Source organism: Mesocricetus auratus, unplaced genomic scaffold (genome assembly GCF_017639785.1).
Source record: "Mesocricetus auratus isolate SY011 unplaced genomic scaffold, BCM_Maur_2.0 Super-Scaffold_100027, whole genome shotgun sequence".
In the NCBI taxonomy this organism is placed as follows: domain Eukaryota; kingdom Metazoa; phylum Chordata; class Mammalia; order Rodentia; family Cricetidae; genus Mesocricetus; species Mesocricetus auratus.
In genome coordinates this window covers 3,766,554-3,906,655 of record NW_024429208.1, presented here as the reverse complement: position 1 = coordinate 3,906,655, position 140,102 = coordinate 3,766,554, and the positions used below count along the sequence as shown (strand labels likewise).

General features: G+C 56.3%; 1 protein-coding gene and 3 long non-coding RNA genes across 10 annotated transcripts; 2 read left to right on the top strand and 2 right to left on the bottom strand.

Annotated features, from left to right (window-relative positions):
- Positions 1-23,687: 23,687 nt before the first annotated feature.
- On the bottom strand, positions 23,688-26,557 carry LOC121134386. The gene is made up of 3 exons (XR_005871461.1): positions 25,962-26,557; positions 25,277-25,394; positions 23,688-24,259 (listed from the first exon to the last, which is right to left on the bottom strand). It is a non-coding gene; the product is annotated as an uncharacterized LOC121134386 (long non-coding RNA).
- Positions 26,558-31,182: 4,625 nt separating this feature from the next.
- Grm4 (glutamate metabotropic receptor 4) lies at positions 31,183-115,130 on the top strand. 7 transcript variants are annotated; one of them, XM_040732097.1, is made up of 11 exons: positions 31,183-31,244; positions 41,746-42,616; positions 70,074-70,290; positions 88,526-88,661; positions 91,024-91,178; positions 92,897-93,037; positions 104,547-104,747; positions 104,950-105,086; positions 107,010-107,945; positions 109,395-109,641; positions 114,198-115,130. In XM_040732097.1, exons 2-11 carry the CDS (start codon positions 42,107-42,109, stop codon positions 114,245-114,247), a joined length of 2,730 nt encoding a protein of 909 aa, XP_040588031.1. In that variant the 5' UTR covers positions 31,183-31,244; positions 41,746-42,106; the 3' UTR covers positions 114,248-115,130. The 7 variants fall into 7 exon arrangements, with proteins under 7 accessions (XP_040588031.1, XP_040588032.1, XP_012979821.1 ...); XM_040732098.1 differs by lacking the exon at positions 31,183-31,244 and adding an exon at positions 31,409-31,428; XM_013124367.3 differs by lacking the exon at positions 31,183-31,244 and adding an exon at positions 31,809-32,108.
- LOC121134230 lies at positions 58,148-62,412 on the bottom strand. The gene is made up of 2 exons (XR_005871277.1): positions 62,210-62,412; positions 58,148-60,275 (listed from the first exon to the last, which is right to left on the bottom strand). It is a non-coding gene; the product is annotated as an uncharacterized LOC121134230 (long non-coding RNA).
- Positions 115,131-118,379: 3,249 nt separating the features above from the next.
- Positions 118,380-129,977, top strand: LOC121134343. Its single transcript, XR_005871433.1, has 2 exons — positions 118,380-118,865; positions 129,292-129,977. It is a non-coding gene; the product is annotated as an uncharacterized LOC121134343 (long non-coding RNA).
- The last annotated feature ends 10,125 nt before the right edge of the window (positions 129,978-140,102 follow it).

The window sequence follows — 140,102 nt, the reverse complement described above, 5'->3', positions numbered from 1 at the left end:
ACTTCCCTTCAGCCTGACTCAGGCTGCCTCATGCGAGTGACTCAGGCAGGCCCCTTGCCAGCCCTGCCCCACCCCCTGCACAGCCCAGGCCAGGCCAGGCCGGGCAGCTGGAGCCAAGGATGGGGCTGGGAAGAGGGGGCTCCCCCAAGTGGAGCCTACAGAAAGACACTCGGCCACCGCTGAAGGGAAACGCAAGCCTGGCCGGTCTGAGATCCCTCCCGGCACTGGGGCCGCAGGAGGATTGAAAGAGAGGTTGTCCTAGCTGTACTTTAGGTTCAAGGGCGACCTGAGCTGCTGCGTTAAACCCTGTCTCCAAGAGTGAAGTACAGAACTGTAAGAAGAAAAACCAAGGCTTGTGTTTCCAGCTCTCAGGAGGCCGAGGTGAGGACCCCTGCCAGCTCAAGGCTTGCCCGACAACACGGGTTCGAAGCCAGCCAGGGAACATGAAGAGAACCCCCCCATCTCAAAGACAAATGAGAGAAAATGTAGAGATCGCGATCTCCAGGAGGCGCATAGCCGTCAGGGGAAAGAACCCTCCTCAGGGAGCAAGGGAGCACAGTGAGAAGGAGGATGGAGAGAGGAAGTCCCCAGTGAGAAACCAGGAGGGCAGGGGCCGGCACACGGGAAGGACTCAGGAGAGGGCATCCATCCCTCACAGAGGCAGGAGCCGCGTGGATTGAAGGGGTGGGCAATGGCAGACCCATGCTGTGCTGTCCTGCCTCCTGTGACTCCAGGGAGCTTGTCAAGGGCCCCCGGTGAGAGCCCTGCTTTCTCCCAGCTGCTGTCCCAACTTGGTCCGTGGGTCTCAGTCTTGTCATCTGCAGAATGTATGGATCCCTGGGGAAGAGGGACAGCTGCAGAACTGTACCTGTAATTCTATTCTCTTCTGGCCCTTAGCCTGGCTGCCACCGCTTCTCTCCACGAGGGCTACGCCCGAACACAGCATCTCTCCATTGTCCCTTCAACAGGAGGAGTCTGGCAGCTTCAGGTCACTGCCGGTCCCAAGGCCTCATCACCCTCACTGACCCTGCCGGCACCCCTGCAAACAGCCCTTCCTTCCATTAGGGCCCTGGGGCCTCTGGGATGGGATTCATTTCATTTCCCGCCAGACCCTGACCACTTTGGGGAGCGTGGACTCCTGGGTTCTGCCATCCACACAGCCAGCTTGGAAAGCAGCTCTGGGAATGTCGGCTCGAGAGCAGAAACAGGAGGCCCAGCATTTAGCGATGACCGCGTGGGACAGCTGTGGCAGACACAGCAAGCGTTTCCTAAGACTCCCGGGCCAGGCCAGGGAGGGAGCGCCGGTGAAGCATCTTCCCCGACTCGCCAGGGTGGCAGTCTGATGGGGCGCCCTCCTTCCCTGTAGCTGGCTTGCAGTTGAGAGACCGGCACAGAGAGGGGAAGTAACTGTCTCAAGACCACACCACCTACCTGGTTCCAGACCTGTCACTCTAAACCTTTCCTGGAACTGGGTGTGGTTCAGTGGAGAGAGAGAGAGGCTGGCTTAGCACGGGCAGCTTCCATGCCCAGTACTTCAACAAGGAAGCCGGTTTTCTAGCTGCTGGGGACTGCCGTGACTTCCTGGAGAGCAAGGCAGGTGTGTGCAGAGCTGGTGAGGAAAGCACTTCCGGGTTCCAGGCTCTCTCTCTCTCTCTCTCTCTCTCTCTCTCTCTCTCTCTCTCTCTCTCTCTCTCTGGCAGGGTTAAGAAAGGTCAGGGTCTTGAGTCCCAGAATCTGACGTGTGTCCCATCACCAGCACGGTAAAGGCAGAAGTAGAAGGGGCCATGCAGAGAGTGAGATGACGAAGGGCTGTTAGAGAATGTTCTGTGAGGATTAGCGTGACTTTTCAGAGGCAATTCTACCAGACTTGAGGAGATGCATCTGGCACCTGGAATTACAGTTCACCACAGGCCTGGGGGCCAAGGGCACAGCCAGTGGCATGCCAGGGTGTCAGCGGCCAGCACAGGAGACCTAGGAAAAGAGTGTCTGCTTAAGACGGGTTTCCCTTTGGAGCCTAGACCGCCCTTGAGTTCATGGCGGCTCTCTTGCCTTGGCCTCCTGCTGGCGGGATCTCAATCATGAGCCCACATGCTTCGTCTCCATGGTTGTTATATGCATTTATTTAGTGGTTTTTGAGAAAAAGTGTCATTTAGCCCAGGCTGGTTCAAACTTGCTTTTTAGCCAAGGTTGGCCTTGAACTCCTGAACCTCCTGCCTCCACGTCCTGAGTGCTGGGATCATAGGCCTGGTCACACCCACAATTATGTAGCATTGCGGTTTGGACCCAGCCAGGGCTTCAGAAATGCTGCCCAGTCAGTGCCCTGCCGACTGAGCCACGCCCCCAGTCCCCGGCTTCTACTGTTTATGAGGGTGGACGTAACAAAATGGACACAGCACCCATGAGTGAATGACGAAATCCAGGCGTGCTGCAGGAAGGAAGCGGGGTGCGAGGAGGAGGGACCAAGAGGGGACCGAGCAAACCTGAGGTCACCCGGGGTGGCCCTCAGCTTCCCCCTGTGCTTGTGGCCTGTTGTCACCTTGCGTTCACCCTGTGTGTCCGTGACTTCAAATCTCACCCAGAGCTCAGTCTCCTCCACTCCAGCCTCATCCTTGTTTGGTTTCTCTGTGCAGCCCTGGCTGTCCTGGAACTCGCTCTGTAGACCAGGCTGGCCTCGAACTCAGAGATCCGTCAGCCTCTGCCTCCCGAGTGCTGGGGTTAAATGTGTGCGCCGCCGCCACCACCGCCCGGCTGGGTCTCAGCTCCCTGAAGGACATTATTTTATACTGCGGAATAAACAGGAGTACGAAAGAGGCCTGTCTCTGGGCAACGGCGCGGCAGAGGCTGCTTTTGTCCCCCGCGCCCAGCCTCCCTCCTCTGAGAACTAACCCTCTTGTATTTTTAGCTGAGCACATGGCACATTTGGCCCTCAAAATAGATTGTTTCCTTGCCTCCCCTTGCTAGATATGGTCAGCTGGAAATAAGCAAAATGCTTCTAAGAGAAAGAAACGTTTTCTGCAGTGAATTCTCCTAGTGTCCAGAACGGGGACTGTCGGCTGCGGCAGGCACAGCTTTTTCTTTTTTTTTCTTTTTTTTTTTTTTTTTTTCGAGACAGGGTTTCTCTGTGGCTTTGGAGGCCGTCCTGGAACTCGCTCTGTAGACCAGGCTGGTCTCGAACTCACAGAGATCCGCCTGCCTCTGCCTCCCGAGTACTGGGATTAAAGGCGTGCGCCACCAACGCCCGGCCAGGCACAACTATTTCAAACTCAGGAACACATTTGGGATGAGAGCTTCACTCAGACATCGAGAGCTGGGTCCCTGGCCCTGAGGCTCACCGTGGTCACGGCAGCTGCCTGTTTCATGTTGAACTCGACAGAGAAGTGACTCCCCTCAGTGGGATACCTTTGTTCTCCCGGCATCATTCAGAGAGGGAAACTCCTGATGGAGGCTGACGGGCGAGACTTAGCCAGGTGGCGGCGCACGCCTTTAATCCCAGAATTCAGAGGCAGAGGCAGGAGGATCTCTGAGTTCAAGGCCAGCATGGTCTACAGATCGAGTTCAAGGACAGCCCAGGGCTGTTACTTGAAACCTCCCCCTCCTGCCACCCCTCCCACCCCCTCCTACCCCCCTCCCACCCCTGTAAAAAAAGGAAGAGGCTTGAGGGCTGGGTCACTGTGGGAAGCGGCGGATGATTGCATGAGTGTCCAGCAGAGAGGTAGGGAGAGAACCAAGCATGGAGAGAGGTGAGGGGTAGTTTTGTGGCTTGGTGTCCTCATGAGGTGACATGTCTTCCGGAGTTAGCATTCCCAGACACTGAGCAAGGCAGGCAGGTGCAGGGAAAGCCTGTCATGACCTCAGGGGTCTCCATACGGTTGACCTGCAGCAACTGGTGAGCTCCATGGGTCGTTGTGCGGCAGGGACAAAGCCAGCAGGGTGAGGTGGCATCTGGTGGGAGCTGCCGCCTCACAGCCCAGATGCCCCATATGGGTAGGAGACCGAGCCTTGGCTGGCCACCCGGCGCCTGACACTTCACAAGAGGGAGACAGACCCAGTTCCAGGGTCAGGGCAAGGACAGGGTGGCCAGATGGTTAGCTTTACAATAGCCTGTGCCCTGTCCCAGCCGGGGGAGCATACAGATCGGGAGACACAGCGTCACCCAGGCTGGTCAGCCCTGCGCTCTGCCACTTGGGGTCACACACAAGGGCTGTGGTATGATTGGCAGGGGACACACATTGCAGGCGCTCACATAGTCCCCGGTCCAGCAATGGCCAAGTCAGGTTTAGAGCCCCCCCCCTCCCAGAGCTCCTAGGGAAGGGACTGACAACCTTCTGACACCTGTGTCAGGCTCTCCTGGGTCAGCCCAGCGCTCAGGCATACTGCCGGGCCAGCCTGTGCTCACAGCGTATGCACAACCAGTAGAAGGCTCCACAGAGGTGAGCTGCATGCTCAGCGATGGGGGACAGGTGGGGAGCGGCCGGCTAGCCAGGCACGCTAGACCTGTGCTGCTCTGGGTGCTGTTCGGGAGGAAGCGAGAAGGTTCTATGGCGTCATCTCCACGTCCCTCAATAGAGGTGCAAGCCCTGCCTCCCTGGTCTGCTTAGGCATGCGTGCGTCTGTTTAGTGGTGCTGGGATGGAACCTACGGCCTGGATCTTGCTAGGCCTTCGAGGAGACTGGCAAGCTGCACCCTCATATCCTGGGGGTTCAACAGCCAACATTTGATCTTAGTTGGGAGAAGGGTAATTTGAGGCATTGAGGGGTAAGGGAATTCCCAGCTTAGTCCAAATACTCTTACTAGCTTGCACGAGGTGCTCCGATCTGTCCCTGGGTGCCCCCTTTGGGGTCAGCATAGAATGGCCTCCCAGCCTGCACCTGCGAGCTGAACATAGCCCAACAAGTCACCTGTCACCCTGTCAGCACAGCCAGAGAGTGAGGCTACCGAGTGTCACCAGTGAGAGGTCCAGGCATTAACTGGCCCGCCCTGTCACCTGGCAGGATGCACTCGGGCAGCGCTCTGGCCAGCCTAGGGTCCGTGGATCCACGCAGGTGCAAAGGACCCTTTAAAGGCCTGACCCCTGCCCGCTTACGCTCTCTTCCTCTCGTCTCGTCCTCTCTTCCTCTCCCCTCTCTTCTCATCTCTGTCATGCCTGTCTCCCCGCTCTAACTACGGTTGACATGCTCTCCTCTATCTCGCCAGCCCTTATTGCACAGTTAACAACAACCAGGCTTCCTACTTTCCCCGCTTTGCCCCACGTGGCCCTTGGGGTCCAGAGCCCCTGAGCAAGCCCTGGGGTGCTGTTCCCCGGGGGTCTTCCATGCTGGCGCCCTCAGGTCTTCCCGCCTAGGAGGCTGGGGCTAAGTCGGCCGTGTCAGCACCTCATGCCGACCTCAGGGACGATGTCCCCTCTCGGTCTCTTTGTGGGATTTAGGTCAACGGTCATGTAGACACCAGCTCAGAGCCAGGAGCTGGGAGACGGAGGGAGGGATGGAGGGAGGGAGGGAGGGGGAGGGAGGGACAGAGAGAGGGAGGGACGGATGGGCGGAGGGAGGAGGGAGGGAGGGGGATGGACGGAGGGGGGAGGGAGGGCCGCAGTGTCTCCTGGCAAGGCTCGGGGTGCCTGAGTCACTGTCCTGAGCAAATGACTTCAGCCCTGAGGCCATTTATTCTCCCCTGGTGAGACCAGAGGTGAAGCCTCCAGCCCTGCCTGGTGAGCCAAGGGTCCCACAGCCTCACGGAGAACGAGGTTGTTTTTAAGCTTCGTCTGTGTCATCGCCAAGGGTGCAGCCGAGTTTTCCTGAAGGTCTCAAGATGGCTGCCACAAGATAGCGGCTAACCACCATGCTAACATGACGTCTAAACACAATGAGTCGCAGAGCAAGAAGGGAAAGAATTTTCTAGAAGCAGCCAACAATGCGACCCATGCTGTCATGACCCTCCCCTCCCCTTCTAACCATGGAATCCAACAGGCAGAGGAAACGCTTGGCCACTGAGCCGTGGCCTCCTTCATCCCCTCATTCAGGAGCCCTGGTGACTGCACACCCTGACTGTGGGCGGGGCCGTCTGTCCTGGTGTCTGTACACCCTGTCTGTGGGTGGGTCCGTCTCCCCTGGTGTCTGTACACCCTGACTGTGGGCGGGGCCGTCTGTCCTGGTGACTGTACACCCTGTCTGTGGGCGGGGCCGTCTCCCCTGGTGTCTGTACACCCTGACTGTGGGCGGGGCCGTGTCCCCTGGTGACTGTACACCCTGTCTGTGGGCGGGGCCGTGTCCCCTGGTGTCTGTACACCCTGACTGTGGGCGGGGCCGTCTGTCCTGGTGACTGTACACCCTGTCTGTGGGCGGGGCCGTCTGTCCTGGTGTCTGTACACCCTGACTGTGGGCGGGGCCGTGTCCCCTGGTGTCTGTACACCCTGTCTGTGGGCGGGGCCGTGTCCCCTGGTGTCTGTACACCCTGTCTGTGGGCGGGGCCGTGTCCCCTGGTGTCTGTACACCCTGACTGTGGGCGGGGCCGTCTCCCCTGGTGTCTGTACACCCTGTCTGTGGGCGGGGCCGTCTCCCCTGGTGTCTGTACACCCTGTCTGTGGGCGGGGCCGTGTCCCCTGGTGTCTGTACACCCTGACTGTGGGCGGGGCCGTGTCCCCTGATGACTGTACACCCTGTCTGTGGGCGGGGCCGTCTGTCCTGGTGACTGCACACCCTGTCTGTGGGCGGGGCCGTCTGTCCTGGTGACTGTACACCCTGACTGTGGGCGGGGCCATCTGTCCTGGTGACTGTACACCCTGACAGTGGGCGGGGCCGTCTGTCCTGGTGACTGCACACCCTGTCTGTGGGCGGGGCCGTCTGTCCTGGTGACTGTACACCCTGACTGTGGGCGGGGCCATCTGTCCTGGTGACTGCACACCCTGTCTGTGGGCGGGGCCGTCTGTCCTGGTGTCTGTACACCCTGTCTGTGGGCGGGGCCGTCTGTCCTGGTGTCTGTACACCCTGACTGTGGGCGGGGCCGTCTCCCCTGGTGACTGTACACCCTGTCTGTGGGCGGGGCCGTCTGTCCTGGTGACTGTACACCCTGTCTGTGGGCGGGGCCGTCTGTCCTGGTGACTGTACACCCTGTCTGTGGGCGGGGCCGTCTGTCCTGGTGACTGTACACCCTGTCTGTGGGCGGGGCCGTCTGTCCTGGTGACTGTACACCCTGTCTGTGGGCGGGGCCGTCTGTCCTGGTGACTGTACACCCTGTCTGTGGGCGGGGCCGTCTGTCCTGGTGTCTGTACACCCTGTCTGTGGGCGGGGCTGTCTGTCCTTTGCTTCAGATTCTTTCCAGGGCTGTGGAGCCAGCAGCCCTGGTAGGTGCATTTTCTTCCATGTCAGGAGGTTGCTTACGTCTTATTATAAAAAATTCATGTTCCCTAATATCTGGGTGCCTCTCCTGCAAGTATATGATTGCAAAGGAGGCTGGGAAATGTAGTCTTTAGCTGGACAGCCATAAGCGTGGCTAGAATTCCTGTTTCTAGGGAATAGGCAGGAAGGGCAATGTGGTCTTTGGCACACTGTCCCCAGTTAATTCAGAGCTCTGCTGAGGGATGTGGAGAATGGTGTTGGGGAGGCAGGGTGCCCTGCTTTACAGAGAGATGATAGAGATTAAGAGTCAGGGGCCGGCCCAGGTACAGAACCCAGGCCTCAGACTCAGCCTGTACTGCCTTACCAGGGCGAGGCCGTGCAAAAGCCTCCACTGGGGCCCAAGTCCTATTCTAGGCTCAGCCTCCACACAGCCGTCTCTGGGATTTTGGTTTTTCTCAGTCTCCTCTGCTCCCCGGCCTGAAGCTGCTCCGTTCCCACAGTGAGCCTCCTCACCACCCCACAGCTGTCTGTCCTTGGACTGGAAACCATCTGCCAGTTCACCCTCCGCTGTCCTGGGACAGTCACTCGGGAACTCAGGACAACAACACAAACTTCCCGTCCGCTGTGGCCAAGCTCAGCCGCCGCCCTCCTCCAGCCTGGCGTCTCTGCTCTCTCCTCGCCTTCCTCTGCATCCTCCGTCTTACCCAGCGGCCTCATCTGCAGTCACCAGGCCCTGCGGTCCTTCCTGTCTCTCAACACCCACCCACAGGTCACACCTTTATTTTGTTTTGTTTCTCTGTGTAGCTTTGGAGCCTGTCCTGAAAATCATTCTGTAGACCAGGCTGGCTTTGAACTCACAGAAATCCTCCTGCCTCTGCCTCCCGAGTGCTGGGATTAAAGGGTGAGCCACCAGCGCCCAGATGAAGAGACATTTCTTAAACTCTCTACCTCTATACATTAATTTGTAATTTGAATAATGCTCACATCAGCCATTGTGGCCAATAATAAGGCAGTAATTAAACAATGAATTTCACATGTATTCTCATAGTAAAATATAAAACAGGAGCCAGGTGTAATGGCTAATGCCTCTGGCCATTGGAGGCCGAGGTGGGTGGATAGGTGAGCCAGAGGCTGGGGGCTAGCCTGCAGAACCCAGGAAGACCTGTCTCACAAAGCAAAGGGAAAACTCCCCAAATAACAAGAGAGAGAACAGCTGCTCTCTCGTGGGTGAACACTAACTCTGCCCTGTGTCCCAGGCTCTGCGACTTGTCAACGGCTTCAGCAATCAGCCTGACATTTTATGTTCTTCCTTTCTTCCCTTTTTTTGTTTTATGTAGTCCTGGCTGTCCTAGAACTCGCTCTGTAGACCAGGCTGGCTTCGAACTCACAGAGCTCCGCCTGCCTCTGCCTCCTAGGTATATTTTGAGGCAGGATCTCTATAACTATAGCTGATATGTGACTCAGTCTAGCCTTGAACTCATGATCATCCTCCTGCCTCAGTCTCCTGAGTGGTGAGACTGCATGTTGAGCTGGCCAGAGGACACTTCACTTGGAAGTTTTATCCGGAAATGTTTCTTTCTCACGTGAAGCGGAATGCCCACAGCTGTGGGGAAGCCATAAGCCTGAACTTACACTCGGTGGGGTCGGAGAAAATCCTTTCCCTGTGTGTTCAAGACGTGACAGCCCTCATGCTGTCTTCCGGATGACTGTGGGGCTTTCAAGTTGAAAGATTGAAAACCTGACCAGGTGGTGATGGCACACATCTTTAATCCCAGCACTTGGGAGACAGAGGCAGGAGGATCTCTGGGAGTTCAAGGCCAGCCTGGTCTATGAGTGAGCTCCAGGATATCCAGGCTATACAGAGAAACGCTGTCTGGAAAACCCAAAAATGAAAAAAGAAAAAAAAAAAAGAAAAAAAGAAAACAAATCAAAGCCCTAAGTGGTTTCACAGTCTACACTGCCAATGTTTATTTCAACCCCACCGTACTGCAGGATGGTATGGACAAGAAGGAGTACATGGTCTTCCCCTCAAGGGGTGTGGGGTGCAATTCTGAATCCACAAGCTCCTGGACGCTGGGTCCCCACCTCATCTCGGGTAGCAGCGCTACAACCCACATTTCTCCCAATTAGCTTTCTGAGAGAGTGTTGTGTTTATTAAAGGGCATGCCATAAAAATGTGTTAATTTGAAACGGACATGTGCATTATTGAAAGCTGACATCAAGGAACAGTTGCTGAGGTCCCAGGAACTGAAAGAATGTTGGGGGAGGAGGCCGTTAGCGTTAATGAGGAGCAGGCGGCCTCTTGCTCTTTTGCTGTTTGGTTTTTGAGATAGGCTGGCCTCGAACTCTCCGATACCGGGATCGTGTGTGCAGCTGCGTTAGCTGTTGTTGATTTAGGAGAAGAAAATGTTAGGCAGGCGCGGTGCTGCACACCTTTAATCCCAGCAGAGGCAGGAGGATCTCAGTGAGCTCAAGGCCGGCCGGGTCTACACTGTGAGTTCCAGGACAGCCAGGGCTGCACGGAGAAACCCTGTCTGGAAACCCCGTGTGTGGTCAGGACGAGGGTGCACGGTCGGTCGGAGGGCAGGTTGTCCGGGTCAGTTCTCTCCTTCCCTCAGGTGGGCAGGCTTGGCAGCCAGCGCCTTTACCTGCTCAGCCCCTCTCCTGCTTCTCTGGGGAGGAAAGCTGAGTGGTTTGCCACGCAGCTAGTACTTTCAGGGCCAGCCGTAGCCCACAGTTTTGGAGATCCCATGCCCCTGTCCTTTGAGTGATTAGCGACGTTTTTCTTCCTAGGGAGAGAGTGTGGAGTGTGGGGGAGACCCGAGGGTCAGAGGTGGACTCGAGGCTGAAGGGACCGCACCAGTGCTCTGGGCTTCCTTCCACGGATGTGCCGCAGGCTCGGTCCCAGAGCAATCGAAGTATTGACTAAGGCAGAGACCTGCCAGGCAGGGCTTGCTAGGACTTTTGCCCACGTTCCAGCCTGTCTCCTACAGTCCGGGGGAGCCGGGTCGCAGAGGGCCCTGCCCGGGTAGGATGCGCAGGGCCGTGTGGCCCTGCTCCCTGCGTCCTCTGCACCAGGGTCGCGTTGGAAGGAGGCTCGGACGCCCCAGGCTCTGGTTCCAGCGCGGAACGCCGTCGCCACCTCCTGGCCGTAGCTGGAGTTGCAGTGCCTGTTCTGAAAATGCGGTCGTAGGAGATGCCTGATGGATTTGTGCGACCGGCCGGGCTCCTGAGATGAAGCAGAGGTCACAAGCTGGGGAAGGACAAAAAGGGGTACAGGGGATGTAGGGTGGCGGGCAGCGAGGCCACCTGTGGTTTCACAGGCCATTCAGGTATGCTCATGGTGGTTACCACTCATTTCAACTTGTAGGGGGAAGCGGTGGGCGACGCCTCCTTGCTGCGGCCAGTCCCTGCAGCCAGTTCCTGCAGCCAGTCCCTGCAGCCAGCTCCTGCAGCCAGCCCCTGCGGCCAGCCCCTGCAGCCAGCCCCTGCAGCCAGCCCCTGCAGCCAGCTGCTCTGGGTTTAGCCCCACGAAGCGCCAAGCAGGCAGGCACCTCCGTGGCCTCTGTGGCCAGGTGAGGGGCAGTCCCACATAAGGACCCCAGAGCAGGAGTCAGACCCTCTCTCTTTGTGTGTTTCTTTCTTTTTATTTCTTTTTTTTTTCCTTTGGTTTTTCGAGACAGGGTTTCTCTGTATTGTTTTGGAGCCTGTCCTGGAACTCACTCTGTAGACCAGGCTGGTCCCGAACTCACAGAGATCCGCCTGCCTCTGCCTCCCAAGTGCTGGGATTAAAGGCGTGCGCCACCCACGCCCGGCCCCTCCCTCCCTTTTAAAAAATATGACATATATGAATGTTCTGTCTGAATATGTGTTTGCACCATGAAGGGTCAGAGAAGCAGAGCAGTCAGCCACTAAAGCTCTTACCTCTAGGAAATATCCAGACCAGAAAGAGCGCCAGCTCCTGTCTCCTCTCCCCTTAGATCCCTCTCTCCTCTCCGCCCAGTCATAGCACTTCCTGTCTCCTGTCTATACAGACCCCAGGCCTCTATGATTCACTAGTTGGATAGCTCCGCCCTCTGATCTTCAGACAGGGTTTATTTGCTAGAGTATAAACAAGATATCACCACATTCCCCACCCCTTTTTTGTCTAAAACAAGAAAGAAGATTATAGCCAGTTTTGGTGGCCCACGCCCTTAATCCCAGCACTCGGGAGGCAGAGGCAGGAGGATCTCTGTGAGTTCGAGGCCTGTCTGCTCTACAGATTGAGTTTCAGGACAGCCTCCAAGGCAATACAGAGAAACCCTGTCTCGAAAAAAAAAAAAAAGGAAAAAAGAAAAAAGAAAAAGAAAGATTATAACTAATATTAGAAAATACAATAAGTACAATAAAAACAAAACTATATAAGATAAGTACACTCCATGTGACTTTCTTTGATGCCCAGCATCTTTTCTGAAGTAGATTGGTGCTGCCAGGAGCAGACATGTCTTATTGTCCTAAAAAAAAGAAAAGAACCAATGTTATTAAAACATTTTCAATGCTGTATTCTTTAGATCTCTGAAGTGTTTGAAGATGACCTATCCAAAATACCTTTGTTTGACCTTGAAAATATACCTACTATGACTACAAGTTCCATGTAATGACTACTAACTTGCATTTCCTTATATCCTAATTAGTTGAAAATAATAACTTTCAAGGGCTAAAAATTTGTATTACATTGTTAAATGAATTGTATAGGTACAATACCTCGAACATGATTAGAAATGTCTACAGTGTGTTCCAACAAAAATAATCTTAAATTTGTATCAACATACAAAATCCACATCAATGTAAAATATTTAAAACTAGTAGTTGCCCTTTTGGTTTAAAAGTAGATTCAACAATCTTTTTTTAAATCCTATTTTTATACCCCCCTTTTTCTTTTCGGAGCAGATTCATAATCTACCCTTATTGTGTCCAAGTTGCAAAGATCCCCAGAGACCACAAGGAAGACAGACCCGCTAAACTGCAAAAGCACAGTTTAATGATTGTCTTCCAACTGTGACAGGGACCCTGACTGGCTAGCTGACACAGCAGCCCCCAGAGGGAGTGAAGTTCCCTCTCTACTGCTAGGATTTAAAGACAAAAGTTACAGGATTATATCAGTAGGTATGGGTTGGCTTCTGATTTGTTGACATTTGGGAACAATTAGGAGAATTTCTCAGTCATATTTTGGCATGAAATGCCTGGGTACCAATTATTTTCATTGGTCAGTGCTGATAGGGAACATTCTGTGGTTTCTATGGCTTTGTCTTGTTACTTGTAGGTGGCCTGTTGTACGTAGATACCAATAGTTTTCAGAACTGTATCCTGAAGACTATAGGGGAGGTTTTGGTTTCCCCTGCAGTTTCTTTTGTGGCCAAACAGTTCCCAGAAACTTCAAAGGTCACTGTTAGGCATGGCTATGGTTCACTGCAGAAAACTCAAACATTTTTAATGTCAGACGTAGCGGATCTCAAAGAGGCTAAAGGATGAGTATTTGTTATGTACATCCAGAGTGCAAAAACCTAATTCCTAGATACCCGATAGAGACTCAAACCCAAAATCATGTACAGGAAAATAGATGAAGCCTTTTTCTAGAATTAGTTAGTACTTTATGACCATTAATATTGACAAAAAGTTTAAAAATATATACATGTTAATCTTACAAATTTTGAGATAATATTTACACCTCAAGAAAAGCTTCAACAAGTCTAAATAAAACCAAAGGATCATGAGATTACTAGCAGTACAATAGTCCCTTAATTTTTGTTTTTCTTCTGTCCCATATCGGGTGGCTCTTATGACATGAAACTCTTTTTCTTGGGGAATTTTTTTTCTTGATGATTCATCCTTTTTTTTTCACATGTCTTGTTTGTCCAGTGGTCTCCAGATTCTGTAGCTGGATGCCTTCATTCTCCAGAAAAGACAAAAACAAACCCTGTCCCCAACCCTAATTTTAGGGAGGTTCCCTTATGGCAAGTTATATCTGATCAAATGAATGAAAAGCATTTGTTAATTTTTAGTTAGTTTGTCTTGAACGGCTATGCTCTGCTATGCTCTTTGATGAACTATCTAATCTTCCAATCAAGAGGTTTCCCGTTCAAATCTAATCTTTATCAATTTTAATGGTAACCATAGCTTTTCTTCTTCTGTGGAAAGCAAAACCCCTTCTCTGATGTAACACAAATCCTGTTTTCCATTCTGAGGTTAGCACAAACTTAAAGTATATAGGCCGATTTAATTCCATGTTTTTTTTCTACTATCCAATGTCTCTCCACAACTGTCATTCCTTTCTCATTAGTATTTAGAAAATTCAAAGTTAATAAATCACTATGTAATCTATTTCTGAGGGTCTTTATCATCCCTTCCTGCTAATTTAGCATATCATTTAGAGTTTAATTTGATCTTTCTATAACTGCTTGCCCTGTAGGATTGTGTGGTATGCCTGTAATATGATTGATATTATTATAAGCAAAAACTGTTTCATTTTAGTAGACACATATGCTGGATCATTGTCAGTCTTATTTTGTACAAGTATTCCATGATGGTCATACTTCTAACAAATGTGTGATTTCAGAACTCAAAGCAGTTACTCTTGAAATCCTGAAAAGGGCTGGGTGTTGGTGGCGCATGCCTTTAATCCCAACACTCAGGAGGCAGAGGCAGGCGGATCTCTGTGAGTTCAAGACCAGCCTGGTCTACAGAGCAAGTTACAGGATGGGCTCCAAAGCCACAGAGAAACCCTGTCTCAAAAAACAAACAAACAAACAAACAAACAAAAAAAGAAATCCTGAAAAGGTATCAATGGTGTGGAGTACATATTTTAATTTTTCAAATAAAAAAAATGGAACACATCCATCTGCCAGATTCCATTCCCTTTAGTACCCTTTGGGTTACTTCCTGCAGGTAGTGGAGTTTGGTTGTATAAAGAACAAGTAGGACATTTCCTTATAATTTCCTTGGCTTGTTGCCAAGTGATTAAAAATATTTTTTCAAGCCTTTGCTATTGACAGGATTTTTAAAGTGAAATTCTGAGACCTCCAGCACATTTCCTATCAATAGTTAATCAATTCCATCATTATCTTGTGCTGGAGGGCCTGGCAGCTCCATATGGGATCAAATGTCTCCCTCTTTCCCTCTCTGTCTCTGTCTCTGTCTGTCTCTGTCTGTCTCTCCCTCTCTCCTCTCTCTGTCTCTCTCTTCTCTCTTTCCCTCTATCCTCTCTCTCCTCTCTCTCTGTCTCTGTCTCTGTCTCTCTCTCTGTCTCCCTCTCTCTTTCCCTCTATCCTCTCTCCCTGTCTCTCTCTCTCCTCTCTCTCCCTCTTATCCTCTCTCTATCTCTCTCTGTCTCTCTCTTCTCTCTCTCTCCCTCTATCCTCTCTCTCTGTCTCTCTTTTCTCTCTCTCCCTCTCTCTTCTCTCTCCTCTCTCTCTGTCTCTCTCTTCTCTCTTTCTCCCTCTCTCCTCTCTCTGTCTCTCTCTTTTCTCTCTCTCCCTCTCTCTTCTCTCTCCTCTCTCTCTGTCTCTCTGTCTCTCTCTTCTCTCTTTCTCCCTCTCTCCTCTCTCTGTCTCTCTCTGTGTCTCTCTTTTCTCTCTCTCCCCCTCTCTTCTCTCTCCTCTCTCTGTCTCTCTCTCTGTCTCTCTCTTCTCTCTTTCTCCCTCTCTTCTCTCTCTCTCCCTCTATCTTCTCTCTCCTCTCTCTCTGTCTCTCTCACACACACACATGATAATTCTTATTCCTGATTATTTCTTGTAACTGAATGAATAATATAGTCAATTATGTATCATTTAGTATAAATTCAGCAGTTTCAATATATAAAACAACTCTTTCTGAATATTACAAATCAGTAACTATGTTGAGAGGTTCTGTAAAACCCATTAATGTCATGAGAATAGCATATAATTCTGACTTTTTGACAGAATTATAAGGATTTAGATCCACTTCGCTTTCTGATTTGTAACCTGCCTCTCCCAATTTATTTGCATCCATATACAATGTAGGGGCTCCAGACATTGGTGTTTCCTGCACTATGAGAGGAAGGATCCAGTTAGTGCTCTTTATAGTTGAATTCTCTTGCTTTTGGGATATTTGTTGTTAATCTCTCCTGAAAGATTACTGCAAGCTATTTGCCAAGGTTCATGTTCTATATTTGTCAATTTCATCATTGGTTAAAAGGTGCTGCAATTTCTGCTGGGTCTATTCCTGATAATTGACAAAGTCTCAATGTTTCCTTTAGAATCAACCCAGAGAACTTTTCCACACAAGCTTTTAATTTTTTCCTCTGTTTATGTGGTAAAAATAACCATCTTTTTTTTTTTTTTTTGGTTTTTTCGAGACAGTGTTTCTCTGTGGCTTTTGGAGGCTGTCCTGGAACTCGCTCTGTAGACCAGGCTGGTCTCAAACTCACAGAGATCCGCCTGCCTCTGCCTCCCGGCCGCTGTGGGCAGTCCCATGTGGGCAGTCTCCATCACTCAGGAAGGAGGGGACAGCCCCAGGGCAAAGCCACCTCCCAAACTCAACACTCTTCCACTTGGGTTTCCACCAGCACTGGGCCCAGAGGAGGCAGGAACGGGGGAGGCTGGAGCCGACACTCACTGGGACCCTGGGTCCCGCAGGGTAAGTGACTGTGCCACAAGCCGCACTATTTAAGGAACACTCCGCGGCTGCAGCAGGACAGGTGGCAAGTGCCCCATATTCAAGTGGCAGCCTCCATGTATTCTTTTGCGCAGTGTCCCTTCTCCGCTCTTCTTGCAAAGGGCTGATGGACGCTTGAGTGTGTCTGTCATCTGGGCTGGCCAATCACAGCCTTCCCCGAGAGTTTGCAACCCGCCCAGAAATAGACTGGGTGGGGCTCCTCACACCCCTGAAGTTTCTGTGGTGGCAGCTGCTGGAAGGAGGGCATAGCAAACAGTGTTGGTGCCTTCCCAAGCTTGACACACACACACACTCACACACATACTCACACACATACTCACACACCCACACACACACTCACACACCACAGACACACACACACACCTCACACACCACAGACACAACACACTCACACACACACTCACACACAATACTCACACACCCACACACACACTCACACACCACAGACACACACTCACACACACTCACATACATACTCACACACCTCACACACCACAGACACACTCACACCACAGACACACACACTCACACTCACACACATACTCACACACTCACACACACTCACACACCTCACACACCACGGACACACACACACACCACACACACTCACACACACAGATACACACCACACAAACACACACATACTCACACACAGACACACACTCACACACACTCACATACACGGGCACATACTGACATACACACCACACACACACACTGACACCCCCACACACAGACACACACACCACACACACTCACACACACCACACATACCACCACACACACACACACTGACACCCCCCCATACTCACACAATACCACACACATACCACACATACACACACACCACACATAACACCACACACACACACCACACATACCACCACACACACACACACTGACACCTCCCCACACTCACACAATACCACACACACACACTGACACCCCCCACACTCACACAATACCACACACACACACCACACACACACCACACACACACCACACACACACACTGACACCCCCTACACTCACACAATACCACACACACACCACACACACACACACACCACACACACACCACACACACACACACACACTGACACCCCCCACACTCACACACACACCACACACCACACACACACACACACACACACACACACACACAGCAGCCAGGACCATCTTCACTTTACTGTGTGTGACTCCAGTCCTCCGGTCCCCAGCGGGCCACGGGCACTTGGGCTCTAAGGTCTAGCGGTGGCTCTGCCTGTGATGTCTGAGACTGAAGTCAGCTGGCTGCGGTGTCTTCTCATGGTTGTTCTCGCTCACTGGCCATGGCTGCCTGTGATCTGGGGCTACGGCTGGCTGCTGGCCAGAGCACATTTGAGTCGCCCCACGTGGCCTGGGCTTCCTCCCAGCACGCAGCTACTTTCCAAGGAGCGGGAAGGGGGACTGTCCGTCCTTCAGGCCTCGCCCTTAGCACTGGCATGCAGACACTGTGTCCACATGTGAAACAGTCACCCACCTCAGTCGGGGACTTAGCCCCTGGGCTGGACTGCCAGTCAATCAGAGCTTCCTCTGGGAGTTCGTGTGTGAGGAGTCAGGGAGGCTGGGGTCTCACTGCTGTTAAAACTGTCCGAATGTTTGCTACAAAGACTGTATCATCACCACCATCGTGTGCGGGGTATGTATCTGTGTGTTCCCTCGGGAGAGAGGTGTGGCATTTCCCTCTGTTACTCCGGCCTTACTTTTCTTGTCATTGTTGTTTGAGACAGGTTTCTCTGTGTGTCGCTGGCTGTCCTGGCACTCGAGCTGTAGACCAGGCTGGCCTCGAACTCACAGAGATCCACCTGCCTCTGTCTCCCGAGTGCTGGGATTAAAGGCGTGCGCCACCACTGCCCGGCTGTCTCTGCCGTATTTTAAGACAGAATCTCCCATGAACTGGGAACTCTATTTTCCTGCTAGGCCGGCAGCCACCCGCTGCCGGCACAGGCTCGAGCTGTCACACCAAGCTCTGCTGCAGGGGTGGGATCCAAACTCGGGTCCTCATGATTGCACTGCAGGAATTTCCCCAGCAAGCCATCGCCTCAGCCCACTTAAGATTGAAACTGCATTGCAGAAGAGATAGCTCACCCTGAAACCTGTTCCAGTAGCTTTTTTCTTTTCTTTTTTTCTTTTTTTGGTTTTTACGAGACAGGGTTTCTCTGTATTGTTTTGGAGGCTGTCGGTCCAGCCTGGCCTCGAACTCACAGAGATCTGCCTGTCTCTGTCTCCCCAGTGCTGGGATTAAAGGCGTGCGCCACCAACGCCCAGCTCCAGTAGCATTCTTTATAACTATTTAAGATCCAGGTTTGGGCTGGAATGATGGCTCAGTGGTTAGGGTGCATACTACAGTAGGTTAGTGGCGCACCCCTTTAATCCCAGCACTGGGGAGGAAGAGGCAGGCGGATCTCTGTGAGTTTGAGGCCAGCCTGGTCTGCATGGTGAGAACCTGTTTCAAAAGGAGGGTGTTAGTTCTGGAGAGATGGTCCAGTGGTTAAGAGCACTGGCTGCTGTTGCACAGGACCCGGGTTCAGTTCCCAGCGCCCCATGTGGTGGCTCACAACTGCCCGTAACTCCAGGGCATTCAACACCATCTGTGGGCAAGGGCACCAGGCCTGCACTTGGTACACAGATATGCCTGCATACACAGATATGCCTGCATACACAGATATGCCTGCATACACATCGCCCATACACATTGAAAGAACAACCCAGGGCTGGGATGTGCCTCAGGACAGTGTGCCTGTAACATGTGCAGAGTTGGGCCCCACACACGTGTGACGCTGTCTCCTGTCTGAAGTCTGTAATTACTTGTCAGGTTGCTGTGACGAAATACTCAGGCCTGGAGAGATGTTCAGCTGCTAACGGCTAGCCCACAACCCAGACAGAAGACTCGGGCCACGGGGCACGTTCCACCACGGCAGAGAGGTGACCAGGACCAGTCCAGGGCCTCAGCCCAAGGGATGCTGCCTCCTGATCCAGCCTAATCTAGATGACTCCTCACAGGCAGGCCCCGAGGCCGTCTCCTAGGAGACTGTGGATGCTGTCAATATTAACTGTCACAAAGTCACAGCTGTAACAGATGCCGGGCAGGACTCAGCCCAGGTCAGAGCGCCGTGTTTAGTATTTTACTGGGGAAGAATTTTCATCCCTTCAGCATCTCAAGTGCGCACTTTTCTGCTCCCCCTGCAGTGGATTGAGACGGCTGCGCCTGACTCTCCAGCGGTCCTGCTCGGTCAGCCGTGGATGAGACTGATGGGGGAGGTGAGGACTGGCCTGTGGTCCAGGAACTCCCGTCTTTGTTCTTCTGTCTCCTCCTCCTCTCCTGAGCTATGGCCTCACTGCTGCTCACTGTTCTCCAGCTCCTGGGCCTCTGCGTCGGTCACTACCCTGCATCAGTTACCCTTCTTGTTGCTGTGACAAAATGCTGGACAGAAGCAACTTCAAGAAGGAAGGGTCGCTGGACATGGTGCACACCTTTAATCCCAGCACTCAGGAGGCGGATCTCCGAGTTCAAGACCAGCTTGGTCTACAGAGCGAGTTCCAGGACAGCCAGGGCTACACAGAGAAACCCTGCCTTGAAAAGCTTAAACAACGACAAAAGGGTTTATTCTGTGTCAGTTTGAGAAATTATGGCAGCAGGAGTTTAGGGGACTGGTCTCCTTGTGTCCACAGTTCAGAAGCAGGGGAGGAACGCCAGCACCCTTTTCTCCCTTTCCAGGACCAATGGTACTGTCCATATTTACGGTAGGTTTTCCCATGTTCTTAACTCTGTCTAGAGACTCCTCCACAAACTTGCCCAGAGATTGGTTACCATGGTGATTCGCAATCTTGTCAAACTGACAATGGAGAAACAATCACCATCAGTTCACAATCACCATCGGTTCACAATCACCATCGTTCACAATCACCGTCGGTTCACAATCACCATCGGTTCACAATCACCATCGTTCACAATCACCGTCGGTTCACAATCACCATTGTTCACAATCACCGTCAGCTCACAATCACCATCGTTCACAATCACCATCGTTCACAATCACCGCCAGCTCACATTTCCTGTCTGCCTCATCTCCCTCTTCCCCTTCTCACCGTCCTCTTTCCTCCCCCTCCTCCCTCCGTCCCCTCCTCCTTTCCTGCTTCACCTTCTCATTCTCCCCCTCCCCCTTCCCCTACTGGCTCCCTGGCTCCCGTGCTGCTGTCTGGAGGCGGCGCACTTCCAGAGTTGTGGTCTGAACCGGGGCACAGGTTTCTGCAGGCTCGAAGTCTCACTTGATTATTGCTGTGCGTGTGCACCTGCGGGCACGCGCCTGCCGCGGGCTCTGCGGACAACTGCATGGGCTCAGCGCCTCTTTCCACGCTCAGGCTGTCTGACCATGGTCTTGCTGGCTATTCTGATTTGGCTGTTTTTTGTTGCTTGAGACAGGTTCTCCCTGTGCAGCCCTGGTCGTTCCAGAACTCTCTCTGTAGACCAGCCGGGCCTCCAACACAGAGATCCACCTGCCTCTGCCCCCGAGTCCTGGGATTAAAGACGTGTGCCACGATGACTTCATGTTTCTGTAAACCCTCAAACCCTTGGCTCCCTCAGCTCCCTCTCTTTCATGGACAGATCTCAGGCAGTCCTCTCCCCGGCCAAGCCTTCTGTCCCTGGAAGTCTGCGCCTGACACTCGGCCCCTCAGCACGCCCTGCCTGAGCAGGCACGCCTCTCTCGAGGGTCACATTCTCTTTGTGTCCCCTCTCTGCTGTCCCCTTCTGCACGGAGTTCCCACCGGGCGCCCGACAGCCTCCCTCAGGGGCTGGGGACTGAAGGGAAGGGGGACAGGGAGGCCTTTGTCACCCTTGGAACTCTATGTGGCTTTGGGAGGGTGCAGACACGTCACAGTCACCAGGATCCCAGAGAATCTGGAAGCCGGCGGAGTTCTCTGGGTGAACCCCCAGGGTCCTCAGCTAATGACTGTGAGGTATTAACTTATTTCTTAGGATGTTATTTTAGTTTTGCCTAACATTGGCCTGAGTCAGCCTGTCGCTGTGACCCTAGGTTCCCAGTTCTCCGCATGACGGCTACAGGAAAGGCCTGTGTGAGTGCTAGGGAGACGGCAGCTTTCAAGACCTTGTTTCATGCAGCTCTAGGCCCAGAGCACTTCCATCTGGATGGCTTCAGAATTGCATATATATATATATGTGTGTGTGTGTGTGTGTGTGTGTGTGTGTGTGTGTGTGTGTGTTCTGCCTGCATGTATTCACCTGCAGGCCAGAAGAGGGCACCAGACCTCAGGACCTCTGGAAGAGCAGCCAGTGCTCTAAACCACTGAGCCATCTCCCCAGCCCCCAGAATTGCATATTCTTATCTGAAGCCTGCATTGAAACAGGACAATGGTGCATGGGTGGGCAATCTGCTGTCACTCTCCCAAGGACACACGTCATCTACTCCCAGATGAAGGGCGTGTCCCTTTTGTCACTGCTGTTTCCGTGTCCTGGCTCTGAGACTGCCTTTCCAGGCTTTGTGCTGTTTGAACAGCTGTGTGTGCCTGGCCCGGTCTCTTCTCAGCATCAGCAGCGGATCCTGTGCTGTGTGGACCTGAGGAATAGTTTGTTCAACATCTTTATACACTGTTTGCATGCTGTGAGTGTGTGTGTGTGCGTGTGCGTGCGTGCGTGTGTGTGTGTGTGTGTGTGTGTGTGTGTGTGCGCTCGCCCATCCACGGCACATGTGTGGGGGTCACAGGACAATTTACATGACTGGGTTCTCTCCTCCTATCACATGGATCTTAGGGGTCGAATTCAGGTTGTCAGGTTTGGAGGCAGATTCCTTTACCATCTCGATGGCCTGATCCAGGTGATATTTTTGGTTAGAGCTGACAGGGCCTGGAGGTCCATTATCTGAGCCCCGGACAAGCCATGTGGTTAAATCCCCTGCCTCAGCCCTTTCTCTGGACCCATGGTGGCAGAGTCCCATAGGGAGCCCTCTGTCCCGTGTCTGAGGGCAGAACTTGGAACTCCTCTCCAGTCCCTCTGCTATCTGTGAGTTCAAGACCAATTGGAGCTACACTGAGAGTTCTAGATCAGTTAGGGCTTCACAGTGAGACCCTGTCTCCATAAATCAGCCAACTGACCAACTGAACAACTACAAAAAATGCCACAGTTTTAAAAAAGTGAGTCTGGAGAGAGATGGCTCAGAGGTTAAGAGCACTGGCGGTTCTTCCAGAGGAACTGAGATCTGGCGCCCTCTTCTGGCCTGCAGGCACACATGCAGACAGAACACTGTATATATAATAAAAAAAGTTAAGCTGGACGGCGGCGGCGCACACCTTTAGTGCCAGCACCCAGGAGGCAGAGGCAGGTGGATCTCCGAGTCTGAGGCCAACCTGGTCTACAGAGTGAGTTTCAGGACAGCCAGGTCTACACAGAGAAACCCTGTCTCGAAACACCAACAACGAACCTAAAAAAAAAAAACAATATCCCCCCAAGAGTGGAGATCAATCAAGGAAGAGCCTTTCAACCTCTGGCCTTCAGATGGGCACATGGCACCCATATACACATGAAGAGGCACGAATGTCACACTAATCATGGTATCTACTAGTGACAACCTTTCTTTGGTGTATGGGGCCTTGCCTCACCGGGGCTGACAAGCCCAGGAGGCTGACTTCTCTGTCACCGTCTCCTGTCACCCATGCCTCTCTGTGGTTGTTGAGGACAACTACCTCAGGGCAGCCTGCTTCACGGCACTGAGAGCATAGCTGTGTGCAGCTAGGCCCCTGCTGTATTTTGTAACCCTGGGACAGTTTTAGGCTGGGGCCTTGTTTGACTTGATGTCTACTGCTTTAATAAAGGTGATGACCAAAAGAAACTCGGGGAGGAGAGGGCTCTTTGGACTCAGGCCCTGATCATGGTCTGTTCCTGATGGAAGCCAAGGCTGGAACCCAGGACAGCAGGAGCCTGGTGGCAGGGACCAAAGCAGAGACCGTGGCGGAGCCCTGCTTACCGGCTCGTTCTCCATGGTCTGCCCAGTCTGCTATTGCCGTGGCTTCCTGGTCCTTTTCAGACAGATGGCGATCACTGCATACCCCTGGCTGGTCCTTTTCAGACAGATGGCGATCACTGCATACCCCTGGCTGGCCACGTGCTCCAGCCTGCCTTCTTACACACCTGAGGACAGTTGCCGGCATGGGCTGGGCCCCACGCCAATCAGTAATCAAGAAAACGCCCCCAGCCTTTCGTGCAAGCCACTCTGATGGTGCCTTTTCCCAGTCGAGTCTTCTTCCTTTTGGTTTTTCTTTTTTCTGTTTTTTTTTTCTGAGACAGGGTTTCTCTGTATTGTTTTGGAGGCTGTCCTAGAACTCTCTCTGTAGACCAGGCTGGCTTTGAACTCACAGAGATCCCCCTGCCTCTGCCTCACGAGTACTGGGATTAAAGGCATGCGCTCTTTTTGGTTTTTCAAGACAAGGTCTCTATGTGTAGCCCTGGCGGTCCTGGAACTTAATTTGTAGACCATGCTGACATTGAACTCATGGAGATCTGCCTGCCTCCCAAGTACTGAGATGAAAGGTGTGTGCCATCACAGCACGGCTTTTTTGATTTTTTTTTTTTGAGACAGGATGTCCTAGGGTTTCTGTTGCTGTGAAGAGACTCCATGACCCAGCAGCTGTCATAAAAACATTTAATTGGGGCTGGCTCATGGTTTAGGAGGGTTAGCTCATCATCATGGTGGGAAGCAGGCAGACACGGTGCTGGAGCGGGAGCTGAGAATTCTAGGTCTTGATCCACGGCAACAGGATGTGTAGCATGAGCATATAAGACATCAAAGCTTGTTCCTACAGTGACCTCCAACAAGGCCACACCCACTCCAACAAGACCACACCTCCTAATAGAGTCATTCCCTGTGGGTCAAGCATTTAAACCTATGACTCTGTGGGGGGGGGCATACCTATTTAAACTATCACATAGTGTTTCTCTGAGTAGCCCTGACTGTCCTGGTACTTGCTCTGTAGACCAGGCTGCCTTTTGCGCAGATCCGAGTTAGTGGTTTGAGGTGCCGTCTGGAGCTTTTAATAAGACTCCTTGTAGCTCCAGCGTGCAGCAAGGATGAGGAGCTGGGGGCTTGGCCCCGAGGGAGACTGCATCTGATTGGAAGGGCTGTCCTTGCTGGCTTCCACACTCGGCATCACATCCCACTCTAGAAACGGGGACCCCGGCACCTCTGGTCTTCTGCCCGGGTCTTTTCCAAAGGGCGCATGTGGATTAGAAAAAGCTCTGTCGTCATTGCAGGTGAGTGTCTGTGCACGAATCTGAGGGCGGCGGCCCAGCTGGGAAACGGTCCTGAAATAGGCCCCCTGCCACCCCCGCTGCCTCCTCCCAGAATCTGTTCAGGTGAAAACAACCCTCTCCATCACGGTGTCTCCGCTCCCTCAGCCGGCGGCTCACACCTGGGCCTCGGTCCTGCTCAGATCTGCGGACGCGGAGGCCGGCCAGCGCTGCACACCCACCACACGGTGGCGCTGCAGGCCCGCGATGGGAGCGCATCCGGGCTGCCGTGGGCACCTAAGAGATGGCCTCTTATTTGAAGGTGGGGGTGTGTGGGCAATTGGGACTTCATCCTGTAGAGAACCCTTAGGACAATTCGTATATGCTGCTACAGGTGCAGGAGGGGAGGGTTGGGGCCCTGCGGGCTCCCCCAGGCCTCGATGCTCACCCTCCCGCTGCTGCTTTTGGCCCATTTCCACGCTTTGTGAAGTCTAAACTCGATGGGTAGAGGAGTTAGCCCACCGGCCAAGCACTCAGATAATGTTAGTTACCCACTCTAAGCCGAATAAACGGGGGAAGCACATAACTTCATCTGCGGGAGGAGGACCACCGAGCTGGGTGCCCTAAAATTTTCCACTTGGGTCTTTAAAGTTGGGGAGAAATTTGGGGTGGAGAAGGGGTCTGGACAGAGGGTGAGAGGGAGCCACTGTGGGGTTGGAAGACTGTGAGGGTGTGGTCATCACCGGAGCCAGCCCAGCCTGGGCTGTGGGGCACTCCTCCAACAGGAGACCAAGGCCAGAGAGGGCTGGAAGAGACACGGGGATGGCCCCGAGTGCCAAGTGTGGTTTTGGCTAGAGATAGGCTGGCCTCAGATCAGGGCTCCTCGGGCTCTCCTGAGCCCCGAGACCACAGATGCGTGTGTGCGTGGCCCCACCCAGATGAGTACCCCAGGCTCCTCCTCGTGCCCATGGTCCTCTCCTCTGACACCTACCTGCTCTTGGAGAAAGCCCGCACTCGGTTTCGGCTTGGCTTTGGATCCTTACACGGGTCCATCCGCCTGTTGCGGGTTGTCAGGGGAGTGGCTGGCTCACGCGGTCTCAGCAGCACACCTAAAGGCACACAAACTTTCTCTTCCCCGTCCCCAGTGACACATCCCTTCCTCCTCAGCCTCGTCCCCACCTTCTCCTTCCTGTCCCCCTCTTCTGCCATTGTGGGGGCCTCATGGCCCACTCCAGCTGGCTGAAAGTCTATTAATATTTCAGTTTGATGAATTAAAGATTCTTTCCTATCCTCCTTCTGATGTCCCAGGAGGGAATTAAGAACGCATCCGATCCAATCAAACGCCATTAGAATGCAGCCCACGAGGGTCGGAGCTGGCAGTGCGAGCTTTTCTTCCCCAGCATGCTTTGTTTTGGGGGTCTGCACTGTGGCGGGGCGGCTGGGAGGAGGCACCTGGAGGAGGAGGAGGAGGAAGAGGAGGAGGAGGAGGGGGGGCACCTGGAGGAGGAGGAGGAGGAAGAGGAGGAGGAGGGGGGGCACCTGGAGGAGGAGGAGGGGAGGAGGAGGAGGAGGAGACCTGGGGCTGCTGGGGAGTGGGAGTGTCCCTGCAGCTGTGACCTCAGCCCCTCAGCGCTGCCCCCCCCCCACAGTCAGAGCTCAGCACCCCTCCTGCTCACCTCCACGGGGATGTTTTCTGGGTCAGTCCAGTCTTTGGTGTTGCGTGCTGAAGATAACCTCAGAGCAGGGTGGATCGATGGCCTCCTCCAAGCTCTGGCAGTGAGCTGTCCCAGGGGCAGGTGCAGCCTACTGTCCATCCTGGCCCTGACATGGTAGGAGGGAGTTCCTGTTAGAGCTCCATGGCCTCTGGCCAGCAGCTTCCTAAATAGGCCAGGGCCGCAGTGTGGCAGAGGGCGCCCTCCGGCCACCGTCCATCGGCTAGGCTGTGTGGCTGGAGGACAAGGGCCACCAGGCCCAGTCGTGGGGGTCCCTTACGCCTGTTCCCTCCTCCCCATGCAGTCCAGAGTGAGTGGCACGCTACATGCGATTCACGGTGGACAGCCGCGGCTGGGGCAGCACCAGTTAGGGCAGTGGGCCTGTGACAGTGCTGGGCCAGGACAGAAGTCGAGGGTCCTAAGGTATGGGTGGCAGGCAGTGTAAGAAGAGATCCAGCAGGAGACTGGATGGAGGGGACCTCCAGGGGTGCAGGCGAGCCTGACACTGCTTCCAGCTCCTCTCCGGGGCCTGTCTCCAGGCAGCTCTCCTTGGTGCCCGAGGCCCTGCCGCTCAGGGGAAGGAGCCACGGAGTAGCTGGTCACTAGGCTGAGGGCGGGAGGAGCTCTTAAATGTTAATTGTATTTTGACATCTGGGCTTGTGACATCCATCCTAATGACATTTGGCTCGCGGCTGACAGCCCCTGGACATGCGGGGAGAGAGGAGCGATGATAAGTAGTTTCAAATTGCAGAGTGGCGAAGAAGCTGGAAAATCCAGTCTCAGGAAAAAAGAGAGGAAGGTGGAGGGGAGGAGAAAGGGGCAGGGTAGGAGGCAGCCGCTCACGGCTGAGCACCAGCTGTATGCACTGAACACCCACCGGCTGTGTGCACTGAGCATCTACCGGCTGTGTGCACTGAGTATCTACCGGCTGTGTGCACTGAGCATCCAGAAGCTGTGTGCACTGAGTATCCACCGGCTGTGTGCACTGAGTATCCACTGGCTGTGTGCACTGAGTACCCACCAGCTGTGTGTACTGAGTATCCACCAGCTGTGTGCACTGAGCATCCACTGGCTGTGTGCACTGAGTATCCACCAGCTGTGTGCACTGAGCATCCAGAAGCTGTGTGCACTGAGCATCCAGAAGCTGTGTGCACTGAGTATCCAGAAGCTGTGTGCACTGAGTATCCACCGGCTGTGTGCACTGAGCATCCAGAAGCTGTGTGCACTGAGTATCCACCGGCTGTGTGCACTGAGTATCCAGAAGCTGTGTGTACTGAGTATCCACCAGCTGTGTGCACTGAGCATCCAGAAGCTGTGTGCACTGAGCATCCAGAAGCTGTGTGCACTGAGTATCCACCAACTGTGTGCACTGAGTATCCACCGGCTGTGTGCACTGAGTATCCACTGGCTGTGTGCACTGAGTATCCACCAGCTGTGTGTACTGAGTATCCACCAGCTGTGTGCACTGAGCATCCACTGGCTGTGTGCACTGAGTATCCACCAGCTGTGTGCACTGAGTATCCACCAGCTGTGTGCACTGAGCATCCAGAAGCTGTGTGCACTGAGTATCCACCGGCTGTGTGCACTGAGCATCCAGAAGCTGTGTGCACTGAGTATCCACCGGCTGTGTGCACTGAGTATCCAGAAGCTGTGTGTACTGAGTATCCACCGGCTGTGTGCACTGAGTATCCAGAAGCTGTGTGTACTGAGTATCCACCAGCTGTGTGCACTGAGCATCCAGAAGCTATGTGTACTGAGTATCCAGAAGCTGTGTGTACTGAGTATCCACCAGCTGTGTGCACTGAGCATCCAGAAGCTGTGTGCACTGAGTATCCACCAGCTGTGTGCACTGAGTATCCACCAGCTGTATGCACTGAGTATCCACCGGCTGTGTGCACTGAGTATCCAGAAGCTGTGTGCACTGAGTATCCACCAGCTGTGTGCACTGAGCATCCACCGGCTGTATGCACTAAGTATCCACTGGCTGTGTGCACTGAGCATCCAGAAGCTGTATGCACTGAGTATCCACCGGCTGTGTGCACTGAGTATCCACTGTGTGTTGGCAGAGTCAAGGGCCTTTGGAGGACTCAGGTGTATTGAGCTGTGTTTGCCACACCCCACATCTGGAGCTGTTAGCTTTTTTGTTGGTTTAGTTTTTTTAACCCTTCGCATCTTTCAAGGCCTTGTCCAAAAGCTTCCTGCTCTGCAGAGCTCGGTCTTGGCAGCCCCCCCCACTCCTAGCCATTCTGAGGTGTGAGGCCCAGATGCTCCTAGGGAACGTGGGGACCACTGCCTCATCTCTAGCTCAGGGGAGGAGAAATCTCACCCTGTCTTCTCTGGGGGGCTGTGCAGGCCTCCCCTGCTTTTCCTTCCTCCTCAGAGGGAAACTGAGTCTGAGGAAGGGAACAGATGCTTCCCTTTCAGAGCAGGGCCTGTGGAGCAGCAGCCAGGGAACAGTGTTGGCTGGGCCTTTGCTCCTCTCTGCCTTCCTGGCAAGTGCTCCTCCAGCCCTGGTCCCCGGGTGCAGCCTTCATGCCGCTGGCAATGGGCAGAGACCCTGACCCCTGGCCTCTCATACTGCATCTCTCCCATGCTGCAGGGTGCTAAGGGGCCCCTGGCACGCCGCTGAATGCAGCCCATCCTGACCCTCATGTGGCAGCACAGCCCTGTGGCTCCGGGAGGTTCAGCTTCACAGATGTGTGTTTGACACCTGTACCACCTGGTCCTGTCAGTCAGAGCAGACAGAAGACGCGGGTCTGAAGGTCCAGGCGCCCTGGGGGCCCTGACCTGGGTATGCTAAGGGCACACAGGGATTTATGGGGACCAGATGGGACTGGAAATTGGAAGGCTAACTTGGTGGCACTGACTGTGGGACCTTGGGGCAGTGTGCACCCCATGTTGGTGGCTGTTAGAGGCTCGGGGAGGGCCCTTCAGCCAGGCTCTGGTGTCCTGTGAGTGTCCCTGAAACTGTGGCTGGCAGAGCAGTTTGGATTTGGGACCAGTAGAGAGGAGACTGCTTTGCTATGGAGGGATCCTGGAGGCTGGCACGTCCCAGAACAGATTCCCGGCCTTCAGGGGTTACTCATCTTGTTCCTTCCCGTCCCTGGGTGAGGGGAGGTATTGCTTCCTGGCTTAACTCACTCTGGAGTCTTGAGAGTCTCAACCCAGTCACAGAGCTGACAGGAAAGTTGGGGGCTCCACATCCAAGAGGACACGCCATGTCCCCTCCCTCCAGCCTGAACAGCTGAGGCTCAGGGCTCTACGGTTGGCCTTCAGGAGACAGAGGCTTGAATGCAGGCCTGGAGAAGCAGGTCCAGCAGAGCCTACACCACTCCCTGGAGCTCACTTCTGGCGGCTGGCTCCCTGGCAGAAGACACCATGGAAGTTCTCTGAAGTGTTTGTCTCCATGATGAACACCAAGAACAAACCAGTCAAGCCAGCTGGGGCCCCTGGTAAGGGCTGATGGGGAAGTGCTTTGGTGGCCTGAGGTGTCATGGCTACCAGGCAGATCTAGTCTCTGCTGGGAACCTGCCTCCGGCCCAGCCGCAGTCTCGGCATCTGCCAGCAACAGTTTCTTTTTTTAATCTCTGAAAAACACAGCCTGCCCAGCCTTTAGCGACACAGCTGGTGGCGGGTGGGGGATAATTATGGCCAGAGTGGAGGCAATACTAAGGGGCAGGAGTAGGGGAGTGGCTGCTTGTAGTAGTTTTGGTTCTAATAAACCACGGCCTGTGTTATTTTCAGCTCCATCCGTCCATCCAACCAAAGGATGCTGGAGATTATGTTCTGTATAGGAAGGGCCTGCTGTGCTGCCCTCTTACAGGGTCCCAGAGAGGCAGCCCCGCTGGGGACTCAATCCCTTTATGCTGGCTTTGTAGGGGAGCCTAGGGGCTGGGCCGCAGGGTGCTCAGCCACAGCTTAGAGATGGGGTGACGGGGTACGATGGATGGGGGACCCCAACTGCAGTTCCTCGAAGAGCCGTGTGCACTTGGCTGGAAGGAGCTCTGCCATCTTCGCATCTGTGGTTGGAGATGCTTGCTGCTGAGGCGGGAATCGTGGCTGTGTCTATCCAGGGGCAGGGTCGCTGGTGGCCCTGTCTGTGTCCCTCCCTGTGGGATCACTGTGGCCCTGTCTGTGCCCCTCCCTGTGGGATCACCGTGGCCCTGTCTGTGCCCCTCCCTGTGAGCGAAGCTGGATCTTGGTGTCAGTTACACACAGAGCACAGATGAATGAACGATCTGGAACGATCTGGCCTCTTCCACCAGAGACTTCATACTGATGGGGTAAAGGAGACATGTGTTTGGGTCATTACATGTGACAGCAACATGAGAGTACCCAGTTCGCCCACAGCTATTCCACACTCCTAAGCTCACTGTGGTCCGGGCTCAGAGCCAGGCACTGAGGTCCCCTGTTGGATGCAGCACCGGCCTTCACAGGCTTCAGCGCTCAGGTGTAGGCCGCCTTGGTGGGGACTTTCTGAAGAGAAGCAGACAGCTCACGAGCTCAGTCCTTCCTGTCCCCAGACTCTCCCAGCAGTCCCCTAGACTCTTTGGAAATCAGGGTCCAGCAGCCAGGATAGCTGAACACCAGGTGGCTCTCTGCAGGCGGGCAGGGGGAAGCAGGCCCCTGGGTCTCTCCAGCTCTGTTATCCTCCCTCTCTCCGGCTCCCCAGGACAAGGCTGGCCACTCCAGGAAGTCACATCTACAGTCTGGGTCCTGCATTTGCAGCTCTAGGAGGATTGCGTGGTCTGTCCCTGGCGTCACTGGCCTCCGAGGCACCCTTTCAGGATCTCCAAAGCCCACGAGAGGGGAAGGGGGCAGCCACCTGCTTCCTCCTGGGGCTGAGGGACTCTTCTTGGGGCTAGCTCCGGCTACCTGTTACACTGTGCTCAGTGGGGTCGGGGGTGGTGGTGGGGAATTGTTCCCCTGCTCTGGGGGCGCTGGCATGCTAGAGGTTCAGCGGTAAGAGCGCTCTTCCCCACAGGCCATGGGACCTGAGGCAGGTGGAGTCGCCTCTCTGGGCCTCAGTTTCCATCCTCAGCACGCTTGTGACATGAGTGTGCAAATGAGCACGCCACGGGGGGGCATATGCCACGTGTGAACGCGGCTCTGAGAAGGGGCCCCGCGGGTGGGGGTTCCAGTGACGCACCGGGTGGGTGTAGCGCGCCCCTCAGCGTCCCTGAGCTCTGCTGTACTTTTCTGGGTGTGCGCCTGGAAGCTGGGTTCCCTGACCCTCGACCCGTGGGGGTGAGGAGGGGTCTCCGCCATGTCTTTGGGGTGCAGGGGTGGCGAGCTGGCGCGCGCACGGGGCTGGGCGTAGGAGGGGAGTCTTCCCGGAGCGGGTGACAACCGGGTGCGGTGGGAGCGGGAGCCGCCAGCGGGGCGGGCGTGGAGGGGTGGCGAGTCCCAGCTTCCGGAGGTGGAGGTGCAGGTGTGTGTGGGGGGGACCCGGGCGCTCGCTCTTTAAAAGGCTGGCGGAAGCGTGGCGCGCTCGACCCGCACTCGCCTCGCGGCGCAAACTTGCGGGCTGGGCTCGCGCGTGCGGTGCGGCAGGGCGGTGGGCGCCGGGAGCGGTGCGGCCCCCCTCGGCCCTCGGCCTGTGCTCCCGGCGCTCGCGCCCCTCCCGCGCCGCCCGGCTCCCTGTGCCTGGCTCGCACGCTCTCATTTTCTCCCCGCCGCCGCTGCCGCTGTCAGGTGCCCGCACCCGGGCCGGCTGCGCTCGCTCCGCAGCCCCGAGCCTCGGCGCACGCAGCGCCCCGCACCGCCTCGCCCGCGCTCTCGGGCTCGGCGGCATTGGCGGCGGCGGCGGCATTGGCGGCATTGGCGGCAGCAGCACCGGCACTGTGGCGGCCGCTCCCAGCTCCAGCATCCCGGGCGCTGCCGCCGAACGCTGCGCGCTGCTCAAAGGCTCCGGCCGAAGCGGCCGCCAGCTCCTCCCCGCCGCGCCCGGGACTGCTGGCGGCTCCGCACCCGGCTTGGTCCGCAGCGTCAGCGCCGCCCGCCGTGGCCCGGGCTCCCGGCACCGACAGCAGCTAGAGGCTGGCCTCCGCCTCCCTGCGCTCCCCGGGCGCAGCCGACCCCCGGCCGCAGCGTTCACCTCGCCGAGGCGCGGTGAGTTGTGACCCGAGAGCACTGGCGGAGGGGACTATGCCCTCGGGTCTCCGGGAGCGCGGGCTGCGGTGGGGACCCCGGCGTTTGGGGAGGTGGCCTCTACCAGCTCCCTAGTTCCGGGAGGAGGGCGCGGAACGCAGGTACCAGGGCTCCCCTCCGGGCTGGGGCCGCCTCTCCGATGCCCCCTTGGGGACCGGGCACAGCTGTCTGCAGACCTGGGGGAAAGTGGGGTGGGGGCTGTGACGGGCTGCACTGATGACAGGTGGAGTTGGCCCCATGGGGAGGGCGACAGTCGCGCGCCCCCCTCTGCGGAAAGGCTAGGCGGTGGGGGCGCGGGCCGGGGTGTGAGCCTTCGCCCCGTGGTCCTCGGCCGGAGGGCAGCGCCAGCCCCGCTCTGAGGCTCCCTTCTCTGAGACCCGCGTCCGGCCCCGGCACCACCTTCGCCACCGGCTGGAACCGGAGCACCTCCCGCCAGCAGTAGCCGCCGTGGTTTGCGGTGGCGCTGCAGGTCCGGGGTCTCTCTACAGCCCCGGGACCCGGGGTCAGGCTTTCTTAACACTTGGGGCCATACCTTCCCCGAAACCCCGGTGAACCGAGCGTCTCTGAGGGATCTGAGCGAGCGCTCGTGTGGCGGGGGAGGTCCCTGCTTCGGGGTCGGTTCCCCGCGCCCGCGGGCTGCCGTGTCCCCTCCCCGCGCGGGGGCGGGGCCGAGGTGGAGGCCCGACTGTGCGCTGCGCCCCCGCACCTCGCGCTGTGAGGCTGTTTGTGCTGAGCTGGGGCAGCAGCACAGCGGCGGGGAGTCCTGAGCCCAAAGGACGAGCGCCCTCTGCCCTTAGCCCTGGGCGACACTCTCGTCGTCAGACAATCCTTGCTGTAGGGGGCACCGGGTTTCTTCTCCTTGTTCGCCTCACTATCCCTGCCCCTGGCCAGGGAGAAAGCTGGCTTTTGGTGACACCTTCTGAGCTGGGCTTTCAGGGCTAGGGTACCCCAAGTCACATATGTGGCAGTGTGGTGGTCACCCCGCTGTGAGCCTGACGGGAGGTGTGTGTGTGTGTGTGTGTGTGAGTGTGAGTGTGTGCGCGCGCGCTCACAGCCACCCGACCTACTCTGGATGGTTGGATTTAGGGCAGACAGGCAGGCCAATACTCCGAGGGTGTCCCTTCTGAGCACCTCAGGCCACTGGAGGTCTCTGCAGCAGAGCCCAACATCTAACCAGCCCTGGGGAGAGGACTCCCCTTCCCGTGCCAGCCCCTTCTTCTCAGGGTGGCTTGGTCTTGGCCCTCTTTCCCCTGGGCTCAGTTCCCCTGTGCACGGGAGGAGCTGAGAATTTAGGAGCTTTCCTAAACCAGCTCTATAGGAGCTCAGAGATGGGGGAGCGGTCACAGAGGACCAGCACAGGCGATGGGGAGGACCACAGAGAACCAGCACAGGTGATTGATAGGGGGTCACAGAGGACCAGCACAGGTGATGGGGGTTCATAGAAGACCAACACAGGCAATGGGGAGGACCACAGAGGACCAGCACAGGCCCTGAGCAGGCTGTGGGGCTGTGGGCATTAGTTCTCAGCAGAAGGCTGCTTCTTGGAGGAGCTCCCAGCCTTGGTCAGATTCTCGTCCTGGCTGGGACTTTTGGGGGTTGGTGTTCCTTCCTCCCTGATCTCCTCCCAGCCTGGAGTTGCATGCCTGCCCTCCTGGGGAACAGATGGCTACAGTTTTCTTATACCTGCCACACCACTCAGGGACAAACATCCCCAGAAATGATCCCTCGCACTGGAAGCTGGCGGTGTTTAACCTAGAGGAACATTCCACGAATGGCGGATCTCCAGGTGTGTTCAGGGAGGGCTGTGGGGACACTCAGCCTCACACAGAACAGGCCCTGAGCCGGCAGGGAGGTGGGAACAGGCCAGCGGCTGGACAGCTTTCCTGGTCTCTGGCCTAGCCGAGGGTACTCTCTTCCTCCTCTGACCTGTACCGTGGCGACTGTACCCTTCTCTTGGAGGCATGGTGTCTCCAGGAGCTTGGCAGCCAGCCTGGGATGGAATAGTTTGCTGGCCAGAAGAGCCTGGAAGGCTCTGCACAGCCTGCCCCTGTCCTGAGGGCCCCACAGCCCAGCCTCGGGACTGCTGGGTCATCTCTACCCCACCCCAGGGGCCAGCTGGTGGGAAGACAGAACCTCTGGACTCCAGAGGCTTGTAATTACAGCCGACAGGCTTGTCCTCTTCCTACAAACTCTGAACAGCAGCCCCTAATTAACACCCACCCCAAGACATCTACCCACCCCTTCTGTCCTCCTCCTCACACCCAGAACCCAACTTTCCAGTAGGCAGGCCCTGCTGGGAGACTGGGCAGCTGGGCTGGTGGCTCCTGCCTCTGCAGAACCACACCTCATGGCACCTGGAGAAGGCATGAGGCACTGGCAGCCAGGCCCAGCCCTGGCAGAAAACCTGCTGGCTGAGCAGGCCCACCTGAAGGAGGGGAGTAGGGATGACAGCTTCCCGCCACTCCTTATGAGACCCTGTTTCCAAGGGTTAGCTCTGCCCAGTCAGCGGGGGATTACCAGGAAATGAACTGAGAGGAAGCTCATGTGGCAAGCCCCAGGTTCCGAGTCTGGGTGCCGGCACCTGTGTGGGAAGGCATTGTGGCGCTGTACCTGCAACTCAGCTCTGGGGAGACAGAGGCACATAAGCCCTGGACTCATGGCTCAGCCGGCCTCGCCTAACCCGGTCTTGCTATGTAGTGAGTGAGACCCTGTCTCAACAGATAGGGAGGAGAGGAAGTGAGGGAGACAGCCGCTGTCCACTTCTGGTCTCCACATGTACACACGTTTGCACGCGTGTGTACAACATCCACACACACTTAGATCACCGTGCACACAACAGGATCTGAGAGCGGGCTGTCTCCCCAGCCCCTGTACTGTTGTCTATGCAGCAGACCCCCCCAGGCTCTGGCTCCCTCTGACCCCCCAGGCTCTGCCCTCTGACCCCCCAGGCTCTGCCCTCTGACCCCCCAGGCTCTGCCCTCTGACCCCCCAGGCTCTGCCCTCTGACCCCCCAGGCTCTGGCTCCCTCTGACCTCACCCCCCCAGGCTCTGGCTCCCTCTCACCCCCCCCAGGCTCTGGCTCCCTCTGACCTCACCCCCCCAGGCTCTGCCCTCTGACCCCCCAGGCTCTGGCTCCCTCTGACCTCACCCCTCCAGGCTCTGGCTCCCTCTCACCCCCCCCAGGCTCTGGCTCCCTCTGACCTCACCCCTCCAGGCTCTGGCTCCCTCTGACCTCACCCCCCAGGCTCTGGCTCCCTCTGACCCCCAGGCTCTGCCCTCTGACCCCCAGGCTCTGGCTCCCTCTCACCCCCCAGGCTCTGGCTCCCTCTGACCCCCCCAGGCTCTGGCTCCCTCTGACCTCACCCCCCCCCCCAGGCTCTGGTTCCTCTTCCCCAGCAGCTCTGCCCCTGCAGGGAAGGTTGTGACGAGGACCCCAAGAGAAGCAGCTGCTGGCTTCAAGCTGGCCTGACCAAGCACCCATCCCCTCTGAGCCCGTGAACCTGCAGGCAGAGGGAGGCTGCTCTGGCTTGTCCCTGTCCTCCGGTTTTTTTGGTAAAACCAGCACACCGAGGACAGTACGAGTCACCCCCTCCACGAGAGCTGATTCCTCCCCTCCAAGTGTCATCCAGAGAACGTCACTGCCCAGCAGTCTCACGGTGGCAGCCAGGTGCTAATGTGTGTGTACACGCACATATTAAATGAATCGGGTAACTCGGTGGGTAATAGTATTATCGGGACCCTGTTCAATTAAAGTAGATATTATCGGCAGTAATTGGGAAATGACAGCCCATAATGACAGCCTGTGCCATTTTAGGCCCCTGTGAGAAGGTCGAGTTAAGCTCCCACTTTCCTGGAGAAGGCCAGGCCACGGGACCAGGAGAGACCCTCCGCTTCTCCTGTGGGTTGTACCAAGGTGTGGAGGGGGGAGGCATGGGACCAGAATTCTGGGCTCTCTGGCTGTCTCCCCACATTCTTGGAGTTTGTAGTTAATGCCAGTGCCCCGGATACAGGGCTGTCTTCAGGTTCAGACACAGATGAGAATCACAGACCAACCCTGAGGCCTGCCGCTCCTGGCCAGATGGATCGGATGGGCTGAGCACCTGACTCCAGGCAGTGCTGGGGCCTGGGGTATCGGGTTTAGGGAGCAGACAGGACAGGGAGGGGGCACCAGCAGTCAGCCGTGGACTCGGGTCTTGTGCAGGGAAACTAGAGACCGTGGTGGCCTCAGGATGGGGAGATGAGACAGGAAGGAAGGGCTGGGCGGGGGACACTGGGCCTGAAGGCAGAGGGGGCAGTGTGGACTTTGATGTCACAGAGAAGGTGGGCAGTGTCTGTGAGATGGGACTTCCTGCTGCTGTGGGCAGCGGTGGTCTGCACAGGTGGCCGTCCTTCTGGGCCTCAGGCTTCCCTTTCTGTTTTGTCGCTGAGCTCAAAGCCCGGGTTTCCCCGTCTGAATGGCGGCCATGGAGTCTGGCTTGGCCTTAGCTAGTCCACCCGCCCTGACTTTGTCCCATCAGGGATCCCTCTGCTTCCTCCTTGTCCTCTGAACATGATGTCATCCTGCTGCTCCTTGACAGAAAGCTAAGCACACATCTCAGGGCCTTTGTCCCTGTGGTCCCCTCCTGACGTCCACTCCGGCAGCCCATGGAGCTTGCCGTCCCTGCTTTACTTTCTGTTTGAGTGCAGCTCCTCAGAGAAACCTTCCCTCATGCCCAAAGGGCTCCTCCCTCCGGTTACCTTCCCTGACCCTCCCCCATCCCCAGAGTCAGCTGCACAGGTATGTGTCCCCGAGTCACAGGGTAGGGCACACTGTAGGCTCATAGCCCATGTTGGAAGGCCACCCCGAATGACTGGACGGGGACAGCCGTGGCAGAAGGGACTGAGGTCTGATCTGTTCGTGGGTGGAGACCTCTGTGGGCTGCAGACGCCGCCGCCGCCGCCGCCTCTGCTGACTGTCCCGGGCTCTGCCTCAGTGGAGCTGCGTGGCTGGCTCCGGGTGGGGACCTGTCTCTGCCTGTCATTGATCGAGCGTGTTATTTTGTGTTCTGAACCGTGGATGAAGCATGGGACACGTAAAAGAGCTGGTCACATGGGCCCCTAATGTGCCACCAACCCCCAGCGTCAGCGTGAGCATAACTGTAATGTTTCTTTCAGAACTGGAGACGATGGGGCAGATTTCCTGGGGGAGGTGGGCTCTCGGCAGCCCCTGGAAGGGCGGAAGTTCAGGGCCGGGATGTCATGTTTCCTCTTCTTAATTCCCGCTGATACCAAGCTGAGGGGTTACTTCCTGTGTCCTTCCCACCCCCTTCTCTCTCCTTCCACACACACGTTTCTGCGGGGCTTGCCCACAACCAGTCACCTCTGAATCAGGCCTGCGTTCTCGCAGAACCCGAAAGGAGGGATGCCCGGGGTGTGTGTGTGTGTGTGTGTGTGTGTGTGTGTGTGTGTGTGTGTGTGTACTGTTTGTTCTAGGACATGGCGGCTTCCCAGTCTGGGAATTTCAGCTCTTTGAGTTGGAGGCTCCCAGAGCTGGGCACCAGCATGACGCTCTCTGCTACCAGCCCGTGGCTGAGGGTCCCAGAGCTTCCCGTTAGAATAAATCTGTCAGCCGGGTGGGTAGAAAGTTCCAGGCGTCTTGGTGCCTTGGCCCTGCCAGTCAGTCCTGCTTACATCATACCCCGAGTTCCACCTCTAGAAACACCGGTGCTGTGTCTCGTAGGGTCTCAGGCCCCTGGGAAGCACTGAGAGTGTAAGGCTGCCGGCCACGCCAGGGTGCAGAGGCCATGGAGGATGCAGCCTGACGCCCTCGTGGGAGGTTGTGTGTTGGCGGGCTGCAAAGCTGCTCTCGGGCAGGTAGGGTTGCTGTGGACTTTCTCACAGGGCAGGGGAAGTTCTGAGTGTGGCCCTGGCGTGTCCCTTTGGGAGGGCAGGGACTCACAAACCAACCCTTCGCGGGGTGGGGAGAGGAGAGGCCTCTGCTTCCCTGTCATTTGCCTTTTCGGGTGCGAGCCGTCTACACAGTGCAGGGCTGAGCCATTCACAGCCCAGTTTTCTGAGCACGGTGGGGCAGGTCGCTGAGCTGGCGGAGCAAGGCTCAGGAGAACGGAGGGGATGGGTGGTCTGGGTTCTAGCTTTCCCTACAGCACCCCAGGGACAGCTTGGTCTTCTGTGTGCCCACATCTCTCCCGGGGCACAGCCCTCAGAGGATCGAGTGTAGTGGCTTCCACCTTGTGACAAGGTACAAGGGTACCCCATTTTCTGCCCTCAAGTCTGGCATTTGGTTGGTTTTGGAAGAGTGAAAGAGATGACTGGAGTTTTGGTGAATCATGATTCTCCTGACCTGGCTGTTGCTCTGTTTGGTTCCTCCTGGATTGGGCCATGCCTGGGGAGGGACGATTGAGATCGGAAAGACAAGATGAACCTTCTCGAGAGGACTCTGCATGGCCAATGAGACAGGTTCCTGAGCCCTCCCTGTGACGGGAGCCCTCAGTTGGTCCACACCCCCCTGGGTTGCAGCCCATCCCAATTATTTCTATACCCTCGTTCACTGCAGAGAACGCTTTGGAAAATGTCTTACCTTCGGCCTGTGAGCTAATGCTATCGGGGGGAGGACTCTCTGCTCCCTGCTGGGCTCCTCCTATGGAACTGTCACTGTCCACCCTGAAACCAGTGGGAGGGAGTAAGGAGGACTAAGCCAGGGACGATGGGAGGGAAGAAGAGGGAGGAGGGAGATGCTGGACTTGCAGCCATCCTGGTGGCTCCTTCTGGGGAGAGGCGCCCCTGGTTGCCCCACGTGAGCTTTGCTGGATATTTAGAAACGTGTGTGTGTGTGTGTGTGTGTGTCTGTCTGTCTGTCTGTCTCTCTCTGTGTATGTCTCTGAATATATATATATATATGTCTCTGTGTGTGTGTGTATGTTTCTCTTTCTCTCTCTCTCTCTGTGTGTGTGTGTGTGTGTATGTATGTCTCTCTCTCTCTCTCTCTCTCTCTCTCTCTCTGTGTGTGTGTATGTGTGTGTGTAGAGTCTGGGGCCTGGGGAATGGACTTCAAAGAGCCCCTTTTCCCCTACAGGTGGAGACCTATGTCCCGAGGGCTGTGTTCTGCTTCCTTTCAGGGTATTTTTATTTCCCCCTTGTTCCTGTTACAGCATCAAAAGATGGGGGGGGGGGAGGCTGAAGGAGGTGTGTCCGCCAACCCCCTTGGAGGAACTGGAATCTTCCTGAGGACCCGTTATGGCCAGGGACGAGCTCCTATCCCAGGAGGGAGTTCATGTGGGAGCCGGGGCAGGGTCGGGGCTCCTGGTTCTGGCCCTGCTCACGGTGGGCTTTCCCTCCCCTCACGCCCTGTGGGTGATGCCCTGAGCCTCTAGGCCCTGTCAGTGAATCCTTGGAAAGGGCTCCGGGCCTGGGCAGGGCCACTGTCACAAGCTATGTCATGCGGGCTCCCCTGGCCCGGAGGTGACTCATACTCTGTCAGGGTCCAAGCCCCCTCCATGCGACACTCACGGGGAAACAGCTGTGACCTCAGCAGGCCTGAGCAACTGCCTGCCACGGCAGTGGAGTGGCCAGAGCATAGGACAACCTGTGCATACCCTGGGCTTCCGGGCTCTGTGGGATGGCCTGAACATCCCCCTCCTCCCCCCACGCAGTGTGCTGTGCTCCATACTGCCCCCATGGCTGTCTGAGCTCCTCGGGAGCCCCTTGGCAGTTGTTTGGGTCCGTCCGTGCCATCTGCACACAGGTCACTGCAGTGATAGCTGCAGGTCTGGGCAAGGGGCCAGTATGGTGCCCAGACTGTAGCCTCCCTCCACTGACTCAACGTACCCTCTGAACACAGAGACACTCAGAGATGTGCCCATCTGGCAAGGCAGGGCAGGGCTCTGGGACCCCACCCCCACGGTGACACCAATCTCTTTCTAACTGCTTGTTTACTGCCTAGTGCCCATCCAGCCATCCCCACAATCACCCAGAAAGTGGTCCCATCCCACAAAGCCATTCTCATGAGGGGTGACGGATGACAGCTCTGGACAGAGGTGGCGTTGAGACCACCCTCAAGGGGCTGGCCGGGGCTCTAGCCCCAGGCCCCTGGATCTTGGAGGTGGCTCTTTCAGGATCCCTGTGTCCTGTCTTGATCCTGCCGGGGGACTTTGAGAGAGTTGTGGATGCTTCTGGGCTACCAGATCACTGGCAGAGCAGGGACCCGCAGCTAGTGTCTTGGCTGCTTAGAGTCTTGGCCACTGAGGGCCTGTTGCAGATGGAAGATTTGGGGTCTGGGCTTGTAGCTCACAGTAGAGAGCTTGCCTGGCATGGGCTAGGCCTTGGGTTCAATACTCATCCCCCTAGGGCTTAATGTGAGGGCCCCAAGGCCAGAGAAACCCAGTAGCTGAGGCTGTGATCCCGTCTGGTGTCCTTTTATTCCCTGTCCTTGGGGCTTCAGTAGCTGGGGCAAGGTGGGGAGGGGTGGCTCCCAGACCCCTGCTGGGCCTTGATGGAAGCACCCCATTTCTAGGGGGATTTTTTTTCCAGTCCAGACTGCAGCTCCTCTTCCAACTGCATGGGAAACTGAGGCGCAGAGTGGTCAAATAGCTGGCCTTCACTTGACAAACCCTTGGAGAAGGGGTTTGGGGCTACCTCTTAGCCCAGCCCTGACTTAGCTGTCAGCCATTTTCCTGGTGGCCTCTGAAGCAGAGAGGGGAGGCTGCTGGCTTCAGTGGGGAGGCTGGGGTGTGTGTACAATTCCCAGGGGAAATTAGCCCAGATTAGCTGTGAGAATGAGGGAGAGCTCTGTTTTCTCCTCTACCCTGCAGATAAATATTTAATCACAACAACAATAACAAAAATGTCCGGGGGGCTCAGGCCACGACCTGAGCCCCATTGGGGCACAGAGAGGGCGGAGGGAGGCCAGGGGAGACTGAGGCAGGGAGAAGGCGGGAGGAAGGAACCAGCCTCTGCCCAATGCTTGGGCACTCCTGTGGCCGGGGTGGACATGTGGGAATGGAGGACCACCTGTGAACCCCAGACCCCCGCTTCTTCCCAGCCTGTGGAGCTGCAGCTCCTGTCTCGGGGCCCGTCAGCACTGCGGCCCTCCTGGGGTCTTCGCTTCCCCTCCCGGACTCTGGGTCCCTCAAGCACTGGGTGCCCCTAACAGTGGGTCCCCCAAACAGAGGTTTCTTGTTCAGAGCTGAGGTGGCGGCGTCTGTGGAACGTGGCGCAGACCTCTGCCCGATTTCAGTTTCCTTTTAATATCACGAGGCTGGACTGACAGGATTGGTATCTTGCTATATCTTCTTCCGAGGGCATGCCGAGGAGCCCATTCCTCCCCAGCCGCGCTTGCTGTCCCTAGGAGTCCTTTCTCAGAGGCCTGGCCTGTGAGGGCATGGGTACAGGCCAGCAGAGGTCTTTAAACATGACCCAGTTTCTGCTCCCAGCTCTGCATTTCCCCGGGAGCACACTGGGTCACAGCAGTGAAGATCAAGTAGAGATTTATGGCGTCTTTGGCGATAACCTCCAGGCTCCCTCTCCCAGGCTCCTGATGAGGGATCGGAATAGCAAATGTCTTCCCTGGGCTGGGTTGATAGTCTCTCTCTCTCTTTCCCAGGTCGGTAGCAGTGATCGGAGCTGTTTTCTCCTCGATGCTAAGATCCTGTCAGGATAGGAGCTCACCTCCCTTTCCACAGTCAGACAAGGCAATCTGGCCTGCAGGACAAGGGGACAAGGATCTGGGACTTCCTGTAGCTCCGGCCACTTTCTGTCGTCTGTGGATTTGGCCTGCGTGGGCCCCTGAGCACTGAGCTCGGTTCAAGTGTCAAAGAGGAGCAGGGGAGGTCTGTGGAGAGGGCCGTCTCCAGCCACCCTGCTGCTGAAGCTGCCCTGCTCGTGCGTACCCAGGTCGTGGGACCCAGGGCCTGCTGAGGCTTGGAGTGGGGCCCACTATTCATGGGTCTCTAGGCCTGTTCGAAATGTCTGGGAAGGGAGGCTGGGGCTGGTGGTGGGCCCGGCTGCCCCTCTGCCTGCTCCTTGGCCCCTGGGTGCCTTCTTCCCTAGGGAAGCCCAAGGGCCACCCCCACATGAACTCTATCCGCATTGACGGGGACATCACGCTGGGAGGCCTGTTTCCCGTCCACGGCCGCGGCTCCGAGGGTAAAGCCTGTGGGGAGCTGAAGAAGGAGAAGGGGATCCACCGGCTGGAGGCCATGCTCTTCGCTTTGGACCGCATCAACAACGATCCGGACCTCCTGCCCAACATCACGCTGGGCGCCCGCATCCTGGACACCTGCTCCAGGGACACCCACGCCCTCGAGCAGTCCCTGACCTTCGTGCAGGCGCTCATCGAGAAGGACGGCACGGAGGTCCGCTGTGGCAGCGGCGGCCCACCCATCATCACCAAGCCCGAGCGAGTGGTGGGCGTCATCGGAGCCTCAGGGAGCTCCGTCTCAATCATGGTGGCCAACATCCTCCGCCTATTCAAGGTTAGTGCCCTCCACGGCCCAGGGTTCCTGGCCAGCGACTCCGTCCGCCCCCTCTTCCTGTATGCATGAGAACGGAGGCCGCCCTCTGGGCTCTGCGCCCTGATCCGGTGTTTGAAGCTTGGGCTTGGCGGCGGCGTGAGGGTGGGGCCTGGGGGGGCGCGGTGCTGACCGTGGTTCTGAGGCAGCATCTGCCTCAGCTCCTCCTTCAGATCCTGAACCAGGAGGGGATTGGAAAGAACATCAGGGAGAGGCAGACAGACAGCTGGAAGACAGCTGGATCGATGGAAGGGCAGACAGACAAAATATAGGATGGAAACCACAGGGCTGCAGATTGCCGGGGGGGGATAAAGCGAGACTTTTGTTTTGACATTGTTTTCAAATATTTCTATTCCCAAGAAAGATGTGTTGCTTTTTTTTTTTCTTCTGGTTAGTTGAGGAAGCCCCTGGTGGCCCTCCCATCCCGCCCTTCAGTTCCGGCTGGAGAAGAGTGTCCTGGTTTTCAGATGGGGGCGGGATTGTGGGTTCAGGGGGGATGAAGGGAGGAAGAGGGAGCCGGCCTAGTCTGGTTACCTGACCCTGGTCCTGGCCTCCCTCCGACCCTCCCCTCTGCCCTCTGCCCTCCTCCTTTTCGTCGGTCTCCTCTTCCTTCCCAGCCCCTCCCTGCCCCCTCCACCCCCTCCCCTTCTCTTCCCGGGGCAAGAGCTGCTGATTTGCAATTCAATTGGAGCCAAGTGCTTGCTAAGCTGCTAACAACTGAAAGCTACTGGGGAGAGAGAAGAAATGTTACAGCTTTTTACCAGTAATTATGCCCCAGCTTCCCCACCCCGAGCCTGCCTCTCTTGCTCGTCTGTGGGGGGGGGGAGAGGAAGGGACCAGAAGAGGGCACTGGTCCCCTCCGGGTCCTTTGGCCCTGGTCTGCAGAGCTTGCTGAGGCCTGGGAAAGGCTGTTTGAACCACTTGGGGTGGGAGGAGAGGAGGCCAGTTCCCTCTCACCCAGAGCTCGCATGTCTACCTCCGCGGACGGGCCAGTACAGGGGATGGTGTGGAGGTGCCTCCAGCAGGGGTGAATAGAGACACTCTCTGTTTGGTGGGGTAGAATTTAGTCATGGCTAATCTCAGGCAACCCCTGCAAAGTGCATACCCGCCCACATCTACAGCCTTCATGAATGTGTGTGCACACGTGTGTGCGCCTGCTGTGGTCCCAGGGTGGCCTTTTCCTGGGTGTAGGGGCAGCAGGAGCTCTGAGGAAAAGACCTCCTTCAGTGGGCATTTCAGGGAGTCCCTGGGGACCCTGTTGTCCTGATGTCAGGGTGCTGCATTGGAGTGAACAGCCTGGGGTTGGGTCCTCCCATGCTTCCAGCCTCAAGGAGAAGAGGGGACAATGTGAAGGCTGGGCTGACTGTCCCAGGCCTGCTCCACTGATGACAGCTGAGTCATCCAGGCCTTGCCAGGCCTGGGAAGGAGGCAGCCCGGGTCCTCCAATTGTGCTCCTGGTGATGCTGGCCCAGCCTCCAGCTCACGGCAAGTGAGCCCTGCATGGAACCCTGAGACTCAGCTCCCCGGGCTCAAGCACGAAGGGCCCTCCCGGTATCCACTTCACCTCTGGGATGGGGGGCCACTGGCCCCCAACTTTCTGCATGCTGAGCCGACAGGACGGCCTGTCTGGATGTTAGGCTTCCAAGCACGTTCTCAGGGACACGTGCATCTGGGGACAAGGGGCTTCAAGGCCCCCCAGGGTGGGGGTGGCTGGTCTTTCTGTGCTGTTCTGCCCCAGGGCGGGCACAGTTGGTGTGATAGGAACCAGGGCTCAGGCCTCCTTGTTCCCTGTCCCGCTGGTCAGGTGTGAAGAGCCTGGCTGCTTGGTCCACGCCTGTGTGAACACAGGATCGGGGTGCATTGTGAGGTGGGCAGCTGCATTGGCTGCTGGTCTGGAAAGAGAGGAAGTGGGGACATCCAGAGGCTGTGGCCTGCGTTCCCCGGGTGCCTCTTAGTGATGTTAATGGTCCAAGCTGGGACGAGAGGCTTCTTCACTAATGAAACTGATGGAGATGAGAGCCTGGACCAGAAACTCAGAGGCCATTTACAGAGGCAAAAAGGTTAACCTGGGGAGAGTGGGCAGGGCAAGCTCAGAATGAGAGACGGCTCTCCAGCTCTGGGGCATGTGGGTGTCTGGTGTGTGTGTGTGTGTGTGTGTGTGTGTGTGTGTGTGTGTGTGACTGCCTGCTCTGCCTCCCAGCCAGAATGGAGACTAATTCTTCCAGGGGACCTGGGCTCTGCTGCTGTGATCAGTGCTCCCCTTCCCTCCAGGGGGACAGCCTGCCTGGGGCTGCTCTTGGGAAGGAGGGGCCAGCTGTCCCCTGCTTCCTGTAGACTTCCAGCTCACACAAATTGGTACTAAGCGGGATGGGGACCCGGCCGCCTTTGGGGAGCAGTTGCCTATCTGGGGATCCACAGGGATAGCAACCACTTACATCCTGCTCAGCCATCCTTAGCTTGGCCTGTTCTCCCAAGGGAGGGGGTGTGAGTGTGTGGAGAACACCTTGCCCACCTTGCCATGGGGGTCCGCAGTCTCTGAGGAGGGCGGAGTGGCGGTGGATACCATGTGATGGTGACAGGGTCACCCCTAGCCAGGGCCAAGCCCGAGTGTTAATCCCTGTCCCTCCAGAGATTTTACAAGCCCGATTACCGTATCATTGACACCAGAGTGTGATCCGAGTAGGATCTGAGAGCAGACACTGTTGAGGGTGGTCAGGACAGTGCACTGGCGAGAACCCTTTCTCTGAATCCCTCTTCCTTCTGCATGGGAGAAAACTGGAGGAGAGGCCCGTGGGGGTTGGCGAGCTTGGCCTGACCATTCTGGAACACTGCTTGGCTTTCTTCTGCTTTAGTTTTCAAAGTGTATGAGCCAGGTGGATGGAATTAGGAGGCGGGGTGTGAGCAGGGTAGCGCAGGGCCTGGCACACAGTCAGCCCACAGGAAATGTCACACCCAGCTTGGAGCTGGGCCTCCAGTCAGCGTGTGGCACTCCATGGGTGCAGGAGAGCTGGGAGCAAGCTGAACAGACGGTGACCTTTGAGCCGATCCCGGAGAGTTCCCGCCATCTGCCGGGCCTCTCCCCTTCTTCCTGTGAGGGCTTCGGCTCAGTGCTGGCGGGAGCAGGGGGAGTGGCAGTGCTCTCCTCGTGCCTGGTGAAGGGGGAGGGGCCTTCCAGGGCCCCAGACCGGCCATGAGGATGTTGCCATTGCATGTGGGGCTGTGAGTGACCTCATGGCTTGTGGCTACTGAGCAGGTCCAAGGCTCAGCCCCCAGCCCCTGCCTGGGACTCCTGGGAGCTTTGTGGTAGAGCTGAGGCCAGATTTCCTGTGGAAGAGACGGTTGTGTGCTTTCACCATGTTCTAGGTCACGGGTGAGAGGAGCTTTGAGAGCCCCCAGCTTTCCATGGCGGCTCATGTCCCTGAAAGGCTTGGCACTGCCTCCCAGGCCCAAAGCTGGGGCTTCAGACACCGGGCCCTTCCTCCTTGTGAGTGGCTGCCTGGGTTCTGACTGACTCTCCCCAGCCCCCCCTCCCTCCCCCTCCTCCCCCTCCCTCCCCTCCCCCTCCCTCTCCAATCCCCCTTCTCTCCCCCTCCCATCCCCCTCCCTCCCCTCCCTCCCTCCTGTCCTTCATGCAGCTCAGTCCAGCCTTCCCTCCCCCTCCCAGGGGCTGGGTTGACAGGTGTCACTCTGTCCTGTCTTCTTTTTTTGTCTGTTTGCTTTTCCCCAACTCGACACAAGTTAGTTGTCTGGCAACAGGAACCTAGCTGGGGAAATGCCTCCTTCAGATTGGCCGTGGGCAAGTTTCGTGGGGCGTTTTCTTGATTGGTGATTGATGTGGGAGGGACCAGCCCACTGTGGGTGGAGCCACGTCTGGGCCGATGGTCCTGGGCGTGTAGAAAGCAGGCTGAATAAATAGCTCTCTTTGGCCTTTGCGTTGGTGCCTGCCCTGTATTCCTGCCCTGACTTCCCTCCGCGATGGGAGTGTAAGGTGGAATACACGCTCCTTTTGCTCATAGTCTTCCTCACAGCAATGGAAACCGAAGAGGCACCGCCATGCCCAGGTTAAGCAGTACGGACTCTCAGCTTTCCGCACGTTAGGCCGCACCCACCACCCAGCCACATCCAGCCCCTCGAGCCATCTTTCTAGAGCCCAGACTGAGCCTCCTGACTCAGCTGGTCAGACCTGGTGTTGACTTCCCATTGTGCTTGGCAGTGACACCTCCTGCTGGAGGTCTGTGCCACCTGACACCCTCAGCTGTATACCTCGCTCTCACCCCAGCCACGCAGAGTGCACTCCACACCAGATATGCACATAGACACACACAGATGCACAGATACACACAGACACACACACACATACACACATACAAACAGATACACACATACACACAGACATACACAGACACACACACACAGATACACACAGACACACAGACATACACAGACACACATACAAACAGATACACAGACACACACACAGACATACACAGACACACACACACACACACATAGACACACACACACAAGTAATAAAAATAAGTCATTAAAGATTATGGTATTTTGGGCCAGTGAGATGGCTCAGTGGGTATAGCGGTGCCTGCCGCTAAGCCTGATGGGCTGAGTTCGATTCCCAGGGTACTTATGGTAGAAGAGAGCTGACTCCCATACACTGTGGTGTACACACCCTATCGCAATGCCTACAAACACACACACATACACGTAAAATAATGTAACAAAAAGTTTGTAAATTATGAGGCTTACAAAGCAGCCCAGTTGCCCTGTTAGCAGGTGTGAATTCTGTTGTGTTGCCATCTCAAAAACCTGGAACGTATGGTTGGGGATGAACACCATGTGTCACGGTGTGAGAAAGTCTGTGTGGGACGCAGCCACACCTGCCTGCTTCCCGCCATTGACCTACAGCTCCGGGAGCTGGGGTTCCACATCTATCTGCAGGGCTCCTGGTGGAGGCCAGGAGGATGTAAGCCCCAGGGACCTCCACCATCGTGGTGCCCTGGAGGAAGGGGACACATGTGCCCTGGGCTGCAGCTGCTGCAGCTGAGGTCTTTGAGTCCCCTGTAAGCTCCTGCATGGGGAGGGAGGAGCTGAGGTCACCTCCCAGTGAGTCAAACCGGTGCCACCACCCGGATGTGCTCCCCCCCAAACACCCTTCATGCTCTCAGTGTCTCACCTGTGCGGTGGAAAGGCCTCGTGACCATCTGTTGGTAGAGCTTTGTTTCCTCAGGCTTTGCTTGGGGTGAGTGAGGTGAGGAAGTGGAATGTTAGTGGGGGCCACCCCAGCCTCAGCCTGGCCCCTCTCTGTGGCCACCCCCACCGCCTCCCCTAGCAGCTGGGGCGGGACCTGCAGTGTGCCCCCAGAGTTCTTAACTCGGGTGTCCTGAGAACAGGCTTGATGGATGTCTTGCTTTTTTGTTGCAATGAAGGCACCTCGTGACCAAGGCAGCTTACAGAAGAAAGCATTTAGCTGGGAGCTTGTTTACAGTTTTAGAGGGCTAGTCCATGACCATCACTGCAGGCAGGAGCTGAGAGTCCGCATCTGATCCACAGGCAGTGAGTGTGAGACTGTGCTTTTGAAAACTCAGAGCTGACCCCCCCCACCCGCCCCGCCAGTGACACACCTCCGACAAGGCCACATCTCTCCAAACTGTTCCACCAACCGGGGACCAAGCCTTCAAGTATATGAACCAGTGGGGGACAATTTCATTCAGACCACCACAGTGGAAGCCAGGCTGCAGGGGAGGATGAGGTTCGGGGAAGGCTGGCCTGAAGACTGTCACCTGCTCTCTTAAGCTTCCAGTGCCTGCTGCTCTCCTACTGGCGGTCACTTGGGGCGGGAGTCTGGGAGGGAATTCTCTGGGCCGGGTGTACAGGGTGTTGCTCTGGGGTGCAGCTGCAGGTCTGGGACTCTCAGAGTGCCAACACTTCACTTCCTCTAGTCCCTGGGCAGACTCTTCCTGCCCCCCCTGGCCTGGCATGAGGGAGCCAGTTGCTTTGTCCCACTGGAATGACCCCGGCAATATAGCACAGCCACTCTGTACCCGGGGAACGCTCCATTTCTGCTTCCCAGAGGCTGAAGCCCAGTGTCAGGTCTGAGCTTGGACGCCAGCTTCCGCTGGATCAGTTGCTGTGGGTGCCCCAGACTGAGAAGGGCGAGGTTTCAGTTCCCACGTGCCCCGTGCTCAGTTTGCCCGAGGGAGGAGGGAGCAAGGCCTCTTCTGGAGGGGCTCTTGGGGGAGCCCTGGGAGGAAGCCCTGGAACCCCCGTAGAGGGTTACTGCTTTGGCGTCTACCTCCCTCCCTGTCTGCTGGCTGGCCTCATTTACTCATCTGTTAGCATGTGCCCACACACCGCGTCTGCGTTACAACTTCTTGCCTAGCATGCTGTGGTGGCTGTGGTCCCCTGAGCTGGACTTTGGCACCTTGCTGGCACCTGACATGGAGTCTGAGTGTCCCGGGTGTCTCTGATGTGTACTCAGGTGAGCATGCTGCCCAGGCAGGAGCCAAGCAGATGAAGCCATGCCAGGGGGAGTAGGCAAGGAAAAGATAAACTGCCCGAACAGATTATGCCAGGGGTGCTGTGGTCCATGGGCGAACAGAGCTGCTGTGGCGGAGGGACGGCGTGGCGGATAGGGGACATTTCTGTAGACAGGTGACGGGAAGGGTCCCAGGTAGTGACTATGGTCCTGGGACTGCAGACTTGAAGGGCGGTGACCGAGACTCCACCAGGAGTAGTGCGCCTCTGAGACCCACGTGGGCTCCTTTTGGCTGCAGAGGTGTCTGCTGAGCCTGCACCACGCCAGGACCTCTGTCCCCTCACGATAAAGTGGCACCAGCCAGCGCTTGCACTCTGGCTGTGCCTGTGGTGCCCGAGCAGGTCCCTCCCTAGCCAGCATTTTCCTGTGGCTGTGTCCGAGTGTAGCCTGGACACTGGAGCCAGATCTTGTCCCACGCTGTCCAGTGATGACAGCGGAGGCCCCTGTCTCTCCCAGCACGTTGATGAGAACCAGCGGAGGCTGGTGGGTGGGATGCAGAATGGGCTTAGTGTCTGGCAGCTTTCGGTCTCCTGCTGACAGCTCTTAAATGGGCTTCAGGATGCCTCTGCAAGGCGAGCTTGTGATCTGAACTGGAAGAGTGGTGGGTAGTTTCTGGTGGGGCGCACGGCAGGCTGGTGGCTGGTGACTGTTCTAAGGCTCCTGCAAGGGGGCCAGTTGACATGGACCCTGCTGTCCTTCCCATAGTGGCTGGCCCTGTGAGGGAATGGTGGCTTGGGAAAGACTGTTGTTCCCTTTGCCAGTGAAGCTCAGGGCCTGGTGGGGCTGCCGCCTCACTGAGGCATCTCAGGAGGTCAGCTGCTGTCTCAGTAACAGAGGGCGTTAGACCAGGCAGGCTGTAACTCCACGGGGTCCGTGTTTTCCAAAACCAACCTTGGCGGTCTCCTGTTCCCTCCTGGGACATTCCTTTTGCCACCCGATGGGCTAGCTGGGGCTCTTCAAGGCCCAGCTCAACCTGCTAGAGTTTCCTGCCTCTTCCCACCCCCAGCACGTGAGGCTGTGGGATCGAGGCAGCTTTTCTTGGCTGTCCCTCAGGCTCTGGCACCTGACCGGAGACCAGCAGATGAGTGAGCAGGCAGGGAACACGGTGTGGAGCTGGGTGACGGTGACCCAGCCTAGGTCTTCAAGGTTAGGTCCAGTGCCTCCCCCACCTGCCTCCCCGTGATGAGCTGTGAGCTTTCCATGACCCACACATGCTGGAAAGAAGGAAGCCAAGGTCTCCTCAATATGATACCTGACCTTTCCCAGTGTGCCTCTGGGGGTCTGGTGGCGTGAGGGAGATGAGGGCATCACGCTGCTTCCGGGACTCTGGGAGACACTGTGGGAGGAACAGGGACTGCCCTAACTTCACCCCTCCTCTATAGTCTAGGCCTCATGCCTACCCCTGCCCCCCATTGCTTAGGTGACTCAGTTCTAAGCCCCTTTTTGAGGTTACCTGACTCACCTGGACCCCCTCCTGTAGCTCCAAAGTTTCTCCAGGCTGGTGCCTTTTGGGCTGCCTGGATGGCTGTGGGGTGACGAGGCCAAGGTGAGGGGGACTGGCGGGGCCTATGAGCATGGGTCTGCTTGAGCCTGGGTTTGAACCTGGCTCTGCTGCCAGTCTTCAGGGCCGCCAGCTGGGAAGGGTGTCGAGGCTCACTGAGCAGTAGGAAAGAATGGAACCAGGTACCCAGGTGTGCAGGAGAGGCTTGACCTCCCTGGCCCTCTCCTCCTGGAGCGCACACTTGTGGTCCCTGTTTTATTGAGGAGGGGGGGTTGTTGGAGGAGGGGACAGTGAGCTTAAAGGTTGCGGAAACATGACGTGCCTGCCTGTGGGCGTTGACTGTCCCTCCTGCGGGGGGCTGCTTGGGTTCAGGGTCACTCCGGCAGTGATGCCTGTGGAAATGGCACGCAGGTGTCCCTGCTCCTACCCGAGGGCTCGAGGAGGCTGAGTGTGAAGACCAGTCGGGTTCCTTGTAAGTGCTTTGATTATTTTAAATTACTTGAGTGGCTAAGATGGCCCTGAGTATCATGAGCCCTGGGACACAGACACGAAATCAATTAGGGAAGTACAACAGACCTGGCGGGAGCCCACCCCTGCTGTACCCCTCTCAGGGGCCTGGCCTGTCACTTCCTGGCCCTGCCTGGAGCCTGCTGGCTCTGCTTCTGCTTCCAGCTGGGGCATGGCAGGCCTCTGGGGTCCCCTGGAAGATTCTCCAGACACCGGCTTGCTGCAGACCGGCTTGGCTTTCTCTTAAAGGGCAGTGTTAAACAGCTGACTGCAGTTCCGTAGTCTGGATTCCACAGGAGAGGCTGGCTCCGTGGATCCTTGCTCAAAGGTCTTGGGCACTGTGGAGGGATGCATGGAGACTCTCCTTGCCCTCAGGGCTTGAGGGGACTGACCCCCACCACCACCGGTGAGGTGTCTGGGCACTGCTCTCTTGGGCAGAAAGAGTCCTTTTTCTCTGTGTGGCAATGTGACACCCTTGGCTTCCTTGGACAAGATTTCTGTCACATGCGACGGTAACCCACTGCCGTGCCTAGTTGTGTATGGGCAGCTTCTCCTTCACAGGGCCCAGGTGGGACCAGAGGGTGCCCTGGGGTGGGCCTCACCTCTGCATCCAGCCGGGCACGGCATCTCCATAGGTGTCCTGGGACCAGTCCTGGCCTCTGTGCGGCTGGAGACAGGGTGTTTTGTAGAATCTAGAGAGGAGAATGGGAGACATGAGCAGAAGAGCCAGGGTGGGAAGTCCTGTCTGTCCGTGGAAGGTTCCAGGTACAGAGAGCGGCTCATGCAGACTGCAGGTGCCTCTTCCGCCGCGTGTAGCGCCCACAGCACAGGGCAGAGGGGCAGCCTGTCCCCTTTGTGGTTGCCCCCATTTGTAAGTTTCCCAGGCTGTCCCTGGACCCCGCGTCTGCTGTCTCAGGCACAGCACATGGATCCTACACACTCTTGGGGTTCAGGGCTTTGTTTTTTATTTAAAATGTACCTTTTAAAATATTTATTTTATTTTTTATGTGCTTGGGTGTTATGTCTGCATACCTGTGTACCGCGTGTATGCCTAACGTCCAGGAAGCCAGAATAAGGTATCAGGTTCCCAAGGGTCTGAAGTTAAAGATGGTTATGAGCCCCCATGCGGGTGCTGGGAAGGGAGTCTGGCTCTCAACCACTGAGCCATCTCTCTAGGCACTAAATATGTGTTAAAAGAGCTATTGTTTTACTTTTAACTCTGTGTATGTCTATGTGTGTGTGTGTGTGTGTGTGTGTGTCTGTGTGTCCATGTCTGTGTGTGCCTGTCCGTGTGGTCTGTGTGTGTGTGTGTGTGTGTGTGTGTGTGTCTGTCTGTCTGTCTGTCTGTCTGTGTGTCTGTGTCTGTGTGTCTGGGAAGCATCCAGAGGCACTGGCCTCCTGAGCGCTGTAGTTACAGGCTATGTGTGCGTTCTGCTGTGGGTGCTGGGAACTGAACTCAGGTTCTCAGTGAGAGCAGTATGTGCTCTTAGTTGCTGAGTCATCTCTCAGCCCAGGCTCATGGATTTCTGGTGGTCGCTGTTGTTGGCATCTGTGATGACATAGGCCTTGTTTTTTATTTTTATAATTTATTTATATTTATTTATGTATATATCGAGACAGGGTCTCTATGTAGTCCTGTAGATCTGCCTGCCCGAGACAGGAGAGCCAGCTTTAGAATCCCATGTCTGTGGTGGCCAGTGTCCCCTGTCTCCTTCCTGTTGGGGTTTTAAAAGCCCACGTGTTTGTGGTAGTTTGGGAGAAAACAGACGGAGCGGGCAGGAAGTGTGAGGACCTGGGTTTGGAGTTCTAGCACTTATGAAAATTACGTCTGTAATTTCAGCACTGAGAGGAAGAGAAAGGGGGCGCCCTGGCTGCTGGCCAGCTAGTCTAGCCGAGTCAGTGAGCTGCAGACCATCTCAAAAACCCGGGTACAATGTCTTGAGAGGTGGTCAGTAGGTGAGAGTGCTGGTTGCTCTCCCAGAAGACCCAGGTTTGAGTCCAGCGCCTACAGAACTCCAGTTGCAGGGGGTTTGAATGCCCTCTTCTAGCCTTTGTAGGCTAACACAGACGCTTATACACATAAACTAAAATAAAGTCTTAAAAACGCGAAAAAGATGCTGGAGAGTGGTTGATGTTGGCCTCTGGCATTGACGCGTGCACGCATGCACGCTTGCACAAATACAACATGAAGAGGCAAAGAAAGGGCTGCAGAGATGTCTCAGTGGTTGAGAGCACTGGCCGCTCTTCCAGAGGACCTGGGCTTGATTCCCGGCACACACATGGCAGCTCACAGCCGTCTGTGTGGGGGGGGGGGGACACGGACCCACCACCCTCTCCTGGCCAGGCATGTACAGATGTCTATGCAGACAAAACACCCATATACATAAAATCATAAAATAAAAGAGACAAAAAAAAAGTCGCCAGTTTCCCCGTCCAGGTGACAACAGCCTGATATGTGTGTATTTCCCCAGAGCCTTCTGTTAATGTAGCAGGTTGAGGTACATCTGTGGTTACAGTGTTTTGCACAACCAGGCTGGTGAGAGTTTTCTGAGGTCCTTAGTCACGGACACATGCTGTCTGCTGGCTGCATAATCACCCACTGGGGCCTTGGCCATTCTTGGTTCAATCCCCCATGGTAGTCGACTCGATGTGTGGTTCGGAAGCTACTCCTCTGGCCATGTCTGGAAATGTGACAGAATGGTACTGGGGTGGCTGGGGGAGGCGGTTGGGAGGAGCACTTACCTCATGGGAGCAGTTAGTCTCGAAGGTGCTCCGGTGAGCTCTGGGGAGGGTGGGATGGCGGTAGAAATGGCAGGTGGGGTCTGGGAGGTAGAGCAGGGTGTCTGGCAATGGAGGGACATGGCCGGCTCCTCCTGTGGAACGGGGGCTGGCCTAAGGCTGGCCGTGAGGGATGAGCTGAGGACAGAGTGGCTTGTTGGCAGGAGAGGTGGGGAGGAGTGAAGTCCCCCAGGGAGCCTTCTTGAACTAGGTTAATGTTTCCAGGCACCCCACCTCCAGCTCCTCCCTCCCGTCTCCCTGTTCCCTCATTCCCTGTTTGGTCCCCGGGGCCTGTCCCCACTGCCAGTGCCTCAGTGTCTGATGGTCCATTAGGCAGAGCTATACCTTCTCCTCCTTCACACCTTAGGGTGTGACTTGTTTCCGTAAAGCGTGACTTCCAGACACATTGCAGTACCCCAGTACCGTGTGAAGGCAGGTCCATGGAGGGTCCTCATGACAGCGTCCTTAGTGCCCAGGAAGTTCCCCACAGTCCCGCTGGCCAATGTCTCACTCCACAAGGGTCATCTGCAGCTGGACTTGTCTCGAAGCTTCACCCAGCAAATGCAGACTGGAGTCTCTGCTGTGTGAGATCCATCCATGGTGTCCTCTGCTGTGTGAGATCCATCCATGGTGTCCTCTGCTGTGTGAGATCCATCCATGGTGTCCTCTGTGTGAGATCCATCCATGGTGTCCTCTGCTGTGTGAGATCCATCCATGGTTTCTGCTATGTGAGATCTGTTCATAGGACAGGGTATGTAAGCAGCTCCCTCTTTTCTGATGGCTCTGTGCTATTCGGCTGTGTCCTTATTTATATAATTAATAGCCCACGTGTCCATCCTGCTGCTTCTGAAAATTCAGGGTGAATCCGATGTTTGGGTCTCGTGATTACAGTGGATCTGGATATCCACAAATGTGTCTTTCATTGGACTTAAAGGCTCCTTTCCCCAGACTGCTGTGTCATTGGAAATGCTGGCTCCAGAGCTGTAGGAGCAGGTCAGCTTCAGGGGGAACTGTCCACCATTTTTCCAAAGGGATGCTTCCCTCTCGTCAGTTTTAAATTTCTCCAGCGTCCAGAGGCCCATCTCAGAGGCCGGCTTGTCCCCATCCCGATGGGCAGCCCTGGTCTCTGGAGTCGCTCGGCACTGATTTCAGGCATGCAGCATCTCAGTAATGGAGTTGGGGTTCCATGCCAGGCACGTTAAAAGAGAAGCATCTCAAGGCTGGGGCATGGCTCAGTGGTTAAAGTGCTAGCCATCTAAGCGTTTGGATCAGAGTTCAAATCCCCCAAACTCACATTAGTTCTGGGTAACATTATGGCAAGGATCTCCCAGAGCAAGCTGGCTGCCAAGAGCTATTGGTGAGCTCTGGGCTTGATTGAGAGGACCTGCCTCAAGGAACAGGCAGAAACGCCATGGAGGAAGACACCCGACTTCACCCTTGGGTTTCCACACACATCCACGCACGTGCAAAGCGTGCGCACACTCTCCCCGAAGGGCTCTCTCCCTGGGCACGAGGCAGCAATGCCCTGCCCTTTCTCAGCCCGCCCACCCTCATCTCACTGGGCCCCGCCTTCTAACCTGGAGCTAGTGAATCTAATCTGGTGGGTGATCCAGCTAGTTTATGACCACGGCTACCCGAGTTTCCGTTGGTTCTCGCCACCTGCATCTCCACTCCAGAATCAGGGGTCTCTGGCATTGTTGGGGTGATGAAGGCATAGAAGCCCACCTGCGTGTAAGTCCGCGTCTCTGTGGCATCTTCTCTTTTTTTTTTTGTTTTTTGTTTTTACGAGACAGGGTTTCTCTGTATTGTTTCGGAGGCTATCGGTCCAGCCCAGCCTCGAACTCACAGAGATCCGCCTGTCTCTGCCTCCCGAATGCTGGGATTAAAGGCGTGCGCCACCATCGCCCGGCACATCTTCTCATTTTTACCTTTTCAAAGTCCCCTTCTAAGGACTGTGGCTCGGTCAGTAGAGTGGTTGCTTGGCGTGGATGAGGCCTGGATTCATCACCCTGCACCACTTAAAAAACCAGGTGTGATGTTTCATGGTTGTGATCCCAGCGTTCAGAAGATGGGAAGGGGCCGGGCATTGGTGGCGCACGCCTTTAATCCCAGCACTTGGGAGGCAGAGGCAGGCGGATCTCTGTGAGTTCGAGGCCAGCCTGGTCTACAAGAGCTAGTTCCAGGACAGCCTCCAAAGCCACAGAGAAACCCTGTCTCGAAAAACAAAACAAAACAAAACAAAAAAACAAAAAAAAAAACAGAAGATGGGAAGGTCAGAGATCCAAGCTCATTCTGGTACAATACCTAAATTAGGAATTATCTAAATCATGTCTCTGCGTGCTTAGTGGAGTAGTACAGACCCATAATAAAGAGCCACTTAAAATAAAAAATTGCGCCGGGCGTTGTTGACGCACGCCTTTAATCCCAGCACTTGGGAGGCAGAGACAGGAGGATCTCTGTGAGTTTGAGACCAGCCTGGTCTACGGAGTGAGTTCCAGGACAGGCTCCAAAACAATACAGAGAAACCCTGTCTCGAAAAACCAAAAAAAAAAAATTTGTTTAGTTTAATGACTGTGACCATCCTGGGTGGAGGGAATGTCACAACCTGGCCTTTGTCATTTACATCTTCTGGTGTCCAGAGTTGGTGTGTTGTGTCCTCTGGAGTCCCTGCCCCCTAACCTCATGCAGCAGGGTTTCAGGGAGGTCCAGTGGGGGGGGAGAGAGAGAGAGAGAGAGAGAGAGAGAGAGAGAGAGAGAGAGAGAGAGAGAGAGAGAGAGAGAGAGAGAGAGAGAGATCAGCCCTACATCAAGGCTGGGCCAAGGCTCTTTGGGAAACAAGGAAGGCTCTTTAATATCATGACTGACTCAGTGATCCTAGAGGGAGAGAGAGGGTTGAAATGTCTTAGCAGCCCTCGGGCTGAGTCCAGGGTGATCCCAGAATGCTCTCCGTGGTGCTGGGAGGCAAGGTTACAGGGACTCAGCATAGGGCTGGGGTGCCGGCTGCCGATGGAGGCCCTCTCCTGCCTGTGACAGTGGGAGTCCTGTGGCTAGCAGACGGTGTGGGTGCCTTGATATTTTAATTGAAGCCTGGAGACACAGTTGCTCTCTCTCCTGTGCTAACAATGTACGAATAAATAATTCAACCGTGGCTGTGTTGTGCCTGCTGTCCTCGCCCATGGGGGTGGCCACACATGAGCGAGCACACACACACACACACACACACACACACACACACACACACACACACACGGCCAGGAGTGGGGGGGCGGAGCTGCTATAGGGCCAGTGTCTGGCTGGACCCCGGCTGTGCACTCTCGACTTTAGAGCAGTGGTTTCTGTCTAGGCCGCCCTGGAAGAAAGGTTAGTGGGCCACCTGCTCCCACACGCAGCAGTTACGTGGTACCTAAGGGTCCGTGTCCTCACACCAGCCTGAGATGCCAGTGACCAGGAGATGGAGGCCCTCTCAGTGGCACATTCTCTGGCTTGTGTCTGCCCTGCTCTCCTCAGACTGAGCAAATCTCATGGAGCTCCAAGCTGGAGGGAGATGTGGAGCACATTTGCAGGGGTGTGGGGTGTGGGTGGGCCGAGCGAATGGACTGGGCCTTCCTGGATTGAGGGGGTGTGACATGCTCCTGCGTGGTCACTGTGACAGGGAGGGTATGGGTAGCTGTGGGGGAAGGTGCAGGTGAGGGCCTGGACTCTGATGAGGGGGTCCATGGAGGTCGCTTCCTTGAGAAGGTGGCTGCTGTCCCTAGACAGAGGTAGGTCATGAGGGAAGAGGGATGTGTGGGTCTGCTGGGGACAAAATAGGGCTGTCAGGGAAATCTCCAGGAAGGGACATTCAAGCACACACTCAGGTGAGGGGGAAGCCAGTACCCTGGCCGTGTGGCAGAGAATGCTTGACCTAGCTGAGAATCAGGGACCCTGATGAGCCCCCTCCCCCCCCGTGCTCAGCAATGGGGTCCTGCCTGCCACCTGTTTTTAGTTTGGGCTGAGCTGTAGAGACGACAAGGGGATACGTGAGTTGGGGTCCTGACTCTTTCTGCCTGGTGTCACTGCCATAGTCACCAGCCTGCAGTTATAAAGCCATAGAAAGGCCACTGCCTCCCCCCCCCCCCCCACCGGGGCGGGGAGAGGAAGGAACAGAGGGCCTGTTTAATTTAATTCCCTGTTTTATTGCTCGTTGGATAAATAACCTTCATTAAGACAGAAAGCGTTGGGCGGGGGACATGGACAGGGAGAAGTTTGATTAATTTCGAGCTAGTTTCTCATTTGTTAATTTCCTTCCAGTTCAGCAGGATTATTTAAACAAATTACAGACATTGCCGTCCCCTCTTCCCTGCAGGACTGTGGTCCTCTCGGGGAGGGTCCTGGCTCCCTTTTCTACCATGGTTGTTTAAGGGTGACCTGGGGCAGGAATGGAGGCTTCTCCATCTTGTTTGTTCCTCATGTAGAAGAGGCTGGTGAGGCAGGACACGGTTTCACATCCTGGGGCTGCCCCAGAGCTCACCCTTGGTTCTCTTCCAACCTGCTGTCTCCTGCCCACGGGCTTTTGACTCAGCTAGCCACCCGCTGGAACACACCCCTCTCCTGCTTCTGAGTTCTCTTGCTGTCCCCTGCTGGGAGATGGGAAATTGTGACCTCAGTCTCTCGTTCCCTCCCTCCTTATCTCCTTCTCTACCCCCGCCTCTAGGAATTGAACCCAGGACCTTGCTCATGCTAGGCAAGTGCTCTACCGTTGAGCTAAATCCCCTACACCTGTAAGCAGTCACTTAGCACTAAGCTGTAGGACTCTTGTCATTTGAGACGGGAGATGACTATGTATCTCACGCTGGCCTCAAACACATGATGCGCCTGTCTCAGCCCGAGTGCTGGGATCTCAGTCACACCGTATTCAAGCTCTTGCTCTCCTGTGATTGTCCCCTGAAAGTGACCACTGTCTGTCGTCACCGGGAGGCCTTGCTGCGCCTGCTGTGTGTGGCAGGCCCTGTAAGCTAGCTCTGCTTCTTGAGCTGACCTCAGGGACCCTCTCAAACTGTGTGATGATTTTGGGGCTTGCAGGGTGAAAAGGGGCTCCCTCTGCAGGATGTGTCTCGTCACAGCACAGGCCATGTGGAGCCTGTGTGCACCACTTGCCCGCTTCTGCGCGATTTGGACGAGACTCTGAGCGTGTGCTGGTGGCCCTCACAGACCTGGCGGGAGGCCAGGTGGCGGGACCATGCCTCCACATTTGGTGCCTCGATTTCAGCAGCTGCTGCCACGTCAGGTTAATGAGGGAGACAGCAGTGGCCGGCCGGCTGCAGCAGGGCAGGCCTCGAGGACAGGTCTGCGATGAGGTTATGCTGCTTGACTTGGGCGGTGACCTCTGGACCCATGTGAAGAGCAGAGCCATGGAAAAGGGCTGCACAGGGCCTTCACAAGTGAGTCCCTTTGTGGCCACATCCTCCGCTCGGAAGACGGTTTGTGCTGCCCTCGACCAAGTCCCAGGATCTGGGGCGTGGTGGCCATGTGGAATGTGCTGGCAGAACTGAGTGGTACCCGTGGAGGGGTTGGCAGCCGTGGGCCGGGCACGCCCACTCCGTATGTACCCGCTGCTAGCAGCGGAAGCAGCGTCCTTGGCATTTCTGGGCTGAGGGCCCTTGGTGGACGCCTCCTTTCCAGGTCCCGCGAAGTTCAGAGGCGACAGAGTTTATTCCCTGTGGAGGTGGCAGATTTTTGCTGGCACGTGGAGTAGAAGTGCAGGTGGTTCAGCCACTCACCACCTGGGTGACATTAAACATGACCCTGCACCCCTTGGAGGGACGGGGCCAGCACCTGTCCCCCTTGGAGGGCTGGCAGCAGCGAGTTTTGATGACAGAATGAGTTTGGCAAGGAAGGCCACAGGCATGGATGCCCTGAGAGCACATGGCAGGGGTGGCCAGCAGAGCACTCACGGCAGTGGCCAGCAGAGCACTCACGGCAGCGGTGGCCAGCAGAGCACTCACGGCAGCGGTGGCCAGCAGAGCACTCACGGGAGCGGTGGCCAGCAGAGCACTCACGGCAGTGGCCAGCAGAGCACTCACGGGAGCGGGTTCTCTCTTCCACAGTGTGCTCTCAGGGATCACAAAGGCTGTCAGCCCCGCAGCAGGCGCCTTTACCCGCTAAACCATCTTGTGGACCCTGTATGGACTTTTCTCTTGATGCTTAGGAGAAGAGTGAAGTGGATTGCCGTAGTGGTCATTCCTGTTCTCGGCCGCAGCAGTACACCTGCTCAACAGTCATTCCTGTTCTCCGTCTACATCCTGGGGCTACGGGAGGCGGAGAGAGGCAGACGAAATGGTTCTCTTCAGCCGGGCAGTGGTGGCGCACACCTTTAATCCCAGCACTCGGGAGGCAGAGGCAGGCGGATCTCTGTGAGTTCCAGACCAGCCTGGTCTACAGAGAGAGTTCCAGGACAGCCTCCAAAGGCACAGAGAAATCAAAAAATGGTTCTCTTCAGGGTCTGGCATTCCAGTCGGGAGGTGCCCAGTCCACAAACCTGTGGGAAGTCTGTACTGTCACAAGGGGTTAGAGGGGACTCCAGTAAAAGGCCTTAGGGTGTTGGAAAGTACAGCTGGGGAGTATGGTGGAGAGAGAGACCAGGTCTGGACAGATTCCTTGGGGTCTGCTGAGCTCCTGAGGAAGGAGAAACTGAGCTAGCTTGGGGTTTCGTTATGTTCTTCTAGCTGTAGGTGGGCATGCAGGTGTTTGGGGGTGAGTGGGGAGGGGGCTGAGTGGCAGGAGCCACATGATAAGAGTTGGTGAGTGGCAGGTGGGTTCTGGATGTTTCCAGAATTAGGCCAGCAGCGCCTGATGATGGTAAGTCAGGTTTGGGCAATGAGGCAGACTCAGGGTCTTGATGCTGCTTTGGCCTGAACAGCAGGAAGGACACAGTGGCTGTTCTAGGCCAGGCAGCTCCCGAGTCTGACACATCCACTCACCGGTGTCCCCAGGAGAGGTCAGCTGGGTGGGATCAAGGTGAACACAGAGGCAGGCAGCGTGCGTGCGTGCGTGCGCGTATGTGTGTGTGTGTGTGTGTGTGTGTGTGTGTGCACACGCTCTGAGTCCTGGGGTGCAGGACTGAGGCAGGAAAAGGAGGTGTGTCACCTGAGGAGGTGTGTCACCTGAGGAGGCTGTGTCACCTGAGGAGGCTGTGTCACCTGAGGAGGTGTGGCACCGAGCAAGGAGGAGACCACACAAGTCAAATGCCATGGCGAGGACAAGCACCACGACGGCAGCCAGTTTGGGGAGGGCTGCCTGGCACAGCTGGCACCTGGCCGGACACCCCACGGCTGCGCCTGCTGGCTTTTTCCTGCCTCTGGCTGCCCCCCTCCTCCCAGACAAACCCCAGAGTCCCAGTGGGGCTTCCTCTTCCTGCCTGGCTGGTCTGAATATGGCCTGGCTGTGGCTATAAATCACAGGAAGTGTTGGTGGTGTGACTTTTATCATCTCGTGTGTTCAATGATGTTAATACACCCCATTATATCATCTTATATTAATACAGTGCAGTCCATCACACACACGCGCAGCGCGTCTGCCCGACTCGGGAGAGTGGCGGGCACACAGCGGATCATTTCCTTGAAGGCCAGCCACGCCCCCACCACTTGGGCTCTGTTGCTAAGTGGACCTCAGGGTATCCGTGCAACGGCAACCACTCTGGGCATTGAACCAAGAGGTCCTCCTGGCCCTGCCCCAACTCCTGCAGCCCATGGAGGGTCGCCAGGCTTGGGAGAAGTTTTCACGAGCCCCTGCTTACTGCAGAGGCCCCTCCCTCTGTTCTGGCTGAGAGCCAGGCAGATCATTAAATTCTCCCTAAACAGGGCAGGTGCAGCGGTATGAAGCCGAATGCTGGGCGGGTGAGCAGGGGAAGCGGCAGGAACAATCCTGACCCTCGTTCAGGCTGCCTCTCAGCTCAGAGACAGTGTGAGTGAGGGGCTGGGAGCCGTGTGTGAACACAGGACAGTGCCAGGTAGGGGCTGGGGCTGAGAACACTCAGGAGAAGCCAGACAGACCTGGGTTCAAATCCTGTCTTACAATTGCTGTCCAACCTCAGGACATATCTGCTCATTTGAAAAATGAAGTAGCAAACAGTGTTCTTATCGTGTGAAGATGAAAGGGTACAGTCCCTGGGGGCGGGCACCGGACAGGCGGTGTTATCACTGACCCTCAGACTTGGTCAGCTCAAACACCCTCCCCCGCTCACCTGTTCACAGGGTTGCCAGGGCCGGTTCAGACAACATCATCTCCCGGTCCTTCCTCCTGCTCTTCCTCTTTCCCCCACTCCTAGTCCAGGCTCTGGAGTCCTGGTGTGACCGGTGACCTGGGTGAGCCCTTCCTCTTCTCTAAGCTGGGCGGGGCCTTCTTTCTTCTGTTTGTGTTGAGGATTAGAACGAGAGAGAAGAGAGGTCCTGCAGTCTGCCATCTGCACCCAGACAGGACGATGGCTGTGACATCTAGGGCCTCCCCTCTCCCCAGCTTCTATCCTACCCGTCCTTCCGAATGCCCCTCATCACGACCTCCATGAGTACCTGGTTCTCATCATGATGCCCACTTCACCAACAAGAAGACTGAGGCTCCGGGAGATGGCTCAGTTACCTAGCGACCTGCGTCTTACCTCTGGGAGCTTGGTTTTAGCTCCCTGCACATAGCACAGGAGCTGTGGCCCCGGGGGTGCCAAGCTTGGCTCCAGCCCTCCCCACCCAGGCCTCGGCTGCCACCGCCTCCCCCAAGATTGCCACCGACAAGGTGGCGCAGTCAGCATGCGAGCCCGGCTAAAGTGAGTGTAATTTATTGATCTACATTTTGCTTATGAAGTAGGACAAGTGCTGATTTGAGGATCTTGTTTGCTCCTGGCCCGGGCCCGCTCCCTGCCAGCCCCAACACTCTTATCTGTCTCCAGGCCCTGCCTCCAACGCACCAGCCACCAGCGAGGCTCCTTTGTCAGCCGAAGCCAGGCGAGCCAGGAGGCCTCCTCCCCATTCTTCTCCAGCTCCCCGCCTCCGGGTGGGGGTGTGAGCCGGGCCCTTGTGAAAACATGCAGTGCTTAAAGGGTAGGCAGGGACTGAGCCTTCCGGGGACGTGTCTGTCCAGCACCCGGCGCCTGTGCCGCCCGGTTCCCTCCAGGAAAACAATCCAGAAGAGGAAATTAGTCCAAGTGCCAGTTTCGTGTCTCGATAGGACGCTGGGCAGCCAGAGTGGAGGCAGGGTGTCACTGTGGAATCAGAGAGACAAGGAGGCAAGGGGCGTCCTGGGAGGCGGGCAGTAGCCATGTCCTCATGTGGTGCAGCCGTAGGCAGCCCCTTCCTGCAGACGTGTCAGCCGGCCCTGGCTGGGCATCGGGCAGAGTGAGGACTCAGAGGCAGCCTGGCTCTGCCACAAATGGGGACTGACAGGGCAGGCAGGCCACACTCACTGCTCCAGGAAAGGTGTCCAGCGGCAGTACAAAAGCTTGGAGTGCAGGGGACCCCGGCACCCAAGGTGTAGTGGGAGGCTGGCATGGCAGGGACTGCTGGGAGGCCAGGGCGGATGTGGTGAGAGACGGGGTCAGAGTCACGCGTGTGACAATGCTCCAGGTTAGTTACTCCGGTAGACTGCCTTGCACTGAGCTAGACAGGGCACTTCATGGGCACCTGGCGTGACTCGGAGAGGAAGATGGCTGGGCAGTCTTGGGAATATGGGGCTTGAGACCTCTCTGAGCACTCAGCACCCTAGTGTCAACTATTTTTTTTTTCTTTTTCTTTTCTTTCTTTTTTTTTTTCGAGACAGGGTTTCTCTGTGGTGCTTTGGAGGCTGTCCTGGAACTCACTCTGTAGACCAGGCCGGTTTCAAACTCACAGAGATCTGCCTAGCTCTGCCTCCCGAGTGCTGGGATTAAAGGCGTGTGCCACCAACACCCAGCAACTTTTTTTCCTTGACACAGAGTTTCTCTGTGTGCCCCTAGTTGTCCTGGAACTCACTATATAGACCAGGCTGGTCTTGGACCCACAGAGACCCACCTCCCTGGGCTTCCCAAGTGCTGGGATTGAAGGTGTATGGATGGCGTCAACTCTTGCCTAGCCTTTTCCTCGGTATGCTACTGTGGGAGTTTGATGTGAATGGTTCCCATAGGCTCACACATTTGAATACTTGGTGGAACTATTTGAGATGGACTTGGAGTCGTAGCCTTGTTGGAGTAGACATGTCACTGGAGTGGTCTTTGAGATTTTTAAAAGCCCAAGTCATTAAACCAGGTGGTGGTGACACATGCTTTTAATTGTAGCACTTGGGTGGCAGAGGCAGGTGGCCAGTTTGAGGCCAGCCTGGTCTACAGAGTGAGTTCCAGGGCAGTCAGGTCTACTCAGGGAAACCCTGTCTCAAATTGCCACCCCAAAAGCCCAACCCATTCCCAGTTAGCTCTCTGCCTCATGTTCCAACATCATGCCTGCCTGGCTGCTGCCATGCTCACATCTAGGACAGTTACGGACTCGCCCTCTGAAGCTCTGAGCCCCAAATAAACCCTTCTCGGGCTGCCTTGGTCATGGTGTCTTATCAGAGCAACAGACAAGTAAAGAAGATGGTTCCCACCGGGGGCTTGGGCTGGACTGGGAGGGACAGTGTCCTGGTGACAGCTGCTGTCCTGGCCTGTGGGACACTAGCAGCTGGAGAGGTGCCCACACACTGCTGTCAGGCCTGTGTCCTCCTAGAGTTCAGTCTCAGGCAGGAGCCCCTCTGGCAGCCTGGGGGTGGGGTGCTGCCGGTGATCCTAATTAAAAGCTCAGATCCAAATGGCTCGATGATGGAATTTCTAATTAAATCAATTTCATCTCGTCTGGGAAGCAGAGGTTTGAATTCGATAAGCATGAAATTAATAATTACGTTTAGGAATTAGCTGCTGCTCAAAGCAGGCCATTTGTACAGCCCTCTGGGGCCCGGGGCCAGCCTCACCCTGTCCTTTGTGTTAGAGACAGATGGACCACTTCAGCCCGTAGAATGCTGGGCAGTAGAGGCGCGTGGCTTCTCTCTGCTGCGCCCACTCTCTGCGTGGTGGCAGACGCAGGCAGCCACTTGTCGCTGGAGGCTATGGGAACCCTCAGTTTCTACTTAACTTTATTAATTAATTAATTTTTAGTCTTTTTAGTGTACTGCATGTGTGTCTGTGCACCACACGTGTGCAGTGCCCATGGAGGCCAGAAGAGGGTGCTATATCCCCTGGAACTGAGTTACAGGTAGTTGTGGGCCACCATGTGGGTGCTGGGAACCGGGCCTGGCTCCTCTGCAAGGAAGGCCCAGTGCTCTTAATTGCTAAGCCATTTCTCCAGCCCCAGCCTCAGATTCTCCAGGTTACCTGCGTGTTGTGTGTGTGGATAAATGTGTGTAGGCACATGCTGCACGGAGGAAACTGAGGTTTCTACATAGCAGTTACTGGTGTAGTTTCTGGAGCAAGCCTCTTTGGGTTCAAATCCTGCCCCAGCCAGTCAAGAGCTGTGTGACCTTAGATAAGTAACTTAACCTTCCTGTATTGTTTTAGATAAATGAAGATTAAATAGGTCCTCTTACATAGTATAAAACTGAGGGTGTCAAGCTTAGAAGCCCACTTAGGACAGTAGGTATATGGTAGGCGTCTAATCAGTGTTGGCTCTGATGCTGTCCATGAGCTGCGTGTACCTGAAGGAATCTGGTTCAGTCTAGCAGGTCCCCTACTAGCCCGAGGAGTGGGATACGTATCAACCTGATACATTCAAGTTCTGAGTTGGAGAGCCATTACTAATGTCTGAGACTTGGACAGTCACCGTTGACTGTACCAATCAGCACCAGGAGGCGATGCTTCGGTAACAACCAGTCCTGCCGCCTGTACCAGTCAGCACCAGAGAGGCGACGCTTCGGCCACTCTGGGAAACCTCTGGGATTTGAAGAACATAGGCTTAGTAATTGCTAAGCCACACGCCCCGTGGATTGGTTAGCACTCGGTCCCGTCTCAGGAGCCCCATCAGGCTGGAACCTTGCTGGTGACCGCAGCAGGGGATTACATATACTGTGGGGTGTGTCCCGATGCCATGCTCTGGCCCAGAGGCAACATGCATTCCCTGCTCCCAACTCGTCAAGCGGGATGCGCCAGGTGACCTGGCCAACCGCAGGGCCACAAAGGTGAGAGCTGGCACTGTGGGCAGTGACCGGGCAGCGGCACCTGGCGTCAGGTACCCGTGTGTTCGTTGCTTAAGCAACTGTCTCTCTTGTGCAGGGCTCGGCTTCCCCGAGGTCTCTCGAGTTCGTGGCAGGTAAAGCACACAGCAGGTGCTCGGGAAGCCATTACTGAGTGAGTGAGTTAATGAAGAGGCCGCCAGGGTGCGCACGGAGGTGGAGGAGGCGAGGAGTGTGGGGGCTGGTGGCCATGGCAGCAACAGAGGCAAAGGAACCTCTTGGGCCTTGCGGGCAAGATTTACTTTCTGTGACACTGTGGCAGCGTGAAAGTTCTCACGTGTGCTCCCCCCGTCACAGCGGGGTTACTCTGTAGGCTCCAGAGGAGAGAGAGGCACCTGTGTGATGCAGATTATGGTTCCAGATGCAGGGGAAGGCCAGGATTCTGCGGGAGTTTTCGGGAGAGCTGAGTGGGAGCTTTGTGTTCTGGGCCTGGCTCGCAGGACAGGACGCTCCTTCAACAGAGTCCAGGCAGAGCCGCCTGACGACCCAGCCAGGGCGGGCAGGGGGTGTAACCAGCCCAGAGTGGCCAGATGCTTGGGGCTGGCCTTTGCCGGTGGAGGTGGTTGCTGTGCATGATGATTGACAGGGCAGGTTGTGTGTGTGTCGGGGTAGCCATCCAGGCTGGTGCAGCCCGAGTTCCCCAGGTCTGTGGGAAGCAGCTGGGCCCCAGGTGGCTTTGGTGAGTGTGGCTTGTGAAGGGAAAGGCCCAGCATGTGGTCCTGGAGGCGGGGGTCATTATGTCCCCACCTGAAGCCTACCCTGATCCCTCCAAAGACTGCCAGGTGGCCAGGACTGTTCGTTGGTGATTGGGGGTTCTCAGCCGGTGGGTCGTGACCTGCTTTGGGGCCTGGAGGAAAGAGACAAAGGGACAAAAGACTGTCCTTCCTGTCAGGTGGCCCCTGAAAGGTCTGTGGTAAGGGTCTTGCATGGTCGGTCACTTGGCTCTGGCACACCAGGTCACGTGTTGCTCTGAAGGGCTTCAGAGACTGGGGGTGTGCTCAGGGACCCTCTGGGACACTGATGGCTGCTTCCCTGGCCTGATTCTGACACTTTGGAGTCTTTCTCTCGGGTCCCACTGTGTCCTGGCAACGGTCGGCTTGCCTAGGCTGCTGGGGGAGAGGAGACGGCAGCCTGCAGTCCTAAGCAATGCAGGTGCGTGTGCATGTGTGCCGCCTGTGGTCCCGCTAGGCCCATCGCTCTCCCTCAGGTACAGCCAGCAGTAGCTTTCCAGAATTTGACACCAACATCACCCTGGTGGGGCCTCCGGCTCCTCCCCTCACACCCTGCTTCTCTTTTTCCTCTTGCCTTCTGCTTTTCTTTAGAGACAGCATCTCGCTATGTGGCCCTGCTAGCCTGGAACTCACGTCAATCCCTCTGCCCGTGCCTCCCGAGGTCTTCAGGAGCGCCTCCATGCCCAGGTGCTCCTGCTGCAGATCTCCTCAGTCTGTCACTGCCCGGGCCAGGCAGGAGACCTGGGAGTGTGTGTGTGTGTGTGTGTGTGTGTGCGCGTGCGCGCGCGTGTGCGTGGGACAGGTGTCCGCTGGTCTAACAGCCTCTGCAGCTGCAGGGAAGAGGCTGTGTGCAGGGGTGAGGCGTGAAGGCGTGCGCCATCCCCATGCGCTTGGGCGACTTGGCGTGTGCTCTGGAACATGCACGCATGCACAGATTCACTGGGATTCCTGTCCGATTGTCGCTGAAGCCCAGAAGCGGCTTTTAACCTTGCGGCATGGACCTCCTCATCATTCCAAGAGTGTGGAGGGGGCAGAGGAGAGATTTTCACACTCCTCCTTCGCAGCCCCCCCATGCATAAATCAGAGTTCTCCTGGAGGGCCAGCGTCAGGCACACCCCCTGGCTTCTCTCCTGTCTTCTAGGGGGCAGGGGTGGCCACAGCTCAGGGCTGGACGCTTCCCCACCTTGGCCTCCTTCTGGTGGCACCGAATGGCAGGTGCCCGAAACAGGGACACCGGGTGCTGTGGCAGGCTGAGGGGAGCCTCGGGTAGCCCGGAGGGCTGACTGGAAGAGGTGAAGCCAGGCTGCACAGTGTGTAGAGAGGCCGGGTGTGTGAAACAGTCCATGGGCTGCGTCTCCCGTCAGGACCCTGGGCGTGGAAAGGGGTTGTTGAGCCTGGTGCCCCCAGAGTGTGGCATGAGCTGCTCCTCAGCACCCAGAACAGAGCAAGCCTCACCATCGGGTGTCTTGGCCAGGGTAGCGGAGGCTGAGGAAGTGGGAGGCAGGAGTCCTTCTGGGCTGTCATTTTGACAAGTGACATCTCGGAGGAGAATACTAATTGAGCATTCTTCCCCTTTCCAGCCAGGTGGAGGGCGCTGAGGCGAGGGCACACAGCCCCGTGAATCAGCAGACTCTAAGATAGGCCTCTTTGCCCTGCCCCAGGCTGGACCCTGGGAGGGAAAGAGCCTCAGAAGGCAGTAAGCACTGGAGGATGTCTCCCTGACCGCCCTGGGGCTGTGAGGCAGCTGGGGTGAGCTCAGGTAGAGCTCTGGGCTTGGAGGCTAAAGGAAGGCGGGATCAGGGATGAGGGCACGTGTCCACGGCGGAACCACAGGCCTGCTCTCAGGGGTCCCAGGCCCCCTCATATTGCCAGTAGCTCCCACTTCCCTAACCGCGGAGCCTGAGGTCTGGGGAGGAGGAGGAACTGCTCAGCTCTACCAGCCAGAGAGTGGGAGTTGGGCTCGAACCCCAAACCTTAGTCTGAAGCCTTTGCTAGCAGGAACTTCAGACCCTGTGAGGGGAGAAGGGACTGGTCCCAGACTGGTGTGTGTCCCAGACAGCCTGGCCTTCCTGCTGTATGCCACGCAGGATCGCCATGCTGACCCCCCATCTTTGTGGGAGTGGGGTACCTGCAGTATGGTAGAGGCCACGTGCCTGGAGCAATCTCTGGGTGTGAAGCTGCTGACTGCTGGGGGGCGGCGCTGGGCTCACTGGGGTCGGGCTCCCACACAGTGGAGAGAAAGGGTCTCAGGAAGCTGCTCCAGACACCTGTGGGGATGGGCGAGCATCCGAGGGTCCCAGTTCTGGGTTGTGTCCTCCAACTGGGCAGGAGAAAGGAGACAGAGGTCATTGGGAGCCACAGAGACCAGCCCTGTAGAGGGACTTGGAAACCGAGGCTCCAGGTCCCGTCCTCCCCACCCCCGCGTGTATGCGTGCCCGAGCATATATTTGCATTTGAGGTACCTCTGGAGACCATTACCGCACAGACCCCAGGAGGCCAACTGGGAGTCTTCCTTGGGTCTTCGGCAAGCTCTTCATTGTCTTGGTGGCCAGGCCTTGCCTCAAGAGGGAGACAAGAGGACTACGTGGGAGGGGACTACGTGGGAGGGACTACGTGGGAGTGGCTACGTGGGAGGGGACTACATGGGAGGGGCTACGTGGGAGGGGACTACGTGGGAGGGGACTACATGGGAGGGGCTACGTGGGAGGGGCTACATGGGAGGGGACTACGTGGGAGGGGACTACGTGGGAGGGGACTACGTGCGAGGGGCTACGTGGGAGGGGACTATGTGGGAGGGGCTACGTGGGAGGGGACTATATGGGCGGGGCTATGTGGGCGGGGCTACGTGGGAGGGGACTATATGGGAGGGGCTACGTGGGAGGGGACTACGTGGGAGGGGACCTCGTGGGAGGGGACCTCGTGGGAGGGGCTATGTGGGAGGGGACTACGTGGGAGGGGCTACGTGGCCACCATTACCCCTCTCCCTCTTCCCAGTATCTGGGACCTGTCCTGCCGGTCTACGGGGTCTTCCCTGGATGAGGGGCAAGAAGGCAGCATTGGAGGGGCGACTAAGGGGGTCCCAAGGGCGTGGGTGGGTGGGGAGCAGCTGCAGAGATTTACGCGTTTGTCCATCAGTCTGCGTGTCCCTCCTGCCCCTAGATCCCGCAGATCAGCTACGCCTCCACGGCCCCCGACTTGAGTGACAACAGCCGCTATGACTTCTTTTCCCGTGTGGTGCCCTCGGACACGTACCAGGCCCAAGCCATGGTGGACATCGTCCGGGCCCTCAAGTGGAACTACGTGTCCACACTGGCCTCAGAGGGCAGCTATGGCGAGAGCGGTGTGGAGGCCTTCATCCAGAAGTCCCGAGAGAACGGTGAGTGAACGACTTCCGGTTCTCTGGTCTTCCTTGAGCTGCGTTTGTTTGGCGCCCCCACCCCAACTCCAAGAAGCTCCACCCTCTTGCCATGGTGAAGGCGGTGAGGGACATCTGGGGACAGTTCTGTCCCTTCATGGGCGGGGGGGGGGCTAGAGGGCTGTATTTAGGTGGGATCAGGGACCCTGTTGCATGGCTGATTAGCAGGAGGCTTAAGTAGGGAATGTGTGGATGCGGGCTGGAGGCTGCTGGGCCGCCCTCCATAGTGGGTGGCCTGTGTCGCCATGCTGCTGCCGTACCCACCGAGCAGATGGCTGTTGTCACTTGTCCCTGTAGCGGTACTCCAGAGGCTCCGCTGGAAAGCCACTGGTACAGCAAGAGTTAACATCTGGGTGGGGATTCCAGGGATCAGTGGGGTCCTGAAGAGTTGATGGCAGGAGGGTCTGGAGGTGACAAGTAGACCCCTGGGCTGAGGACTCTGAGTCCTGTGGCTTCCTAGGGTCCCCTGTGTGGAGTTTAGGGAGTCCCTGGTGCCCGGCAGCCTCCTCCTGCTGGTTCTGAGTAGCTCACCGCTGGTCTCAGCCTTGGCCGGTGAATATTTATACCTGCAGGGCCCAGACCTCTAATGGCTTTTCCTAAAGCTGCAGGGTGGCCAGAGGTTGTTGGTGGTGATGCCCTGCAGGCATAACCCTGCTACAATGTCTCTTAAGCCCTTTAGTTGTAGTGGGAAAGCTGCCTGGGTGCCACTCTGTGCTGTGGGCATCTGTAATCCCAGGGCTGCCCCTGCCCTGAACAAGTGACCTGTTGAAGGCCCAGGCTCTGTCCTCTGTGGAAGTCAGGACCAGGTGCCGCTCAGGGCAAGGCAGAGGCTTAGGGTCAGTGTTTAACCCCACTGGAGGGACCTGGAGGTTCTCCATCACGTGTTGCGTTTGCTGTCTGGGCGGCCCCAGCCTCTGTGGAGAGTGTCAGCATCTGTCTATATGAGGGGCTGGGCCTCAGGAGTCACCCAGTAACACAGTAGAGAGGGGGCAGGTGTGGGCTTTGACCCCCAGCTCCGGGACAAGTGGTGTCAACTGGCTTTGTGTCCTGCCCTCGATGTCCCCCTGCTGGGGTCGTGGCCAGCTGGGGTGTGACAGGGACACATGTGAGAATGTGTGCGCGGCCGCCGGGCACAAGAGAAGCTGGTGTCTGTGTGTTCAGCTGCAGGCAGGGCTGTGGAGTGCTTTTTCAAGCACCTAATCGGGTGTAGGGAATGGGAAGAACAGTCTAGAAAAGATGCTTAGAAAGGACCTCAAAGTCTAGAAAAACAAGAAAGCGGGTTCGGTGCCGGTTCCTGGCTCCTCCGCCCTCTTGTCTGGCGAGGATCCCTTTGCATGACCCTCTCCATACTGTCCCCTGAGGTCCAGCTCTCTACCGTGGCCTTTGATTCTGCCTGTTACGGGAGACCATGTCACCACTGCGTACCCCACCCAGCCCTGATGCTAAATGGTATTTGATTCAGAGGGCAGCTCTTGGTGAGTGGAGAGAGAGAGAGAGACAGAGAGACAGAGGGGGGCATGGGGGCGGGGGGAGGGAGAACTGACCCAGTAGGCCAAATTGAAATCAGAATTGAACACTGGGAGAAAGAGGCCGCGGCACCTTATAGCCTAATCCCCGAGAAAGATTAAAGATGTTTTTGGCCGTATATTGTATTGATTTGTCCTCTGAAGTATAAGTCATCTGGGAGGTGGCAGGAGGCTTGAGGGGAGCCGAGATGGGGAGGAGAGAGAAGGCCCTGCCTTTGGTCATAGGCAAGTATGTCAGGCCTCTGCCCTGGATACGCTCTGGGTCCTTCAGAGGAGTGAGATTTTTTTCCATTTCAAAGAGACAGACCGGAGAGGGCAAGTGACCTTCCCGAGGCCACACAGCCAGATTGGAGACGCTGGGACAGGAGCTGGACACAGCTTTGTCCTGTGGTGGAGAGCGTTATCCTGACAGCCTCACACCCTCACTGTTAACTCGTGCTTGGGTGACCCCATGGTCGATGGAGCCCAGCCTATGCCGGCCACCTCCCCGCCCGCACCGTGACCCTCACAACCCTTCCCCACATTGTTCAATCGTACACAGACAGTGGCTGAAGACTACTTAGGCCCAACTCCCTCAGAGGAGGGAGGGACTGAAGGCTGCAGGGGTGGCCGTCCAGAGGGCTGCAGGGGTGGACACCCAGAGGGGTGCAGGGGTGGCCGTCCAGAGGGCTGCAGGGGTGGACACCCAGAGGGGTGCAGGGGTGGACACCCAGAGGGTCACAGGAGAGGACGTCCAGAGGGGTGCAGGGGTGGACACCCAGAGGGTCACAGGAGAGGACGTCCAGAGGGGTGCTCTAGGGCTTCATCTTTGGGTTCAGGAAGGCAATAATGAGTGCTCAGGCATTAGCCCTGGCTGCTCTGTGGGTGGTTCAGTCAGGGTTAGGGGGAGACAGGAGGGAACTGCTGTGGATTTAGCTTGGGCTATCTGCCTTTTGTGTCTTCACCAGCTTCTGGACACCACACACACACACACACACACACACACACACACTGACTGCCTATTCCTTGGGGAGGTAGCCTGAGGCCTAGCCTGCTGCGCATACTGAGTCGGGAGACTTGTCGAAGCAGGATCTCGATTTATTCCAACAGTCAGGAACTTACATAGGGCTGAGGTAGGGCATGGGAGTCTTAGGATGGGGTAAGGAGTAAGGGCCAATAATATTACACCAAGCTGGCAGGTAGCTAGGCTGGGGGCAGTCTTACATCAGGTCTGGCTGAGTCACCCCCACGTGGAGGTTACAGGCCAGAGACAGGTCGTCAAACTCCAGCCAGGTCAGAAGGTTACACTGGGCCCCGCATCCGAGCCCTTTTTAGGCCCAACAATCTTCATGCAGCGTCTGGAACACTGTGAGTGGCCCTGCTGAGTGCCGAGGCCCACCAGGCCCCAGCTGGTGTCTTCGCCAGGCTGGGGATTGGCAAGATGCTGGCATTAATGTGACTGATAGTGATGGCCAGGTCAATCCTGTGTGACGAAGATGAACCCCCATGCTCGCGTGGCCTGCCTCAGGGACTTTGCCTGTCCGCTCTGATTTCTCTGATGCTCTGGCCTGCAGCAGGGTGTTGACACCTCTCAGGATGGTGAGTCCCTAGGGCTAGATGTCATCGCGCCCTGGTGTGTGTGTGCATGCATGCGTGTGTGTGCGTGTGTGTGTGTGTGTGCATGCATGCGTGTGCACGTGTGCATGCATGCGTGTGCGCGAGTATGTGCGTGTGTGTGTGCGTGTGTGTGTGTGTGTGCTGCCACTTTGCCTGGCTCTCTCTGCCCGTCTCTGATGAGCGTACCTTGACAGGAGCAAGAGGAAGATGTCACTTGCTGGACTGTCCTGCTCTGAATTTGCTGCCTTCTGTCATCCACAGGAAGCCATGCAACGCACTTGAAGCTGTTTTGGGGTTTAAAGAATCCCCTTTTGTCTTTTGGGTCCCTTTTGTCTTTTGTGGCTTTGGCTTTTGCAACTTAGTTCTGGGCGGTTCAGAGCCCAAGTGCAGGAGCCTGGGCTCAAATCCACGAGTGCGCAACCTCGAACCTGAGGGTTCCACTTCCTCTTTAGTCTAACAGGAATGTGAATAGTGCCTGTGTCCCCACCCTCCCCAGAAGTGCTGTGAGGTTCCGTGACTCAGTGACGGTCTGAGCCTTAGACCTGGCTGCCGGTGGTGGTGTGGCCCTGAGCTTGTAGCTCTCCAACCCTCAGCCTTCACACACACACACACACACACACACACACACACACACACACACCACATACACACACCACACACCACACACAGACTTACATCACACACACAGCATACACACTCACACAGACATACTCACATGCACACTCACACACACATACTCACACTCACACACATACACACACACCACACAGAGACTTACACCGTACACACATAACATACACACTCACAATACACCATACCACACACACACTCACACACATACACACACATATACACACATACATACATATCACACACACACATACCACACCACACACAGACCACACACACATACACACACCCCAATATTAAGAGATGAGGGTTTGGACCACGGGTTCAGGCGGAGAGAAGGTGGGGTTGTATTAGTTAGGGTTCCTCTGGGCAGAGGTTGTTGAGCTCAGCCCAGGCTTCAGCACCATGGAGAGCGGCCCCGAGGCAGGGTGGGCATTCCGGGTAGCTCCGGGCAGGGGGTTGGCTCCAGCCACTAGGAAACGACCTGCTCAGGACCAGCCTGCAGACACGGAGGCAGGCAGGCATCCGTGAGACGCAGGCCTTCTCTCTGCTTCATTACCAGTTTCCCTCTTACCAAACACATTTATTCCTGGACACTGCTGTGACCAGGCCGGTCTGCCGCGCCGGGCCGCTGAGATCAAAGGGCTGGGCGCTGTCTCCAGCACTCAGTGAGCATGGCTGAAGGGGCCGCGGTTGCAGGGTCAGGAGGCTGGGGCAGGGAAGAGCTTCCTTTGGGAGACCCAGGATTGGGTTTGGCCCAGAGGGTGTCCTGGGAGAGCAGGTCAGATGGAGCAGGCCCAGGCAGAGTGTGTGTCCCCAGGCCTGCCTGGTGACTTTCCTGGGGGGCTGGGCCACTGGTCCTTTTGGGCTCTTGGTTTCTCTGAAGTGGAGGTAATTATAGTTTTTTTTACTGATTGCTGCAAACATGATAAAGTCAGGCAAACCAGCCTCCGTGAGGCCCAGTGAGGTCCGGAGGGCGCAGGACTGTCCCGGGCATCTTGTCCTCCCAGATGCTGGGTTCTCCTCTTCCTGGGTCTCTGGCCTCCTTGACTCCCACAGGATACATCTGCCTCTAGTTTACCAGAGACATGTGGCTATTCTATGCAAATTCTATGCAGATCTTTAACCAGCCAGAAGGAAGCTAACAATGCCTGGGGTCCCAAGGGAAGCCTTGGGTGTAGGAAGCAGCAGGGCAAGGTGACAAGCAGGAGGGAGGATGGGAGGGGCTGGAGGCCAGGGAGGGCCCTTGCCAACCCTTGCCAGGAGAGCTTCCTCCCGGCCTGTGCCGCAGATTTAGGGATGTGGGCAGAGGGGCAGGGTGGCTTACTAGTCACCTAGAAGGCTTGAAACGGAAGAAGGGATTGGGGAGGAGGGAGGGAAGGGGAGGAGGAACAGGGTGGCGAGGAGGCAGGATCTAAGTTAGAGACAGTAGGCAGAGACAGCCAGGCAGGCTCTGGGTCAGGCGGGCTCAGTTTCCTTGTCTGTAAAATGGGCATGACACCCAGGATGTGAGCTGATTGGGAGGGGCCTGTGAGGCAGCACAGGACGGTGTTAGCTTTCTGAGGGGAGCTGTGCGGTCATGAAGGCATAACGGGGTGGGAGGGAGAGAAGGAGAGGGAGGGGGCAGAAGACAGACAGGATGAGTAGGGAACACAGAGTGGGGGAAGGGCTAAAGATGGGGAGGGGCTTCTGGACCCCGCCCTGCTGTAACCCAGCTGTCTGCCAGTGGGCTGAGCTTGCTGACCCTTCAGTACCAACCTGCACTTCAGGGGTGGCTGAGGGACTCTTGATCATCCATTCTCTTTGTGGTGGGGACCAGTCAGAGAGCTGGGGTGCCCTGTCAGTCCCCTGGGGGACACTCTGGAGTGGACTTGGGGAGGGGTTAGCACAGTGGCTGCAGAGTAGCAGGGGCCAGCTGGCCGTCCTTGGCCTTCCGCAGGGGAAGGGTGCACTGTAGTTGGGGCTTGAGTGGTCAGCAGGCTGGGTCTGAGGTAGCCTGGTGAGGGGGGCCCAGACATGTGCATTCCTGGCTCATGCTGGTCAGCCTGGGACAAGCTGGTCCTTCTGTGGACTCTGCGTTAGATCAGAAAGGAGCTCTCAAGGCCAGGCTGCTCCTGGTGTTAGGGACTCAGTGATTACCACAGCTTCACCTCTCCACTAACATTCGGTGTCAGATTCCGGGGAAGGCCTTCATGCCATAGGGGAGTCCCACGCCAAACCAGAGGAACTAGCGGATCCCACCCAGTGCACCCAGCAGGGTGGGCGTTTAGGAAGGGCCCCGCCTCTCTAGGACCCAGGCTTGAAGCCCCCTCCCTCCTTGCCTAGCATGTCTCTCCCCTCCCAGGACTGGTGGCTAGCTTTGGGGCTCCAAGCCTTTTCCCAATAGCGGCAGGTCTGGGGCAATTTTGACGGATCAGTTCCTGACCTGGTCCATTAGTTCTCACTAACCAGAGATGGCGGCAGCCGGGTCTCCTGATAGTGAGCCCCCCCCCCCCAAGCTGGGCCAGGCTGGCTTCTGCTGCTTTGGGCCTGTGTTACCCTCATGGCCACCCACCAAGGCCAGCTGACAGTCCCCTTTCTGGGGCTTGGGTCAACAACTTCATTTTCCACTAGGAAGCTAACGCTGGCCGGGCGCAGGGTCTGCCCCAGGCTCCGGTTCTACTGCTCAGCTGCCAATGACCTTTCCTAGCCTGGCTTGCAGGGAGGGCAGGGCTGGCTGAGAGGCCCTGGAGGACTTCCCTACCAGTGGCTGGAGTGGCAGGCTCAGGGGTTGAACCGCCTGCAGCGAGACACGCTTGGGCTGCCTGCGTAATTCCATCTCAGCATTTCATTTCGCCTGTCAGTTCCCAGTTCCCGGGGATGTGGGCTTCTAAATATTTCATCCGGGTCTTCAGAGCAGCTGCCCTACTCTGGCCAATCCGCAGGCTCACTGCTGCCAGCCCCTAACCCCTGCCGCCCTCTCCTGCCTGGATGTTGCTGCTATAGGGAGGGGGTGGAGCTGGCGGGGGGCACCCTGAGTCTCTTCCCATGCAGGAATCTCCAACACCAGCCCACTGGCTCCCAACTCCTAGGCAGCAACTGGAAACTATTATTATTATCATTAGTTTCTTTTTTGAGACAGGGTTTCTCTGTGTAGCCCTGGCTGTCCTGGAACTCACTCTGCAGACCAGGCTGGCCTCAAACTCAGAGATCCACCTGCCTCTGCCTCCCGAGTGCTGGGATTAAAGGCGGGCGCCACCACTACCTGGCCGTATTGAACTGTTATTTATTGAGCTCCCTGTCTGCTGGGACCCAGGGAGTCAGAAGGGAGGATGACACATCTCTTGAGGGACTCTCACAGAAGAAAGCCAACCTCGGGACAACATGGGGCATTTCTGCTGCGTTGGTGTATCAGGCACTGACTGTCCTGTGCTCCTTAATCACATTTGCTTACTCCCCCCCTCCCTCCCCCCCTTCTTCCCTCCGTCCCTCCCTCCGTCCCTCCCTCCCTCCCTCCCTCCCTCCCTCTCTCCCTCCCTCCGTCCCTCCCTCCCTCCCTTCCTTTTTCTGAGACAAAGTTTCACTTTGCAACCCTAGTTGGCTTTGAATCCAAGGCCTCCCGATTGCCAGGGTTACAGACATGCGCCGCCACACTCTCCTGTGCGCCCTGTTAGTCACGCTTTGTGATGAACAAACTCCAGAAAGGATTAAGTACCTTGTCCAAAGTTACACAGCCAAGAAGTAGTGCCTGGCACTTGAACCCAGCTCCTAGGCCCAGCCCTCTCTCGGCTGCAGACGAGCTACACAGCACAAGGGTAGCCGAGGGGGCAAGACAGGGCCATTGCCAAGGGCTCGGAGGCTTTTGGGGGGATCCGACCCAGGGGCTTCATGGGCTAGGCTGACAGGAGGGGGCAGCTGCTGCTGCTTCAGGGACGTAAGGGCAAAGACTTGAGTTAGCAGCAGGTCATGGCTTGGACGAAGTCGCCCTGTTTAAAAAGCTGGGGTGGGGTGGGGTGATAATAATAATGTGGCCCCTTGTCTGCCTGTCTCTGGAGGCAGATGAGAAAAGAGTGGAGGCCTTGTTCTGTGTGTGGTACCCTTGGGTGTGGCCTTGGCCACAGAGCCCCCTCCCCGTCCACAGGCAGACCAGTGAACTGATCGGTAGACCTGGGACTACACTCAGCAGCTAGTGAGTCTGTGAGGGTCTTGGGGGAGCCCCAGTCCTCTCTGCAGAGAATCTGGGAGCAGATGGGTTTCCTCCATCAACAGACAGTCACGCTACTGAGGGGGATATGGGCGGGAGGCTGGGCAGGGTCCCCACTAATTTTCTGCTGGCATCCTGTCCCCTTAGTCCCCTCCTCCACCTGTCCCCTTAGTCCCCTCCTCCACCTGCCTCCAGCACTTCAGTTTTCTATGTATTTTTTTCTGGCTTCCTTGTTCGAAGGTGTTTTGCCTAAATGCGTCTGTGTTAAGATATTAGGGCAATCACTCAATAGATTTCCTCCCAAGAGCCAACACCATGAATAATGAAACTCTGAACCTGGCTGCACGCTAGCCAGGGACAGGAGGGTTTGCCTGGTGGCCCGTGCATCCTGCCTCACCCTAGGCACTTGGCCTGGTGCAGGGTGGATATGTGTCACATGCTTACTGCTGGGTGACTTGGCTGTCAGTGGAAGCAGGGGGTGCCTGAGATGGGACCAGGACCATCTGTGCCCTCTTGGTCTCCTGTGTCTCTGCGTCCCACTGCTCCAGTGCCTGAGTTTCCTTCTGCCTCACTGTGCATCCCTAACCCCTCAGGGATGTGGTTCGGGGCCAAGAGAGGGGACAGTGACCATGAGGGCTTTGCTTGGGTCCCGTGCAGCAGGCCAGCTTTGCTCCCAGCTAAGTGCGAAGCCCTCGGCAAAGGGAAGTGTGTGGGCAGACGCCAGAGAGCTGCCATGACCCCCGCTTCCAGCAGACCCTGGAGTGTGTGGGGTGCGTGGCACCTGATGGGGGATGGGTAGTCCATCAGGGCACTCAGTAAGAGGTCTCCCCCATGGAGAAAGGGACAGGCCTGGGGGAGTGTGCGTGGATGGTGCGCTTGGGAAACCTGGGGGAGCTGTGCGGGAGTGAGCCTTGTGAGGGGCCAGGGTTGGCAGGCTTATTGTCTGACTGGCTAGGTGTTAAGAGAAGCTTTTTCCTTTGCTAGCCGCTTTGGTTTATCCCCCGCCAGTCGCCTGGGCTCTGCCTCGCCAGCCTGGTTCTAGATCCGCATGAGTCCCAAATAAACACACAGGAGGCTATATTAATTATGAAGCTGTTGGCCTTGTTTGTCTCTTACTGGCTAGCTCTGCCTTAAGTAATTACCCCATAATTGTTAATCTAAGTATGTTTCTTACCGGAGAATAGTTCCGGGCTCCTACCCATGGCGTTACATGTCGACTCTCTTGTGTTTCTCCTACCCAGAATCCTCCTGGATTCCTAGCCCCACCTATCTAGATTCCTATTGGCCAGACAGTGCTTTATTAGCATAAGACTTCCCCAACATCTCCTCTTTTCTGTTTAAACAAAAAGAAAGGTCTTAACTTTAACACAGTCAAATTGTATATAACAGAACAGTTATCAAATAAGAACATAGTTACAATATTTTAGCAAGATTTAAAGAAAATATCATCCATACCATCCTTATGAGTTCAAAGTTCTATATGTAACTTATCTCTTATCATAACTAAGGAAAACTATAACTATCTGTCTTCAACTCCATCAAAGACCACAGAAGGATAATATATAAACACTAGGATTGACAGAGACATCTTACTGCCTGGACAGTCACCCGAAGTTCCTCTGTAACGTTGGGGTATCCATCTTCAGCCCATAGGCCACAATGTGTCTGGAACACTTCTCAGCAAAGCAGGAAATTTCAAACTGTCCATCTGCATTGGCAGTCTGTCAGTCATTTTTCTTTGTCCTGCAGAAAGTCTCGTAGACTCTTCATCAAGCAGGAACCCTGTAAGACTGAGTTCAGTAGTCACTTTCCTGTGGGTCCTGCATGTCCAGATGATACAACAACAGTCAAACAGTCTAGGTAAGAGCAGTTTCTTGCCCAAATGGCTAATCTTGCCATGTTGAAAGCAAACTCCATAACAAGTTTCTTCGATGCCCATCTTCCTCTCAGACGTAATTGGTGCTGTCAGGAGCAGACATTTCTCATTGTCAAGAAAAACCCTAAACCATTTTAAATGCCATGTTCTGAAGGTCTTTGAGAGGTTTGAAGACTGTCCATCTCAAATATATTTCTGTATATCTAGAACACCTAACTTATGTAACTAGAAATTCTATTATAAGTAACTATCTATAGTCTGTATTCAATTATGCATTACATTTTAAAAGATCAGTATAAACACAATACTTAATCAAGAGAAATATAAGCATCACAAAATTGACCTTGAATTTGTATCAATAAATGAAAAACAATACCCATACCATAATTCCCTTTTTTACCATTAAAAAAATTGGCTGTGATCATTAGCCAATTATAAACAATCCCATTTAAATGAAAACAAAGATTTATAAACAAGATGGGAATTGGGACGTCGCTCATTCCAAACTGCTTCCTGCTGGAAGGGGCGCTGTTCATACCATGGGGATCATGACAAAACTCAGAAACCTGTATAAGTCCATATTTTCGGGGTCTGTAAAACTGCATCATCTTAGCTGTTTCAATTGTTGGAACACCTGGTCCACTGCTTCTGGGGGTCTTGGTTCGTCAAACCACAGAAGCCTGGAAGAAATCCTCAGCTTTTTATGTTCTGTGGAAACATAAATTAAAACTCCTTTTCCGAGTAACATATCCTTATACTTAAATTTTGAAGTCAAGGCATTTTCAAAAGATAGAAGTTGGATTAATTCAGCAGCATTTATAATCAAGTGTACTTTAGCAGCAGTTCCTTCCTGAGCAAGCAAAAAACTGAAAAACACAATAGTGTACAGTATCCAGACTCTCTGTGTATTTTCCATCTTTGTGTGGCTTATTTATTTATCTAATATTACTTTATTTCTTTCACTTTTATTTATTTTTCTCTGAGACAGGGTTTCTCTGTGGAAACCTGCCTGCCTCTGCCTCTGGAGCAATCCTACCGGCGTGTGCCACCACACCCGGCTTTTGTACTTATTTACCACTTTGCAGTTTCATTTTCTCTCTCAATCTCACGTATATTTTTAAACACACTGTAAACCTTTAGAGGTTTTGTTCATCCAAGTCTGACTTTACTGTAAATCTTTACGTTTTTCTGGCCACGTGTCTTATCTGTAAAACCATGGCTGTTTTAAACTGACGGTTTTTTTCAAGATGGCGGGCGTAAGCATGACTCCAGCTTACCGCCTCAGTCCATGCTGACCCCCAGCAAAAACTGCCACTTCCAGCTGTACGTACACACCTTTCAATCGTTAGCAGAGTCTCTTAAAACAACCTTGCTGTTTTTTTTTTTTTTTGCTTAGTCAGGAAGACTCCGGTAAACGAGCCACGTGAATCTCGGCTTGTCGATAGCAAAACAGAGCACACCTGAGAAAAATGCTGCTACCAATAATCTGTGCTTCTCTCTGTTCTTCTGTTTCTAAAATTCCTTTAAAGCTTTTGTCATTCTGCGTGGAAATTCATCATCCCACTCCTGATCACCATTTTGTTAAGGGAAGCTTTTTCCTTTGCTAGCCGCTTTGGTTTATCCCCCGCCAGTCGCCTGGGCTCTGCCTCGCCAGCCTGGTTCTAGATCCGCATGAGTCCCAAATAAACACACAGGAGGCTATATTAATTATGAAGCTGTTGGCCTTGTTTGTCTCTTACTGGCTAGCTCTGCCTTAAGTAATTACCCCATAATTGTTAATCTAAGTATGTTTCTTACCGGAGAATAGTTCCGGGCTCCTACCCATGGCGTTACATGTCGACTCTCTTGTGTTTCTCCTACCCAGAATCCTCCTGGATTCCTAGCCCCACCTATCTAGATTCCTATTGGCCAGACAGTGCTTTATTAGCATAAGACTTCCCCAACAGCTAGGGGCATGTGTATGTGTGGTATATGTGACCGTTCATCGTCTGTGTCTGAGTGTTGTGTGTGTATGAGAACAGGGCTCTGGGCTTGGGTACTCGTTTGAGGTCATTATAGGCTCAGCTGCGTGGCCCCGTGGGCTCAACCCGTCTCTTGTGGTGTGGCGTGTGGAGGCTGTGACTGCAGTGGTGGCCACACTTGTGTTGCTGTGTGGTTCCTGTGCGAGCATGCATAGCTGTGGCTCGGGCGAGCTGTGCCTGCTTAGAGTGTGTGGCCCCGTGTGGGTCCTTGTGGTGGCGGCGGCTCTTCTGTGGGATGGGGGAGCTGTGGGTGTGTCTCTGTGAGGTCCTGGCGCGTGGGACGGTGAGCAGAGTGTTGAGTGCGTGCGTGTGTGGTGCTAACGGCTTCCAGAGACGGTGCTGGCATCACCCTGGACAGCCCTCGTGCGTCTGAGCTGTGGCCCTGGGACTGCCCAGCCCCGTGTTTCAGGAATAGCTTACACCGAGCCCGGACCCTGGTCTCCAGAGCCGAGGACCCAAGAGTTCTCGGGGCCCAACACAACTGAGCGATGTCAGCTTCTGTCCAAGCAGCCCTGTCACAGTAGGCTGTGATGTTCCTCAGCGTGGTGGCTGCAGTGGGCAGTAGTGGACCGTCACACACACTCTCAGACGTGACCTCCACGGGCCCCGCCAGGGGGAGTTTACGTCCTTCCCGGTTTTACAGGAGGAGGTCAGAGAGGCTTGGTAACCTGTCCAAAGGACACAGGTAGGAAGCAGTCCGGCTCACCTCCCTTTGCTTCCTGGTTGCTCGTCTGTGTTGAGCGCAGGGAGTGTGTTCTCGCTGTGCACAAACATGAGTCCACCGAGAACCGACAGGTCTTTGCCCAGATGGCCCACTGCCCTCAGGAGCTGGAGTCCTTTGCAACAAGGAAGGGGATGGTGCCACACTCTGGCCCAGCTGCCTCATACTGAGCTTTGTTGGGACAGGTGAGTGACACTGTCAGCTTGCTGTCCTGCTGCCTGTTTGTGTCCCATGTGCCTGTCCCTCCATTGTTTGCTGCGAGGGAATAGAGCTGGCCCAAGAGAGAGAACCCAGCAGAAAGCAGGAATGGGACTGTCCACAGGCATGTATCTCTACACGTGTGTCCAGGCCTCACGGGGACAGACGGTCCTCTTCATGAAGTGGACACCAGGCACCATAGGGTGCCCAGAGCCCGTGTAGGGCAAGCTGGTAGCTCCAAGAAAAGATGACTGCAGAGGTTCTCAGAGGGGTGGGTCCTGGGAGGCTGTATTCAGGTAGCAGCTGAAAACAGCAAGCAACACGGATGTCACACATGCCGGTGTGTAACATGAACACAGCGTGCACTTCCCAGGGGTAAGTAGGTACAGTGTAAGCAGGCAGGACAGAGGAGGTTTGGGGCATGAACAGACAGGGTGGTGACGGGAGCCAGGCCCGAGTGAGCTGTTGTCTGACCAGACCTGGAACTCTGTGCAGTGTTGGACCCAGGGGGAGCCAAGCCCAGCTCTCTCTTCCCTACCCCTAGCTCATGCTGGAGCAGCCTCGGGGGAAGATGAGATTGTGGAGGGACGGACGGACGGACTTGGGAGTGTTCCCCACCCCAAACAGTACCAGACCCCAGGTCTGCTACCTGAACTCTCCGATCGGAGCTCCATCATTTATTTAGGCATCGCCTTGCTTCACAGCAGAACCCTGTCAGCTACCCACCCCTCTGAGGGCCTACTTTCCAGCTGTCTTCTGGGAGCAGGTTTGGGACTGCTGACAGCCTGGCTTATGAAGGAAGGAGAGGAAGAGAAAGTGGTGTGTGTGTGCGTGCGTGTGCATGTGTGTGCGCGCGTGTGTATGTGTGCATGTGTGCACACGTGTGTGCATGCATGTGCGTGCGTGTGTTTGTGCATGTGTGTTCATGTGTGTGCATGTGCACACATGTGTGTGCATGTGTGCATGTGCGCGCGCGTGTGTGCGTGCGTGTGTGCATGTGTGCGTGTGTGTGTTCACGTGTGTGACTTCCCACTGCTTCCTGCAGGGAGCCTAGCACGGCCTGGGAGACCCTCTCTTCCTCTCCTCTCCGCAGTCTACCGTATTATGCAGCAATATAGGTTTTTCCACTTGACTTCCTAGGGTTTGTCTTTTCATTATTTTTTTTCTGTTTTTACATTTAAAAGCATTTTTTTCAGAAAAGGGAAAAGAGAAGGAGAGGAGGAGCCTGCAGGGCCACTTCTTGGGCTGTGAGAAACTGAGGAGCCTGAGCAGGTGTGGGAGGAGCCTGAGCAGGTGTGGGAGGAGCCTGAGCAGGTGTGGGAGGAGCCTGAGCAGGTGTGGGAGGAGCCTGAGCAGGTGTGGGAGGAGCCTGAGCATGTGTGGAGGAGCCTGAGCATGTGTGGAGGAGCCTTAGCAGGTGTGGGAGGAGCCTGAGCAGGTGTGGGAGGAGCCTGAGCAGGTGTGGGAGGAGCCTGAGCAGGTGGGGAGGAGCCTGAGCAGGTGTGGGAGGAGCCTGAGCAGGTGTGGAGGAGCCTGAGCAGGTGTGGGAGGAGCCTGAGCAGGTGGGGAGGAGCCTGAGAAGGTGGGGAGGAGCCTGAGCAGGTGGGGAGGAGCCTGAGCAGGTGTGGGAGGAGCCTGAGCAGGTGGGGAGGAGCCTGAGCAGGTGTGGAGGAGCCTGAGCAGGTGTGGAGGAGCCTAAGCAGGTGTGGGAGGAGCCTGAGCAGGTGTGGGAGGAGCCTGAGCAGGTGTGGGAGGAGCCTGAGCAGGTGGGGAGGAGCCTGAGCAGGTGTGGAGGAGCCTGAGCAGGTGGGGAGGAGCCTGAGCAGGTGTGGAGGAGCCTGAACAGGTGGGGAGGAGCCTGAGCAGTGTGGGAGGAGCCTGAGCAGGTGTAGGAGGCAGGAGCCTAGCTGCAGGCATCAGAACACCAGACAGTGCTCAGCACAGCACATGGAGGAGGTTTGCCCCTGCTGCTGAGTGTCTCCAAGTAAGGCAAAGTCCCTCTCTGGCCTCGGACCCTTTGTTCTCCTGGTGCGGACAGGGGTCTTTGGCCCTATGGGTTGCGTGTAAGCGGGGATGTCTTAGGTGAGAGGCCCTGGCTTGGCTAGGACACGGGTCTGCAGCTGGCACATGGCAGTCATGTCCCTGGTAGGAGTTCAGGTTCCTTTAGCCCTCCTGGTCTTGTGTCTGCCTAGAGCTGGGGTTTGACTGTTGTCTGTCTGTCTGTCTGTCTGTCAGTCAGCTTCCATCGCTCTATGCTGCAGTATGGACAGCGACTCTTGATTGGAGAGCACTGGGAGCTGAGGGCAGTGGAGTGGGGGGAGGGGAGATAGTGCTCTGAGGCAGTGTGAGTACCAGTGTGCGCAGGGGCTGGGCACGGGCGCCCTGTAGCAGTGAGATCTGTAACGAGGGAAGTCCGTGTGACTGCGCACACATACACTCTGGTGTGCATACTCCTGACTGTGTGCGCACGCACACGTGTGTGGTCTCCACTCAATCCTCTCGGTGGGTGAGACTTTGGCGGTGGGACCTTTGCCTCTCCTCCCCAGAGGCAGCTGTGGCGGGCAGGGAGGAGGGTTTTCTGGATGAGGGGCGCTTCAGGAGACAGGACCTTGGTCTGATGGAGCAGGATCGATGCCACACCTTCCAGAACCTTTGGCCAGGCTGTTTGCCAGCTCTGAGCCTCAGTTTCCATGTCTATCAGATGGGTTGGGTGTGTAGACTCGTGGAGGTCAGTGCCAAGCTCAGCGTGGGTACTCAGTGCTGGCCTCAGGCGTCACCAGATCCCTCCGGCTGTGACGGGGAAGGAGGAGAGAGGAACAGGGGTGCGGGGGCTTTGCCACCCCAGGAGCCATGGCCCCCAAGGCAGGCCCCGGAAGGCAGCTAGCTCTCTGTCCCCACCCCCCAGCGGCCATGTTGACTGTGGGCAGTGAAGTCATGATGCTGTGGGCACTTGCTCTCTTGTGATTCTGTGACACGCTCACACTCCCACGCCGGGCGCTCCATCTCGCCCTGCTAACTGGCGGTCCGCAGCCTGATGGCCCGACCTTAAGTCTCAGCTCCTCACCTATCTCCATAACCCGGGGGAGGCCACCCTGCCTCTGAGAGCCTCGGTTCCCCGATCCGTCTACTGGGCATGCAGCGGGACTCCTCAGAAGAGTGACTTCATGAGGCCCTTGCTAAGTCACCATCAGCCTCCGTTGGAGGCTCTGTAAATACCACATCCCCCAAGACCACTCACAACACTCCACTTCCTGTGACTGACATTCCCCTCAACGGAGCCGCTGCCACCGCAGCCTCTGTGCGGGGCACGTGACGTGTGCATGCGGGATAGGTAGGGCAGCATGCACCGGCCCAGGAGTGTGACTTAGCCCGACCCCTTGCTCCCTGTAGGAGATAAACTCCCTGCTTCCCGCTTCCCCCGAGCCAGGTGGCCCATCCCCACTGCCTCTCCTCTGGTCCATCTGTCTGCCCAGATGGGGGGAGTAGACAGTCGCCATTGGCCCGTTTTCCGACTGGAGAGAGACCATATGGCAGGTTGGCAGAAGCCAAGTGCTTCGATCGTTAGAACGCCGCCAGCCAGTGAGGGCAGCCGGCCACTCCCGGGCTGGAAGGGGTGGAGGCCCAGCCAGAGACCCTGGGCCCGGTTCCCATGATGGTGTTTGAGACTCACTGTGTATGTGGGAGTGACCTAAGGACCCCCTCCTCCCTGTCTCGTGTGTGTGTGCGCGCGCACACGTGTGTGTGCATACATGTGAGTGCATATACATGTGTGCCCTGGCTGAAACAGCCACCCTCAGTGAGTACCTTTGCTTTGTCACTGTGGATGTCCCACTACCTGGCAGGCCACCTCCTGCCCTCTCACGCTCAGCTCTGTGTCCTCCTGTGAGGCGACCTCCTGGAGCCTCCGCCTGCCCGGCCTCCAGTGTGGTTCCTGTCCACCACCCTCGGTGGGCACCACACAGAGGTCCCTAGTAACTGGGAGCATTGCGGCTGTGTAGATGGACCAGGCTGTGCAGAGGGAACCCGGGGGGACACAAGACCAGGGGGACACAGGGTAGCAGCTACGGGATTGGCCATGATTTAAGGGATAGGCCTGGCCCCGGGGAGGATGCTGTTTGGTGCAGCACTGACTGGGCAGAGGTCCCATGGGGCGGGGGGGGGGGGGGCTGGCTTCCTGGGCTATGCTCCATGTGTTTTCCATCAATGGTTCCCCAGCCCCAGCAGGGTTCCCGGGGGTCTTGTCTAGAGTCCCTAGCTCCTGGCAGGGTAGGGCTGGGCCAGGCAGACCATCTGGGTTTGTTTCCTCACCTGCCCCGCAGAGGTGACCACAGATGCTCCTCAACTGCTCTCCATGGGAGGAGTGCAGGCGGGCCACCAACCTGTGATTGGCAGGGGGGCCTCACCCAAGGAAGCTTGTCGCAAGAGCTAGCGGGAACTGCCTGGCTGCAAAGTGCTCTGGTGTCCGCTGGCTGCAAAGCTGGGGTGCATCCTGGGACACCGTTCACCCCGACCCACCCCGGCAGCCGCACATGCAGCCCCCCACCCACCCCGGCAGCCGCTCATGCAGCCCCCCCACCCATGCTGGCAGCCCCCCCACCCCGGCAGCCGCACATGCAGCCCCCCACCCACCCCGGCAGCCGCACACGCAGCCCCCCACCCCACCCCGGCAGCCACACACGCAGCCCCCCACCCACCCCGGCAGCCGCACATGCAGCCCCCACCCCACCCCGGCAGCCGCACATGCAGCCCCCCACCCCGGCAGCCACTCATGCAGCCCCCCACCCGCCCCGGCAGCCGCACATGCAGCCCCTCACCCACCCCGGCAGCCGCACATGCAGCCGCCCCCCCCCCCGGGACTTTGGGATGCAGGGTCTCTGAGACGGGATAAGAGGTACATGGACATGGGTGTGGGGACACCAGTGAGCAGCGTGGCTATTCTCAGATTTAATCCTTCAAAGAACCTTCTGAGGTGATACCGACAAAAATAGCCGACGCTCCCAGGTACTTGCTGTGCCCCAGACGGCGGCTTTGCCCACGCTGACTCAGATCCCACAAGAAGCCAGGGAACCAGGTCGCTCTCCGGTCTCCACTTTATAAATGTGAGGCCTGAGACACAGAGAGGCTGAGTGAGTGCCTCGAGGTTACCCAGCAATACCTGGTAAAAAAAACCACACACACACACACACACACGCACGCATGCACGCACGCACGCACGCACACCAAGGTTTCAAATAGGCAGCATGACTCTAGTTAGCCTCCATCAGGGAAACTGAGGTGCAGCTTACGTAAGAGTCGCATCCAGGGTCTGCAGTCATGCTGTGGCTGGTGTTTGTCACCATGATGTGGGGGCTCCGGGGACCACTCGAGGGACCCTCCTGGGGTGTGTTGCGGAAGTGGGGAGCCCAGGCTCGACTGCTTAGGCTGATGGGTGGGGCCTCTCCACAGGAGGAGTTTGCATTGCCCAGTCTGTGAAGATTCCTCGGGAACCCAAGACCGGGGAGTTTGACAAGATCATCAAGCGCCTCCTGGAAACATCCAATGCCAGGGCCATCATCATCTTTGCCAATGAGGATGACATCAGGTAGGGGGGCCGTGGCAGACAGTAGCCCAGTCACGTCCCACCCGAGGACCACCCTCCAGGAAGCCGGGGAGGGGCGAGGGGTGAATCCAGTGCTGGCGCTCCCAGGCTAGACCCAGCTACTCTAACGGGCCGGCTTCCCTCTCCGTGTCCTGCATCCATTCCTCTGCCAGCCAAGGACGGCAAGCAGGGCCGTCCTCAGGGGAAAGGCCGCTACATCGTGGACTTGAGGCCACACCGCACCGTTCTAGTTCACCTGCTGGAGGGGCGACCTCAGCCAAGTCCCTTAATCTTATGAGCTCCTTTGCTAAAACAAGCGATTCCTGTCCAGTAGGGTTTGAGGGCCAGACGCAGGGAGGTGCTCAAAGCCGTGGAGAGCGCCTGGAGGGTGCTCGGTGGTGGCTGTAGGCCGCAGCTCAGCCCCTACCTCTGTTTGTGGTGAGCTCGGGGCACAGGGTTCAGGTGTGTTCTCGCTCTGGTCGTCTGGTTCCTTCCGAGGCCCCCAGACTCTGGTGGCTCTGAGTACAAGGACTGTAGAGACCCTGCCAGTCCCTCTGTATGTCCTTCACTCCCGCACAGGGGTCACAGGTCACAAGGGCCCTCTGTGGACAATCCCCGCAGACCTTGCCTCCTGCTGCTCACTTGAAGCCTGTGAGAGCCCTGCACCTGAGCAGAACTGGGGCGGAGGGGGGGGGGGGAGAGGAGCGGGCCTGCCTTCGCAGACCCTCTCCCTGGGACCCTCTGAGACCAACACTGGCCCGCTTCTCTCTTTCAACCCTTCCTGACCCCTGCCCCGGGTCCTCAGTTGCAAATACAGAAGCCCCGGGGACAATGCAGGGAGGAGGAGAGAGGGCCCACTCAAGCAGGGGTGCCGAGCAGATGTGGTCTCACGTGGGCGCCCTCCAGGGCGCAGAGGCAGCATGAGCCTCCTTAAGGCGCGCAGGTCCCCCAGACATTTGCACCAGAGCTCCCCACGCTCTCGGATTGGTTGCTTAGCGGCTGCAGGCTCCTCTGGGTCCCCTTGGGCCCCCGGCTCCTCTCTCACACCCCTAGAGGCAGACCCAGCTGTGCGGTCCACTTGGGGCACCCTAGCTCAGATAAGCCTCCCGCTGGGGAGAAGGGCTAAGGTCTGCGTCCTTGTCCCTAGGGGAGGGGCGGGATGGGGCGCTGTTGAGCCCCGTGGGCCCCCTGGCGGGAGGCAGGCTGTTTCTGGAAATCCACTGTGTTTTCAGAAGTGGACCGAGGTAAAAATAAAGGCAGGTGACGGCTGGGCGTGGGGGATGGTAGCTCTCCCCATTTGGCTTCTCAGATGCAGGAAGCATTAACAGGGTTGTGGCTGTGGCTCCCTGTGCGCCCGCCCCATCTACCATTAGCGGTGGCTCAAGGTACCGGTGGTGGCCTGCTAAGGGGCCAGGAGCTGGCAGAGAGATGAGAGCAGGGATCCAGGGTGAGCATGGGCTGACTTGGCGGCAGGCTCTGGGGCTTGCAGAGATTTTCTCTCTAGAAGTCCAGTCCCTGCTTCCCCCCTAGACTTCAGTCTGCCTAGGCCTAGCACCCCTGGGGCCCCAGATCTGCACCTACTCCTCACCAGGGAAGGACAGCGACAGTCCATGGGGTCCCTGTCCTCCACATGAGAGTCTCCTACTCCTCTCCAGGGGAAGTGGGTTCAAGGGACTCCTACCCCTTTCTCTTCTCCCCTCTTAAGAGCTGGGCTTGAGGGCCACCCAGTTCAAGACCAGTGCAGCGCCGTGTGGTCCCCTCGGCCCTGTGGTCAAGGTCCCTGCCTGGAAGAGAGGGTTAGGGCTAAGAGCACTGGAGGCCCCACCCTGGGCCGGGGCAGCTGAGGAAGGCTCTGACTTCTGGCATAGGAGGGGGTGGATGGGCGGGTGTCCTGGTGGTACCCATGTGAAGGATGACGTTGCTGTGGGGTGGCCCGTTGCCCGGGGAGCACGCTTCTGAGAGTACAGGGGTTCGCAGATGTCATCTGGAACCCAAGTGGGGCAGATGCAGATTTGGGGAGATATGGGTGGTCTTTGCAGGGCCAGATGCAGGCGGAAGGTCACTGTAGACATGTGGATAGGCATTGGCCAAAGAGATGGGGAGCTATGTGTCGGGAGCACTGGCAGAGGCGACTGTGAGCCTTGAGTCAGCTGCAAGGGACTCAGGGGTGACCTGGGGATGGGCACAGGCTGTGGGGGGACAGGCGTGCATGGGGCATCCGTTGTGACTGGGAGCAGGGGCAGCCGCGGGTTCTGGGCTGAAGAATATGGATGGAGGGCCCAGATGCGGCCTGGGAGATAGGCGTGGAGGGTGGGGGCAGCAGGGTAGCCATACATGTGTGGGCTGGGCTGCTGTGTCTCCACAGGAGGGTCCTGGAGGCAGCACGCAGGGCCAACCAGACAGGACACTTCTTCTGGATGGGCTCTGACAGCTGGGGCTCCAAGAGCACTCCTGTGCTGCGCCTTGAGGAGGTGGCTGAGGGTGCTGTCACCATCCTCCCCAAGAGGATGTCTGTACGAGGTAGGCCTAGCAGGTGGGGATGATGGCCCTCCGCATGGCTTACGGCCCATTTCCATCCTCTTCTGTCCCCTGACTGGCTGGTCTTGCCTCTTCATCTGCCCGTGACCTCCTGCATGCGGAGGCCCCCAGCACGACGGAACTGGGGTGCAGACCTGGAAGTGTCCCTCTCGTGGCATAAGCAAGGCATGTGGTCATGAACGTGTCCCTTACCTGCCCAGCCCCACCCTCTCCTATCTGGGACCCTTTGCCTGCCTTGGGGACAGCTCTGCAGGGCCAGGTCTGAGTGGCAGCATGTTTGGCCGTGGCCAGCTCAGGACCAACAGCCAGGACCGGGCACCCTGTTCCGTCTCGCCTCCTTCCTCTCTGCCTTGGCCATAGTCGTCTTGGGCAGGAATAAACTCTGGCCAGAGTCTTGCAGGGTGTGAGCTTTTCTGTCAGTGTTCCCGGTGATAGCCTGACGTGGCAGGACTCGGTCTCACCAGGGGGAGATGGCTCCCAGGGCCTTCTTGCTGCCTGTGTTGTATGCAGTGAAAACCACCGTTGCGTTGGCCGGCCTGGGAAGGACCGCAGGAGCCAGCCCCTTCTCCCGGCTTTCCCTGGGAAGGACCGCAGGAGCCAGCCCCTTCTCCCGGCTTTTCCTGGCTTGCTGAAGGTCACACAGAGTGTCCTCTCTTCACCTTGAGTCCCAGCCAGCACAGGCAGTGGAAAATTCCACGTCACCTCAGCCACACCGAGCCAGGAGATGTGGCCCCAGCCAGGTCCTCGTTTGGCCTCCCAGCTGCTCTGCCAATGAGTCACAGAGCTGGGATTCGAACCCAAAACTTTAAGTACCCTTTCTTTCTGGGACACTGGGGACATTTTAAGGACACTAGCTCTCATTTGTTATGTTTTGATTTTTGAGACAGGGTCTCACTAAGTAATCCTGGCTCTCCTGGAACTCACTGTCTAGACCAGGCTGGCCTTGGACTCACAGAGATCCACCTGCCTCTGCCGCCCTAGTGCTGGGATGAAAGGCGTGGCCATCATAACTGGCCACTGGTTCTCCTGTGGAGATACCATCGGTTGTCACAGTAGGTGGGTGATAACCCTGGAGTCTAGTGGGTGGAGGTCAGACACGCTATTAAACATCCCGTAATAGTCCACACAACGAAGAGTTACTCAGGCCCCCCCCCATAGGCCAGACTTCATCTCCCTCTGTCCCCCGCAGCTTAGACGGTCCCCTAACCTCCGTTTGGACCACCACGGGGTGAGCTTCCCAGAGTCTCTGGGCGGGAGGAAAGGACACTGCGCTACTAGCGCCCGCCCCGAGGCCGGATTGCCTGTTTAGGAAGGGAACATCTTGCAGAGGGCCCGAGGAGCCGGTGGCATTTGTCAGCAGTGGAATGTTCTAGACTGAGGGGCAAGTGCAGGGCCTAGTCTTGCTGTTTGTCTAAGTGACCCCCTGTCTCCTCTGGCCAGGTTTCCTCCATGTGCCCGGACTGGGCATCTCTGCCACGCAGTCTGCGGTCCTAAATTACGTGCACTCCCCTGGGACCTAACCCAGCGTTTTTCATTTTGCATGGCATAAAATTACTCCGTGGTTTGGTTTTGTTTTTGTTTTTAGCTGCCTGGGGCCCCAGGTCAGAGGATGAGAGGATGTCCTGGCCCTGGTTGTCTCCATGTCTGGGTGTGTGTGGGGAGGGGAGGGAGGAGGCCCTGACACCCTCGTTCCCTGCCAGGGTTCGACCGATACTTCTCCAGCCGCACGCTGGACAACAACAGGCGCAACATCTGGTTTGCCGAGTTTTGGGAGGACAACTTCCACTGCAAGTTGAGCCGCCATGCGCTCAAGAAGGGAAGCCACATCAAGAAGTGCACCAGTGAGCATGCGCCCCGTGGTGGGGCCTGGGAGGCGGAGCCCGTAGAAAGTGGGGACTGTAGGGGAGGGGCCTGGGGAGGCGGAGCCTGCAGAAGGTGGAGATTGTAGGGGTGGGGCCTGGGGAGGCGGAGCCTGCAGAAGGTGGAGACTGTAGGGGTGGGGCCTGGGGAGGCGGAGCCTGCAGAAGGTGGAGGCTGTAGGGTGGGGCCTGGGGAGGCGGAGCCTGCAGAAGGTGGAGACTGTAGGGTAGGGGTGGGGACTGTAGGGGTGGGGCCTGGGGAGGCGGAGCCTGCAGAAGGTGGAGACTGTAGGGGTGGGGCCTGGGGAGGCGGAGCCTGCAGAAGGTGGTGCTATGGGGTGGAGGCAGTGCCTGCTGGCTCTGGGGCCAGATGCTAGGCCCCTGAACTCCAGACAGCTGTGGCCACCGGCCCAGTTCTCCGGCCACATCTGGAAGAGCCAAGAGCCTAGCTGGAGGGGCCTACGGACTGGTGTTCAGAAGCTGCCCCCACGTCTGTGGACGTGCGATGGATGTGCCCGAGAGTGGATTGGAAGGGCCGAAGGGCCAGGGCTGTAGCCTTAGTAGGGTGCAGCCCGCAGTGGTCGTGGGGGGCTGCACTGCGTTCCCTCCGGAGAGCCGAGCTGGAGGAGGACCCCCGAGGTCTCACACAGGCGTCTGACTGCCCTGGGGTTCACCGTGCTGGACTAACCCTGCACAGCCGCTTCCATCCCTGCCTCTCGGCGCGCCGCACCCCTGACCTACCAGGGGCGTCACTGAGCAAGTGCTAGGCTGACCGGTGGACTGCCTGGGCCTGCTCTTGTGGATGATGGGCGACGAAAGAGCCCGCATCCTCATGGAGTTTTTATTCTAATGGAGAGACAGATGATAAACAAGATAAATAAACCATGGGCTGTGTCAGAGGGAGATGCGCTGTCGAAACAAAACCCATTTGAGAAGGAGTAGGAAGTGCTGTGGGGGACGGCAGCAGCCCTTCACAGCCTCAGGGAGCGCCACGGGGGAAACTGAGCCCCAATGGTCACGTGGGCGGAGGTCCGGGAAGGGATCTTAGTTTCCCACGTGCTGGGGGCTCAGGCAGGGTTTGAACGGAGGCCTGAGCTTCAGGCTCTCCACCCGAGGTTGCAGCCTGGCGCTTGCTCCGTACGCATTTGGACCCAGGTCCTGAGCACTCTGGGTCTGAACAGCTCTGCAGCAGGAGCCCCTGTGTGACCTGGGGTTCTGGGTGCTGTCTCCACGTGGTGCCTCACCCAGGGTGAAGACTTCAGTCTTATGGTCTCTGGGGTGGCCTGGGCAGCTTGGGCAGGGAGTGTGTGTGTGTGTGTGTGTGTGTGTGTGTGTGTGTGTGTGTGTAAACAGGACACAGGAATCTTTGTCAGATTGAGGTTCCCTAGGTGGAGCAGGAGGGGGTCTGGAAGAGGGAGAAATATGCTGCCCTCTGGTGGCCACAGCCCGCCATGGGGACTAGCAGCCACTGGGGTCACAGCCAGGCTCACAGCCGAGTCCTAGGTGTCTGCCGAGTATGTGTGTCAGGGGCCAGTGCGTGTGTGTGTGTGTGTGTGTGTGTGTGTGTGTGTGCACGTGTGGGGAACCTGAGCCGGGGCGTGTGTGGGTTCATGTGGGTTCATGTGTCCCGCATGACCCTGCTTCCCATGCTTCTACACGCTAGGTTTCTGACTGACGTGATCTCACTTCACCCTCCCGACTCGAGGAACTCTGACATTTCATGTGTAAAGAGGTTATGGATTCAGAGAGACCAAGCAACATGCCAAAGGCTGCACAGCACACACCTTATCAGGCAGTAATCACAGAGTCGGGACATGTGGGGCCGGGGAGACGGCTCAGTGGGTGAAGCCGTGGTCCCCACAAATGCGAGAGCTTGATCCCTGTGGCTCACAACTGGAGGGACGGCTCAGCGGCTAAGAGCACTGGCTGCTCTTGCAGAGGACCCGGGCTCAGTTCCCAGCACCCACACAGAGGCTCACAGCCATCAGTGCCTCCAGTTTCAGGGCGCCCGACGCCCTCTTCTGGCCTCTGCGGGCTCTGCATGTACATGGTGCACAGTCACACATGCAGGCAAAACCCTCATGCACATAAAGCAAACCATAACTTAGTCTAAAGAGAAGGAAAAGCCATGCGTGGCTTGCATTTGCTGTCCCAGGGATGGAGAGATGGGAGGCAGGGTGGGAGGAGGCGGTCCCTGGCTCTTCACAGCCGACCTAGCCCGCTTCGTTGAGTCCCAGACAACGAGAAGCCCTGCTGCAAACAAAAGGTGGAAGGCGCCTGTGGAACCGTGCGGAGGCTGTCTCCCGGCCTTTGCACACACATGTGCACATGTGCACCTCCCCACAAACACGCTCGCACCTCCCCACATGTGCTCGTGTGCACCTCCCCACAAACACACGTGCACACACATGCGGAGGCTGTCTCCCGGCCTTTGGACACACATGTGCTCGTGTGCACCTCCCCACAAATACACGTGCACACACATGCGGAGGCTGTCTCCCGGCCTTTGGACACACATGTGCATGTGTGCACCTCCCCGCAAACACACTCACTCGCGCGCTCACGCGCGCGCGCACACACACACACACACACACACACACACAGAAGTACGGACGTGCCCGGTGATGGGGGTTGAGCCCTCAAGGACAGGCCGAGCGTGTGTCCTGCCCACTTGCTCCCCGTGTCCCTGTCAGGGTGGAACATTGTATGGACACCCGATCGTGGCTTCCCAGAGCTGGTTCTCAGGGTGGGGTGGGTTAGCCTGGAAGTGGGGGGACAGTTGGGGTGTCCTGCTCCAGTGTCTATGTGAGGATCCGGGCTCTTTGGAGCCGCCTTCTGTCTGTGGGGATTCAGAGAAAATGTCTGGTAGTCTCTGCCGGCTTGCCGGACTCAGGCTTTGGGCAGGACACCTCTGAGGCAATGCCCAGTGCAATCCCAGAATCCCCGCTGCCTGCTGGAGCAGGCGGGCAGGCGGGCAGAGGCCTTCTGAACGAGTGGGGCTTTGCTGGGTGCCTGGGGTCAGCTCTGTGACCTTGGCTTGTTCCTCTGAGAGACGTAGCTGATGTGAGCTGGCCCAGGGGGTCTGTGGGAGGAAGTGAGGGCACTAATTGGGGACACCCTCTGAACTGAAAAGCTCTGCACCCTGCCTGTGCATTAGAGCCGCCGGGGGAGTGCTTAGGGTCGCCATCACAGATCAGAACCCGGTGGGACTGAAGTCTTAAAGCTCCCTTGGTGACTTAAATGGGGACTGGGAGCGGGGCATTGAATTTGAGTCCCTGGGGAATCTCATGAGTACTCATACTCGACTCCACCAGGGCGGCCTGGCACCCACCACACGAGCGTCTGTCTTATTTCCAGGGCGTCTAGCAGCTTAGATTGGTCTCAGAGTGTTGACATAGTTGAGGGTGACCTTGAACTCCTGACCCTCCTGCCTCCACCTCTCAAGTGCTAGGAATGTAGGCGTGTGCCACCAGGCCTGGTTTTTTTATTTGCTTGTTTGTCTTACTCTGTAGCTCAGGCTGCTCTCAAACTTGCTCCCGCTTCTCCCTCCCTGCTACCGGAACCGCGGTACCTGGAACACCAGGGTTTGTTGAAAATTCCCAGGCACTTGCTCTGTGCAGGCACCGGAGGTTTTGTGGCTGTGGGGGGGGAGGTAGTCAGCGGTGTAGGCTCAAGCAGATGGACAGGGTGTCATGGAAGGACAGCGTCCGATAGAAGACCCTGCCCATCCCCGCGTGAGTCTCTTGGTGTAGAGTTTTCTGTGTGGCAGACGTAGGACTGTACCATCCTGAGGGTGTGTGGTTTACACCGTCTCAGGGCTAGCACCCATTTTGCAGAGGAGAAAAACTGAGGCCACTCCCAAGCATCGCCGTGCTAGAGTTGGCAGGACACACAGTTTGATTCCAAGTAACGTTGCCTTTGAGATGAACTGGGGGCTCCACCCCACATCTCCCTCTCTTCCCCTTCTCCATCCCCAGGGCCTCCTTTACCTTCACCAGCTGCAGGCAGCCCGAAGCCTGGTGGGACTTGCGAGCCCCCTCCCCCCTGCAGTGGAGCCTGGCTTCCAACCCTCTCCCCTGCCGGCACTGCTCTGCCCCGTGCAGTGGGACCAGGCTGGCGTCCTCCGGGACGGCTTTAGTTGGGATGGGAAAGAGGAGAGGAGGCAGCAAGGACACTGGGGACAGTGGGGACCAGTCCTGGGTCCTTCGAGGACAGAGAGAGGCAGCCGGTGTTCTCTGGGGTCTCTTGAAGTGGTGGGGCTCCCTGGGGTCTCAGAGTCACTTGAGTGCACACAGACAGCTGGCATGCAGGGACAGGGACAGGGCCATGTGGGTGCAGGCAAGGAAGACGCCCACACGCCCTGGTTTTCCCCGACACGGAGCCTGTAGACCTGGGCGCGCGTCATGCTGGCGTGACCTTGAGCAGGTCCTGGTTTGTAGATGGCACCCTGCCACCCTGCTGAGCCTCCAGAGCCCCAGGACAGGAGCGTCCCTCCCTCACGGCCTCCCGGGGATGATGGGAGCTGACTTGCTGTTGGCCCGTGGGCTGCCCACACTGACCCAGAAGGGTCACGGCAGGGGCAGTCTATGGCTGTGAGGCCCAGGAGGGCAGTGCCTGCCACCTGCCTCCTCCGTGCCCAGCCCCTCCCCAGGAGCTCACTGAGCAGGCTTGGGAATTAAAGTCATAAACAAAGCAGATGTGGCATTTGTCTTTTTGACAGCGCTGCCAGCCAGGTGATGGCTGAGCGGAGGAAGGCTCGGTTTATGAGGAGATAGGAAAAATTTACTGTTGGCTGCTCCCAGGGGCTGGAAGTCCGGAGAGGGAGGGCGGGATGGGATGGCAGGGGCTGTGTAGGGAGGTGGTAGTTACCCGTTGTGCCAGCCGCAGCCACAACAGCCAGTTCAGAATGGTTCCTTCACTTAGCATCAAAATCTGACCTCGGGCTTTGCATTTCATCTTTAAGCTGACCCATTTTACAGATGAGGAGTCTGCGGCAGAGCCAGGTTAAGGACTGACCTGCCTAAGGTCATACATGTAGTAACTGACAGAGCTGGGATTTGGACCCAGGGCTCTAGAGATGTCCTGCCTCAGGCTTCCTCAGCCTTCTTGTAGGATCTTTCTACCTCTTCTCCACAGAGGCACCAAGGGAGTCTTCCTTTTGGGAAAAAGGAGGAAGGGCAGTATTTTGGGAGCACCTACTGTGTGCTAGTCTTGCATCCATTAGGAACTCCTACTTGTTCAAACTGTCAGGTGTTTGGTGGCCAGGGTATGCCCTAAGCCCTTTCCTTGGTTACTCAGCCAGGAAATCACTGGCTTTTTATTTAGATGCTGACTATGGGGTTGGGAGATGGCTTAGTCAGAAATTCACTTGTCTTGCAAGCATAAGCAACTGAGCTTACAAAACCACAGGGTTCATGCCTGGGATTCCATCCTAGGGAAGTGGGACCAGGCAGATCCCTGGGCTCGGGGGTCACTCAGCCACTAAATGAATTCAGACCAGTGAGAGAACCTATCTCACAACAAGCAAAAATGAAAAATCCCCACGTGGATGGCTTCTGAGGAATGACATTTGAAGTTGACCTCCGGTCTACACAGAGAGGGGGGCGGAGAGAAAGGGTGAGGGAGAAAGGCTGACTGGGTCCAGCCTATGCTCATTCCACCGGGAGCAGACCTGCCTCAGAATTCTCTGGTAGTTTGGCCAGGGTTGTGGTAGAGCTTGAACAGCTCCGGAGAGGAGAGGACATTGGAGGGAAGTTGAGGGTTCTGGCAGCCTCAATAGTTTGTACGTTCAAGTGAGAGTCTCACGGAGACTGAAGGTAACACGAGCAAACACCTTGGGGGGGGGGGAGAGAGAGAGAGACAGAGAGAGAGACAGAGAGAGACAGAGAGAGACAGAGACAGAGACAGAGACAGAGACACAGAGAGAGAGAGAGACAGAGAGAGAGAGACAGAGAGAGAGAGAGACAGAGACAGAGACAGAGAGACAGAGAGACAGAGAGAGAGAGACAGAGACAGAGAGAGAGAGAGAGAGACAGAGAGACAGAGAGAGAGAGAGAGCACCGTGTGGAGAGCAAAGAGCTCTTGCCGGGTAGAGGGCAGAGTGTGCAAAGGGCCGGTGATGGCTTACGCCTGGAAGGCATAAGGAGACTCCCACAAGGCTGAAGCTGAGCAAGAGGAGGGAAGGCTAGACCGGGGGAGAGGGGTGGCCCGGGTCACACGGCACTTAGCAAAGCCAGCCGAGTGAAAGCGTGGTAGGATCCCCCGAGGCTCTAACTGTCCCTGTCTGCTGCCTGAGGGCGGAGATGGCAAGGAGGCTGGCTGTAACCCAGGATGGAGGGGCAGGGTCTGGGTCAAGGGCGTGACGAGGTGAGCAGGGGTCAGGCTTTGGCTGCAGTGTGGCTGCAGGGCTTGCAGAAGGACTTCAGGACAGGACAAGACCTCAAGGATGGACCTGAAACAGCAATGGATGCTCCTTGTCCGGGAGGGGCAGGGTGGAGGAGAGGTGGGCGTGGACATGCTGGAGCTCGGTCTAGGATGCCAAGGAGGTGTCAGCACAGGCATCTGTGAGTATCAGGAGTGAGCATGCTTGGAGATGCACAAAAGGGGGGGCAGGGAGCGGAAAGTGAAGGGAGCCCTGGAGGGGGTGGCCTCACACGGAATGGCTCTAGAGGAGGCTGCGACACCTGCTGGGCTCAGCCAGCTTTGGCAGGCACCCTGCAGTGTTCTGGAGGTCCCAGGGAGACAGTCCACACACTCGGCCTCCAATGCCGTCCCTTTGCGCTGCCCTCCCCCTCCTGCCCTCTCCTGGTCACACCTGTCCCGGGCTCCTCTATAAACTCCTGCTCCTGCCTGGGAGTACAGCTGCAGCTGCATGTCAGCACTTGGGAGGCTGAGGCAGGAGGCTCTCCTGGTATTGGGGGCTAATTCGGGCTAGAGAGTGAGACCCTATCCCCCCCAAACAAACGAAAACCTCTAACCAAACAAAACTATAAACAGGTGTGGAGTCAGGTCGCCCTGGGAGGACCGAAGGGACACGGAAGTGACTCTTGTTTGCACTCCCTCGTGGGATGGTTCAGCCCAGGGCGAGGTGGTGAGTGTGTGTGTGTGTGTGTGTGTGTGAATGTCTGGGTATGGGCGTGTGTGTGTGTGTGTGTGTGTGTGTGAGAATGTCTGGGTATGGGCGTGTGTGTGTGTGTGTGTGTGTGTGAGAATGTCTGGGTATGGGCGTGTGTGTGTGTGTGTGAGAATGTCTGGGTATGGGCGTGTGTGTGTGTGTGTGTGTGTGTGTGAGAATGTCTGGGTATGGGCGTGTGTGTGTGTTTATGTGAATGCCTCTGTATGGGCATGTGTGTGTATGTGTGTATATATGAATGTCTGTGTACAGGTGTGTGTATGTGTGTGTATGTATATGAATGTCTGTGTATGGACCTGTGTATTTATATGAATGTCTGTGTGTGTGTGTGTGTGTATTGTATGTGTGTGTATGTATATGAATGTCTGTATGGGAGTGTGTGTGTGTACGTATGCATACACAAACATGGATCTGTGCATATATATGGGACTGGCAAGGGAACTGGTCAAGCCTGAAGGTATCTACAGGAATGTCAGGACAGTGCAGGGTGGGGCATGTGGGGAGTGGAGAGGAGCTGTGGACTCTGATTATTTCAACCTTGAAAACTCATTCCGATTACAATTTACAACCTGGCGACAAAGGCTGCGGTCTCTGCAGTAACTACCGCTCAGGGCTTTGAGAGAGAAAACCCTCCCCAGATCCCAGCTGCCTGTCACCCGTAGCTGAGCCAAATGCATCTCTGCCTCCCGGTGCCCCGGGACACAATTAGGACATCTTCAAACTGTTGCTGCTTGTCACCACACCATGTGTCTGGAATTTATTTCCTCCTGTGCCTCACCTCCTCCCGGAGCTGCGAGGCTCCTGCTGGGCCTGGGGTTCCACACATCTGGCATCTGCCAGAGAGGGGACACTGACCCCCCCCCTTTCCCCGCCACTTCCCTGCTCTAGACCTGCAGACAGGGAGTCCCTAATGCTGTCTTAGACCTGGCTAGACAGGGGGGCAGTCTGGATCTGGGACAGAGAGAAAGAGCAGTATGGGGACCCCTGGAGCGAGGTTAGGACTCAGATCACCACCCCACTGAAGGGCACTTTGTCCTGTCATTATTGCCCTCCGTCGGGTACAGGGCTGGAGCCCAGGGCTGGGAAGGGAAGGGAAAGGAAGGAGAGAGGCAGAGATACAGAAGATAGAGGGACAGAAGTCTCTCACGCTGGCCCACTCTGGGTAGGCCATCCTAGCGTGTGTCATCTGTAGCCGGGCTAGTGTACTGAGTGGTCAGTGGCCAGCCCCGGGCTAGCGTACTGAGCGGTCAGTGGCCAGCCCCGGGCTAGCGTACTGAGCGGTCAGTGGCCAGCCCCGGGCTAGCGTACTGAGCGGTCAGTGGCCAGCCCCGGGATATTACTAGCTGGAGAGTCAGGAGTCTGCATTTCCACACCACTCTAGCAGACTGATTTCCCTGTCGAGCAGCTCCTGGAGGGTGTCTGCTCTCCCCGGTGACCTGTGACCCCAGTGGGAGCAGAGAGTGGCCCTGGGCCAGGGGCTTCATCGGGGTTCTGTGAAAAGCTTCTGTGGGGGACCCGGGGATGGAGGAGGCCAGGGGTCTCCGCTGCTGCAGCCTCCCGCTAGCTCCGTCCTGTACCCTTGCCTGATGAGTGACTCTTTGCTGGCTGTGCCGTGAGGAGAGGTGCAGTGGGAACTGTGGGGGGCTGGGCTTCAGGGCCTGGGGGCGTGTGTGCCAGGAGTGGTGCTGCTGGGATATGGAACCGAGTCCTGGTTTTAGGAGAGGCTTCTGGGAACTGAGCCCCCCCCCCCATTCTCCTCTCTCCTCGGGCTGGAGGTTCTGACAAGAAGACAGGATGGGCAGACTGAGGGAGCTGCACTCTGCTGACCCAGCTGTTTGCGTCTTGACCTGGAACTGATTGCGCTGTTAGCAAATTAGACAGCGAGGCTCAGGGCAGGCCCAGGGACGTGTGGCGGGAGAGAGGTGCAGGCTAGCTCTGGGGATCGGGGCACTCGCCCTGCCACCCAGAGACCCTACCCCGTGTGAGTGCCTGGAGCACACCTCTCCTGGCCTGTTTTCTTATTTGTGACAAATAAGAGGCAGGTAACCAACAGCCCACCGTCCCCCTGACCAGGAGATGCTGCTGTCATCTCCAGTGTCACTCTCAACCGGCAAATACCTACCCTGGCTGAGCCAAGGATAGCCCTGGCCAGCAGGGCTAAGTGACCAGGTCAGCTCTTAGTGACAGGTGCCCCAGTCCACCAACCCCACCTCCTGGATCCAGGTGGCTGTGAGTTCCTGGAGTGTGAGGGGGTTGGATAGTGGGGTACGTACCAGAGGCGGGCACTGAGCTCTCCCTACCCCAGGTCTGCTTCTGAGGTGCCCTGGGCAGAGGGATGGACATGTTGGCCTCCAGAGTTCCTAGGGAGTGGGGGCTGAGTGCTGACTCAGGCCCTGGGGCCCCTGGGCATGCTTTCCCTGCCCGTGGGCAGGATGTGGGAGTGAGGCTGAGACCCAGCCAGTGCCAGTGGGTAGACAGTGTGCAGGCTGTGGCTTCCTGAGGGCTCCACCGTTCTCTCCCTTCCTCTACCAGCACCTCTGAGGCCCCGGACACTCTTTTTGTCATTCTTGCCTGCTTCCTTCCTGCGCTCCGCACAGGGGATAGGCCCGGGGTTCGGATGCCCGCACCTAGCTCCTGCTAGGACCCTGCTTGTCGTCGTGTATTTCTGTGCCTTAGCCTCTCTCTCTGCAAAGGGACTCATCGCTCACGGCAGCGAGGCAAAGATTCAGCGATGCCCCGGCTGGAAACAGAGCTGCCTCCTCCAGGTCGCCCTCCGACCTCCACATGCGGGCTTGTGTCACAGGGGTCACACACGATGAATAGCACCCTTCGCTGGCGTGCACGTGCGTGCATGCAGACAAGACGCTCACACACACGAAATACATCCTAAAAACATACTAAAGAATTCAGCAAACCGACGGGCAAAGCCCGGCCCACACAGGCTCGGCACAGCTCCTGGCTCACGCGAGCTCAGCAGACACTGGAAGACAGTTTTTAAAATCGTCACTGTCACGTAGGCCAGGCCAGGGGCTGCCGCCTCGAGGAAGACTTCCTGGATGTCGCAGCCCAGGGATCTCTGCTGCCACTTCGGAAGCCCCCCCTCCGTCCTGGCCACTCTTACCCAGGTGACACTGTGAGGCCACCCGCCTGTGCCTCTCCTCCTCACAGCCTGCCAGAGCAGACCCAGATCTCTGGAAGCTCGGGACTTACGCAGGGCTGCTGAGAGAGTCTGGGGGTGGTGTCCAGGGCAGTGCTGTAAGCAGCCTTCCCCGATGTGTGTAAACATCTCCCCCTCCTCATAAGGCGCCAGTCACAACCACAGTTTCGGTGTGGCAATTCACCTGGGAAACTGTTGAGTTTATTAGACTTGCTTGTAGAGCATGGGGGGGTTCCCAGGAAGAAGCGAGGGTGACCTTAACGTAGCCACACTGGACGGTCTGTACTCTGAACGACAGCTGCTCGTGGCCATACAGATGTAGACTCCTTCCATTCATGTCCCCCAGCAAGGCCACATGTAAGCAGGGACGAATCTTATCCAAGCGGCCGGGAGGGGTGACTAGAAGCTCACGCGAGGACACAGTGGCCCTTTTGTCCTTTCCTTCTGTAAAGGAGCTGTGAGGAACTGTCCATGCCGTCACAGCGGGTCTGAGGAAGATGGAAGCTGTTTTCCGGGAGGATGGGACCCTACGGTGTGGGGGGTGCATGGAGGAGGTGGGGGCGCTTCAGTCAGCAGTGAGAAGGCTACTAGGCGGGGTCACTCACCCAGCTGCCGGGAAGGCTGTGACTGAAGTGGGGAGGCAGGGTCAGGCCCGATGCCAACCTGTGGTGTCAAGTGGCTAGAAGCCATTGAGGGCACCAGGAAGCCAGAGATCCCTGGGCTGCGACATCCAGGAAGTCTTCCTCGAGGTCTCTTTGGGGCCTCCTTGTGTCTGTTTCTTAGGACGAGGGTGGCTCTGGAGTGACAGCCCGTGGTAAGCTGCATTTGGGATACCATGGCCCTCGGCCCTCAGGAGAGACGCAGCTCCTGTCCCGGCTGTTCCCAGCCTGTGGGGGCAACTGTTTCCTTGGTGATCCCAGGTCAGCTGAGAGGCCGAAGGATATTACCAGGTCACTGCCTCCTGATGGTGGCCGGATCAAGGGGCTTGTCCTAGCTCTTCTGGGGCCTAGGGGGGTCTAGTGTAGGGCTGTGGACTCACCCTATGCCTTCTGGGCTCCATTGGCGCCCCCTCCCCATGTTCACGTGGTAATGAGGCAGCCATGGGGTTTCAGATCAGGACACCCGGCTGTGCCCAGTTCAGGGAATGCTTGGACTCCCGCTGCTGAGGGCCTCACGGTGCCCGGCGTGGTGTTCCCTCACAGACCGAGAGCGCATCGGGCAGGACTCGGCCTATGAGCAGGAGGGGAAGGTGCAATTCGTGATTGACGCTGTGTACGCCATGGGCCACGCACTGCACGCCATGCATCGTGACCTGTGTCCTGGCCGTGTGGGACTCTGCCCTCGGATGGACCCTGTGGATGGTACCCAGCTGCTTAAGTACATCCGAAACGTCAACTTCTCAGGTGGGGGCATGGAGCAGGACGCTGTGTGACTCCGGGATGGCCTAGGCCATGCAGCTGCAGGGTATAGAGGTCTGAGCTCACAGGGGTGGGGATGGTGGTCTCTTCAGATTTCTGTGCAGGAATCTTCCCAGAGATGCCCCTGTCTTGAGTTCATAAGCCTCCCTGTGCCTGGGTAAAGGCTCAGCAGAGTCCTTCCACGCAGGCATTGCCGGGAATCCCGTAACCTTCAACGAGAACGGGGATGCACCAGGACGTTATGACATCTACCAGTACCAACTGCGCAACGGCTCGGCCGAGTACAAAGTCATTGGCTCCTGGACGGACCACCTGCACCTCAGAGTAAGCATGAGGACAGGCAGGGAGCATGGGGAACAGAGTGCGCAGGCCCGGCTGGTCCGGAGGTCACCGGCTGACACCAAGCTGTCTGGCAGGGAGTCCCTGGCTGCTCAGACCTAATTTTACCCAAGAGATGCCCTTGGCTTTCCTTCTTGCCCTTGGGGCGGTACCCACAGCCATGAAACTGTTTTGTTTCGCGTTGGGTTTTGTTGGTGAGAGGAAGCACCCATAGGGAGCTGTCTGGGGCTTGGTCTCTGTGCGGCAAGGATGGAGGGGAGAGGCCTGTGGGCAAGGCAGGACCCCGCAGTCTCTTCCAGGCATCCTCTCTGGGCAAGGAGGCCTTGCAGCCCCGCCCAGCCCCTTATTCCCGCAAGTCTCCGGATGCTATCCCTAGGGGGGGATTCCCCCGAGGACACATAGCTTGGCGGGGCAGGTTCCCCAGTGCTGGGTAGAGAGAAGGTCGATTGGGGCGTGCTACACTCAAGGGACATAGGCAGCCAGGCGTGTTCACAGGGGCAGTCCAGCGCGTGCGCATGCGCGTGTGCACCCCTCTGTACCGCCGCAGTTCTAACCGTGTGATCTTCCCGAGAGGCTGGCTGCTCTGTGAGGCGGACATTGTCCTGTCACAACTGGGCCTGAAGGCTGGGTAGGTGTGTGTGTATAGTTCTGAAGGCCTCCTCTTCCCTCCCTGCCAGTGTGTCTGTCCAGCCCAGGGAATTCTCTCTCTGGGTGACTAGGAGCCACAGCAGGCAAACTTGCTGGAGCTGAGGGAGAGGAAGGGCTGCCAGGGTTTTCCAGAGCATCCACCATCGTTTCTTCAGTGACGCTGCATAGCCACTGCTCCCTTCGGCTGCTAGAGGGATGCATCCCATAATATACAGAACCCAAGAAAACCTCTTCATGTAGGTTTCCTTTATGCCTTTTCCTTCCTCACTTCCTTCTACTCAGCTCGGAAGCTCTCTGAACAACCTCAACCAGCTGGGCACATTCCTACAGGAGAGGATCTTCAGTAAACACACACACACACACAGTAAACACACACCCACACACACACACACACACACACACACACACACGCACGCACGCACGCACGCACGCAGGCACGCAGGCACGCATGCATGCATGCATGCACGCACTGTCCCATCTGGCCAGGCTTGCTGTTGTAAGAACAGACTGACTACCTGGCTGTCCTTAGAGAACTCCCTTTGGCCAGGGCTCCCCAGGTTAACCAGGCTCCCTGGTCTGGCACCTGCTACTTTCGGGCCACCAGGTCACTTCCTATAATGCGGTGAGAATTTGGTAGGGTGTGACAACACTCCAGGGCTCGCTTTGCTTCCCGCAAGTCCAGGAACTGAGCTCTCATTTTGAGTCAGATGTGAAGGAATGCTAAGCCCTGCACTCATGAAGTGACTTCTGAGTAAATCTTTGTTCCTTGCTTTCAGCTGAGCAGGACTCCGGAGTCTCGGGGTGGCAGGAGGCTCGGGGCTGAGCTGGGAGGCATGAGAACCACCCGGGAGGGCTTGTTCTCACAGGTGGAGGTCTAGGCAGGTTGGAATGGGCATTTCTAACTCACTCCTGGCATCGTGGTTTCCAGGCCTTGGGGTTTGGGAGTTGGGACTCCTGGGGTCTTTGCTCTGCACTGGTGCTCAGTATGACTCTAGGGTGTCACGTCTATGTTCTCTAGACTCAGTTTTCCCAGCTGAGTGCCGAGTGTTTCAGTTCTCGCTGGGTTAGTGGTGTCTGGGTCACATGGGTAAGCTATCGGGTTCCAGCTGCCAGCCGGTCAGCTCCGGTGAAGTCCAGGAAGCTGGGCCTTTGGCCAGCAATGGGCTGATTCAGGTGTGCGTCCAGAGAGACGATCTCGGGGGTAAGTCTGGGCGCTGCCGGCATGTCCTGACGCCAGCTCTACGGTGCTGTCGTTGCCAGATAGAGCGGATGCAGTGGCCAGGGAGTGGCCAGCAGCTGCCGCGCTCCATCTGCAGCCTGCCCTGCCAGCCGGGTGAGCGGAAGAAGACGGTGAAGGGCATGGCTTGCTGCTGGCACTGTGAGCCCTGCACAGGGTACCAGTACCAGGTGGATCGCTACACCTGTAAAACCTGCCCCTACGACATGCGGCCCACGGAGAACCGCACGAGCTGCCAGCCCATTCCCATCATCAAGCTGGAGTGGGACTCGCCCTGGGCCGTGCTGCCCCTCTTCCTGGCTGTGGTGGGCATCGCCGCCACGTTGTTTGTGGTGGTCACTTTCGTGCGCTACAACGACACTCCTATCGTCAAGGCCTCGGGCCGGGAGCTGAGTTACGTGCTGCTGGCGGGCATCTTTCTGTGCTACGCCACCACCTTCCTCATGATCGCAGAGCCAGACCTGGGGACCTGCTCTCTCCGCCGTATCTTCCTGGGGCTCGGCATGAGCATCAGCTACGCGGCCCTGCTCACCAAGACCAACCGCATTTACCGCATCTTTGAACAGGGCAAGCGGTCGGTCAGCGCCCCGCGTTTCATCAGCCCGGCCTCACAGCTGGCCATCACCTTCAGCCTCATCTCCCTCCAGCTGCTCGGCGTCTGTGTGTGGTTTGTGGTGGACCCCTCCCACTCGGTGGTGGACTTCCAGGACCAACGGACACTTGACCCCCGCTTTGCCAGGGGCGTGCTCAAGTGTGACATCTCTGACCTGTCACTCATCTGCCTGCTGGGCTACAGCATGCTGCTCATGGTCACATGCACCGTGTATGCCATCAAGACTCGAGGTGTGCCCGAGACCTTCAACGAGGCCAAGCCCATCGGCTTCACCATGTACACCACCTGTATCGTCTGGCTGGCCTTCATCCCCATCTTCTTTGGCACCTCGCAGTCGGCCGACAAGGTGGGTGGTGGGGGTCGGGGTGCATGGCCGCGTGGCAAGTGAGGGCAGGAGCCCAGGGCCCAGGCAGCCCCTCGAGACACCTTTTATACCTCATTCTGTTTTCTCTCTCTAGGTTTCTCTTACTTTATGTTTCCCCCTCTTTGTTTATTATTATTATTTTTTAATCTTCCCTGCTGAGGGCAGGTCCAGGCAGAGGCCACACTCCTCTGCGGCGAGCCACTGCGGTGTGTGGCCCCACATCCAGGGAAGGCTGTGGCTTGTTGCTTTTGGCCTTGCCAGGGGGTATTATTCCTGGGAATTCCTCCTGTGTGTCTTGGCAGGGACAGCATCAGGGTCTGCAGCTGCTAGGCCACAGCATGGCAGTCAAGGCCCTCCCTAGTGGGTTCCTGTCCTCTCACAGGCCAGATCTCTGCCTTCAGATGCTGGTACTCAGCCCCACCCTGGATCCCCGCTCTCCCACCCTGGATCCCTCTGCTCCAGAGCATTTCCTGTCTCCTCCATGCCAGTTTTTGGGGCCCAGCTGAGTTGAGAGGGGCAGCCAGGGCCTAGATCTCACCTGTTTGAAAGGAGGAGATGGGAGAGGAGGACCTGGGCGGGGCTGTGGCAATCGCTGGGCTCTGTTTGGAGAGCTTCCGCTATTGAAGAATGGATTATCCGACACCCAGATTAATGGGCTTTCATTTTGCTAAACATCTGTCACCGTTAGCGCTGGAGAGCGAGCATGAAATGAGCTTTGACAGTGTTGCTGCCACAGCCGTCTCCCGCTGGGTGTCGTGGGTCCCCTGCGAGGGCCTGCTCCACACGGGTGGCACCTGGTAGACAGTCACCGAATGAGGGCTTGCTGGGAGCCATTCCAAGGCATCAGTGGGTGCCGATGCCACCCACAGCAACCCTGTGCAGGGAGGGGCTGCTCCTCTGAAGGTCAGCTCTGGTCCCCAAGAGCTGCGCAGGAGACATTTCTCCAGGTTGGGTGTGTGGGGGGTGTTCCGTGGGCTGCCACCACCTTACACATAGACGGTGCTTCCCACACCCTGAACTGTTAACCCTGCCCTCGCCACAGCCTGTAAGGTAGGTACTGCAGTTTTCAGGCCTGCGGTATACATAAGGAAACTGAGGCACAAGTTTCCTGTCCAAGTTCATAGGCTAGTCCCAGGAATTCTGAAGTCCCAGCTACATACACTGACTTCCTCCTGTGGAAGCCAGCAGGTGCAGAGTGGGCTATCCCAGCTGTATCTAGCAGAGTGGGCTATCCCAGCTGTATCTAGCAGAGTGGGCTATCCCAGCTGTATCTATTCCTAGGAGAGTGCTGGCCAGGTCAGGGCCTCCTAGGATGAGAGGTAGTGGCGCTGAGTGGGGCGGATGGAGCTGGAGCAGGACGGGGTTAGGGCCAGGTGGGTGGAGTCTCGGCAGAGTGGGGCAGAGCTGACCCCCACCTGCGGCCACCCACAGCTGTACATCCAGACGACCACGCTGACGGTCTCCGTGAGCCTGAGTGCCTCTGTGTCCCTGGGAATGCTCTACATGCCCAAAGTCTACATCATCCTCTTCCACCCGGAGCAGAACGTGCCGAAGCGTAAGCGCAGCCTCAAAGCCGTGGTCACCGCAGCCACCATGTCCAACAAGTTCACGCAGAAGGGCAACTTCAGGCCCAACGGGGAGGCCAAGTCAGAGCTGTGTGAGAGCCTGGAGGCCCCAGGTGAGCGTATAGCCTCTTCCCTTGCCTCCCGGGCCCGTCCCACCCCTTTCTCGCCACCGCTGGGCAGCTGCCGGCCTCATCACTACCTGCTCTTTGGTAACTACTAGGAGACAGTAGGTTGCAGGTGAGCGCAGTTGTCCTGTCCAGTCCTTCCTGGTGGCTTTAGGGAACGTCAGAGGCTCCCTGTGGTGGCCGTATCCTTCTATGCCAGCTGACCTGGTCCCTGCAGGTGCTGAGACCCCAGCACATCCCTGTCCTTCTGGAGGAGGGGCTGCCATAGAGGCCCAGCTCCTGGAGTAACCCAGGAGGGATGTCTGGATTTGTCTCTAATGGGTCCGAAAGATGGGGACGGAGGACAGGGCCATCCTGGGACAGGTGGGTGAGGATGGGGCGGGTGGGACCTCGGCTGATGTCCCCATGGAGCAGCATCTTCCCAGGGCCTGTGAGAGGTCTCAACAGAGAGGGTCCTGAGCTGAAGGCAGCATAGTGGCAGCAGGGACATGCTCCACGTGGGCTTGATCCCTAGAGGGAGCTGGGGCTGGCCTCAAGTGGTGTCTTTTCCTGTGTGGTGGCTTCCCTGTCCCTGGGGTCCCCGTCCTCTACGTGGGGCAATACGCCTGACTTCTGACGTGCCCCTCACCTTGTAATAACAACTTCCCCGGCATCTTCCCTCCTCTTGCTCCTCCTCCCATGAAACCACGCAGCCCCCGCCTTCTGATCCTGGCCCTTCCTTCAGGCACTGCCTTAAGATGGGAAGGGGGCAGGGCCCCCCTCTGCGTCCACGTTCCCCCGCCCCCCGGTTGTCAAGGATTCTCAATGCAGCTGTATTGCCAGCCCGAGCATGGGGGCTCCTTGCTCCTTCCTACGGACATTTGCCCCTTCCCGCCCCTTCCCTCGAGGTCCCGTGAGCTTTGCACACAGCACACAGGTGGGCAGGCACTCACGTGCACACGTACACATCCGTTCACACACGTGTACATGCTGTCTGTCAAGAGCAGGAGGTGACACTACGACACTCATCAGTCAGAGGGGGCCACGGGGTGAGGGCCTTCACAGAGCTCTGATGGCCCCACTGATGTCCCCGATCACCAAGGTCATAAAAGGAAGCATGGCAGATAGCGGGAATCAAGTCCCCACCCTGCTCCTGCATGGGAGGGCCCAGCACCCCCTGCAGCTAGGCCAGAGGTGGCAGATCCTTTTGTCCCCAGTGTCTCTCAGTGACAGGGCTGCACAGTGATCAATTCTACGGACAGCCCAGATGGGGGGGCTGTGAGAGGGAGTGTGGGGGGGTGTCACTTCCATGGAACAGGGACATTTTTCAGCCTGCCAAGTTCAGGCCACATATCTTTAAACAAACAACAGGATAAATAATTTAGAACCCTGATTGCAGGCAGATTGGCGCAGAATCGCAGGGCGACAAGTGGTGGCTGTTAGCCTTGTGCCTTGAGCTGTCTTGCAAATTGCTATGTGGTTGGCTGGTGACTGAGAACGCAGGGAGGGGGCCGCCACGCCCTCATACCCTCCCTCACAAAGAGGGGACTTCGGCAGTGCCAAGTGCCCACCCCGGCCTTGCTGCCAGAGCCCCTGTCTGTGCAGGATCTTAGAGCTGAGGCTTTCATCTGCCCCTGGCCCGAGTGCCAGCCGCCGTGTTTGTTGTCACCGGGCTGACAGGTGGAGCTCCACTGTCCCTGCTTGAGGAGGGTTAGTTTGTCAGCAGCGTACATGCCAGCTGCTGAGGAGGCCCAGATGGTGGCCCAGGTCCCCTCCTGGCTGGCTGATTGTTCCTGTGTGCTTACTGCCGCCAGCTTTGCTGTCCCATTTTCCAGATGGCGAGATAGGCTTTGACAAGGGGTTGGGGACCCCCCCGATTGCATCTGAGGGCTGAGACCCCCATTCTGCAGGCTCTAGAGCCAGCGAGCCAGGTAGTTTAGAAGAAACAGGCAGCTCTGACTGGCGGGACCCAGATGTCCCTTGCCATGTGCTCTTTCCCTTGTCCCCATAGGTCCCGATGCAGCAGGGCCTGAGGCGTGTGCTCCCCTTTAAGGGGCTAGCTCCCACCACGGCTGAGGTTTCTTTCTATCCCGAGTCACTGGAGGGTCTTGCAGCTGGGGTGCATTCTTCGTCAGTTTGCACAGGGGATGATGGGGTCTGGGGACCTGGTTCACGGCAGCCGGGACGGCTAGAAGGACCATCCACTGTGGCTCTGCCGGGACAATGGGTTTAGGTGGAAGTGTTGAAAGTTTTGGCAGTCCTTTGGGAAGAGAACTCTAAGCACCTTGAAAGGGCCACCTTGCTCGCTTATTCCAACCATAGGGTAGAGGAACAGGCTCAGCAGGAAAAGGAGGGAGCCACCCGAGGTTACCCAGGAAGGACAACGCTCCTTCTACCAGAATGAACTCCACATGCATCTCATCCAGCACAGCCGCCGTCCCGCAACCCAGCCTCTTCGCCCGTGTTCGCCCCGTCCAATCCCAGGCCCAGGATGCTTCCCGGTCTGTCCCATTGTCCTGCAGTCCTCTTGACTATCCGGCTCCGTGGAGACATTCAGGGACGCTTTGCGCTCTTATCTGAATGTTAAGGCACGTTTTCCTTCCATCGCACCCAGCTTCTGCTTGATACCCGTCTTTAGACAGGTAGCCCTCTACCACTTATGGTCACTTGCCCCACTGTCACCCCTGGCCAGGAAAAAGTTGTTTTTTTGCTTGTTTGTTTGTTTTTGCTGAACTGAACTCTGGTCTTGGTACCTCCTGAGGTCTCAGAAGAAAAACCAGGAGGCTCCAGTCAGGCAGATGCTTTTCTCTGTCTGATGTCGGGCAGGAGCGAGGTGTGGGCCCAGGCCCCTTCCATCTCGTTGCTCTTTTGGTTCCTCAAGGATTGGGGCCGGCTCTCTCCAGGGTCTGCTCTGCTCATGGAACAGAGAGGGCAGAGAGAAGCACAAACAACCATTTCACCCAAACCGCGGTGGCCGTTCTCAGCATCTGTCCTAGTTTGCCTTTCTATTGGCTATTGATAAACACCATGACCAAAAGCAACTTGGGGCTGGCAGGGGAAGCGTTTATGTCATCCTGAAGGTTGTAGTCCATCACTGAGCTAAATCAGGAACACAAGGCAGGAGCTTGGAGCAGAGGCCGCAGAGGAAAGCTGCTTAGTGCCTTGTTCTCTGGCTCGTGCTCTGCCAGCTTTTAACACAGCACAGAGCCACCTGCCTGAAGACAGCTTAGCCTACAGGGGGCCGGCCCTTCCGCAACAATCATTAAGACAATTCCTCACAGACATGGCCACGGGCCAATCTGATCTGGCTGATCCCCCACGCTGGGGCTCCTTCAAATGGCTGTAGGCTGTGCCAAGTTGATAACTGACTCTAACTAGGACACCATCCCTCCCCTGGATTTAATTAACAAGATTTACTATGGAGCCTGCTCAGCTGCAAGGGAGGCCAGGCAGCCGTGTGTCCAGTATAACAGGGACCCGGGAGACAGCTGGAAGACCGCCATGCTGCCCTGCCCGACCTCCTCTTTTCTAGGTCACATGTCCCTGGCCCATCCCCCATAGGTGCCTCCTACTCAGAGCTGGAAGAGTCCCAAAGGGAACAGGGCAGCCCCTCCCCACCCCCAACCCCAGGCACCCTGTCACGGCCACTGACCGAGACTCCCAAACCTCTCAAGGTAGGACAGACCAAGGGTGTGCGAGCCTTCTCATGCCTCTGGTCTTGGCTCACTGACGATAGAGGCAACCCTCCTTGGACTACCAGAAGGTCTGTACTCTGCTGGGGTAGGGAAGACTCTGAGAGCTGATGCCAGCATCGCCTAGGGCAGGGTCCTTGAGGGTGCTGTGTCCAGGAGGTGAGAGGACATTCTCGGCTGGGCTGGAGGACATGAATGAGGACCAGAGTGACCAAGGCAGAGAATGCCTGGCCTGAGGCTCTAGACTCAGGGGACAGGCCACCAGGAATGGACAGGAGGGATGCTCCAGTGTCTCCGGGGTCAGGGGCTTGCGCCTTGCTTGGGCAGAGGGCATTGTGAGCCCACTGCATGTCTCTGTGGGTTGCTGAGCAAGGCCCCTCTCTGGCTGCCTTTGTTCCCCTCAGTCCTGTTGTGCTCCCCCAGGCCACCATTCTGACACACCGAGTGTTTTCTCTTCCCAAATGTCTGGGACTGAACCTCTGACAGGTTTCCTTTGGAGGCTATTTTAAGATTCTAGAATTACGTCATACATCCCAAGAACTATTTAAGGCACGATAGAGTTAGGAGGCGACAAGGGTTCTTCAGTGGGGCGGTACCTAGGGAGGGGCTCAAAGATGGGGGAGCCACACCTGAGTGACATTGTGAGGAAGAGACATGCTCCATGTAATGACTCACCCCAGCAAAGAAGGGAATCCTGTGTGGCCCCTGGGGTTGCGGATGGCAAGAGAGGCAGCTTTGGGACAGGTGTGTCCAGTACCCAGTCGGAGTATCCTGGGCCGGGACCCTGATGAAGTTTTGTGTGGGGAGTGTCTCTGGGGACGGGGGCCTTGGAAGATGCAACGCTGACTCCTGGCTCTCCGGCTCTCTCTCCAGCACTGACAACCAAGCCGACGTACGTCACCTACACCAACCATGCAATCTAGCTGGGCTGAGGAGCCAAGCGGTCACAGAGCCCACAACCTCTGAGGACGGTGTGTCGGGCCAGGGCCGTTCCTGAGGGCCCTGCTGATGTCCTGCTTGCCCCATGGGCATCCACAAATGTGGCTTGGTGCTGAGGACAGTAGAGCCTCCGGCCATCACTGCTGGGCAAGCGGTGGTGGGCACCCGGAGGAGGCTGGGTGGCTGGGGCAGGTCCAGACTGCGCCACACGGGCTTCCCTTCCGGACCCTGTCGTGCCCAGCCCCGGGGCACGGGGGGCTTGGCCTCAAGATCCCAGCGCTGGCCTTTCTTCCCTCCTCCTGCCTCCGTCTGTCCCGCTGTGACCTGGGTGGTCCTTACCTGTCTTTGGTTTCTCTCCTGTCTTTTGTTCTGCATGTGTTGTCTGTTTGGGCTCCCCTGCTTCCGTATTTTCCTTTCTGCTCCTGCCGTTCCTCTGCCATCCGCTCTGTCCCATGCTTCGGCTCCCCCGAATCTCCCCGCCCCCACCCCATGCCATCTCCCCGCGTCTTTCTTTTCCGCTCCATCCGCTCCATCTTCTTTCGGTCTGTTCCCTTTACCCACGCACCTCTTACATGTTGAAAAGAGGAAGGGGGGATCAAAACACAAAAAAAAGCCCAAACAAAAACGAACGCTGAGTGTGTTGCAAAGTGCAGCGTCCTCCTGGTGGCCTCTGTGTGTCCCTGTGGCCTGCAGCCTGCTCGCCCACCCTACCCGTCTGCCGTGTGTCCCGCCCGCCTGCCCGCCTTGCCCTTTCCTGCCAACGACACGGAGTTCAGTGCCTGGGTGTTTGGTGATGGTCCCTGATGTGTAGCATGACTGTTTTTATACCGAGAACATTTCTAATAAAGATAAACACATGGTTTTGCACCCCGTCTGTGTGTCCACTGAGGGCCCCTCGCTCAGCCACACGCACGGCCAGGGGCCAGAAGGGCAGCAAACTTCAGAAGGCTGCTGGAGGCAGGACTCGGGTGGTGACTTTAGACCTGGATGGCTGGCATCCCACGTGAAGTGAGCAGGACACTGCAGAGTAATATTCCAGCACCTACGGGGGCTGGAGATGGCTTGGTGGTTACAAGGCATCTTACGGAAGACCCAAGGTGCCTTCCCAGCATCCACATCGGGCGGTGCTCCAACAGACCTGCTGCCCCCTGCTGGAGTTCTTGGGTACCTGCATCCACCTATGAACATAGCTACACACATGTAATTAAAATGAAACAAATCTTTAAAGAAAGAAGTACGCACTTAGGAGGTTTTTCTGCCGCTAACGAAATCCCGGCCCCTGCTTCCTTCAGCCAAGGGCGTGTGTCCCTTACAGAACTTGGTTCAGGGCTCCTCGGTCCCCAGATGCAGCCTTGTTTTCCTGTCTTCAGGTGCTAAGGTGCACGGAACCATGTGTCGGCACACGGTGCTGCAGGGGCGTGACTCTGTGTGTCTGTGTGTCTGTCAGCTGTGTATGTATCCAACTCCTCTGTGCATGGGTCTTCGGGGTGTGTGTGTGTGTGTGTGTGTGTACACCAGACCCATCTGTCCTAGACTAGTGACAAGTGTGTGCAGCAGGTGTGCAAGCCAGCAGCTGGCTCTCTTGACGGGTTGGGAGGCAGGCAGGGGGCATGGCTCAGAGCTGGACTCTTCCAGGAGAAAATCACAGAGTTGGTGACACAATGAGGCCACAGCTGGCAGTGAGACCCAACCCTGGTTCTTGGCACTGCCCTCTCCCCGACTCTCCCGCCCCATAGCTACATCACAGGGATATGGAACGCCATAGCCAAAGGGACACAGGGGCCCCGGGCAGGGAGGCATCGGGGACCAGTGTGAGACTTGCAGATGAGATCACTGTGCCGTGTACCAGAGGCCCCTGGCCCCATGAGCCAGCCCTTACTCCTGGGGCCAGCTGTGTTCAGCCCCTCCCTCCCATTACGGGGTCTGCACACACGGCACCCAGCACCTGGTTGTGAGAGGGAAGAGCGAGAGGGAGTGCTGGCCCCTTCCACCTGTCTGCTAGCACGGTCCTGAGAACTCTGTTAGGTCCCGCCCAGCGCTGTGCTAGCACTAGGGTCGGTCAGGCAAAGCTGGAGTACCAGCCAGGTCACAGGTGATTTCCGGAAGCTTCTGGTAAGCAGGTGTATGGGGGGCGAAGGATTGAATTCTGAGGGAGAAAGGCATCTCCTGGGGGGGATTCCTACAGTACCCCCACAGCCTGGGCACCTCGCCCCTCCTCAGCTCTGAGGCTCAAGGCTAGACAGGTAGAAGGGCCTGGCCCAGCTACCAAAGCCAGCTCGGCCCAGTCCCGTGCGTGGTGACCTCACCCTTGTTCTAGAGTGGAATCGGCACCCACTGGGGGTGCCCTGCCTCTCCGCTCCTCTCCCAGTCAGGAGGGGGGAGGCACAGGCCGAGGAAACTCAGCTGCTGGGGAGTCACCCTCAGAAAGGAGGCTACACCCCGAGATGTTGATTCCTAAGGTGGTGATGTGTACAGTGTTTAGTGGGCTGCGTGCATTCCGAACCCCTGATCCCCGAGAAAGCTGCAGGGTCGTGGGCCCAAGGCTGGCAGGGGTGACCTGCAAGTCGGGCTGCCCAGCTATGTGGGGTGGTAGATAAGGGTCCTGTGCTCACCACCTGGAAGGCACAGTCAGGGAAGCGGATGGAAATGCCGGCATGCGGTGCTCTGAGAAGGTGAGGGGAAGAAGCACTTCCTGGGCCAGCTGGCAGCTCCCATCCTAAGCTACAAATTAAATGTTATCATTTCCTGTTGTACTGGGGATGCTATCTCAGGCAAGTGCTCTACCACTGAGCGCCACCCCAGAAGCCCCCTCTCTTTATTTTTCTGTTCCAAGCCAGCTTTGTCTACATTGGCTCTATGCTGAACTTTCAGTCCTGTTGTCCCAGCCTCTGGGGTAGCTGGGATAACAGGTCTGCACGCCACCCCACGCCCCAGCCACGTGGACAGGTCTGCACGCCACCCCACGCCCCAGCCACGTGGAAAGGTCTGCACGCCACCCCACGCCCCAGCCACGTGGATGGGTCTGTACCCCACTCCACACCCCAGCCACGTAGACAGGTGCCACCCATGCCCAGGATTTTTTTTTTCAGTAAGACAGGGGTTGGAAGACAGGAAGATGGAATCCCTGGAAGGCTTGGAACATTCCCTGGAGTCTCTCAGTCTTGAGGGCGTTAAGTGGGGGATCACACCTCCAGTATTCTCTCTATCCTTGCTTACACAACACTCTATAGGCCTTGGGGCTGGTGACGCCAGGAGGACCAGCAGGGCCCACCTACAAGCTTGCCTATGGTTCACAGACAGCTGCTCCTGCCTGGGCCAGGGCCAAGAGCTGCCGAGTGAGATGGACAGACAGACACGTGACACCTGCCCATTCTTCTCAGGACCCAGTGAGACCAGCTGTGGAGGCCACGCCCGAGACCTGTCCTCCCAGAAACTTCTCAGCCTCCGGGATAGGAGGCAGGAGGACCTGGGGCCCAGATCCAGGGCTGAGGGGACACCAATTAGCACCGTGCCAGCTGTCCCTGGGCCACCTCTGCCCCGAGTCCCACCAAGGGAACCCCGAGGAAGAACTTAGCCTGAGGGAGTCTGGAGGAAGGGCCTGAGCTAATTTGTCACAGTCTCATGAGGGTCTCCTGCTTTCCTCCCAGTCTCAGAGTTCAGATGTCCACCGAGCTTCCAGGGTAGAGCTTCCAGGTAGACTCAGCTGCTTCTCCGGCTCCCCTCAGCCTCTCTGTATTGCCCTGGCCGTCCCCCAAGCTTCAGCTCCAGCTCTCTGAGCATCACCGGGCCTGTTCCCCAGACAGCTCTGCGTGCTGGAAAGCACACGCTCCCGGATCTCACTTCAGTTGGCAAAAGTAGCAATTAACATCTAATGAGCCTTCTTGCTTTATTTTTAGGTAACCTCTGAGGCCCTGCCCGTGGAATTCAGCCCGCCATTGCTGGCACATAATTAAAGCATGTCACCATAATTTGCCTTTTTTTTCTTACAAAGCCCATAATTATGTTTTTATTGCAAGTGAAGGGGGAAAAGAAGGGGAAAAGGAAACAGGGAGAGGCGGGGTTGGGGTGGGGACCAGGGCTTGGCTTCCTTAGCCAGGCAGGGCCCTCCCTGGCTTCTGGGTGCCACTGCCCCCAGGACACCCTGAGCTTCCCCGGGAACTTCCTCTCCTCTCCTCACAGGCTTGCTTCTGAATTTTTCAGCCTGCCCAGGGGAGAGCAGAAACGGCTGTGTCCGAACCGGCGAGTCTTGAGTTGCGAGTGGGCACGTGGGAGTTCCTGCCACGTTTCTTCCGCAGATGTTGGAAATTTTCCATAATAAAAAGTTAAACTCTGCTGGCAGGAAGGAGCCTGCTGCCTGCTCTGGGGCCGTTCTCGCTCTATGTGGTGAGGGGCTGTCTTTTTCCACCATTAATTTGTGCTACTGAGCTGGGGTGGGTGACTCTTCCTGATGGGACCGCCTGGAACGAGATGCTCCCACCCCCCAAACAACTCCTCAGGTGCTGGCTTTGGTGCCCCCCACTCCGAAGCCCATTCACCCAAAACACACTGGTCGCGCTGGAGTTCAGCGTGGAGGCACCCGTCATGGTCAGGGACAGGAAACAGGTATGTTCTAGAGCATTCCAGGGACCCTCCTAAGGGGTCCTGTGGGGTGGGACTGGGGAGGTGGGGAAATCTGGGGACAGCAGCACCCTGCCCAGTCCCCTCCCAGGGTGACAGGCATCTTGCATGTGAGGAGACCTGGGTTCCGACTAAGGCTCAGCCACTGACTCTGCTGTGCATCCCTGGACAAGTTGCTTTCCCTTTCTGGGCTGCTTTCTTCACCCTCAAGACCGTGGTGGATGCTGAGTGCAGAGCTGAGCGAGCGTACAGAATTCCTGCTCTGGTGGAAGGGAGCAGTGCAGAGAAGAGGCTTCAGGAGCAGTTGCTATGGCAACTGTGCCCTAATAAAGGGCGGGGAGGAGCATGAGCATGCAAATTAGACCATCCTTCCACTTCCCTAGCTTTGGCTGAGACCAGAGGGGCCTTCACGGTGTGAGGAGGCAGGGGAAGGGGAAGAGAGAAGGGGTGGGTTAGCCCAGAGAAGTCTGTACATGGTGCCTTCCCGTTGGCCGTGGAGGCTGAGCTGGACCGGGCTGCTGGGACCATCCCCTGCCCTATCACGCACAGGAATAGGACTGAGGTCTCGCAGAAGCCCCATCCCCACCCAGCCTGTCATCTGAGGGTGGGGAGTCTCAGGAGGAGCCTTTCCTCTCTGAGCCCTCAGCTCTTGAGAGAGCGAGTGAAGTAGCCACCTGTGAATTCCAGCCGCATGGCATACCCTGACCTCCTCTCTGAAATCCATGTTCTGTTTGAGACAAGGTGTGGTGATTCTAACTGTCAGCTCGACAACCTAGAACAACCTGGCGAGTGTCTCAGTGAAAGGTTGTCTGGGATCAGGCAGACCTGTGCGCACCGCTGTCGGAGGGGATTGACTACATTGACACGGGAAGAGACCCAGCCGGCAATTGGGTAGCACCGATCCCTGGTTTTGGACCTGGTTTAGATGGTATAGGGTGGATAAAGCTGGCTGAGCAAGGCACAAGGCATCCATGCCCCTGCTCTCGACTGATCTTGACCCCCACGATGGACGATGACCTGGAGCCCCATGTTCAGCTCAACCCCTTCTCCCGTGAGATGCTTTCCGCCAGGGTATCTCCTCACAGCAACAGAGATGAAGCTAAGAACAGGGACTGTGGTGTAGCCAGTGCTGGCCTGAGCCCACAACCCCCTGCCTCGGCGTGTGCCCTGACCCTGAGCCCACAACCCCCTGCCTTGGCGTGTGCCCCTGCACCTGAGCTCACAGCTCACAATCCCCTGCCTTGGCGTGTACCCTGCCCCTGAGCTCACAATCCCCCTGCACCTGGTTTTGAACTTCACTTTCTACGTCTATGAAACAGATCAAACGAGACACAGAAAGTGGCTTTGGGGCCCACTCACTGGGGGCGGATGTGAGTGTCTCAGTGACAGGCCACATGCACATGCTCGGGTCCCTGTACCGCGTGGCTCCTCCTCTGAGGTTCTGGATCTCCTCTCTCTCACCTCAGATAAGGGGACTCCGGGCCTCTGTCCACCTTTTGCTTCTTCTTCCATTTTAAAGTTCTGGGGTGGATGAGATGGTTCAATGGACGGAGGTGCTTGCTGGCCGAAGACCTGAGTTCCGTGTCTGGGATCCGCATGACGAAGAGACTTAACTTGTCCTCTGACCTAACATACGCCGTGGGGTGCTAGCCTGTATGAGCAGGCACATGTATAACAGATGAGTAATGGTAAAAGTTAAACTCGAAGCTTCGGAGCTTAGCGACTTGTCCACACTTACGTGCATTTCTCAGCCTGCCTTGTGGGGCGGTAACCGTGGGCAGAGATGGCACTGGTGGCTTCAGTCTGGTGTGCCTCCTCACGCTGCACCCAGTTTGGCAGTCGCCTGTCTTGATGGCACTTGAGAGGAAAAGCATCTGGACCCTGAGTTACTGGGTGGAGGGAACCTCTGCCGAACCATGACCGGTCGTCCAAGAGCAAGGAATAAACTGCCAGGGTCAGAGGGTTGGCTTGGTGGTCCGGAAAGCTTGCGGCTCTTCCAGACGACCTGAGCCCTGTTCTCAGCACGCCCTGGTGGCTCACAAACACCTGTCACTGCAGCTCCGGGGGATATGTCACCTGTAGTCATGCGCATGTGTGTGTGCGTGTGTGTGCACACACTTTAAAACAAAACAAATTTAAAAAAGAGGAACTTCCACACTAAGAAGCTGTGACTTTAGGGCTTGTAAGTGACAGCATTTCCCAGCATGACTGGTGCACTGTGACCTGTGCCTGAGTTATGTGTTGTCCCCGTGTCCTGGTCACTGCCATCAGCCACACAGACTGGCCACAGCATAGCCCGGGCAGACGCTGCTCCACCTCCTCCCCACTCCAGGCCTGGCTCCCTGCCCTCATTCCTACCCCAGCCATGCCGCAGCTCCCTGGCCGCCTCCCCTCTCGCAGTCCCTGGGCCCGGATTTTGCTTTCACTCTGCACAGAGCTCCCTCGTTGTGGATGACAGTGTCTCCTAGGAGTAGTCCTCCCTCTGCTGCCATCCCTGTCTGTTTCCATCACGTCTGTCTGGTTCTTGTTTTGTTTTAAGACAGGGTTTCTCTGTGGAGCCCTGGCTGTCCTGGAACTCACTCTACAGACCAGGCTGGCCTTGAACTCAGAGATCTGCTGCCTCTGCCTCTGTTGGGATTAAAGATGTGCGCCACCACTGCCTGGCTTCCTCCTTACCACAGGTGGTGCACCCCTCTTTTTGAACAGTTTGATTGTGCACCGTGGGGCAGCATTTTTCATGTTGTTTGTGTTTGCTGGGCTAAGGACACGTCACTGTGCGCACAGCACACGTGTGGGGGGCCAGAGGGCAGCTTTGGGGAGTTTTTCCTCCACCCACTTCACTTGCACAGCAAGCTCCTTTACCCCATAAGCCAGCAAATTGCCAGCCCAAACTCTGGGGTTTTGTTTTGTTTTGTTTGTTTGTTTTTCGAGAGAGGGTTTTTCTGTATTGTTTTGGAGGCTGTCCTGGAACTCGATCTGTAGACCAGGCTGGCCTCGAACTCAGAGATCCGCCTGCCTCTGCCTCCTGAGTGCTGGGATTAAAGGCGTGCGCCACCAATGCCCAGCTCAAACTCTGGGTTTTTATAGCTGCCGTTATACTGGAAAAGTCTGGGGCCGTTATTTCTTCAAAAATGTTTTAGTTGCCTCTTTCACCTCCTCTGTTCTGGAGACTTCTGTCACGCATGTACCCCAGGCTATGACTGTCCCCAGCTCCATGTGCTTCTTTATTCTTTTAATTTTTCTTTTTATTACATTTTATTTTGGGGGTTCTTGTGAAGATGAGAGATCAACGGGCTGGAGTCTGCCCCATACTTCTAACACGGGGGTCTCAGCATCACACTCAGGAGTTTAATCTTGGGCAGCAAGAACCTTTCTTTACCCACTGAGCCATCTCGACGGCCTCCTCTTCTTGTCTTGTCTGTCTTTCTGTGTTTAGTCTGTCAGTTTGTCTGTCTATCTAATTATCTATATCTCGACACAGTCTCACATAGCCCAGGCTGGACTCCTACTCATTATGTAGCCAAGGATAGCCTTTTGTCGTTCCTGGCGTTGTCTTCAGGGTCACTGGCTTTCGTGTTTTGGTTCCCCGCTCTGCTGTGGACCACACCCAGCACACTAACAGCTTCAGCGCAGGGATGTCCCCGCTCAGGAGCTCCGTGGGTCCTTATAGTGTCTTCCGTGGCTCTAGTTACAGACTCATCTCTCTGGCCCTCTTGAACACGTGTGTGTGTGTGTGTGTGTGTGTGTGTATGTGTGTGTGTGTGTGTGTGTGTGTGTGTGTGTGTGTGTGTGTAATCGTGAGACTGGTAATCCTTGGAATCTTTGCTGTCAGCTCACTCCAGGTTGGTTTCTCATCACGGCCAAGCCTTCCCTCCCTTTGTCTCCCAAAGCCAGACATGACCCTGGATCCAGACTCCAGACAGTGATGGCCTCCTCGGGTACCGGGTATTTTTGTCTACAAAGGAGTCCTCTGACTTATGGTATGAGCTGTTACTTGGAGACAGCCAGATGCTTTCAAGTCTGGCTTCAGAGCTCTGGAAGATGCTGGGAGCGGCAGTCTGCCCAGGGTCCTGTGCATAGGGAGGCCAGGCTTTGTGTTCCAAGGTGCCCACATGCTGGGACAGTCCCCAGAGGCCCGCATGAACTACAAGTAGTTTTGAGCCCGAGGCCCTCTCTTGAGGGGGCCCAGTTTTTCTCTGCTCTTCTCCTAGACCCTGACTCTGTGTTGTCCCCCCTAACTCACCCAGGCTTGTGGTCTCACTGGGTTCCAGCACGGTTTCTGTGACCTGGAGTGTCCCTTGGGACCATTGTAAGCTCTGAAGCTTTGTCTTTCTCAGGCTGCCTGTGTGTGTGGCTTAAAATCTATGGAGCTGTGGCTTCATATATTTCATGCCCTTCCCCATTAGTTATTTCAGAAAGGCAGTCTGGTCCCTTGTTAGGGACTGAATATGCGTCCGATCCAGCCTCTGCTAGGTCATGAGTTTGAAGTCAGCCTCAGCTACGTGAGACCAATGTAGCTCTCCAAAGCTGAAACCAGAGGTCTGGAGAGATGACTTGCAGTTAAGAGCCGTCCTGCTCTTGCAGAGGATCTGAGTTCAGTTCCAAGGGCCTATGTCAGGCAGGTCACAACTGCCTGTGACTCTAGACCCAGGGGATCTGATGTACTACCACATTTACACACATGCGCACACATAAATAAAAACAAAATGTTAAAATCTTTTTAAAAAGGGAATGGGGCCAGAGAGAAGGCTCAGCAGTCAAGAGCACCGGCTGCTCTTCCAGAGGACCTGGGTTTGATTCCCAGCACCCACATGGCAGCTCACAGCTGTCTGTAACTCCAGTTACATGGGCTATGACACCCTCTTCTGTACTCAGAGGGCACCAGGCACACGCATGTAGCTAAAGCATCCGTACACATGAAATAATAAAATAATTATTTAAATTTTAATAAAGGAAGATTTATTTCCAGGTCTAAACCATGTGCATATCTACCTAAAATGCCATGTTTAAAATGTTTAGAGCTCGAATGAGGTGTCTCTGAGGGAAGTTGGGTGAATTAATTACTTGTCTTCTTGCTCTGATAAAATAACCGACTGTCTTAGTTACTGCTCTATTGCTGTGAAGAGACACCGTGACCAAGACAACTCGTGAAAAGAAATCATTTCATTGGGGGCTTGCTTATCATCCTAGAGGGCTAGCCTGTGACCTTTACGTCATCTTAGAGGGCTAGCCTGTGACCTTTACGGTGGGAAGCAGTAGCTGAGAGCTTCATAACCCGTGGTAGCTGGAATGTAACGGCCTCCATCAGCTCAGGGAGTGGCACTATTAGGAGGTGTGGCTTTGTTGGAGGGGGCGTGGCCTTGCTGGAGGAAGTGTGTCACCGAAGGGGTGGGCTTTGAGGTCTATGCTCAAGCCATGCCCATTGTCTCGGATCACTTCCTGTTACCTGCGGGCCAAGAGGTAGAACTCTCAGCTCCTTCCCCAGCACCACATCTGCCGGCTTCCTGCCATCATGATAGCGGATTGAACCTCTGAACTGAAAGCTGCCACCCCAATTAAACGTCTTCCTTTATAAGAGTTTCTGTGATCGTGGTGTCTCTTCACAGAATAGAAACCCTAAGACACAACCTGATCCCCAGGCAGCAGGGAGAGAAAGGGAGGGAGAGAGAGAGAGAGAGAGAGAGAGAGAGAGAGAGAGAGAGAGAGAGACTTTGACTGGGTCTGGTGTGGGGTTTTGAAACCTCAAGGCCACCCTCACTTTTTCCAACAAGGCCACACCTCCTAATCCTTCTCAAACAGTTCCGCCAACCAGGGACCAAGCACTCATACATATGAGCCTATGGGGACTATTCTCATTCAAACTACTGCACTGACCAAAGCCATCTGTGGAAGGGAGAGTTGCTGTGGGATGATCTTTCTGTATGCCATGAATATGCATTGCTCCCATTGGTTATTAATAAAAAGCTGTTTGGCCTATGGCAAGGTTAAGGTTAGGAGGAACAATCAAACTGAAGACTCAGATGAGGGAGGGGTGGAGTTGAGGATGGTGCCAGCCAGCTGCCAGAGGAACACGATGTGTTAGAGCATAGGTAAAGCCATGAGATGCATGGCAAAACACAGATAGAAATATGGGTCAATGTAAATGCGAGAGTTAGCTAGTAATAAGCCTGAGCTATTGGTCTAACATTAATAATATAAGCCTCTGAGTGATTATCTGGAAGTGGCTAGGGGACAGGTTGGGACAGATAAACCTCCATTTTCTGTTGGGCCCCAGCCCCCACGGGGTCTATGTGAGTTGCCTGTCAGCCAATAACCACAGGTGCATCCTGTTTTCTAGTCCTGGCTCACAGCCCGGGCCTTGCCCCACTGGCTTCAACCTCTAATGATGAAAACACGAACTCTTACACCTGGGGTTTCTCCACTGTGCTGTAAGTCTGTATATAAGGCTGCTCCCTGCTTGCAATAAACTCCCCCCCCCCCCCCACACACAGACAAACGGCCAGACATCTTGTCTTTCATTTAAATCTCCAGGCTGTCTCCTGATACATTGGACTTGCTCGAGGCCCAGGCACCACATTTACAGAGTTTTTTTTCTGGCTCACAGTTCAGGGTGGAGGATCGTGGAGGGAGTGTGAGGTCGCACTGCACCCCCAGTCAGGCAGCAGAGACAGAGGAACACTGTTGCTCACCTGGTTTTCGTCTCTCTGTTCAGTCTAGGACCCTGGTCCATGGGGTGCCACCCCCCATCCAGGGTCAATCCTTTCAGCTAAACTCTCTGTAAATGCTTTCACAATAAACGGAGATGGGTCTCCTGGGTGACCCCAGGCCGATAGATGCAAATCACCTCTTTAGGCAAATATGAAAAGGAACCAAGACACTCAGAAATGAAAATGACGTTGAAACTGAAAACCCGATCGAAGGGTTAGACAGCGTATTAGGTGGAGTTGAAGAGATAGCTGGTGAACTGGCCAGCAGTCCAGAAGAAGCCATTAGCCATAATCGAGCCTGCAACACGACAAATAAAAGGACCCAGTGACGAAATTGGTGTTCAAACGTCAAGCTGCAGAACAGAAAAGCAAAGTAGCAGGCCACTAACTCTTACACTTCCTCGGCTGAAAGGGCTGATCCTGCTGCCTTGCCTCAGCGTGGCTGGGAATCCTGAGACTGAATGTCTTCCTCTCCTCTAGGTGGTTGGAGAATGAATGCTCCATACAGAGCCCTTGCTGGGATTAAGGGCGTGTGATCCCAGGTGCTGAGTTCATCTTTGTGTGAGCTGTTTCTCTTGAGGACTGGATTACTCTTGTGTACATCTGGTGGCCTTGGACTCACAGAGATTGGTTACCTCTTAATCCTGAGTCCTAGGATTAAAGGCGTGTGCCTGGCTTCTACGGCCTGTGGCTGACTTTGCTTTCTGAATCCTCAGGCAAGTTTTAATAAATCATAAATAACATGTCACCCCAAGAGCACAGGAGACGGAAAGAAGAGGGAGGCATGAGACAGAGAATGAGGAGTTAGACATGGGGGGGGATCAGGAGAGGTAATGCTGCGCCCGCACTACAAGCCACTCCAAGGTATCAGGAAAAGAGAGACAAGACGTCCATTTGTTTGTACTAAGAGAATGCATGTGCTGCCTTTATTGCCAGGAGAGAGAGTGTGTGTGTCTTCATTGCAAGTTCTAAGAGGTCTCTCCCTTGTAGGAGGGAGGAGCTTTTTATACAAGTTTACAGCACAGTGGAAAAAACCCCAGGTAGAAGAGATCGTTGTTTTCCTCCTGCTGGATGTTGATGTCAGAGGGTCAAGGCCAGGGCAGGAAGCCAGGACTAGAAAACAGAAAGCACTTGGACTGGAAAACAAGTTGCACTTGTAGGCTGACCAGCAACTCACAGAGACCCCATGGGGCTGGGGCCCAACATCTCCCCCCTTCTTTATATATAAATTAGCACCTATCTCAGGTGACTAGGATGTTAATGTCAGTCTCAGTATACAAAAACAAACATTTATAAACAATATTTGGGAATGTGGGCGTCATTCTTTCCAAGCTACTTCCTGCTGTTAAGGGGCGCTGAAATACCATGGGGATGATGACAAAAAAAAATTAAAGCCCAGAAACCTGTTAAAGTTCTTGTTTTTGTAGTCTGTAAGGCTGCATCATCTCAGCTGTTTAAATGTTGGATCACCTGGGCCACTGCTTCAGGTGGTCTTGCTTCATCAAACCATACTAGTCTGGAAGGAACCCACAGTTTTTTATGTTCTGTGGAAACAAAAGCAGAAATTCTTTTCCCAAGTAACCTGTCCTGTTGGGCCCCAGCCCCATGGGGTCTCTGTTCATATTTTTCATAATGCTACATGTGTAACATCAATGATTGTGCCCAATGTATCTGTGCAAGTACACTTTCTAAATGCTTTCCTGAGCAGATCTTGAAACGATTGTAAACTTTATCAAATTGTAAATGTAAATCACATGCAGGTTATCCTTGTAACAGAATGTAAATCACGTGCATGTTACCCTTGTAACAGATGAAGGCTGGTAGAATGTTATGGCCCAGATCTGATGATGGGTATGGTGATGGAGAAGCGCTATGTCAATGGGGGTCCTGGAAATGGTGGCAGTGGCAGTAGGCATTCTGGCTTTATGCCGAGCTCAAACGTGCCTTGTTCCAGAAGCAAGAGATCCGTAACCAAGTATTGCTTAGCTTAGCCCATGGCAATCCCGATAGCCATGAAGGTTGGTTACAGATGATTTAAGGTTGGGGTGTCTCCGACGACGGGCAACCTGTGGGGAAGACCCCTCCCACCTAAGACAGGAGTTCAAGGTCCCCCAAAGACGGGAAAGGGAGGGTGACCCTACTTGACCTAAGCCAGGAGTGCCTCATTTGAAAATAAAAATGGGTGAATTGTGGGAATACCAGACCTTGAGCAGAGACCCACTTCCCCTTCTGCCTGGGAGTAGGCAGCTGTAAGACAATGTTTAGTAAAAACATGTTTACTAAAAACGATACAATGCCCGGGGCAATAAGTTCCTGGAAAAGGCCTTCCCACGGAAACCACCCTGACCTCGACCTTGTCCAAAGACTAACCGCACCTTCAAACCCACACACATCCCCCTCTGGTGTCAGAGCAGAACCAGCCAGGGTAGAGGAGAGAGCAGAAGCTTCTCTGGAGGGAGCCTTTCTTAGGAAGTTTTCTTGAACCTTTTTGGGGCCTGCTTAAAGTTTTCTTTACATCGTTGAATGAGTCTCTGTGTTGTCACTCCCCGACACCCTCCGCACGTTCTCGGACACAGGCTGCGCGGCAGACGCGACAAGGTAAGATTTAATCTATATTGATGAGGAATGTTCCAGAAGTGTTTAAACAAAAGGCACACCGAGAAGGAGGTGGAGGGATCCTAAGAGCAAATAAAGAAACCCAGCGCCAAAGCCATCCCTGTGAGCTTCAGAAACACAGGAAGACGCTCTCTGTTTTCAACAATCTTATCCGTGTGTATGCGTGTGCTCGCGCACATGCATGAGCGTGTAGAGTCAAGAGCAACCAGCAGAGTTGAGTGATTCTCTTCCTTTACTGTGTGGGTCCAGGGATTGAATTCAGGTTGCTAGGTTTAGCTGCAAGCACCTCCACTCACTGGGCCATCCCACTGCCCCCGAGAAGGCTAGCTTAAAAGAGACAGCCGAGGCTCATGGCAGGCCTGCCGGGAGGATGAGATGCTTAAGTTCACCCTTGGCTACTAGTTCCCAATCAGCGCACACGAGGCACAGCCACGCGGTGCAGAGGCAGTCATCTGAGCCGCACAGCACTCGGCACTGGTGTGGGCTCTGGGGGCTGGCGAAAGCCTGAGTCCTTTCTCCAGGACCTTAGGTCTCTTGGAGCCTCTGCTGTCCAGGGGCTGGAGGGTGGGGCTGCCTGCCTGAGCCTCAAAGGCTTCCAGGAGAGGGGTGGGGAGTGGGGTAATGGAGGAGCGTGGAGGACGGGATAGGAGGGAGACTGGGAAGGGAGCAGGGGACAGAAAACCCAGGGCAATCCTTCAGAGTCTATCCCCAAGGCTCGCATGGGCACACGCACGCGCGCACGCACAAACACACACATGTGCACACGTGCACACACACGTGCACATGCACGCATGCACACACACGCACACACACATGGGCGCACACACACGCACATACACACACGCACACGCACGCACATACACACACGCTCACACACACGCACGCACGCACACACACACGCACGCACGCACGCATGCACATGCGCACACACAGGTACATTCCCCTCATTCATACCACCCCCTTCTCCATTCTTGCTATGAGTTTCTCACCAAACAAGCTCCATTAATCGTCTAATAACCGGATTAATTAAGGACGCTGAAAGTAAACAGCAAGAAGGTAATTTGCTCCTGATTACTGTGTAATTGCAGGAGGATGAACTCATTTGCATATGCAAAGAAGGCTGCTGACGGAGTGACAAAGGAGGGAAGGAAGTCTGTGTCTGGGCCTCAGCCTCAGGGCCCACGGGCAGCCGAGAGGATCCTTGTTCTGCGCGGGCAGCCGTCAGCCAGCTGGCGCAGGCAGCTCCTCCAGAAAAAGGGATCTCGAAACATGGACGGGAGAGTCCGGCCTTTGCCTGTCCTGTTGGCCCTGGGCAACAGGTGCCCCAAACACAGGGTGATGTGCGCTACAAGACTAACCGTGGTAGACGCCGCCTTCTGCAAGCCCTGAAGGAGGGGAGAAGCGCTTGGGGGTGGGGAGCGTTTCCCCCAGGCTTTCAGGCAGCCCTTCCAGAACTGCTCCCTTTAACCCTGTCCCCGGAACCTGCTTTCTTCTGGGTGGGAAGTTTGCTCATTTCTGTAGCGGCTGTCCACAGCTGCTACGCTGACCCCAAGGACTGTGGGGGCGGACGGGACAGTGTGGCCTAGTGGTCCTCCCTGCTCCCTTACAAAGCGGTGCTCAGGCTTGCAGGGGCGTTGCCCGTGCTGGGTGTCCTGGCCCACTGGGTCTTCCGACGCCAAATTGTTTTCTGATGGCGGCGTCTGTCTCTCTTGAACTCAATTTGCGTTTTCAAAGCAGCTAATAGACGCATTAAAAAATCCATTTTCGCTCGGGATTGAATCTGACTGAGCCGGATCAATCCACAGAGGCTCCCACCGCCCTTGCACGTAGCCATGGAGACAGCAACGCTTGCCCAAGCCCACTGCAGCCCCTGCGGGGACGGGGAGAGGCGTTCAATCCAGGGAGGACCCCAAAACCCCCTCAGAGTGAACCCCATTCACACCCGCGACTTGGCTCATCTACAGCCCACATGCCTTCTCTTCCAAGAGACCAAGAACCTCAAGGCTCCCTAGGCAGGTGTGTGCAAGGGTAGGTGTTCGCGCATGCTCAGCTGGTACATATACTTGGCCATTGTATTTGAGAAGGGACCGTAGGGCCTCGGTTCAAATCCCCGCTCTGCTTTTGTGGTCAGAGCCTAGGGCAACATCTTTGTAGCTGGGCTCTGTAGCCAAAATACTGACATCTCCTTGTAGGGCTGGGGGAGGCTGGGAGGCCCCACTCGGATTGGCAGAGAGCCATACTTCAGCTCTGGCTTCTTTGGGGAGACTCACTTCATAGGAACCCCTTCCACGCAAGTCAGTGGCTTCTCCACCTCAACCCTGGGGCAGGAAGTTTGCCTGGTATCTGCAGATTCCCGGCGTGGGCCTCTAGCAGCCCTCTGTGGGCAGGCAGGTTGAAGTCGGTGATAAGAGACCCCTGGACCAGCAGCCAGGGCGGAGCCAGGGAGGAGCCTGGGAGGAGCCAGGGAGGAGCCAGGGAGGAGCCAGGCCTCTAGACCCCCTTCTGTCCAGCTTGCTACACTGGCCCCAGTGTGAGCATACTCGCTTGTTTCAGCTGGCAGACGGGCCTAGGGACTGTCAGTCACGGGATCTGAGGGAGAAGAGGCTCTGGTCTGTGGCATTATGGGGTTAGACAACAAGATGTCAAAGCATTAGGACTACCCTAGAAATGGAAAACATGTTGAGGCGTTTATTTATTGACAGGGTCCTAGGTACCCAGGCTGGCCCCAGACTCTCTCTGTGTAGCCACGAATGATTTAGGACTCCTGACTCCCCTGCTCCCACCTCCCGAGTCTGGGGTCACAGGCCTGCACCTCCACTCACGTTTCTGTGGTGCTGGGAGTCAAACCCAGGGCTCCGCTGGCCCAGCCACCTTGCTGGGCTTTCTGTGGTTGTCTCGACTCTGAGGTCCTTTCTACATCAGGTGTCACTGCCCCCTCCCCCATGTCTCTTCCCCATCCAGCCCCCGCGTCAGAGTGGGCCATCCGTCTACACCGGTGCTGTGGCATCGACACTTCACTTCCTCTTTAGGTTTTTTTCGGCACAGGGTCTCACGGCTTAGCCCGATGGACCTGGAACTTGCAGCTGTCTATCCCTTCCCTCGGGTCCCAGAGAGCTACAGATCCTTCTAGAGAAAACTGACACCCTAGCAACGCTGACTCTCCCGGTCCTCTCTTCTCCTTCCATCCCTCCCTCTGCGCTCCCCCTCCCCTCCCCTCCCCTCCCCTCCCCTCCCTTCCCTCCCTCCCTCCCCCTCCCCTCCCTCCCTCCTTCCCTCCCTCCTTCCTTCCCGTTATGCTTTGTTTGAGACCGAATCTCACTCTGTCGACCAAGTTGGTCTGCTGGAGTTTTGGACATGCACTACCATAACTAACATTTTAGAAAGGCTTACGTCACTTTTCTGTATTTTGTGATTGTGACGGGTGGGTGTGGGTGTGGGTGTGTTCGTGTAGTAGCCCAAATGCGGGGGTCAGAGGCTAGCTTTCGGGAGTTTGTTCTTTCTGCCCACCGTGGGGACCTGGGGGTGGATAGTAGACCATCAAGCTTGCCTTCACCCATGGGGACATCCTTTCTATTCTCTTGGACTTTTTGAGACAGCATCTTGCCATGTAGCCCAAGCTAGTCTAGAGTTCATTATGTAGCCAACGCCCCCAGGCTCCCATGATCCTCCCCACCTGTGCCTCCTGAGCTGCGGGATGACAGGTGTGAGCCTCTGTGCTGGCTGGGTGCCCGATGACTTTAAGCTGTCCCTGCTGTCACTCGCCCTTCTTTTCTTTCAGCAACCCGGCTTTTCTCTGCATCTTAGCTGTCTGACCCTGGTCAGCTGTGCCCTAAGCTGTGTCCGGGCGGATGCCAACAGGCCGAGGCTGAGACCATTGACTGCCAACCTCACACTTCCTCCCTCGCCCTGGGAGGGCCAGGCCTGGGGTGGGGTGAGATGGGACAGTACCACTGGTGCCCCCCAATTAGGGCCACCTGCTCAGGCTTCCTGGCTGGGCTAATTAAATCCTCGGCCACTCCAGCTACGTCTCCTCATCTTTGGCTTTGTGCTGACAGAGGCAGTTTCTTCTCAGTCATTCTTAAAGGGGGCAGGCCCTTTCCAGGGGAACATTTTAAATACAATTACATGGACGACAGTGATTCTAAAATACACTTTACTAAGCACTTTCCTTTTTATTTAAAAAACACTTGGATGGCGCTTGTCAGGGGCTAAGCACCTTGCAGATTTCATCTCATTTAATTCTCACACTAACCAGGTCACCGGCAGCACGGCTCCGCGGGTGACAGGCACTCAGAAACGACGGAGCCCAAAGGGGCAGCCTGGCTCTGCCAAAGGCCTGGGCACCTTAGGACCCCCGGGCTTCCCTGGGACACGCACACTGTAAGCTCACTGCAGGGCCCTCACTGGCCAGCTGTGGGGCAGAGGGTGGGCAAGGCCCTCCCCACACCCCTCCTTCTGAGGGCAACCCCAACCTCAGATCCAAGGTCAGGCAAGTCTGCCATGGTTTGGTGTTTGGGTCAGCACTTTGGGGACTTGGTTATGGAATAGAACAGTGCTATGGGGTCCTGGTTACCTGCTAAGCAGAAAGGTACCTGGCATCATGTGGTGTGTGTGAGTGTGTGCCTGTGTGAGTGAGTGAGTGTGTGCCTGTGTGTGAGTGTGTGAGTGTGTGTGAGTGTCAGTGTGTGAGTGTGTGTGAGTGTGTGTCTCTGTGTGTGTGTGAGTGAGTGTCAGTGTGTGAGAGTGTGAGTGTGTGAGTGTGTGAGCGTGTGTCTCTGTGTGTGTGAGTGAGTGTGTGAGTGTGTGAGTGTGTGAGTGTGAGTGTGTGAGTGTGTGTCTCTGTGTGTGGGTGTGTGTGAGTGAGTGTGTGAGCGTGTGTGAGTGTCAGTGTGTGAGTGTGTGAGTGTGTGTCTCTGTGTGTGTGAGTGAGTGTGTGAGTGTGTGTCTCTGTATGTGGGTGTGTGTGAGTGTCAGTGTGTGAGAGTGTGAGTGTGTGAGTGTGTGAGTGTGTGTCTCTGTGTGTGTGAGTGAGTGTGTGAGTGTGTGAGTGTGAGTGTGTGAGTGTGTGTCTCTGTGTGTGGGTGTGTGTGAGTGAGTGTGTGAGCGTGTGTGAGTGTCAGTGTGTGAGTGTGTGAGTGTGTGTCTCTGTGTGTGTGAGTGAGTGTGTGAGTGTGTGTCTCTGTATGTGGGTGTGTGTGAGTGTGTCAGTGTGTGAGTGTCAGTGTGTGAGTGTGTGAGTGTGTGTCTCTGTGTGTGTGAGTGAGTGTGTGAGTGTGAGTGTCAGTGTGTGAGAATGTGAGTGTGTGAGTGTGTGTCTCTGTGTGTGTCTGAGTGAGTGTGTGCCTGTGTGTGTGAGTGAGTGTGTGAGTGTGTGAGTGTGTGTCTCTGTGTGTGGGTGTGTGAGTGAGTGTGTGAGTGTGTGTGAGTGTGTGGGAGCCTGCAAGAGGAGCCTTGTACCTGATCCAGCATAGTGCTGCTTCCACTGTGTAGGTAGGGACTTGGAAAGAGAGGGAAAGAGGGGACCACCCATGCCCCCCCACTGCCCCCAGATCACTATGGCTCTGTCTTGCTATCTTTTCCAGGACAGCACACACTCACCAACTCCTGACTTCTGGCTACCTCAGTAAGTGTAGGAAAATGCCACTTATCTGTTGCTCTTTTATTTCCTGCTGTCTGTCTCCCTCACAGACCATGAAGGTGAGGCTCTGACGTCGCTGTGCCCTCAGTACCGTCCCACATGGCAGGTGTGTGCTGAGTGCTTGTCAAGGGACTGATGGGGGAGTGTGCTGTGCGTCCCATGGCCCTCTGTGGCCAAGTCTGTTGTTGCCATCACTAGCCTAAGGGGTTCCTTTCATCTTTGGGGCCTAACTCCGGAAAATTGGGATTCGTGGCTTGAATGAAGAATTCCAGGCATATCCTGTTTGAAGCAGAGTTGGAGATTTCATTAAAGGTGATCACAACGGGACCACATCCCAGCTGCTTCCCAGTCTCCAATCCTGGTCCCATCCCCATCTCTCAGGATTCAGTTCATCTTTCAAGATATCACCAGGACCCCAGCAGAGCCTCAGCACCCTCTTTTGTGGAGAGGGGGTCACCACAAAGGCCACCCAGAAAGGAGGCCTGGGAGGCCTGGGAAGCGTGTCTTCATGGTGAACTTGACTGGATTAAGAGTCACTGTACTGGGGAGTACACCTCTGGGTGTGTTTGTGAGGGTGCTCCTGCAAGGCGAGCTGAGTGGAAACACCATCTTAAATGTGGACAGCAGCATCCATGGAACCATCAGTGTAAAAGAGGGGGAGATTTGATTTGTCTGGGATCAGAAGATTTTAATTCAAAGTCTGCTGGTCCATTTGGGGCCTGTGGCAGGGCAGCAGAGCATGGTGGGAGCTTGCAGAAGAGGAAGCTGCTCTCTTTATGGCTGGCAGGAAGCAGAGAAAAGGAGGAAGGACCCTGGTCTCAATGTCCCCCTCCAGGACAATCCTTCCACTCTATCTTCTTCCCACCCAGGAGCACTGGCGGAACACAGAACCATTGGGGGATGTCCGGGAGTCAAACTCTTACAGACCCAATCCTGTCCATGAGCCGCAGAGTACGGGGGAGAGATGGGCAGGGGCAGAGGGCCAGCCTCCGCTCAGACTGGGGTAGCTCCACTGCCACAGCTTGGGCTACAGTCAAGGGCTCACTCAGTGGAGGAACAAATAGTGTACAGATCTCATGATGCTTTTAAGACAAAGACGGCCTGGGCACTGTTGTGACCCCTCAACACCTGCCAGTGGGGAGGGGACCAGAGGCTGGGAGGAAGATGGAGAATGGGCGGGAGATGGGAAGATGATGGGGAGATGGGAGACAGGGATACATGAGACAGAGAGATGATGGGGAGGCAGGGAGATAATGGGGAGACAGGGAGATGCAGAGACGCAGGGATAAACAGAGAGACTGACAGGGAGACAGGGAGAGCTCTCTCCCAAACTCATTTTACCATGCAAAATTTCAACATCAAAGAAAGTGAAGAGAGCTAAATGGAGAAGCCATCCTCTGGCCCTCGAGGGTTTCCCACTCTGGCTTTTGATAAAATTCACAGTGAGCCCTAAACATTAGCATGAGCACTGGTAGCCGACTTAGTGTTTGCTTATGGTTCTTGTGTGTTTGTTTAGAGAGGTGTTTACACGAGGGAAATGCACACAACTTGTGTGGGTTTCTCTGGAAGCTCTGAAGATCGACACACCTGTATAGCCCAACCTCAACCAAAATATAGACCATTATCCACATTCTAGAAATTTCTTTCATGCCACGTCCTAAGGAATTGTTCCTGAGCATCTTGTGTGCATGCATGTGCATGAGTGTGGTGTGTTTGTGCATGTCTGTCTTTGCACACGTGTATCCACGTCTGTGTACACACGCCATGGGACACACGTGGGGGTATGAGGACAACTTGTGGGAGCCAGTTCTTCCCTTCACCACACAGCTTCCGGGGGCTGACGCCGGGAAGGTCAGGCTTGACGGAAAGTGTGTCTTAGGGTGTCTGTTGCTGTGAAGAGACACCACGGCCACAGCAGCTCTTGCAAAGGAAAACATTTGCTTGGGGTGGCTCACAGTTCAGAGGTTCAGTCCGTTACTGTCACGGAGCAACATGGCAGTGTGCAGGCAGACGTGGTGCTGGAGGGGCAGCTGAGTTTCCATCGTGCAGGCAACAGGAAGTGGTCTGCAACGCTGAGCTGTATCTTGAGCGTATGAGATCTCACCCCCCCACAGTGACACACCCACTCCACAAGGCCACACCCCTCAACGGAGCCGCTCCCTTCGGGGCCGTTTTCTTTCCACAAAGTGTCTCTACCCGCTGGGCCATCTCAACAGCCCTGCATTACCTTCTGAGTCAGGGTCTCTCACTGAACATGGAGTTTGCGAATTCGGTAAGACTTTGCCTGTGTCAAGCCTGAATACTGGAGTTCACTGCCCAGGACTCAAATGGAGGAGGGGGAGAAGCAACTTCCGCAAACCGTGCTATAAGCCACACTCCTCACACAGCCTGTGACTGCATGAGCATACATGCACACATATAAGCATGCATGCGCGCACATACACACACGCACACACACAACTCTCTCTCTAAATATAAGATTTTAAAAAGATTCAATATAAAATGTCTTGGTGAGGACTTCTCACTGTTCCCACAGTGGCTGGTCGTGCCATGGTGTGAACTTCTGGTTAGCCACAGGGTCTACATCACATGGCAGGAACCCACATTAGCAGTGACTGAAACACCTGCCCTGGGTCTCACTTGAGGCGGATCAGGGCAGTGACAGCCTCTGGTCCACACTGTAGGGACCAAGCTATGGACACTAAGTGCACGGGGTCTCTCTAGCCCAAGTCACAGATGTCCACGCAGGGTGGACATCTCAGGGTTGGCCTGGGTCCCCTGCTGACATCTGTGCCCTGACTACAAGTTGTCATCTCTGTCTCCAGTCTGCCCTTCGGCCCCCAGGTCTCCGCTGCCTGGGGATTTGGAGCCAAGGTCTTATCTGGGTCTGCAGCAGGTGACACATGGGCTCTTACCCTCTCGGTGACATCACGGCTTGGCACTCCATATCTTAATCCTCTTAGACTGCACTCATTTTGGCTGTCAGATCCTGTCATTCCCCACCCCCAACTTACAACTCTGATGCCAGCTGTCCAGTCAGACTGATGCCAGTCTGATTTCCAGACTGGTCCCTGCTCCCCAGACAAGTCACAGGAGTCTGAGCTTTGCCAGTCATTCATGCCTTGGGGACCAGGGGTATTTGGACTTGGAAGCCTTTTGAAAAACCACCCCTCACAACTCCTTTGGGTTTGGGACAGGTAACAGTCACTAATCATTGTCACACAGAACTTCTGCTCCAGTCACATCCGTTCCCATCTGTCCCCTCAAGGCCCGCTTGCTCTTCTGGGCATTGACTCCACCCTCCTCAGACTTCAGGAAACTCCTGACCCTGCTTCAAGAGTCCGGATGGAGCCTCTTCCGATATCCCGGGTCTAAAGGCTTCCCCGCCTGCTCCAGGGTGTGGTGGGCGGTGGACAGTGGGAACCAGGGAGTTGAGAATTGCTGAGGGCAGAGAGGACTCTGCTGTCCTCAGCTGCAGCCTGGGGTGGGACCACAGAAATTTCAGGGCAAACTCCAGGCTGCTTACCCAGGGCTCTGCTCCTGATGGTTATTTACTTTTCTTCAGTGCTGGGAGAGGAAAGGAGCTGGGGGCCTCGAAGGGCCTTAGCTCATGGAAGAATCAGCAGTGTTAGCCCGTTCTGTCAGCTGCTCGGCCCACTTGCTTCTCAGAGGCCGCTGGCTTGCTTGCAGGAGACTTGGTTGCAAATGGAGAGCGGAGCCCTCAAGCACGCGATAGAGAAGTTGAGCCTACACCACCACCCCATGTCCAGCCCAGTCAGAGGAGACCCTTTCACCGGCTGAGGGTCAGAGCAAGTACCAGGAGAAGGAGCATGGGGGAGTGACCAGACCCTCAAGGTCATGGGAGCTCAGGGCCAGGGCCAGGGCCAGGCTGAGCCTTGCTGCCAGGGAAGCTGTCATTTTCTCAGTGATCTGGGAGTTCTGGGGTCCAAGATTCAGTGCACCCCGATTCTGTCTGTACTAAGCTCTTAACCGCTTGGGTTTCTGTCTCTCTGATCACAGTGCAGTGTCTTACTTTTCTATTGCTGTGAAAAGATACCATGACTAAGAAAGTTTACGTGGGGCTCATGGTTCCAAAGCGAGTAGGGAACATGGCGGCAGGCAGGCGGCTGGCAGGTGGGCGGGCACGGTGCTGGAGCCGTAGCTGAGGGCTCACATCTGATCCACAGGGCAGAGACAGCTGACTGGGAATGGTGTGGGCGTTTGAAACCTCAAAACCTGCCCTCGGACACACTTTCTCCAACAGGGCCACACCTCCTAATCCTTCCCAAGCAGTTCCACCCAGTGTAAACATTGAAACACGCGAGCCTGTGGCATCCGTTCTCATCTAAGCCACTGCATAAGGCTCAAGATGCACACTGCTCTTTCAAAGGCTACCCCAGGGCTCACATATCTTGGCAAACCCCTTACACTAGACGCAGGCCCCTTCCCTCCCATCCCCTCTGGAGGTCAGAGGTCAGCGTGACTTTCCCTCTCAGAGAGTGGATGCTCCTTGCCTGTGACTCAGGTGCTCATAGGGCAGCCACGCCTCTCGCCGTCTCAGGGAGAAGGCAGGCTGTCAGCTGTGTCAGCTGCAGGCGTGTGTGGCTCCTCTCTACCCCAAAGCTGCTGCCTTGGCATGAAGGGAGTGGTGGCGCCAGCCAGTGCTGATGGCCAAGCCGTCTCCCCGCCACACACGCAAGGAGAAAGGACAGTTAGTCCTACAAAAGGCTCTGATGAGCTGAGCCATAACAAGCAAACAAACAAACGATTAACTCTCCCTCCCCCAGCATATGAGTCTTTAACATTCTAAAGAACCCGCAGGGTGATGGGGAGGCTCCCACTGACAGGAGGGAGACGGTCTCAGAGCGTGACCTTTGGGAGATGGAGCTCTGGGCTGAAATTGCTCTTCCGGTGGAACTCTCTTTCTACGGGGTGGCGGTGGGACGCCTCAGGGCCCGCAGAGTGGCTCCGTGGGTGAGGGCACCTGCTGTCAAACCTGAAGACCTGAGTTCAGTCCCTGGAACCTACACGGTGAAAGGAGACCGTAGTCCTTTGTCCCCTGACCTCTGTACACAGGGCTGTGGCACGTGGGCACCCCCACCCCCACCTCCCCACCTCCTCACACACACCACACACACACACACACACACACCTCCACACACACCACACACACACACACCACACACACACACCTCCACACACACCACACACACACACACCACACACACACCACACACACACCACACACACACACACACCTCCACACACACACCTCCACACACATACCTCCACACACACACCTCCTCACACACACCTCCACACACACACCTCCACACACACACACCTCCACACACACACACCTCCACACACACACACCTCCACACACACCACACACACACCTCCACACACACACACACCTCCACACACATACCTCCACACACACACCTCCTCACACACACCTCCACACACACACCTCCACACACACACCTCCACACACACACACCTCCACACACATACCTCCACACACACACACCTCCACACACATACCTCCACACACACACACACCTCCACACACACACACACCTCCACACACATACCTCCACACACACACACACCTCCACACACACACCTCCACACACACACCTCCACACACACACCTCCACACACACACACCTCCACACACACACACCTCCACACACACACACCTCCACACACACACCTCCACACACACACCTCCACACACACACACCTTCACACACACACACACCTCCACACACGGACAAACCAGAGTTGCTCCATCTCGGGTGTCTGGTACCCATGCTCCTGAAAGGAGTGAACAGTGTTGTTTCTTTGAGGAAACACTGCTAGGATTTACAGCCAGTGATAAGGTTTGAGTGTTCAAGTCCTAATCAGAATTCAGGAAGCAGCTGGGCCTTCCCGGTTTCCCACCCTCGAAAGCCTTTCTCACAAGTGGCCATGCGTGTGTGGAACCACGGGAAGCCGTGCATGAGGACTTTAATTACCAGGGAGTGTGGAGCCTGTGGTTGCATCTGCGTGATCTCAGGCTGTAAGCCGCCCTCCAGATCTGCCATGTGTTAAGGTTTGGTGTTGAATGCCCACGGCCACCAACGGGCTCCGGATGTGGCAGAAGCCGGGGTGTCTTAATCTCCTTCATCCAAGCATCGTATTGCCGGAGAGTCGGTGAGGAAGCAGATCAGAATCCAGCTGTCTGTGCTTGTGGTGATGTGACGCCATTGTGTG

Excerpts from the sequence above, each read along its gene's own strand:
- Grm4 (XM_040732097.1), top strand. The coding sequence starts at position 42,107 with ATGTCTGGGAAGGGAGGCTGGGGCTGGTGGTGGGCCCGGCTGCCCCTC. Across the intron at positions 88,662-91,023 it reads GCCAATGAGGATGACATCAG|GAGGGTCCTGGAGGCAGCAC; the intron begins GTAGGGGGGCCG and ends GTGTCTCCACAG. Across the intron at positions 107,946-109,394 it reads CCTCGCAGTCGGCCGACAAG|CTGTACATCCAGACGACCAC; the intron begins GTGGGTGGTGGG and ends GGCCACCCACAG.